Below are 144,179 nucleotides of genomic sequence, written 5' to 3' on the forward strand. Positions count from 1 at the left end.
AATGTAATGTTATTGTTGATAAATTTTATGAGCTTTCTATATTGTAGACCTTTACATTTAGTTTCCTCTCGACTCTGTGATATTACGGTGTCTTATACAATTATTTATAGCGTAGACTGCAGTTCCTTATTCTCCGACTTTACATACCAATTTTCATCAAATTCTGTTTACACATTTTCTCGTAACTCGGCGCTGATATGGACTTTAAAACAATCCAAATTCATTAATGTCTCTGTGATCATAGCCGGAACGGTAGCAATGTATAAGACATACATGATCGGAAATTTAATACTAGATAACTTGGGTTATGTGGTATTTATCAATACGACCACTAATAACATAAATATTTGAGAATTACATTTTAGGCCTTCCCCTAAACTACCATTTCACCCAGCGTGAATAAAATTATTTATAGCGTAGATTATAGCGACTTATTCCCTGACTTTGCATACCGATTTTCATTAAATTCTCTTCAGCCGGTTTCTCGTGACAGACAGACAGAAATTACGGAAATTGGAAAAGTGCATTTCCTTGTTACTGTGGACACGACTGATATAGAAATACCATCCTTTTTAAATTCTGAGCAATGCACAGACAACACTCAATGTTTAAGAGAAAGAGGTCGGGAACGCTCAAACATTTAAGTAAGGTTCTCTTCCTCTGACAGTGGCAAATGAATATTAAAACAAGTTGTAATTTCTTCTTTTTGTGGTCACTTCTCTCCAGGAACTCGCTGCAGTTTTTCCCAGCTCAATTTACGTGTAATTAATGGCCTTTGTTTTACGGGTGTGCAAAGTCGTATATCATCTTCTAAAGTAGAAAAAAATATATGAAAGATTAATATTTCATTTCTTTATATTGAGAACTGCAAGAAAAAGTTAATTAAATCTACTTTTAATTTATTCTGTTCTTTTCCGCTGGAATGCAGGATCTAAATAACCTTAACAAGATAAACAGATTGTTATGATACCTGCATTGTCATTAACTTCGTTAATAAGGTAGTAAGAATGTTGTATTCGATTCGTGTATTCCTTTTCGCTACCTAAGTTGATTTGCTCCTATAATTTTCTCTACAGTTCATTTTGCTGCCAGGTTGAGTGACTGAAATATATTACTGAGTCATGTTTGAACATGTATACGAAATGAGTGATCGGTGTTACTTGAAATAAAGGGGAACACCCTGTGGGAGAGATAAACAATATTGGTAGTATGTAACAAAATATCAAAATTTCCTTCCTAGTACTACTAAGAATAGAGTTCATTAAAAATCAACCTATCAAACCTGCCTTCATTCATCTGTCCCACCCTTTCTAGCATTATGGCCAGTAGCTGTTCAGTAGGTCAAGAACGTCCTCAGAACATTTAAATTCCCCTCCAGGATCCCTCTATGGGGAGTACCCGAATCTGACATTGTCATCCTTTAGTTCGCTGAACTTCTATCATAAATCTGTAAGAGTGCTTTCCCTGTAGGATCATAATATCAAATAATATCTAATAATAATAATAATAATAATAATAATAATAATAATAATAATAATAATAATAATAATAATAATAATAATAATAATAATAAATTATTGTTTAATAGATCTTCCGTTGTGGTGGAATTCACTACCAGCTTCTGTCAGGAATTCTAAGACCATATCAAAATTTAAGACTGCATTCAGAGATTACCTGCTGAATACCGTTGATTGTTTCATGTGATTGTTGACATATGATTGATTGTGGTATGTACGTTAATAACATTGGCATTTCACTTTACAGCTGAAGAACGCTGTTGTTCCCGATAATCAGAGTTTTATATTATTATAGGGAAAGTGAGAAGTGACTGTTCAAGAGGTACTATTTACATCTCAAAAAATAAATCAGTATTTCGTCCACATTACAGTAGTTGAATAATATCGATTGCCATGAGCAATCCAGGCCAAGAAGATTTAATTCCTTAAAATTTATAGGTACGTTCCATGTGCCTTTTATTTTACGTTTCTTGCGCTTTTGCCACAACATTTTTAAGGTGGATATAGGACCATTTGAACAGACACTCCTCAAATGTACATAATATTTAGCTCTTAGCTCATGTACATAGATCACTGTATATTGTCATACAGGACGACCCAAAATTCCGTTAACATTTGACGAGGCAATACTTCACGGAATATTGGAGGCAGAGAGGTAATAATCGACACCCATGATTGACTTGACATGCGGTTTTATCCACACCAAAATAAAGTATTATTTACTTCATAATAGTGCATTTTCTGGTAACGTCAACATGCCACGAATGATGCCCTCTCTCAAGACAGCTCCTTTTAATACCGTACACGGGTTTCGTGCGACATCAATGATGTGTTGCTGTCCAGCGCCGTCTGTTAGCCTGTTTGCACACTCGTTGTTGGTGTCAATAAAACCCCATGTAAGCATGTGTGGCTCTTAGTACCTGACGTGCTGCTGTCCAGCACCATCTGTTGGTCATTTTGTGTACTTAATTTTGGTCTAAGTAAAACCCCATGTCATGTCAATCATGTGTGTCAATTATTACTTCTCTCTCTGCAATATTCCGTGCAATATGCCTCGTCAAATGCTAACGGACTTTTAGGTCACCCTGCATTTGTTTTTTCCGTTACTTTATTATGTATTTGTGCTCTGTTTATGCACTGGCTTACAGTTTTCAGTTTGTGTTTAACTTGTTTTTCGTTATGATTTTTTCTCTTTCTTTTTACTTTATTGCTCCGGATTTATTTTATTTTATTTGTTGATAATTACTCTCTTTCTTAATTAAATGCTCTCTAAATCTGTTATTTAGTTTAGTTAACTTTGATTTTATTATAGAATAGCACATTTCTTATATATGTCTATTATCATTTACATGCTTAAGTGTAAGAGAGGGCCACGAACCTTAACTTCGCCACTGCTAAAGTCAAAATAAATAAATAAATATTGGAACAATCGCGTATCAATTGCTTCATAGTCCGTTCATCTCCTGTTGAAAGGGACCAATTACATATCGTCTGCTATGAAGATTGTGCGCAACTGCAACGTGACCACGATAATGTTGTGAGATGGACAGTAGGCAATGGTATGTTAATAAACGGGGTTAAAAGTCAGGTTGTGAGTTTCACAAATAGGAAAAGTCCTCTCAGTTTTAATTACTGCGTTGATGGAGTGAAAGTTCCTTTTGGGGATCATTGTAAGTATCTAGGTGTTAATATAAGGAAAGATCTTCATTGGGGTAATTACATAAATGGGATTGTAAATAAAGGGTACAGATCTCTGCACATGGTTTAGAGGGTGTTTAGGGGTTGTAAGGATGTAAAGGAGAAGGCATACAAGTCTCTGGTAAGACCCCAACTAGAGTATGGTTCCAGTGTATGGGACCCTCACCAGAATTACCTGATTCAAGAACTGGAAAAAATCCAAAGAAAAGCAGCTCGATTTGCTCGGGGTGATTTCCAACAACAGAGTAGCGTTACAAAAATGTTGCAAAGTTTGGGCTGGGAAGAACTGGGAGAAAGAAGAAGAAGAGCTGCTTGACTAAGTGGTATGTTCCGAGCCGTCAGCGGAGAGATGGCGTGGAATGACATTAGTAGACGGATAAGTTTGAGTGGCGTTTATAAAAGTAGGAAAGATCACAATATGAAGATAAAGTTGGAATTCAAGAGGACAAATTGTGCCAAATATTCATTTATAGGAATGGGAGTTAGGGATTGGAATAACTTACCAAGGGAGATTTTCAATAAATTTCCAATTTCTTTGAAATCATTTAAGAAAAGGCTAGGAAAACAACAGATAGGGAATCTGCCACCTGGGCGACTGCCCTAAATGCAGATCAAGATTGATTGATTGATTGATTGATTGATTGATTGATTGATTGATTGATTGATTGATTGATTGATTGATTGATTGATTGATTGATTGATTGATTGATTGATTGAAGTCTCCGAAAGGTTTTGTCAGAATATACTTCCATCAAACACCGAGCTTGTCCATTTTCCCAGGACGTTATATTCGCACTTTATATTCGGCATTCTGTCGCTAATATTTCCTGTCGCCCTCCTTTGTGAGATACTTGCTATTATCTTACGAAATACACTGACTGACAGAGCAAATGCAACACCAAGAAGGAGTGGTCAGAACTTTATGCTAATTGCAGGGTAGACTGACGTCACTGAGGTATGTTCATGATGTGAAATGTGCCGCTGTGCTGCGCACGTAGCGAACGATAAATGGGACACGGCGTTGGCGAATGGCCCACTTCGTACCGTGATTTCTCAGCCGACAGTCATTGTAGAACGTGTTGTCGTGTGCCACAGGACACGTGTATAGCTAAGAATGCCAGGCCGCCGTCAACGGAGGCATTTCCAGCAGACAGACGACTTTACGAGGGGTATGGTGATCGGGCTGAGAAGCGCAGGTTGGTCGCTTCGTCAAATCGCAGCCGATACCCATAGGGATGTGTCCACGGTGCAGCGCCTGTGGCGAAGATGGTTGGCGCAGGGACATGTGGCACGTGCGAGGGGTCCAGGCGCAGCCCGAGTGACGTCAGCACGCGAGGATCGGCGCATCCGCCGCCAAGCGGTGGCAGCCCCGCACGCCACGTCAACCGCCATTCTTCAGCATGTGCAAGACACCCTGGCTGTTCCAATATCGACCAGAACAATTTCCCGTCGATTGGTTGAAGGAAGCCTGCACTCCCGGCGTCCGCTCAGAAGACTACCATTGACTCCACAGCATAGACGTGCACGCCTGGCATGGTGCCGGGCTAGAGCGACTTGGATGAGGGAATGGCGGAACGTCGTGTTCTCCGATGAGTCACGCTTCTGTTCTGTCAGTGATAGTCACCGCAGACGAGTGTGGCGTCGGCGTGGAGAAAGGTCAAATGCGGCAGTAACTGTGGAGCGCCCTACCGCTAGACAACGCGGCATCATGGTTTGGGGCGCTATTGCGTATGATTCCACGTCACCTCTAGTGCGTATTCAAGGCACGTTAAATGCCCACCGCTACGTGCAGCATGTGCTGCGGCCGGTGGCACTCCCGTACCTTCAGGGGCTGCCCAATGCTCTGTTTCAGCAGGATAATGCCCGCCCACACACTGCTCGCATCTCCCAACAGGCTCTACGAGGTGTACAGATGCTTCCGTGGCCAGCGTACTCTCCGGATCTCTCACCAATCGAACACGTGTGGGATCTCATTGGACGCCGTTTGCAAACTCTGCCCCAGCCTCGTACGGACGACCAACTGTGGCAAATGGTTGACAGAGAATGGAGAAACATCCCTCAGGACACCATCCGCACTCTTATTGACTCTGTACCTCGACGTGTTTCTGCGTGCATCGCCGCTCGCGGTGGTCCTACATCCTACTGAGTCGATGCCGTGCGCATTGTGTAATATGCATATCGGTTTGAAATAAACATCAATTATTCGTCCGTGCCGTCTCTGTTTTTTCCCCAACTTTCATCCCTTTCGAACCACTCCTCCTTGGTGTTGCATTTGCTCTGTCAGTCAGTGTATATTATAATATTGAAATACTGCATGTAGGTAGATATACAGGGCGTATCAGAACTACACCGAAAAAGCTCAGGGATGCTCTTCGTGTTATGTTAAGAACGATGGTGCAATCGGATTAGCGGAGAAACTTTCTCTTCTCGAAAAAATGGTCTTACTTTGTTACTTCCGGGAGTGCGATTCAATTTGACGAACTCGCCATGTTTGCTGCTGTGCTAAAGGGAAAACAAGGGGTGGCATGGGAAGTAAGGGTTTATGATGGAGACATAGATAATGTTCCATGCTTGCATGCACAAGTTCCCTCGTTCGACTCGCTCAGGATTGTCCTTGTCTCTCACAGACAGTATCCACAGTTTATTTATTAAACAGCCGTAACTGCACACACAGTACAGTAATTCACACACACTTGTCAGTCAGGGAATGCACCAGATCGTTTCTCCTCTCGTCTGTTGCTTGCAGTAACGTTCTTTATTACTTAACATGCTCGAAGATACCGTGCTGCCACCCCGCTCACAACACTGTAAAAGGAATGAAATATTGAACGAAGGAAATAATACGCCCAAAGGTTTGATTAGTGTAGATATTCATTATGCTTCCTCGTACTTCGATGCACAGTTCACAACGGTGTAGTAGTGACATTTAGGCTCTGTTCAGGATGTGTGGTGTGTCGCCAACGACCTGGAAAACTGCCTGAATTCTTGGTACAAGTTAATCTTCTCTTACTACGGGGTTCGCATAGTAGTGAATTTGTGCAGAACAAATTGTACTCTGCCTACTGGGGCTGGGAAGTGACTATGCTAAACGAACGAGAAACTTGTGCATTCGCACCGAGCATTACCCCTGTCTCCCACTTCTCTCATTTCCGTCCACTGACACACAATAGGCAGCGGCTGGATCTCTGCCATAGCAAATACAGCAAAGCTCTTCAATTTGAATCGAGCGCCCGGATGTAACGATGTAAGCTCATATTCTCAAACAGAAAAAGAAAGAAGTCTCCAGCAGTCCGACTGCACCATAGATCTAAACATAACACAAAGAGCATCCCTGATTTTTGTCGGTATAATTCTAATACACCCTCTATACCCAAATATATGACACTCATTCTTAATAAACACAATACATCTGACGTAATACAGTACAGTCTTTATTGAAACATAAGATGGTTTATCACATTTTAGCTTTATATTTCACTCCAGTGGCACATAATAGTAAAAGGGAACTCTCCGTTTACAGGTACAGGTATTTTATCTTTACTATAATTTATTTACACAGGAAAAGAAAGGCTAATCAAAAGCGATAAATGTGCTTCTAATAAAAGACTTTTCCATTTCTGCTGGCTGTACAACACTTGCATAAAAGTATATGACATGAAACCAAAGTACAAATATTGTCTTCACATAGAAATTTTGAAACCAGACATCTTACCTTAATCATTCCTAGGCAATAAACACAGACTTCATTACTTTCCTTCACGATGCGTAGGTTTTATCTGGGGGTGCTCAGACATGAAATAAAACTACTCAAAATAACCGGCTGGATCGAATACAGAATTTTATCACTTAGTTTTTATTTTTAATACAAAACGCATCTAGACTCCCTGCGTGGTATTCAACAAACAGTTACCAGGTTGTCAATGGAGTTCCTAAAATGAAAGTGGACCTAAGCATTAGGTTGCACTGTAGTGACACGGAGCCAGTTTTAAAAACAACTCGTAAATTGTTTAACATACAGTTCATTAGTCCCATAGGTACATTTTTTTATCCCAGTACGTAACTAGGAATGGTATTTAAGTTTAATGAACTTGGTTTACAGTCAGAGATTAGTACCAACTCGCTAGTACTGACAGATATACACCCGCAAATAAACTGAGCTCATTCTATGTCTCCAAAGAAAGAAATGACATATGCAGTACGCTGGTAGCAAGTTGTCCCAAACTCAGGACTTTACCGATCAGAAAATTCGCTCGCTTCAACAGCTACGTTGGCACTTTATACAGTCAAAACGCTTAAACCTTGACAAGATAAAAGCAGCTTCGTATCGACATATTTATCGGTACTTAAATAACTACTGTTGGACAGGCTTCTACACATTGACGTCTTCGAGAACCGAAGAAGTAGTTAAGAGGGCCGTAAGAAAACTTTATTATTATTATTATTATTATTATTATTATTATTATTATTATTATTATTATTGGAAACCGCACGGTCTTGGACTGGCACACCTGCCCCTTTCCGGCAGACCGTGCTTTCAGTATCTGAGTGCTCGTTACAGGTCCATTCATCCTACTTAAGAACAACTGAGAAACTATTTAACGACGAGAAAGCGAACCAGGTCTATAAAACCAAGAATAACGGCCGAAAAGATTCGTCGTGCTGACCAGGTGTCACCTCGTAATCTGCAGGCCTTAGGGATGAGCAGTTGTCGATTGGTAGGCCAAGGCCTAACATGGGTGCAGTTAAATTTCGTTTGCTTTTCTTTATGTATTTATTTATTTATTTATTTATTTATTTATTTATTTATTTATTTATTTATTTATTTATTTATTTATTTATTTATTTATTTATTTATTTATTTATTTATAACTTTTAATTTTTATTATTTTTACCACTGTCTCGTTGAGGAATACAGCAGTCACACCAGGATGCTGTCGACGTTGATCGTGGGAGAACTGTAGTACAGTCGCGACGTCCATTGGACTCCCAGCCGGCAACATTTCAGTTGCAGCGGAACACAGTCTTTCATCCCCCACTACCCTTAAAGCAGACCATACACACTGAGATATGTATCAAGAGGCTGTCTCATGAAACGCGTATCTGGTATGAGTTCTACCCCGTGCGCAGCATTGCCACTATTGGTCTCATGTGGTATCAAGACGTATCACGTCTCCCGCTCTGGGCAAGAGACCTTGAGACCGATGCAAACAACACGATACAAGTGTCAAGTGTGTAGGGAGGTATCGCGTATATCACTATGATTTTCCAGAGTATTTCTTTGAAAAATGCTCATGAGCGGGGAAATATCTCAATGTGCATTTTGGGAAGAATTTATATCTACCGAAAGTACGTATGTCCGTGGGATTTAAGAAGTTATAGTTATAATGATGAACGTGAAAGAAACAATGCGTACGAAATTTTGGTTATGTTTTGTCAGTCGCCTGTCACTGAGAAGTATTTGGGGTCAAGAAAATTTACAATTTCCGAGGTCCGCCACATGAAACATCCCAATGTGTATGGCCCGCTTAAAAGCCATTAACGACGCGAGGCTGGGCTTCTAGCATCACGTTGTTGCCACTTGACGGCCCGTTTCCCGCGTATTTCTTTTCAAAATGCTCCACAATAGACTTAGACAAAGCTACGCGGAGTGGAACATTAGGCCGATTTGGCAACAACGCTTGTTTTTCAGAAGCCCAGCTGCATCACTTAGAGGGTGCGATGTTCTTTCAAAGATGTTCCGCTCACTTTGACGCCGGCTGGGGTTCCAATGACCGTAGCGACTGCATATCGAGACTGCAGATTATCCATCCGAGTCAATGGTACTCGCGATGGACGGAATGCAGCCACAGTGATGCGAGTATGAAATCGGTGAGACGGGGGCGGACGAACGGACCATTGTGAAGGATCCCGACAGCCACGTCACACTTCCGAACGAGAGGGTACACACCTAGTAGGCGTAGCCATTACGGGTTCTTCAGCTACATCACAAACACTCTACCTACTATGGGTCCTACAGCTACAACACAAACAATCACTTAAAAATGTAATTTAGGTGAGACCGCAAGCACACTCCGACATAGTCTGCAGCATTGAGGTATCTGATTTCAAGACACCCAAGATCCAGTTAAAATCCTTGGAGATGATTATAATTCTGAGAAGAAGAAGAAAAAGTAAAGAAGATATGGAATTTAATGAAGATTAAGAAAAACAAATGTTGGGTCATCAGGAGAAGAGATGAAACGAAGATGCAATCGAAAGTGACAATGAGAAAATTATCAAGCATGTGGAAGAGTCAAAAGAATTCTAAGAATCTGAAAATATGGCTGGTAAACTGTCGAGTATTTCCCATACTAATGTACGGATGACACCAAACAACTCCTCAAGTTGGCTAAAATAAGGGGTGGATTCTCCAGGGTGATCGCCAAAGTCTGGGGGACCAGATATGGCACTTGAAGAAGACGAAGAATGCATGGTTCAAGTCGTGGATATTCAGAAAGAAGGAGAAGGAAAATCGATTCAACAGAAATGCTTTGCTGAAGAAGGATGTTGAGAATTCCATGGACCGATCAACGCGCGAATAACTCCATCCTAAAGAAGCTTAAACTTGAAAAGAGGATCTCAGGCCAGGTTCAGGTTCGTCAGCTGAAATACTTCGACCTTGAAATGAGGAGAGGACCAGAAAATAAGGAGTTCATCATTCAGGGGAACAACCCGTGGACAGAGCCTACGAGGAAGAGTCCAGACAAGATTACCAGTACATTTAGAAGAACAATGCATTATCTAATAGGACAAGTCAGTGACAGGGAAATATAGAGGAAAATTATCTAGGATATCACAATGACCGTTACAGGATGTCAGGATTGAAGAGGGGGAAAGAATAATATCAGAGAAGCTAAGGAGATGTTCAAGCAAGCATATGACTGGAGAGACCATAAAAAACTTTAGAACTGAAACGAACAGTGAAGGGATATAGCAGATTTTTAAAGAAGAAATTACAAGAACATCAGAAATATGTTTTTAGTACTCAGACAAGATATCCTGCTAAAAGCCTTGGAACGCATGATATCCTTAATTTGAAGAAAGAATTATAAAATATGGAGGTCAAACGGGTTGCAGGAAATACAGCAACGCGATAAACACACAAAGAAGGTAGTGAAGTAAATTTAGAGAGACGGATGAAGACATATTTAATACGGAACCGAAATAAGAAGACAATTCTCGAGAAGGCCGAAGCTTTTAGAGAGAACACAAGATAGAAAATGAGACAGATAAAAAGCTGAAAGGAGATTTAGAAGAACTATAAAAGGAGGAAGTCGCTGGAAAATGATGTTGAAGACAATGAACCTGATTTGTTTTAAGAGATATCATTGCAGCCGTACACACCCGGGATATGCAGACGACAAGGATAGCTAGAAGAAATAGGACCTTGAAAAGAATAAAAAAGAATAAATGCTGAAGGCTATGACGACGTGTGACACTGAGAGTAGGGGTGGCGAAATAAGATTCAAGGTTTTCCTTTTCTCTATATTTCCAATCAATGGCAATATTATAACTATACATTATACGATGTTATTATTATTATTATTATTATTATTATTATTATTATTATTATTATTATTATTATTATTATTATTATTATTATTATTATTATTATTATTATTATTATTATTGAAAGGGAATCGCAATCCAAGGAGAGGAAATCAAAACCCTGAGATTTGCCGAAGCTATTATTATTTTATCTGAGACTGCAGAAGAACTGGAGAAATTGCTGAATAGTATGGACAGAGTCTTGGGGAAGGAGTACAAGATGAAAATAAAATATCCAAACCAAGAGTAATGGAGTGTAGTCGAACAAAGTTAGGTGATGCAGGATATATTAGGAAACGAAGTCTTAAAGGAAGTAGATGAATATTGTTACTTGAGTAATAGAATAACTAACGATGGTAGAAGTAAGGAGGACATAAAATGCACACTAACACAAGCAAGGAAGAGCTTTCTTAAGAACAGAAATTTGCTCACTTCGAACAACGATATAGGAATTAGAAAGATGTTTTTGAAGACTTTCGTCTGGAGTGTGGCATTGTATGGAAGTTAAACATGGACGATAACTGGCTCAGATAGAAGTTTGTACAGTGTGGTGTTACAGAAGGATGCTGAAGGTAAGATGGATAGATCGAATCACGAATGCAGAGATACTGAATCGAATTGGTGAGAGGAGATCGATTTGGCTAAATTTGATGAGAAGATGAGATAGAATGACAGGACACATCTTAACACACCCAGGACTTGTTCAGTTGGTTTTTGAAGGAAGTGTAGGCGGTAAGAATGGTAGGGGTAGCCCAAGGTATGAATATGACAAGCAGATTCGAGCAGATGTAGGATACAGTAGTTACGTAGAAATGAATATGTTAGCAGAGGATAGGGTGGCATGGAGAGCTGCATCAAACCAGTCTGTGGACGAATGTCTTAAACACAACATCTTCATTATTATTATTATTATTATTATTATTATTATTATTATTATTATTATTATTATTATTATTATTATTATTACCTGTGTCTGTAAAGCACAGGCTCCTATTGTAAATTCCTTACGTGTAAAGGACTGCCTTGAGTCTTATACTCGCCACAAATAATAAGCTAATCAATTATCTACTTACCAGTCTATCTATCTATCTTTGCAACTAGCTTCCTGTATAACTACTTATTTATCCATACCTTTATCACCTATCTCGTTAATGAATTGAGAAAAGGAAGATGGTAAAGAACTGGACAGTCTGAATATGGGTGAGTGTGGAAAGGAATTGGATGAAGATGAAGAACAACAACTCCGTCAACTTTGGAAGAGTTTAGGAACGCTAACAAGCGTTAAGAGTAACGATTGAGAACTGAATACGCCTTTTATGATCTAATAATTTAAGAACGGAGAAAGGAGGCACCACTCTCTACGCTATTGTAAAACTCAGTTTTCGAATAATTAATTCACCAAGAGACTATCAACAAAGAGGGAACAGTACTTAAGCTGACTAATGTACGTGGTAGCATCAGAAAGTACTTGAAGATACTTATACCGGATTAGAAAACAAGGAACAGTAACTAGAACTAAATATAAATAACTAATGCATTAAATAGGAAAATGCTGAAGAGTCAAAGAGGAAATACTCTAAGAATGAATGGAAAGGAACCAGGGAGTTGAAATTTACAAATAGGATAATACAGGATAATGAAACATCAGTAGATATGCACAAAGAATATCAATTACATCTTGCAAAACACATATAAACCTATCGTAAGTTACGATCTTCATTTCCTTGTTGACGTTTAACCTATAACGTATAAACCTAGAAATGTCAGGAGCACTACCAAGATTAAAATATATATACAACCGTGCTAAAACCTATAATTTGTACGGTTTGGAGTGCTGGGTGATGACCGCAGAGATGGTGGGTAAGAAAGATTTTAAGGAATATATTCGGAATAGTACGACGTGAAAGTAACCGGAGAATGAGGACAAATACAGAACTGTAGGAACTGTTGGGTGGCCTAATTATATGGCGAAATTTAATCAGTGGAAGATAAGTTGAGATGGGTATGGATTAAGAATGACTGATATTGAACTTTCGAGAGGATCTTTACTGGATAGCTCGACAGGAGAAGGAGAAGAAGTGGCCGAGGAGAATATGGACTCACAGCTTGGAAGAAGACCTGCAAAATTTAAGCCTTAGTAATTTATCTGAAGAAAGAAAGGTGAAGATCGAGATGTCTAGTGACAGAAGACTGAGGTGGGGGTGTTATACATGGACTGTAAAGGGCATCTATCTATCTATCTATCTATCTATCTATCTATCTATCTATCTATCTATCTATCTATCTATCTATCTATCTATCTATCTATCTATCTATCTATCTATCTATCTATCTATCTATCTATCTATCTATCTATCTATCTCTCTATCTATCTGCCTACCTATACACCCACCTATCTACTTATCTATGCATTTACCTATCTACATATATCTATCTACTTATCCTATTTAAGTATCTGCCTACATACCTACCTATCAATCTATCTACCTATCTTCCCGTCTGTCTACATATATCCATCTGTCTACCTACCTGTTTACGTATATATCTACATATCCATCTACCTTCGTACCTACCTACATATCTATCTACCTCGCTACATTTCTATCTTACCAACTATCTACATACCGATATCTATCAAACTATCTACATATCTATCTACTATCTACCTAAGAATGAATCTACCTACGTACCTACCTATATATCTATCTCCCTATCCAACTATCTACATAACTATCTTTCTAGCTATCTACATAACTATCTACCTAAGAATAAATCTACCTACGTACCTATCTACATATCCTTCTATCCATCCATCTATCTACATATCTGTCTACACATCTATCTACACATCTATATATCTATCTATCTATCTATCTATCTATCTATCTATCTATCTATCTATCTATCTATCTATCTATCTATCTATCTAACAATAAGTGAGTGTGATGCAGCTGTAATACCCGTAACAGAATTGCCCATAAGATGTGTATCCTCTCGTTCAGCTGTGCTCTAGCTGTTGGGATTCCTTCACGTCGGCCAGTTCGTCCATCCTCGACTCACGGATTCCACATTCACATCACTGTGGCCGTATTCCATCCAACACGGGTACCATTGTCTCGGATGGTTAATAATCCACAGTCTCGAAACGCCACAGTTTTCCTGCGGTCAAAGGCGATAACCCGCTGGTGTGGCTGCTGTATTCCTCGACGAGAATCTTGTATTCTTTTGAATCCGTGTTAAATAAAATACACCTCCCCCCTGAGTTTACGAAGCGTTTAATTGCACTCAAGCCATCCCGTGAAAGGGGGGAGGGGCGTACAATATCCCCTGTCTGAAGCTCCGAAGATCGCCACTATCGAGTGCTGTACTTCCTCATAAAACAATAATCGCCACCACAATCTGCGAATTATACCAAACTATGCGGCTTTGCTACCAGAAAGAACCATTGGGTTCTGGTTTCTCCTTTAGCAGGAATAATCAGTTAATGTCAGTTCCTATATTACTATGGACACAGAGGCATAGTCAGTGTTGTAAACATGGTTTAGCATAAAGTTAAAAGTGCCAACGTTTCCTATCCTAGGACATTCAACTACACGTAAAGTATTGCGTCTAGCCTCGCTACAACTAGCAGGTTGTAATGCAAAACAACAGGGACGATTACTTCAAACAAAGAAGCATTTAATTACTCAATTTACCACTGTTCCTTCTATTTGTAGTATTATTTCATGTCTGTTTAAACTTCTCTCGTAAACAAAATGCTCGTTAGTCTTTTAGATCAAAAGTCTGCGCTTGTCGTTTAGAACTGATGAAGGTAGCTCATTGGGTCACTTTGGACATTAAAGAAACAGTTGCTCTTCAACAAGTGTTCATATCATCATACCTTTATGCAAAGTTGAGTCATTCTGAAACATTTTCTGAGTACATTTAAAAAATAGCCTTTCCTAACCTTCTTTCATTATTTTTGTAGCAATATCTTCCTTAATTTTGCACATTCAGTACGGAAGAAATCTCCATTGACTTGCCTGAGATACGTTTCTTGTCAGGATCAACACTTCTGCATTCTGAGGATCAAACAAAAGTATATCATGTTAAAATGAAATATTATAGAGAAACCTTTTCAGAGAAAACTAGCATTAACATTGATACAATAATAAGAATATTGATGCACTGAACAAGAAAATAGAAAAATATGGTATAAATATCAGCGCAGAGAAAAGCAGCACCATGGTGATATCAAGAGGAAAAAGACAAGGGGAAGTCATTGTGAAAATTGGTAGCCAAAGCCTTGAAATTGTTGGCAATTTCAAATACCTAGGAAGTGAATTAATGCAGAAAACAACGCTGGACATGGAGATTAACAAAAGAGTGCCTCAATGCATTCTACCAAAGTGTAAGAAACCTTATCTGGAATAAGGAAGTATCAAGGAAATGTAAGGAGATACTGCACAAAATGTATTATGCGCCTATATTCATTCATGCGGCTGAGACCTGGAAAATGACGAGAGAGTAAAGTAGAACTGAAGTCGGTGAAATGAAATACCTAAGAAGTATGATAAGGAAGACAAGGAAAGATAGATTGAGAAACGAAGATGTGAGAGAAGAAGTCGGAATGGAAAGCTTAAATGAGGGAATTGATAGGAGAAAACTAAGATGGGTTGGACATGTAAAGAGAATGGAGGAGGAAAAAGTAACAATAACAGACGATGGAGATGTTCAAGGGAAAGAGAGCGAGAGGGAGACCTAGAACAAGGTGGATCGATTCAATAAAGAGGAGTGCAAGAATATGAAGAAGAAACCTGGACTGGGACGAAATGGAAGAGGAATGGTGGAAGGAGAGAGGAAGGTGGAGAAGTGCAATAAATGCCCCGACCCGGCAAGAGCTAGTAAGGGGAAAGGAAGATAATGAATAAGAATACTGACAGTGACCACGAAATACTTTTACCTCAACGGCAGACTAAATCTATATTGGGTCCATAATCCCCGTAAAGCTGCTGGCGTATGGTGGGCGGAAGTTGTAACTGCTATGAGCAAAATGAAATGTGGAAAAGCAACCGGCCCCGATGAAATTCCTGTGGGGACCTGGAAATGCCTGGGGGAAGACGGAATAGATATGATGTGGAATCTATTCCAACAGATATTTCATGAAAAAAATACCCAAGAAATAGAGAGTACCATAATTCCTATTTATGAGGAGAAGGGGGATATTCAGGATTACGCATATTACAGAGGAATTAAACTCATGTCAGACACTATGTAGTTCTAGAGGGAAATTTTTGCAGGTAGGCTTAGGAAGGAGACGACAACAGGGGAAGAACAGTTCAGATTTATACCAGAGAAAGGCACTACTGATTATATTTTTGCTCTTAGGTAGGTTATGAAAACACACAAAGAAAGGCGAAAAGAACTACACGTAGTGTTCCTAGATTTAGAAAAGGCTTATGATCGGATGCCCCGTCAGAAAGTATGGGGATGCCCGAGATGCAAGAGAGTACCAGAGAAGTATGTGCGCTTTGTTCAGGACATGTACCAAGGAGCAAAGGCGCAAGTTAGAAGCAGTGTAGGATTGACAGATGCCATAACAGTCCAAATTGGTCTTCATAAAGGATCTGCACTGAGTCCCTATAGTGTTTATCTAATGATGGATGTTCTTTCTGAAAATTTAGAAGAACCAGCTCCTTGGTGTGTATTATTTGCAGATGATATTGTACTATACAGCACAAATAGAGAACAGCTTGAACATAAACTAGAATGCTGGAGAGTTGCTCTAGAAGAAAGAGGTTTTGAAATCATCCAGAATAAGACGGGGAGGAACTGGGGATGAAACTCTTCTGATGGATGGAAACGAGCTCCAAGCGAGGAACAGTTTCAAATACTTACGGTGCACTATGACTGCTGATGGTAATCTAGATCTAGAAATTACCCGCCGAATTCAGGCTGCCTGGCTGCCAGGTTGGCCGGTATCCTCTGTGACAGTAGACTAAATATCCGAACAAAATATGCGGGGAGATCTGCAATGCTATATGGCGCGGAGACTTGGCCAACAGTGCAGTCACAATGTAAGCGGCTGGAAAAATGTGAAATGATGTCCAGATGAATGTGTGGAGTTACGAGGAAACACTCCATCAAGAACACCATTATACGAGGCAGCGTCAAAGTGACTGAAATATCTAGAAAGTTCCAAGAAAGACGATTGCTCTGGTATGGCCACATTAAGCACAGTGATGAAGACGTGGAAGGTAAGAGGGAGAGAGGTAGACCCAGAAGATTATGGATGGATTGTGTGCGGGAGGACCTCCGGGAAAATAATTTAAGAAAAAATGCCGTTTCGGACCGAGGGAAATGGAAACGACTTGTCAGAAACGTTGACCTCGCATAAACGGGAAGAGACGATGACGAAGAAGAAGTCCCATAAAATAATTGATTTCTAGATTGGTGATCAATTGCTGTAACAGTAATGGCGTATGACCTCCAGGGAGGCCTATGGGAGGTCTTTCGAGTCGACACCTACGTACAACCTGCGGGTCTGTGAGGATAGAGCCCTGTCTAAGATGAATTCTAATGTTGAAGACGGCACATACAGCCTTTCCTCTAGCCAGAGGAATTAACCAACGAAGGTCGAAATGCCCGACCCGGCCGGGAATTGATCTCCATTCCCATTCGACAAAAAAACCCAGCAAGCTAACCGGATAGCCATGGACCATTAATTACTTTAGTCTAGATAAGTGAAAGTAACCTTGGAATTAAAAATGATATACCAGCATATTCCTAATAATAATGTTATTCGCTTTACGTCCCACTAACAACTTTTATGGTTTTCGGAGACGCCAAGGTGCCGGAATATAGTCCCAGAGGAGTTCTCTTTCGTGCCTGTAAATCTACCGACACGAGGCTGACGTATTGGAGCACCTTCAAATACCACCGGACTGAGCCAGGATCGAACCTGCCAAGTTGGGGTCAGAAAGGCCAGCGCCTTTACCGTCTGAGCCGCTCAGCCCGGCAACATATTCCTATCCCCTCGGGAAGTTCAATATGATGTCATTTCTGGACCCCTGCGCTCCGTTTCAAATTGTACGATATTATAACTGAGCAAATACGTTTAAACTCACGATGTTGTTTTCTTGTGTAAACAGTTTATTTGTCCCCAGTATTTTATACCCTAAATAAGCTGGTTCCCTGGTGTCATTATTACTCTGTAGTGATGTCTGTTCATTGCTAGTGGGTACATATCGAGAAATGATTAACAGAATGTAAACTATTCGTGTCATGAAATACAACATCAATTCAATAATTATTATAAGAATGAAAGGAATATAGAAATACTAGGAGGGTAGATCTTTGATGAACCTTGGTCTAACAAGCGATCCCTGCTTGCAGTTTACGAGGTGACACCTGGTCATCATGACGCAATCTTTTGAATTCAGAGATAAGGCTATTTGTGGATGATGTTATACTGTATACAGTAGTAAATGAGTTGCAGGATTGTGAGCGACTGCAGGAGTACATAAACAATGTTGTGAGATGGACAGCGAACAATGGTTTGAATATAAATGGAATGAAAAATCAAGTTGTAAGTTTCACACACAAGAAAAGTCCTACCAGTTTTAATTATTGTGTTGATGGGGTGATAGTACCTCATGGGGAAAACTGTAAGTATCTGGCTGTTAGTATAAGAAATGATCTTCATTGGCGAATTCATATTAACGAGGTTGTTATGAAAGGTTACGTACCTCTTCACATGCTTATAAGTACGATGGTGAGTCAATAAATAAGTCGCGAAACTGAATTGAGGCAAGAATAATCAAAGTAACTTTCTAACATTTACTTCACTTTTCCACACATTCACCCTGTGCATTCACGCCCTTATCCCATCTCTTTATAAGTCCTTGAAAACCAGCAGCAAAGAAGTCCTTTGGCTGCTGTCGCAGCCAACGTGTAACCTCATAGATTACGGCATCATCTGTATCAAAATGACGGCCACCCAAATAAATTTTTAGGGCCCAAACAGATGAAAATCAATCATCATACGCTGGTCATTACGGATGAGTTGATCCACACGCTGCAATGTGGTTGCAGTTGACACCTGACGCTCCCCATCTCTGATGCTTTTCCTTCCATTGTTTAACTTCTGGATCCGAGTGAACACAGCTTTTCGTGAGAAACAGTTTTCACCATAGACGGGATGCATTTCACGATGCACTTCTTCTGTGGACAGTCATTTGGCCCACAAAAACGCACAACTGCTCGCTGTTCTTCTCGTGTACACTCATGCAACACATGTGCCATCGTGTACTAACAGCCTCTGACTGACTGAGTGCCTGCGAGACGTCGTACGACAAGCATACATATGCTGCCATTCGCTGGCAAAACTTGCGCGCGTAATTTCAAATGGTATAAGGCACACACATGTTTGCGACTTATTTATTGACTCACCCTCGTATTTAGGGGTTGTAGTAAGGATGCAAAGAAGAGGGCGTATAAGTCTCTGGTAAGACCGCAGTTAGAGTATGGTTCCAGTATATGGGACCCTCACCAGGACTACTTGTTACGAGGGCGTATAAGTCTCTGGTAAGACCGCAGTTAGAGTATGGTTCCAGTATATGGGACCCTCACCAGGACTACTTGTTGCGAGACCGAGCTCGATAGCTACAGTCGCTTAAGTGCGGCCAGTATCCAGTATTTGGGAGATAGTGGGTTCGAATCCCACTGTCGGCAGCCCTAAAGATGGTTTTGCGTGGTTTCCCATTTTCACACCAGGCAAATGCTGGGGCTGTACCTTAATTAAGGCCACGGCCAATTCCTTCCCACTCCTAGCCCTTTCCTATTCCATCGTCGCCACAAGACCTATCTGTGTCGGTGCGACGTACAGCAAATAGCAACACTAAAAAACCTTGTTACGAGAACTGGAAAAAATGCGTAGGAAAGCAGCACGATTTGTTCTGAGTGATTTCCGACAAAGGAGTAGTGTAACGAAAATGTTGCAAAGTTTGGGCTGGGAAGACTTGGGAGAAAGGAGACGAGCTGCTCGACTAAGTGGTATGATCCGAGCTGTCAGTGGAGTGATGGCGTGGAATGACATTAGTAGACGAATACGTTTGAGCGGAGCATTTTAAAAAGTAGGGAAAGTTCATTGTATGAATATGAAGTTGGAATTCAAGAGGACAAATTGGGGAAAATATTTATTTATAGGACGACGAGTAAGGGACTGGAATAAAGGTTCGATACATTTCCAAGTTCCTTGAAAATGTTTAAGAAAAGGCTAGGCAAACAACTGATAGAGAATCCGCCACCTGGGCGATAGAGCTTTGATGATTGATTCTTGGCTTTCACGACCGGAACCGCCACCTCACCATCTAATTGCTCCTCAGTTGGTATCACGAACATTGAGTAGACCTCAATTCAGCACCCAGATCCAGGTTAAAAGTCCTTGATGTAATCGGGAATTGAACGCGTAGCCTTCGGGTAAGAAAAGCAGACTCGTTGGCCACAGACCCATAAATGCCTCACAAGTGGCTCCCTTTTTCCCGACTTCTAAACCTTGGACTGATAGAGTAAAAAACAAGAAGGTTCTCAAAAGAGGAAATGAGACACCCACCTTGGTTGAAACCTTGAACAAAAGAAGAAATAGCTTCGTTTGCCACTTTCTTCGTCATTCTGACTGGTGAACCAACTCCCCCTGTGGGTGGTGGCAGTAGAATAACACCCACGGTATCCCCTGCCTGTCGTAAGAGGCGACTAAAAGGGGCCTCAGGGGCTCTGAACTTTGGAGCGTGGGTTGGCGACCACGGGGCCCTCAGCTGAGTCCTGGCATTGCTTCGACTTACTTGTGCCAGGCTCCTCACCTTCATCTATCCTATCCGACCTCCCTTGGTCAACTCTTGTTCTTTTACGACCCCGACGCTATTAGGTTTGCGAGGGCTGGGGAGTCTTTCATTTTCACGCCCTTCGCGGCCCTTGTCTTTCTTTGTCCGATATCTTCATTTTCGAAGTGTCGGTTCCCTTCCATTTTACCCTCTGATTAGTGTTATATTATAGAGGATGGTTGCCCAGTTGTACTTCCTCTTAAAACAATAATCACCACCACCACCCCCACCACTGGTGAACCAACCTGTTTGAAGGAAAACTGGTAGGTAGAAGGACCGAAAGAAGACCTAGAGTGCAATTTATCGGCAACAAGCACACCTATTGCTAAAAAACGTAAACGCTTGGAAGACATGCATGTTAAACACGAACCTTAGGGTTGAGAAGAAGAAGAAGAAGAAGAAGAAGATTACCTTTAGATGATCCTGGTCATGCTCTCTAGTGAAGCGGTCAGCCCTGTTAGCTGCTATCCTCGGAGAGTCGGCTTCAATCCTCCGTGGCTTGTAGACGAAGTACACTGGATGTGTACCTTGAAGGAACTCCACAACCACCTCGAGCGTTACTAAAAAACGAATACGCTTTAGTATCACCATTACTGTAGCCACTCAACTCTTCAGTACCTGTTAACATCCTACAGTCACTTTTTGTCGCCCGCATGGTCGCGAACACTTTGTTTCTTAAGAAGCATACATGTGAAATGTCCAGTAAATGACTACTCCGATAACTGATTCAATGTCATGTATTGCACTGAGCGTGGGGCGAAATTCTCTGCCGGTCACGTTTGCTCATCTTGAACTCCACCAATCCATAGACTCCGATCGTTCTTCTCGTGGGCTATTTCTGTAAGTACATCTCTATATTCAACATATGAATCCTTGTAGTAAAACACCCACAATATCATCTGCGTCTACAAGCGGTGAACTTCCAGGGGTTCATGAGTGTGTTGTTCCAAACTCCTCACATTAAGCCTTTCTATTCGAGCTCTCTTGATCAATTCCTGTTATTTTCTGACATCGTATAAAATACGTTCTTCGAGGTCCCAGTAGATTTTTTTTTTTTCATTTTGACATTTTCATTATACCATGCCTTGCTTTATTCGAAGAATCGAACTTTTGTTTTTCCTTCTGATAAAAATCAAGAGGGGGTAGTTATATTTTAGTTCTGCATCCCAATACTACCACTGCACCCCCACATCTTACCACCTTTTAATAAACATTAGATTGTATGTTTGCCGATAACATTCGCGAGATGTATAAATACAGCCAACATATTTTGATGAAGGGATATTGAGACTCAAGTTACACAGAGGTAGTTGGGAATGAGTTAGTTTTACGCTGGTCGTCACCCCGGTTCATTTAATGTCTTCTGCTTCTACTTAGCATTTTCCCGTTCGTACAGATTCCACTTTTTAAGCTACTTAACATGCTCAACTGTATCGCCCACGTGCCCTTGTACCCTCCACACTAACGTACTCGTAAACGACCAATGTGACACATTACTTCGGAGGCAAGGACGTCGTAAGAACGTTCCTCGGTGCTGTTCATTCGTCCCCAGACAGTCCTTAAACTATCTCCTGCCCTTTGGAGACCGTGTAAGAGTCTCAAGATACTACACACCGCCTGTTGGAAACCTTCTCTTCATATGTCGTACAGTTGAGAATGATGTCTGTTGAATGATAACGTATGTTCTCTAAAACCATAACACAGCACACCATCTCATTATAATGGGTGGAAATCACGAATTATAAGAATCTGCAACGCCGTTCATAACAATGATAAGATGTGCTGACAGTCGGATGATTACAGATTACATTTCCGTCAATGTGTTATTGGCGAAATCACGTTACTCATATCGTACACCCGTTGAGAAGTACAGGAAATGTACTAAGCAGTTTTCACTGAGTTAACGTTCAAATTTCCTAATCATCATTATACTGATCAGAAAATTGGTTACTACACAAAGAGTTTAGGAATACACCGCACCACCTCCTTGTCGTAGTCTCAGAAACTTCAGCAGGATGAGCCGAATAAACGTCAACCATCTGTAACAAAAGGAATACAATAGTGAAATTAGAGCAAAGAACTTCAGGTAGGATCGTAGGTTGTATCTAAATTATACCGACAAAAATTCAGGGATGCTCTTCGTGTTATATAAAGAACGATTTGAAAAAAAGATGGCAGATTTAAAGTCTTTGAAGAAGTGCACTGTATCTCTAGCGGTGGGTCCAGTAAACATGCAGACACTGTCGTAACTGACAGGAAGAGAGACATCGGCGTTGTTATTGATCCAGCAATAGGGTTTGAGAGTAACAGTTCACAAGCCAAAGAAGTTCATTCTGAAAAGAAGAGACACTACGAACCCTATTATAACCCTAGAACTCCTAACGGGAGTCTCTCACACTCACTTCGTCATATTTTGTACTGTTGACTCTTTCCTTTTCTTTACAGGAACTTCTCCTTGTATTTATGCTTATGAATACCATGTTTTTATAATATAATGGCTTCGTTAATTATTTTATTAGTCATTAATTTCACATTGTTACGCTGACACCCAGGCTGAGTCTAATGGACTGTCAAGTATTATCTGGCCCATCTACCTATAGAATATATCGGCAGTATTCTGTTGGCTGTTCTGTTCGATAAGTAATATTAAAGTCTTTGGTTCTATTACAACGATGTGCTAGTTTCTATTGTAACAGTACCCAAGTAATAACCGGCTCTTACAAGTAACCGTTCCTTCAAAATGAGTAAGGGGAAGTTGACAGAATCTGAAATCGGTGTGATTTTAGACAGTAAGAGTGATTCGAATGAAGTTGTTTTCAATGAAGATGAATCAGACGATACACCAGAAAGTGATGAAAATAGCAGTGAGGAGGAGGGTCATGTCAGTGTAGTGAGTGAAATAAATGATGTGAGTGCAATTGTTGATACGGATCTTATTGATACTGCTAGTACACTTCAACGAACTGCTTTATTTGGAATGTACACCCTCCAGAACAAAGCAAGGAAAGGAAGCATAACATCCTCAAATCTCAGAGTAGAATTGTCAAGCTGCTACCTTTGAAAACAATTGTATCTCTTATAGACACTTTAGACTTATACTTCACATCGGACATACTTGAAAATATTATCCTTCACATCAACACAGAAGCTGAGCATGTTTACAGTGGAAAAGGAAATAAAAAGTGCTGGATAAAATGTGACAGTGTTGAACTGAGAGCATTGGTTGGACTTCTCATCACTGCAGGTCATTTGAAAAGCAACCTGTCTAACATCAGAGTATTATGTAGCAAAGCGTATGGAGCACCACGAACCTTGGGAGCACCAGTGTTTCGTGCAACAATGAGTCGTCAGAGATTTGAGGAACTGTTGATATTTTTGCGTTTTGATGACAAGTCTACAAGAAGTGGAAGAAGAAAGGATAAATTTGCTAATTTTAGGGACATATGGGAAGCTATAAATCACAATTTTGGGAAATATTACCTTCCAGGCGAGAATCTTACAGTGGATGAACAGTTAGTTCCTTTCAGAGGACGTTGTGGATTTCGGCAACATATGAGCTCAAAGCCGGATAAATGCGGAATCAATTTTTTGAATTTGTGACTCTAAAAATTTCTCTCCATTGAGAGGATTGTCATACTCAGGAAAAGAAGGGGACAATAGAAGTACAAATGTTGATTTTAGTGTTGTCTCACAACCTAGTTGAGGCCTTTTTGGAAGTTACACGAATTTTACACTGGATAATTCTTTACATCAATGGATTTGGCAGATAATTTACTCCACAATGGTCTAACGATTATGGGTGCCGTTAGGCAGAACAAGGCTTTAATGCCTAAAGAATATTTTGCCAAATAAGATCCGGGAGGAAGAAAGTTCCGTGTTTGAATTCACTAATAATCATTTTTTGGTATTATATATACCTAGGAAAGGAAAATGCGTTGTACTTCTTTCAACAATGCATCACACAGCAGATGCCATTATTGAAGAAGACGAAAAGCGTGTCATGATTCTAAACTGTAATGAGACTGAATGGGGCGTGGACTCGCACTTGCTCGATCTGATGTCACATACGTACGTGCAAGCGAAAAACCCGAAGGTGGCCTCTCGCATTGTTTATTAATATTGTATGAATGTGTGTAGAATTGCAGCATATGTACTTTTCTTGGAGAAAAATCCCACCTGTAATATCAAGAAAAAGAAATGTAGACGTCAGGTATTTCTTGCTGAGCTAGCGTAGAATTTTTAATGGAACCCCATATCAGCAGGCGGCTGAAGTTAGGACTCCGTAAATCTACAATTCATTGCATTCAAGGTATTGCAAATGACACTCAAAGTTCAGTTTCTGTGATGTTAACAAATGCAAAGAAGAAACGATGCCACCTATGTGATCACAAGAAAGAAAGAATGCCGAAAACACTGTGTTGCAAATGTGGACGAGATGTATGTGGTGAACATTCAAAGTCTACCACAAAACTTGTCAAATGCATCCAGTGGTATTATCTTTTGTTCCTGAGATTTTGTCAACTGTAGTGTAAATAGACAAGATTTCCTCATCCTAGGTCTGTACTTGAACACTGATAATGCTAAAATAGGTTTAATTTGAATAAATTCTGTGTTTTGTAGAAGTAACTCTTAGTTATGCTACTGCATGAGCAGTAAAACTGATTTTTTCCGATCTTGAAACAATACGAATCCAAGAGGCTCCTCTTAGGAGGTAACATTCATAAAATGGCTAAGGAATTCTAGGGTTAAGTACTTTGAACTCTGCACTCTGACCGGCCCACCGAGCAGAGGAGAGGTGGCCACGGCTCTACCGTGGCTCTACGCCTCTGCATTCGGGAGACGGGACAGGGGCACAGGGCTGGACATCACGCCTGGCCCCACCCGTAGGCTGTCCTGAGAATGGTTTTCCGTGGTTTTCCATTCTCCTCCACTAAGGCGAATGCCGGGACAGTTCGTAGTGTAGGCCACGGCCGCCCACTCCCTCACCTTCTCCGCACATCTCCTTCACCGTAACACATCTCCCGGCCTGGGAGACGGCGTAACCGTCTAAGAGGACTAAGAGGCCCGCCTCCCCCTTCAGGGGTGGAATGAAAACGTTTAGTAGTAGTAGAAGTACTTTGAAGAAAAGTATCACATACCCGCCAGTTGGTGGGAGTTGATTAGGTTACTCTTCGGTGCGCGAGGATCTGTCACAAAATTTTCAGTTAATTTACTTTTCCCTTCGTTTTGGTATTCCTATTTCATTTCTAAAAGATATTTGTATAGATGTTTTATGCGATTCATTGTCAATGGCAAATCATCATTTATACGGTATATGTAATGAAAAATAAAGATTTTCTGATCGGGGATAGCTGAACAACAGGGCAATTTTAAAAATTCGAGATTTATGCTGGACAAAGCGGAAATGAAACAGGTTTTTCTTCGGGTACTCCGGTTTTCTCTGTCATATTTCATTCCATCAACACTCTCCAATATCATTCCATTTCACATGTCATTCATTAATCATTGCCCCAGAGGAGTGCGAAAGGCTTCGGCAGCCGGCGCAATTCCTATCCTCGCCGCTAGATGGGGCTTCATTTATTCCATTTCTGATTCGAAGGACTGGAAACAGGCTGTGGATTTTCATTTTCATGAGCTCATTTTATCCTAATATAAATAGTGCGAAAATTATTATCAATATGATGCTGTTACCGTACGGTACCCCTTGTTCTAGGCCAACTATCCCTTGTGGATTCCCTCTCTCTCTTTATTTATTTTTTTTAGTTGAGCAGTGGTGAAGTTAGGGCTCGTGTCTTTCTCTTACACTTAACCATGTAAATTACGAGATAATACATATATAAAAGATGTACTATTCTATTATAAACTCAAATATAACTAAACTAAATAACAGATTTCGAGAACATACAATGAAGAAAGGAAGCAAACCTCAAAAAATAAAAATAAATCCAGAGCGTAAAAGTAAAAAAGAAAGAAGAAAGTCAGAACGTTTTTTTTTTTTTTACAATTTGCTTTACGTCGCTCCGATACAGATAGGTCTTATGGCGACGATGTGACAGGAAAGGCCTAGGAGACATTTATGATCATTTGATTTTCACAAAGGGAAAAGTGGTTTGTTTTTATTTTTATTGTAACTAAAGGTTTTTCAATCTCACGTTCCGTTTTAGTCGTTCTTCCGCCGAGATGTTATCCCTCAACCCCGCAACTTTCTTCCTAAATATGGTCCTCTCTGTTGTAAAAATGCATCCATTGTTTTGTCATATATGTACAATTTTGGTCATTTTCAAATTTTGTTATGAAAATATTTACAGTAGGCTACATTTTTTTCGTCAGAATGTCAATTTGATGACGTAAGATATTTGTTCTCAAAGAGAATCTCTGTGAATGAATATTGAATTTTCACGACCGCATTGTAATCGAAACAGACTTTCAACGTATTAGGTCGTGTTACGTACATGCAGTACGTGTTGAAGAGATGTTAAGTACAGAACAAAAATGGCCAGCCGGACACCAGTGGGATCTGAACCCACAACCTCCCGATTTCGCGTCGGTTGCTCTACCAATTGAGCTATGTCTCCAGTTTTGTCGCATTTAGCTGTAGATCTTTTGATTCTTTCGTCTAAAAAACTGCGGTATTTATTTCTTTTCTTCGAATCTTCGAGATTGATATCTACCCTGGCTATATGAAAATCACATGTTTCAGCTTCTTTTTTCAAACAAGATACCAACTTCTTGAAGCGGGGACTAGGTATTGTTATCAGAGTTCCATCCTTTAATAGCATTGTTTGTTTGCTGTCGCTTTCCATGATAATTCCACAGCTCAAGTGGCATTTGTGGATTGTCTAGTGACTGGTCGTCGAAGCAATCTGAAAATAATACTTTCAAATTAATAAAATTACAAATTCATCCTCACCGTAGCGAAATACGGGCATCCAGCTAGGAAACTATTTTTAAAGCCCCTGTCACCTCTACAGCTACTTACAGAATTTTCTCGGATATTTTGAGACTCTCATTACCTTATTTATTTCGGCTACATATTTCTTGTGGATGTTTTGATACTGTTGTCTGCCAATTTCAATTTCGGATATTTTGAGAAGGAGGACGCCATGGCTCGGTAACTTGAGTCAGTGGTTTGGGGTGACAAAGCTTACTCTGTTCAGAACAGCTATGAACAAACAACAGATCATGCTACTGATCGCCAACGTTCTGCGAGGACATGGCACATGAAGAAGAAGAAGATAGTTCGAGACTGCGCCATGTAGTTCATACACTACAATTTGTACTCATTGACAGACGTTTCAGTTCAAAGAATATTGAGAAAGTCATTGATTTATGTAGAAAATTAATAGGAAGTTTCATACATTCCTCAAAAATTTACAAAGATCCTCAGAGATGTGCACAGGGGCGTACGTTAGGGCCTGGAGGGCCTGCAATGAAGGCTGGCCCGGGCCTTTAAGGGGCCCCGGAGATTCCTCGCAAATAAATACAAATAATATATATCTAGCCTAACTGCATAGAAATGATCAGGGCGGTTTTGTAGAATCAGGAAAATTTGTGAGTTGAGGAATTGCCACTTGGTTGCACCTAGCAGCAGTGGCGTGTGGTGAACATATTCATTACCCCAGCTGCAAATTTTTTTTCTTAAATATAAACAATCGTAGCCCCGCTACACTCTCTAAAGTCAACATTACCATTTTGTAAGGCTGCATTTTTCGTGGAAAGGTTTGCCCGAGAAAGATATTTCAAGAATATTTTCAACCACACGCTCGCACATACTTCCAAACTGATAATCACGGTAGTGACGACAGCATCATAACTTAATCTATAGCAGCTCAGCCGTTAAACAACGGAGGCAATAAAATAAAACGCATTAAACGTTATTTCTTAATAATCTTAACGTAACAAATAATCCTTTTGTTTATATAACTTGACAATATATAGCATTACTTCTACCTGCTGAAATTACATTTATATTAGTTATTCATACGTTTTTACATTTTATTTGAAGGGGAGGGGGGGGGGGAATTTTAAATTTGGCAGGCGGGCCCGTATCGTACTCGCTACGCCCCTGGCAAGAGTCTCTATGGCGCTGTCATATCCGCGACGACGGCTTCTTCCAGGCACAGTTCGTACTGGCGAAACATTACAGGTCATCTTAATTTCTTCCTACTATTCAGAAACAGAGAGTCCTGAGTGATCTGAAGTCCACTTATTTACAGATGTGCACAGTAGCGGCGACTGGGAATTAAAAGTGCGGGGGCAAAAAAATATACAGACAACAAACAGTACCCGGGTTTGTGGGATATAGCGGACGAGGGGGTTTATATGAACCTGAACAATACTGATTCTCTCATAAGAGCACGTGTATTTTTGTGTGAAGTTTCTGGTGTTACTTATGCGTTTTCAGTAAGTTGACATAAATAAATAGTAGTGTGTGTCATTCCTTGATATCTCCTCTCAACATGAGGGGAAAGGTATGTGCTGTGTTTGGCTGCAGTAATTACGAAGTAGAGAAAAATGCGCGGTCGTCCTTCAGGTTCCCTCGTGACAAGAACATGTAAGTAATATTGTGTTTGCATATATATTCTTCCAGTGACAGAGATTTTTATAGTACTTCATAATCTTCTGACCTGCTCGACCCATATTTCAACTGGCATAAAATGTAATACGCACATTTTATTCTATAGTGCAGCAGTTAACCTTCAATACCGATGTGTTGTTGTAGGTGTGATCTGTGGGTTTTGAAATGTCACAGAAACGATTTGGATAAGGTGTACAAGAAAGAAGGGACGTTACGCTTATATAAGAATTATAAGATCAGTTCAGATCATTTCCAGGCCAGCGACTTTAGAAATCCAATACAGCCAAGGGTATGTTACATTTTTGCTCTAATTGTACGTAAATTTTCTTTAAAGCATCACTATCAACAACATTTTCACACTTTTCTTTCTTTATTCCTCTTCTTAGATTAAAGCCGGGATTTTATAGATTATCTTTCTGTTAGTAGGCTTCATGTTAGGAGGAAAATTGTCCAGCTATTAAATGTTAATTCGCCGGGCTGAGTGGCTCAGACGGTTAAGGCGCTGGCCTTCTGACCCCAACTTGGCAGGTTCGATCCTGGCTCAGTCCGGTAGTATTTGAAGGTGATCAAATACGTCAGCCTCGTGTCGGTAGATTTATTGGCACGAAAAAGAACTCCTGCGGGACTAAATTCCGGCACCTCGGCGTCTCCGAAAACCGTAAAAGGGTGGTTAGTGGGACGTAAAACAAAAACATTATTATTATTAAATGTTAATTCATTGCATCATATGTATAAGGAATATCTTCCTGTTAGTAGACTTCATGTTAAGAGGAAAATTATCCAGCTATTAAATGTTAATTCATTGCATCATATGTGTAAGGAATGTGCCGATATTTTTATTGACAAGTATCTTAATGTGATGATACGATGTTTTTAAATGAGAAAAAAGACAAATCCAATCGTAAGAGTTCAGGCAGGAATGTTAAAGCTAAAAAAGTAATGCATAAATGAAAGATCAAGCCATTTCACACCAGTCCATTTCACTTCTTGTTTATATGTCTAATTTCAGTCTTTGAATAATAACCTTTTAAATAATTCTTCATTCATTTATCCAGAATTGCTTTAGCAACTTCGAAGTTAATATCTCAATAACACTTTCTTTCTAGACGTAATTTCCTTATCCATTTCCGTATATACATTTCCACTGATATTTGAATTTAGCGTGATTTGTTCAGGTCAAGTCAATAGGAGCGCCGCCGTCGAATTGTCTCCCATTTTAGCAAGGCGAAATCCGTAAGTGTCGCGTATTATCTCTACTGTATTTGGCGAATTTCGACAGAGAGGTAAAGGTTGACAGTTAACGAATTTAAGTGCGGCAATAATAGTTTTTTGAGATTTTGATTCAATGCTGTACAATAAAACTTTCACCAAAGGAACAATATTACACATGAATTACAATGAAATAGAAGTACGGTGTGATTATACAATTAAAATCATTTACTATTTGACTACACACTAAGAGACTAACAGACACTACAGAGTCCTAAACTGACGAATGCGCGCGGCAAACTGGTGAACCATACTTCAGTGTTCATGACCTTGGAAGAAAAAGAATACCCCTGTTACCCTTCCTCACAACATATGCAAAATCTCCACTACTTGCTGTGGCGCTATAGAAATCGGTTAGCCGGGACGAGCGGTATTTTGTGCGTATTTCCGCTAATAATTTTCTTAATAATAAAATAAAGTAAAGGAAATAATTATCTGATAAAACAACAGGACTTATATAAACTGCTTTTTTACATCATTCCTAGTTTCAGGCGGTTAAAATGGGATAAAAATGTAATACTTCCTCCAGAAAGTGGGAGGGTGTGAGTGCCCCTCCTCACAGGCGACCCCCCCCCCTCCTCCCACCGCCTAAACGACGCTACTGGATGTGCCGTTGCTTACGCTATTATACAAGGCTGGGAAATGAGCAATGAGAAGTGGGGTCACAGAATTTAGTTTTCAGTTCTCCCGCTAGGATCGCCTTTCTTGGACATAAATTTTGAACGTCTTCTTATGTTCAGCATGGGTCTTGTGACAAGTTATTGTGAAAATTCGCTAATATACTGCTAATTATGATACTTACAGAGAAACCACGTATTCTGAATGTTGCTTATCACCTATTTTTGTTGTAGTAGTGCAAATAATCATGAATATGTTTGAACCATATCAAGAAATTGTATGGTTTCATTGAAGCTGTTCCTGGTACCGATTTCTTCTGGGCTTACTTTCTCCAAAATTCTTAGGCCAGCAATTGTGTCTATCATGAATATTACTTTAGCTCTTGCAACATTCATATTTTCCAAATTTGTAGCTATACTACTTTCCTAGTTAATTTCCGCACAGGTGTCACTACCAATCGTTTTTTCAGGTGATACAGCTTGTTGGCATGTTCTGCAGTTACCAGGTTACTATTTACTTTAAAATTCCTGCTCACGTGTTGTGAACTTAAATTTCTTTAAATATGGCCAGGGTCAAAACTGAAAAATATAGGACTGCTGGGATCTAATGGGTGCTGAAGTTGATGTACAAAGCCTGCCTCCTTTCCACACAAGGAGTGAAACATGGCCACACCCACTTGACAATTTGTCAATTCGGACGATCTGGAGTACACAATATTTAACAGCACAAGGTCTCGCGTGTTAGTTTGGCTAGTTGATCTTCTGTCAGGCTGTGTAAAAGAATATGACACAGGAATCCCGTAACGTGTGGAAACACCTTTGACCGTAATGCAGCGCAATTTATTAGCAAACTTATCTTCAATAACGACAGCATCTCTCTCTACGTAAGTCATTCCAAGAAGCTTATCCAAATTCCTGTCATAGACCAGCTTTGATTTTATTCCCATCTCATCTGTGATGATAGAACCTACTTTTTCATTATAATGCTGTAAGGATTTCTTTTTTGTAATCAGACGAGCTCGTACCAAGGGAGTAATTCCTGTCTCTCCTCTGGAATGGCCAATATAAGCTTTTAAATATTTTGGTGTAGTAGGTACAAAGTATCTTGAGATCTTAGTAACCGGTAGCCTTTGGATGCGCTACAGACCTTTATAGTATTCTCTGTGAATTTACACGCTTGTTTACAAAAAGCTTGAATCTGCTCCAAATCACCTTGTTCAGTTAGTTCTGTAATTTTATTTACTTGACTGTCAAGTCCATGTTGATATTTTTCATTTTTGAGTTGATGCATCCTTTCTATTCTATGCAATAACAAATAATTTACTTTAACACAATTTATTCATACAATTCAACACCATCCTCAAAACTATGCAAGGAAACTACATAACAACATAGAACAAAAGACTGTCTTTCTTATGCTTGAAATCGATTAGTCGCCAAAGGTATAACTTGTGTTCTCCACATTCTCCCACCTTGCAAAAGCAGTTTTGCAACACATCGACAACTGAAAATGTATACTCTTACACTTCACTCATAGATGTGAACCACTATAAGTCTAGTTTCTTGAGTGGTCGAACAGCTCTACCACAGCGAGTCTTGAATTCACTCCTGTTTTCACTCCTGGAGTCAACATCTTCGTTGTTTACTGTTTCTCCTGTTCGGTATTGTGAAGCATTGGTAAAATCTTTCTTCTCAAGACAGTTTATCTCTAGAGGATAAAGTCTTTGTACTGGACGAAGCAAGACACCAGTTGCTGTCTTAATCCTGCCCAGACGAGTCACATTGTCTCTTCCAGGTAACAGCTCCACCACTCTTCCTAAGGACCAGTTGATTCGCTTCTTGTCGTTGCTCTCTGCCAACACGATGTCTCCAACTTGGAGGGATACCCGTTGCTTTTGGCTCCGTGATTGAAGAAATCCCAAGTATTCTTTTTTAAAGCGCTTTCTAAGGCTCTCTCGAACAGCTTGTAGATAACGCCATCTGTCATTCAAACTGCAAGATTGAACTTGGTCCAAGTCGGTTACATCATTACCTTCTAGATTCTGTAGGAACATGGAAGGGCGTAGTCGCTTCAGTTCATCTTCTTGAGAAACATAAGTTAGAGGTCGGTTGTTCATCAAATTCTCACAATCGCACAAAAGAGTGCACATTTCTTCATAATTTAGACAAGCCTTGCCCAAATTACGGCGTAGCAAATCCTTTAAAATCCGAATAAGTCTCTCCCAGAATCCTCCCCACCAGGCTGCCGTGGGAGGGTTCAGCTTCCAGGTAATTTTCAGAAGACCACATGTCTTTTCTATTTCAGTCCAGTCCAATTGTCCCAGCGCCTTACGCAGTCCTGTGAAATTCGTCCCATTGTCAGAATAAATGGTATTCACTCTTCCTCTTCTTGCCACAAATCTGCGTAGAGCTTGGACATAAGCTACCGTACTAAGTGAAGTGATCAACTCTAGATGCACAGCCCGATAAACCACACAAGTGAAAATAACAATCCATCCCTTTTCTGCACCTCGTAGAAATACAGGGCCTGCTAGGTCTGTACCAGTGATCTGGAAAGTACTCGATGCTTTAATTCGATCCTCTGGTAATGGAGGGAAAGGTACTTCTAAAGCTTTAGCAGAGTTACGACGACAGATCACACATCTCCGAACAACTGCTGCCACCGTTCTTCTTCCTCTAAGAATCCAAAACCTTTGGCGCAACAAAACAAGTAGCGTATGTGTCCCAGCATGATTATGAAAATAATGAAACTGTTCAATCATCCTTTCAACCATTACATGTCTTGTTGGAAGTACAATTGGATAGGTATATTCTGGAGTGTCGTCAGAATCAACAACTCTTGATTTCATGCGAAGAATTCCTTCGTTATCTGTGAATACCTGCAGATTCTTCAATTGCTCCTTTCTTTCTTCTTCATAAAGAGTTTCACTCTGGATAAGGAAGAACAGCTTCTTCTCAGCATAGAGAAATTCTTCACTACCAATTTCTTTAGATACATGATCCCTATGATTACACTGCCTGAATCTCAAAATCCAAGCAATAGTTCTAACGATTTTAGTGTATCCAGAGAATCGTGAGCTTAGTTGCAGTAAGATCGTTCTCACAACAGTGATCTTGGCAGTTACAACTGTTTTTCTTCTTTCCCTGTTGACTTCTTCCCATACTGGTTCAGGACGGTTAGAGACCCATTCTTCCTCTTTACTTTTAAGCCAAGAGGGGCCCTCCCACCATCGGGATCTCCAAAGTTGTGCAGGTGAACATCCACTAGACAGCAGGTCTGCTGGATTGAGACCGCCCGGAACGTGCCTCCATGAATCAGCCTTACTGTATTCGTGAATCTCCTTTACCCGATTCTCTACAAACACAGACCAATGTCCTTTGTTTTCTATCCAGGATAAGACTACTGTTGAATCGGACCAAAACACTGTGTGTATACTATCCCTATGTAGGCATCGCAGGCTCAACTGAGACATCCTAACTCCAAGGAGCGCACCCATCAGTTCGAGACGAGGTAGTGTTAGTTCCTTGAGAGGTGCCACTCTCGATTTAGCCATCAGAAGGCTCAGTTTGATTTCATTTTCATCTTCTGTCCTCAGAAATATACAACAACCAAACGCCCGTTTGCTGGCGTCAACAAATACATGCAATGAGCTGTTGTCATGCAGGAAAATCCTTCGAGGTATCCGGCAGTCATGTAGGTATTGTAACTGCTGGTTCCATTGATGGAATTCTTCACAAATATCTTCTGGTAAAACCTCATCCCATCCTATCTTCTTTTGCCATGTCTTCTGTAGAATGAGTTTGGGAATAAGGGTTACTGGGGCCGAAAATCCAACCGGATCAAATATTTTCTGCACACTGGAGAGTACCACCCTTCGGGTTACCAAACCTGTAGTTGGGTTGAAGTTGCATCCAAGTTCATCTACGTCACAATACCATCGAAGTCCTAAGACATTTTCAGTTGTGCCAACATTACAATCTGAGGAATTCACCCATCCCCTCAAATTGAAACCTGCAGAGGACATTAACTCTTGTGCCTTTAAAATAAATGGCCCAATCTCTTCTTTTGAAACAACTCCAGTAAGACAGTTGTCCACATAAAATGCATGTTTCAATTTATTAGCTACTTCCTTCAAATGAGTTGGGGCACCATCCAGAAGGTGGTTCAGTACTGAAACCAATAAAAAGGGACTGGAACAGACCCCTAAAACCACCCTACAATGTCTAAAAGTGGCGACCTTTCCCTTATTCCACCAAAGAAAACGAAGCATACCTCTATCTTCAGGAGCAATTATAATCTGCAGGAAGGCCTTCTCTATATCAGCAATTAGACCTATAGGGTAGGATCGGAAATTGGTGAGTACGGATGAAACAAGGTCAATGAGGTTTGGTCCAGGTTCGAGGCACTTATTTAAAGAATTACCATTTCTGTCCTTGTTGGAAGCATCAAACACTGGACAAATCTTTGTAGTACCACTGCCTTTCAGCACAGCTCGGTGAGGCAGATAGTGCGTAGCTCCATCCGAAACCTCGTTTGCAACGCCTTCAATGATCCCCTTACTTTGCCATTCTTGAAACACTTCATCATAATACTGAAATTTCTGCATTCCTCGTAACTTTCTTGAAGTGTTCAACAATCGTTTCTCAGTAACTTCACGATTTGATTCCAGAGAAGCACAACCGTCAATCCAAGGCAGTTTAACAATGTAGCGTCCAGATGTTTCTTCTCTCTTCACAGTCTTATCGAAGAACATCTTGACCTGTTGTTCCCTCTCTTCCCTTTTGATCTGTTCGCCAGGATCTTTTATACCCATAGCTTCAATTTCCCACAAATCCGCTAGTCTTGTTGATTGAGTCAATGTAAGTAAAGTGTAAGACGAGGCAGTTGGTGAGGTGGTCTCAGAAGGTCCCATAAGTGTCCACCCCAAACAAGTTCTCACAGCCACCAGATTCTTGTATACGTGCACAAAGTCTGGCGTGATTATCTGAGCCCAGACATCAGCTCCCAACAATACCTGTATTTCACTAGCATTGTTATCATCACACTGTCTAACATCAGTAAGTTCAACTCCCTTATCCTTCAGTAAATTAAACAAGTCAGCGTCAACTAGGGGAGCACTACTACAAATACAATCAGAACCTAACACAGTAGCCTCACATCTCCTTTCCTCGTTCATACCCAACAGGGTTATCTGATAGGACTCGAAGCTAACAGGTGCTGTTTTCCTACCTCCAAATAATTCTTGACTTAGGGTTACCTTTCCGGTTTGTTTCAACTCTAATTTCTTAGCACAAGACTTCTTAATGTAGCTTTTCTGCGATCCACTGTCGCAAAGAACTCTCACTCTGTGAGTGGACCCACCAACAACTACCTTAGCAACTAAAGTCTGCAGATAGGTCACTTGTCTTTCGTTACTACCTGCTATCATGCTAACTGTATTTGAAACTGAATCATCTTTAGGTTCATCTGAGGCTGTCTTCGCACACATCAAAGCGTAATGTTTCCCTCTGCAAAATGGACACTTCACAAACATCTTACACTTAGCACTGACATGTCCCTGTCATAGACACCTAAAACAAGCTCCCTTTTTCTTTAACGTCCCTTGGCGTTCTTCTAGTGAACAATCAATAGCTACAGCACAGTCTTGAGAAGGATGTGTGGTTCTGCTACAAAACACGCATGCTAGTTCTTTGTTGTTCTTACTTCCCTTACTAACGGAAACATCCTCTACTGAAACTAAAGCAGCTGCTGAAGGCATTTCCTTCTTCTTAATCTTGATTTTATCATCTTGCTTAACACGATCTACCCTCTTATTAGCTTCAAAGGAACCTTGCCTTAGCTTAAGTCGTTCATCCCCTTCAACCTCAGTCTTTAAGAAGGCTAACAGTTCTGTCAAGCAACAGTCAGGTTCCTTGGTAGACGTTTCTTTCGATACACGGTACCTGTCCCAGGTTTTAAACATAACCTCTGGTAAGGCACTCTCCACAAGGGGAAATAACATTGCTGCGTATTTCTCCTTTGTCACTCCTAATGAATCAAGCGCCCTCAACTGTCCTTCCAGACTGTCATCCAGTTGTGCTATGGATCTTAAGCTGTCTTTCTTTAACACCAAGGATAAAAGTTCCCTAACATAGTACTCAATAAGTAACTCATCCTTCCCATACCTAGACTTCAACAAATCTATAGCCTTTTTATAGTTTTCCTTGGAAGGAGGAAAGTTTTCTACCAGTTTCTGAGCAGGTGAACCAGGTTCCATATATTGAATCCAATAAACAAATTTGTCTTCATTTTTAAGGCTGCCATCTTCATGTATTTTAGCAAATTGCGCCCAAAACCCAATCCAACCTTTCACATTCCCATCAAACCTTTTGAGCTCTAGTTTCGGCAGTCTTAATAATCTCTGATTGGAAAAATGTGAACAGTTACTATTGACTTCCGAAACATCTTGATCTGCAACTTGTAATGCCTGCACCTTCTCTCTAACCTTAAAAAATTTCAGTTCGTACTCACTGCAATTGTCGATCTCTGTTTCAAGCACGATGTCCTCTAGGTTTTCTCTTTGCAGCAGTTCATTGTAGACTTCATCATCAATACGTTTTAACTTCTCGTATCTTTCCACAAGTGAAGCATACCTGCTACGAATTTCTATGTGGTCACAATCGGCAAGATTCAGTAGTTCTTCAAGCTTATTCACTTCGCGAGTAAACACGCCGCGTAATACTCGCCGTTCAGTCATCGTTCTTCTAATTTATATTGATGTTGAAATTGCCTGTTGTCCTGTCACGGTCGCCAAATATTCTATGCAATAACAAATAATTTACTTTAACACAATTTATTCATACAATTCAACACCATCTTCAAAACTATATGCAAGGAAACTACATAACAACATAGAACAAAAGACTGTCTTTCTTATGCTTGAAATCGATTAGTCGCCAAAGGTATAACTTGTGTTCTCTACACTTTCTTTTAAAGTGGTAATCATCAAGGGTTTGACAGCGGCATAGGTCCTACCCTTCCGAGGGCTCGGCTCAGACTGAACACTTTCGCCCTCCACTCTTGTGAGCGCGCTGTTGTACATCACGTCACTCACCCATAGCCCACGTGACGGATACGGCAGCTCCTATTGGTAAAAACATCTTTCGATTGCTATTGGTCTATTTGAGTTTGACACCTTGGACCACGTGGGACGACCACGTTTTTGACGTTTGTGACATTTTGCTTCACTTTGATTTGGATGCGTATATCTGTTATCTTCGTTTGCGTGTTTGAAGAAAAAGCATCCTTAAGTAAGTTAATAAGTTGATGATTGATAGTTGCTACTGTTCCCAAAAATGTATTTTTATTATTTTTGACTGTCACCTTTTTATTACCTTTTTGTATGGTGGTTGATATGATAGTTACATAAGCCTACTTGAAACAGACACCTTAAAATTCAGTTGATGTAATGTTATATTATGTCTGATAAGCCACTATCGTTTTGATAGTATTGATATTAGCAGTAAAAATATAAGCTGATTACAGTGTCCTTAATTATTTTCTTCTATTTCTTTTCATGTCTCAGACCATGCACGAAAAGTGTCAGATCTGTGGAATGTACACAGATAGCGAAGAAGGCCAGCAACAGGGAAACTTATTTCATCATTTCCCTGTTGCTAGACTTAACATTTGCAGAGAGTGGTTGGACGTTGTGGGGGTCGAACGGTTGCGGCAGCTTCCCCCGAAGCAGCTGAGGAACCGCACTGTGTGTTCGAGGCACTTTCGTCACTCCAGCTATCCAGGACCCCTATCAAAGATGCTGTCCTGGAAAGAAGTAAGTAGTTGTTATTATTGTTGTTCACAGTACCGGTACTGTGACCTATCACATTTTCCTGTGATTCATTTCAATTGCTCTCCAGAGGTAATGATCATAAATTCATCAGTGCCAGATGAGGGGGAACCTCGCTTCTCATAATGAAATTTACTATAATGCCTGTCATATCTGAGCTTGCCTTACCTGTAAGTTGAAATGTGTACATTTCTTTGAGGCAGAGTGTAGCTGAAATACCTAACATTTATTATTAACAAAATAGTGCACACATGTGCAAATGTTATTCCTTGTTATAATCCATCAATGGCTTTACGTTGCCTGTATTGTGAAGACGAGGTATTTAAATGAGCTCACTATCCTAACTGCCTCTTTATCCGAAAACCATTTGTACCGTTTTGTCCAGGTTAATTTTAAGTTTGTTGTCTTCAGAATATTTTTCAAGGCTGACCATAGTTGCTTGAAGATAATCTTTGTTGTTAGAACCTATATCTAGGTCATCAGCGTATAAGTACAATTTGGTTGCGTTATGAATTATTTCTGTAACGTCTGCTGTGGCGATATTGAATAGAAGCGGACTGATCGATCACCCTGTAATACTCCACCCCACTGTTTAATAGTATCTGAAGTTTTTTTGCCATCATGAATTCCTACTTTATTTTGTGACAAGACATTGTTTAGTATTTACCTGCTTGTTACCATCATGTTTCCCGGATCTGTGTACATAATCTGTTGCACTAGAATTCATACAATGGCGCCTTTCACAAAAACTAAGTCAGTGGTACTGTACTGTTTAGGGTTATATATATCTTTTCCATTGAGTTGTTGATTACTTTGTATCCTTCATCATTTATTAATTATAGTATAATCATTGTCTTTTGATATGGTGTATTAACTCTACAACTTAGGTCACCTCCCAGAACTACAGGCTCTTTATTTTTCACTATTTTTATGGCTTTCATTATGTGCTGAACTGCAGTGTCCACTCTTCATTTAGAGGATGGTTTGAGGTCAGGAGTTCTGGTCAGTGATCTACGTTGACTTGGTGTCTGCACAGGTGACCCTGGGGGTGCTTGGAGTGACCGGGTTGGCTAAGCAGAGGTGAACCAGGCCCATGGGGGGAGGGGATGGGGAATTTCTAACATTTGAATGTACCATTTTGAATTTATTTCCAACATCCTCTCAGCATGTAGGGGATCTTTTCTGGACTCAGTGAATATAAAATGTGCAAGTACAATTAGGTTTTCTTCCTTAAGTTCAACTGAACATGAATGGAGCAAAAACAGTTGTATGACATCTCTCAATACAGTTACTGTTAATGTATTCAAGTGCTTAATATTTAGGTGGACAATATCATATGCTCAATGTAATTTTATTGCTGTTTTGCGTACTGTAAGAACCATAGAGGGACCATAAGAACCATAATACATGTTTATGAATGAATGACATTATGAGATTTGAAAATCAATACCCTGCATTCACTGTAGTAGAGGAGGAAAAAATGGTACCATTCTTATTGTTTTTTCTTGTGCATGTAGGTGTGCCTGAACACGAGTCTGGTCCTCGGCCAAGGCATTCGGCTGCTATGACTGCTGCCCCCACCACCTGCACTCCTACTGCCTCTGCTACTACTACTACTACTACTACTACTACTACTACTACTACTACTACTACTACTACTACTACTACTACTACTACTACTATCACCGGTGCTGTTGCTGCCACCACCATCTCCACGCCTGCTGCTACTACGAATAAACTTTTAATGAGTCATCGCTCGTCTGTGCTGACAGTGATATATAACCCTTAGAAAGAAATCTTCCCTTCCTGAGTGGATGTCGTTCATTGTAAAGAGTTGTTATTATGAAGAACTATTGAGGTAATTTCTTATTCTCTTCAGCCTGTGGACTGTAATTGTTGTTTCACTAATTGGTATTTATGTGCTCAGTGTTCTCCCTAGGACCTTTCTAATGGGTGCACCACCCTGCCGGTTTTAGAGACCGCTTGACTAAACCTAGATATATGTTAATTACATAATATTATTAATAGGTACACATTTGAGTCATTGGGTGCTCCAAATTCACCTATAAATACTGTAAATCTGCCAATTTAAATGATAAATCATTACCATAATTGCATCAGTTACATCGGAGATCAAATGTTTAGCTTGACTACTATGTAGTCGCGAGCAGGGGTCTGGATTAGCGTGGAATCGCATGCGAGCCCTCTATTCCGTATGACATCACAAACCTGTATGGCAGTCCACATGTCCACAGCAACCGAGTGGGAGGCCTAAGTCCAGTGTTACATGATTTGGAAGGAGCAATAGAACACTAGACGTTCAACGTACTCTGTTATAACTTGTTCATGATAATAACATTCAAATAGTTCAATTGTGCAGTTAATATTTACCTGTCTGATATTATTGTTAACACCCTGAGGGGAACGAATTGAAATTTATATTCATATTGAAGTTTTACGTAGTATTCCCTGCCCGGCTACTCATTCTTGCCACCCGCCTGACAAACATTTCTGGGGAGAACACTGGTGCTAATGTTATTATTGTTAATTTTACATTCAAATTAAGCAATTTCAGTTTATGAATGCTAATGATTGTTTAGCAATATATTTAATTGTGTATTACAAAACACCCAACAAGTAGGCTGTGCAGTGTGGTCATGTATCTATGAAATTGCGCTTGGGCAGTGGTGGGTTCGAACCCCACTGTCAGCTATCTTGAAGATGGTTTCCCTTCTTTGCAATAAGCAGGCAGATACTAAGGCCATACCGTAATTAAGGCCACAGTTGCATCCTTCTGAGGCCCATTCCATCGTTGCCATGAATCGGTGTATGAGCCTCATAGGCAAAAAAATGATCATTATGAAGCCCAGAGCAACATTATAATTGTTCATAAAGGTGGAAAAATGTTAAGTTCATGTTCAGTGTTGTAATTCAAAATATGCCATACATCTGCATGTTTCAGACCCCCATTTGTCTTAATTGCATTCATAATGACTTTTATAAATTCCTGCCCTACAGTTGTTATATAATCAAACACTTTGTTTAAACTTCACGGAACATGTATTATTATTATTAATATTAGTATTACTATTAATATTATTATAGGGAGATTAAGTACAGCATGAAACATATCTGCTAAATGGGAAGTGAAAAACTGTAATGTGGAGTTATTTTCAAGAGCAATGAACCTTTCAAACATGTGGTTTACTGAACTCATAGTCTGTTCCTTTATATGAGATCATCATTTGTATGATAATATTCAAATACTGAAGTGGAAGTGTCGTGTGATATTGTGTGAATGATTTGTGTAAAGAAGTCATAGTTTTGGTTAAGCATCCATTTCTACCAAAGGAGGTTTCACTGAAAATCTTGTATTTTGGAGAACATTTCTCATCAGAACACAGGAAATATTATGCTCTCTCCTCTCTTATTTGCAGTTTGTATGCACATCCTCCTATACAAAAGTATGTACTGGTATGTATGCAATGTCCAAATAACTAAATTAATATTTGTGAATTTTGTGATGTTGGTAACCCATTCACTTGATGTGATGGTAACAGTACTACAAACTTTCCTTATCATAGTACTGGGCAAGTTGGCCATGCGGTTAGGAGCGCACAGCTGTGAGCTCGCATCCAGGAGATAGTGGGTTCGCACCCCACTGTCGGCAGCCCTGAAAATGGTTTTCTGTGGTTTCCAATTTTCACACCAGGCAAATGCTGGGGCTGTACCTTAATTAAGGCCACAGCTGCTTCCTTCCCATTCCTAGGCCTTTCCTGTCCCATCGTCGCCATAAGACCTATCTGTGTCAGTGCAACGTAAAGAAACTAGCCTTATCATAATTGTCCCCCTGTGGGTAGGGGGTGGGCAACCACGCAGCCCTTAATTGAATTTTGGCATTGTTTCCGCTTACTTGTGCCAGGCTCCCCACTTGGTTGGCCGGGTGGAGTGCATGCTGTCAGACCACAGATCAGCCTACTCTGCAACCACCAACATAGATTTCTGCCTTCGATATACAGTAGGTACAAATGACACTGTCTGAAGTGAGTTTCCACTGTCTTCAACAGGCATTTCGTCTAGATCACAGCAAAGGCCCTTGCACACCATAATGTTGTGGAAGTAGCAGCATATTGTTCATAATACTGTACTAAATTAGCATACAATTCCTTGGACATAGCTCTTAGGCGGAGCTATGTTGTGCCTTGGTATGGTAATGTTTTGTGCTGGATCAGCTGCCATATTATTGTACGTAGATCCTGATGTTACATATTTCTGTCCATTTATTGGAACTCTCTCCTGCGGATGGACTGAAAGGAAGCATTATTTGTGCAACCTTACCAATCAGAAAACCAAACATTCAAAAGAAAAGCACAAACATCAAGAAGAAAACAAGCACAATACTTACCGAAAGGCAGTAGCATAAAATATGAAGCGTGGAAGGCAAAGCGAGAATTAAAAAGGCCAGGATCTTACATAACTTTGACAGGTTGCCAGGTAAATATTGCTAGCTACTAAATGACACACCAGATAAATTTGAAATGAAGAAAATTTACTAAGCAAATGTAATTTGAAAATGGTATAAAATAAGAACAATAAAAAATATATAATTCTTTTTCTGAAATTTAAAAATGCAATCAAGCTAGATGAGGAAAACAGTATTTTAAAATAAAGTAGAAATTAAGGAAAAATGAAGCTCACATTAACATAGGCTTCCGCCGAAATTAAGGTTTGAAAATTCATTAATAACTCATTACCTTACATACAGGAAATAATATTATTTTAAAATTGGTTGCAACCGATATGCGGGCCCGCGATATAAAATCACTTTAAAACTGAAATTTGCTACACTACAAGATACTAAGTTACAAGACGCACACAAGGACACACGAAAAAGAAGAAAATTTAGTGGCTCCAACCGCGAATAAACATTACACAAAAGAAACGAGCTAGATGAAAACACAATAAAATAATAGTGCGCAGCAATCCGAACAAAATGAAGTATATTAAAGGAAATTTACAATTAACGGTGCACTCATAAAAATAATAAAGGACACCGAAAACCAAACAGAAGCTACCCGTTACCGACGCGAAGCCAAGATCCCCTAATAATCATCAAAGCCACCCAAAATATTAACGTATCATCAGATAAGATAAGAAGGGGTGACATGACGTAATAAAGACAAAAGCAAGGAACCCAAACAATGGGAGAAAAGATAATAAGACAACGAAAGAAAAGTCCCATTATTAAACTTAATTTCGACCAGCAAATTTCAATTTTAAGATTTTAAGTTATTAAAATAATAATAATAATAATAATTATCATTTATCCAAGAGGTGATAGTGCCAGTTTACATTAGCCTTACTTAATTAAATCACCAGCGATTTACATACTTTAGAACAGAGGGGGCCGTGGAATGCGCTACGATGCGAATATGAGGTGTCATTAATTGAGGCCCGTAACAATGCGATAATCATTACATACAGATAACCAGCCACGAAGGCAATAGGACAAAATTAGACAGCAATATCAACCAAACAGGACAACACTAAGGTAGAAAACACGCACCGAAATGAATTACCAAAAAAATAAAAGTAATAATAATAATAATAATAATAATCGCCATCATAATGAATATCAAGAAACACAGTTGGCAAAAATGCACCCCGACAAAAACGTACGATAAAATCACTTACACAAAATATCACCTCATAGATGCATAACTAGCGATCCTCGAGCTCCCTACATTACATTAAATTTTCTTTTTCAAATGCATTCACTTCAAATATATATCAGATTTTGCTTACAAGGTTAACCAATACCAAAATAGTCGTTTATAATGTTGCTCATGTCCAAGATGAAATTACTCACATAGGTGCCTGAACGACTGGGATCCCTTCAATAAATTATAATTTTCAGTACTTACTTGGAGTAAAGATATCCAAACTTACAAGACACTTGAAACTTTAAATTCCGATAACGGATAACTCACTGCACCAAGTTTACATGTTACATTAAGAACAAAAAAAGGGTTGGAGCACACTGGATAACTTTGAAGGAATAATAGGGCCTAGCCCTCACATTACTCCTTAACCGCCGGAGTCAAGCTCCATTATAATAGCTTTCCCTTTTCGCCAAGCCGTCTGCTTGGGAGCTTCATACAACACAGCCATCTTGGAGAGTAACGGGGAGCTGACTACAGCAGACTACTGAGCTCACACCGAGCTAGCCGAGAGGCAGTCCCATAATTCAATGCGTGCACCGCGAAAATGCGCAGAAGTTACAAATGATAATTCGGCGCACTACAGAGTTCAGTCAAATGCCTGACAATAATGGATAGATAACTTGAATTAAATTGGTCTGGTAACTTCCACAGTTAGGAAACAGTTCCAACAATGGCCGATAATACAGATAACGGCTGGATACACAAGTCGACATGACAGATGAATAAATAAATACTCTTCGATGCTTTGATGTAATAATTCAGTTATGTCCAGTAAATATTAGTTCCCATTTTCACATTACAGTCCTCCCCTCCCGAAGCCAAAACACAGGGGAGACGCAAGTCCAAAACAATGGATAGCATGCCACAGGTATAATTTCAATGTCCAAACAAATCTTCATACGTTGGATACAGGAAGAGAGACACCAAATTTTTTTTTCCAGGTTCAAATAACAAGGAATGGTCTTACTTGGTTGCAGGAATGTTGACCTTCACACAATACTAGCAGACAAACATGCTGAGTGTGAACAGAATGGGATGCAACGGGGCCAGCGTCTCATCACGCACCACACAAGTTGACAGTACATTATTCAGCACATTGATCACACCAGTACCGAGCGCAGTAGGGAACCGTAGATATCACACACATTAGATCTCCAATCAGCAGATGCATGGGTGGTCGCGCGCGCAAATAACTGGAACACCACACACAGGAGCAGAAAGAGAGGGTCCAAGTGTACATAGCAGACCATAATAAACGGAAATGATTCAACCACTAATGTTAGGGACCACAAAGTTTTTCCAACTACGTTTCCAGGACACCTTAGCAATATTTCATTATGCTTCGAGGAGTTACACAAGTTCCACATGTCCAAATTTACCAGCGATAATAGTTCAAATTTTGCACCCGAGTTAAACATATAAGTAACACCGTTAACGTCATTATACCAGACCACATAGTTTGCATCGGCATTTGAAGTATTACCAAAATAACGAGGTTATTTTACATTCTTTTGTTGACTAGTAAGCAAACATACACAAGTTTTTTGAATTACCAATTTATGAGTTATAGTATTATCCATCCAACCTTTGAATAAGACTTACATATTAAGGAAAGTGAAAAAATAACTGAAATATCCCAAGACTTTAATATACTAGTATCGAGACTGATCACAAGAGATCAGAAATGTAATTTTGAATATTTAAGGTGGCTCATGGAATCCAGTGGCAAGTTACAGTGGTTTTAGTCCCAGCTAGTTAAGTAAAATTCAATAGACTCAACAATTTGATAGGTCGAAGACCATTATAGTTTACACATTCTTTTACATGTAATACTAGCATACTTCCACACATTACATAATTCTACAGGACAGTGCATATACCAGAAAGATCGTTAAGACCAAGAGCAGGAAAGATAAATGACCAGGGTGTACAGGGAGGTAACAGAGCAAAAAGATATTACTAAATGGAGGCAGCAGAGCACATACTGACAAACCATCTATAGAAATCAGGTAGCCCAGAACACAAAATTAGGAAAACAGGTAACGAAGAGGCAGAAAAATTACAGTATACACAACCATCCGCAACCATAACGTAGCAATCACATGGATAATCGACCAAGAATAAGAAGCAAGCCATGGCAATATCTGGAGACTTCGTCGACAATATAATAGGTAGAGGGGTGTACACAATGTGTGTCCGCAAGAGATCACCATGCAACCATTACCGAGGCCAACAACCACATGACAGCCAACAATTACAGTCAGGACGATAGAGAACAACTGAGAAAAACATGGAAAAGATATTACGTCCACCAGAACCAGCTCAACGCAGCATAATAAGGGCCAAAATTCAGGGAAAGTTACCTCTCCATATAAATAATCCTTGAATATACTGAGCACAGGTGTATTATCACAACCATCAAGTGTTCAGAAGAACCTCTGGATAACCCAGGACTAATAATATGGTGGCAAAACAACAGTCCACCCTGTGTGATTAGGCCAATCGCCACAGACACCCTACCAGCCAGTCGGAATACACGGGATATAATAAAATATAAATGATGAAGAAGTGATAGGTTACACGATGACAAAGCGCATAAGTTGATGGAGAAGAACCTTCAGTCAATCAGTTGGGTCCCATACCCCAACGACGGACAAGGAATCTTAGCGACAGTTCCGAATTTACCCCAAATGATCCCATACTCATTGGAATAGAACCCAGAACAGTCAGATGAAAACCAGGCAACAATATAGAGTTCCAAAAACATGCAGGGTAGAGCCAGAAGCAACTGAGTTACCAGGGGTTACCTTACTAAACCAGATGAGGAACTACGGAAGGCACCAACAAAGGAATACCTTATGTAAATAAGATAAAACGGAAGACGTTACACAGTGACAAGCACCAGATGCAAGGAAAATTTCTCGTACACAAATTTTTCACAATAACAGCAGATCACATACAGCATCTGATCCACGGATACAAATCAAAAGAGACATAAGCGCTCATACCACTAGACATCAAATGAAGACATGATCAGGACAGTGTACATTCACAAAATGACAAGATTTACCAATTACACTCCCATAACCCACAGAAAATGAACAGGAAGGAAGATTTACTACAGAAGGTTAATTTCAGAACAGATTCCACCATAATTAGATAAGGAACAGCACCAGTAACAACACAACAATTGCGCAACTCACAACCAAAATCCCAACATGAAGACACAGTAAAAACGAAGGGTCGTTTAAGCGATAAGCCAGCTGTACTCCACACCAGAACTCAGAAATGAACCCACACAACTGCCATGAAGTACCAGTAACAACACATGGGTAAAGCGACAAGAGATAAGGATGACCAAGAATCAACACATGCAGCAACCAACTAGGACTAGCAATGAAAAATCAGGAAGAATGAAAATTCACTCAAGCACATGGCCAAAACTGATATCATTAACCAGCACCAGAAGATCACACACATGCGTGACACTAGTCACACATAATGAGCAGCAGAGAATGAAACCCAAAGCAAGAATTTAGTACACAGACACCTGACAGAAAATATGCAAGGGGAAGAAGCTAATACACAATGACTACAATTAACCAGGTGAAACAACCCACAGATTTACAAGGAAATTAAGACCACACCTCATTACAACAAGACCACATGAGTGAAGTACATGCACACAGCAGAAAAGGTGAATAAAAGGTGATGAGTAGTTCCAAAAGGACTAAGACATGAATAACATCAGGTACTGTAATTAATCACTCCACAACAGAACTGACAGAGCTACCTGACATGGACACATCAAATTAAAAGATAATACCATCTCAGATGAACCATACAGACGTAGCCTATCACCGTTCAATCAGGAAAAGCTTTTCAGAGTATATGACAATAAGAAGACTGCCCAAGGTTACACAAATAGCATTAAACACTACAGTTCCAAGTGCGATTCCCATCAATACACCATAATCACATGACATAATCATACACGAGTTCAATACAGACCTACAACAACACCATATCAAGAACGGGAACATGCACAAGACCACATAAGGTAAAATAGGAAGAAATCCCACAGCACATGACCCAGATACGAACCAATATAGGCCTACATAAGCAAGAATCACCAACACATGAGAACTCACCACATTAAATAAACTCAGAATAATAACACATAACACATCGTAACCTGGACAAGGCAGAAGGGTAAAAATAAAAGTGGAAGGAGAGAGTCACCATGGGTCAAGATTGTAAATCAATTTCACATGTTCAGGCCAAACAGCGAGGTGGGTACACAGTCACTGCAAGAGAAAATGAAATTACAATACAAATTGTAACACTCCATCTGGACCAGGAATGAAGCTGGAATAAAAACATCACTTAGAGATTAAACCAGGGTTACAACAGCAGTTCCAAAACCCAACACAAATTAATCCAAGTAAATCCCACCAAGGACAGGTACTGCAATTCCAGCAAGACCTATAGTATACCAAGAAGCTGCAGATAACAAGGTCAAAGAACATCACATCATTAAGGTAAAATGTGGAAGAAACTTTCAATTATTTAAATCAGAAAGCAGATTAAGTAAATACTTCAAATTAATTAATAATAAAGGTGAGAATGGTCTTCAACTTACCCCTACATGGCAGGTATAGAATAAGCAGACCCCAAAACCAACAGGATTCCATGACCACGGAACATGGTAAATAAACAAGCAGCAAGTGCACAGATACAGAGCCACGCCATACTCCAAGTACAAGAGGGCAGCAACAAGCAAGTCTCGATCAAACATGAAACACATATTAAGCACAATTACTTGGATCCATTTCAGTCTTACAATTTTTAAGTTTAAAAGGTTGGTTTCCTTTGGCAGCCAGCAACACTGACCCGGGCAACTTATCAAGTTGTTAGAATAACAATAACAATAGCAACCACAGCGAATTGCTACCACTCAATACTGCAACCTTACCAATCAGAAAACCAAACATTCAAAAGAAAAGCACAAACATCAAGAAGAAAACAAGCACAATACTTACCGAAAGGCAGTAGCATAAAATATGAAGCGTGGAAGGCAAAGCGAGAATTAAAAAGGCCAGGATCTTACATAACTTTGACAGGTTGCCAGGTAAATATTGCTAGCTACTAAATGACACACCAGATAAATTTGAAATGAAGAAAATTTACTAAGCAAATGTAATTTGAAAATGGTATAAAATAAGAACAATAAAAAATATATAATTCTTTTTCTGAAATTTAAAAATGCAATCAAGCTAGATGAGGAAAACAGTATTTTAAAATAAAGTAGAAATTAAGGAAAAATGAAGCTCACATTAACATAGGCTTCCGCCGAAATTAAGGTTTGAAAATTCATTAATAACTCATTACCTTACATACAGGAAATAATATTATTTTAAAATTGGTTGCAACCGATATGCGGGCCCGCGATATAAAATCACTTTAAAACTGAAATTTGCTACACTACAAGATACTAAGTTACAAGACGCACACAAGGACACACGAAAAAGAAGAAAATTTAGTGGCTCCAACCGCGAATAAACATTACACAAAAGAAACGAGCTAGATGAAAACACAATAAAATAATAGTGCGCAGCAATCCGAACAAAATGAAGTATATTAAAGGAAATTTACAATTAACGGTGCACTCATAAAAATAATAAAGGACACCGAAAACCAAACAGAAGCTACCCGTTACCGACGCGAAGCCAAGATCCCCTAATAATCATCAAAGCCACCCAAAATATTAACGTATCATCAGATAAGATAAGAAGGGGTGACATGACGTAATAAAGACAAAAGCAAGGAACCCAAACAATGGGAGAAAAGATAATAAGACAACGAAAGAAAAGTCCCATTATTAAACTTAATTTCGACCAGCAAATTTCAATTTTAAGATTTTAAGTTATTAAAATAATAATAATAATAATTATCATTTATCCAAGAGGTGATAGTGCCAGTTTACATTAGCCTTACTTAATTAAATCACCAGCGATTTACATACTTTAGAACAGAGGGGGCCGTGGAATGCGCTACGATGCGAATATGAGGTGTCATTAATTGAGGCCCGTAACAATGCGATAATCATTACATACAGATAACCAGCCACGAAGGCAATAGGACAAAATTAGACAGCAATATCAACCAAACAGGACAACACTAAGGTAGAAAACACGCACCGAAATGAATTACCAAAAAAATAAAAGTAATAATAATAATAATAATAATAATCGCCATCATAATGAATATCAAGAAACACAGTTGGCAAAAATGCACCCCGACAAAAACGTACGATAAAATCACTTACACAAAATATCACCTCATAGATGCATAACTAGCGATCCTCGAGCTCCCTACATTACATTAAATTTTCTTTTTCAAATGCATTCACTTCAAATATATATCAGATTTTGCTTACAAGGTTAACCAATACCAAAATAGTCGTTTATAATGTTGCTCATGTCCAAGATGAAATTACTCACATAGGTGCCTGAACGACTGGGATCCCTTCAATAAATTATAATTTTCAGTACTTACTTGGAGTAAAGATATCCAAACTTACAAGACACTTGAAACTTTAAATTCCGATAACGGATAACTCACTGCACCAAGTTTACATGTTACATTAAGAACAAAAAAAGGGTTGGAGCACACTGGATAACTTTGAAGGAATAATAGGGCCTAGCCCTCACATTACTCCTTAACCGCCGGAGTCAAGCTCCATTATAATAGCTTTCCCTTTTCGCCAAGCCGTCTGCTTGGGAGCTTCATACAACACAGCCATCTTGGAGAGTAACGGGGAGCTGACTACAGCAGACTACTGAGCTCACACCGAGCTAGCCGAGAGGCAGTCCCATAATTCAATGCGTGCACCGCGAAAATGCGCAGAAGTTACAAATGATAATTCGGCGCACTACAGAGTTCAGTCAAATGCCTGACAATAATGGATAGATAACTTGAATTAAATTGGTCTGGTAACTTCCACAGTTAGGAAACAGTTCCAACAATGGCCGATAATACAGATAACGGCTGGATACACAAGTCGACATGACAGATGAATAAATAAATACTCTTCGATGCTTTGATGTAATAATTCAGTTATGTCCAGTAAATATTAGTTCCCATTTTTACATTACAATTTGTACCTCCTGCATGTTGTAAGAGGGAACAATCACAGAATCTGTAAGCGCTCTCTTGTCTTTTAAACCCACAAACATATTCATGATTCCATCTTTTTCCATGTAGCAGAAAAATTTAGATATATCCTACTGTCACATAAAATAGAACATTTTTAAGTATTGTAAATAGTGCAGATCAATGAATACACGGGATGCATACAATTTTGTAGCTTGACATTGTTTATCATCTAAATGCAGATGACTGATTGAATGATATGTTGTGTTTTGGTGCAGTATGTAGGAACAGAGTATGTGCTATCATGTCTTGGTTTCTTCAAACACTACTCTGCCAGAGATTTGCCATCCTCTAGTAGATGCAAAAGAAGTACAAATCTCAATATTTCTCAGTGTGTGGCCCTAGGTGCCTCTTTTGACAGACTAAAAGATGTATCATATAGTAAGTTCCTTGGGAAAATACAAATGGTGTTGCTGAAAACTTTTGCAATGTCAGTGCAACGTTAGACTGCAATAAGAGAGAAAAGTATTATGTTGTAACTTGTCAGTTCCAGTCTTTCTTTCTTTCCTAAATGAATGATTTTGTATTTGTGTTGTATTGCATAGTTTTCTGGCTGATGAATATTAATTGATGATTAACACTGCTGAATGTAATGTCATGAGATTATGATATACTATGATCACTAAAACTTTTGTGCAAATTTCTACACAATTTTATACCTGTAACACTGTGGATAGTAGGTAGAATATAGCTCCATAAACCAAAAGATCATGTTTCATTTCAATTTATCTTTGAATCCTACAAACTCCGTCCTTATCATATGAGTTTCCTTTCATCATTGTGGTTCCTGTGTATGGTTTTTTTTCTTACATTGTATTTATATTTTATTTCCTGCATAAGTGGCATATCTTGATACTATTGACTGTTACGGTTGGCTTAAGTAGTGTTAAAGAGGACTGATGTACGAGGGGATGTTAGTGTCTATTTCTGTCATAGGTCTTAATCTGAGATAGGGATTGCCAATCCCACTCACCTTCTGGTCACCTCCTTCCTCCCTTTGTGAGTTAGCTTCCATTTTCCTCAGCAGAAACAAACAAAAGCAGCACAGGCAAGCCAGTCACTCCCATCCTTCATGGCTTTGTGAATTAGTAAAAGTAAAATATAACTCCATAAATGAAATAATTATAATAAGCAGCACAAGCTGGTAAGCTTCTTTTCTCCAGCAAAAAATTATTATTAATAATAATAATAATAATAAAGCACAGGCCAACCTCCAGGTGTATTGTTGTTCAGAATGCAGTATTTCAGAAAAAGGTAACAAAGAAGGAAAGAAAGAAAAGGAAATTAAAGAAAAAATATGAGGGGAAGAAAAGAACAAAAATATATTTAATATAATATTTAAGAGGGGGGGGGGGGGGGCGAGAACCTGGGGACCCTCCGCGCGCTAAACGATTTAAATCGCCCGCCCGGTAATTTTAGCCCTGTGCTCACTAGAGGCGCTATTGTGCAATCCCTGGCGATCTTTGCGCAGCCGTTGCGTACAGAAGTGAAAAATAACGTTGAGAGTCATCTCTTACTCATTCTCTTTGGTAATCATATTTTTCTGCTTCATTACAAGTACTCCTTGTTCCCTACATTTTCTGACTATTCTTTTCAGTTTCAAACCTACTTTAGTGCAGTATAGTTTGCGTTTAATAGAACACTGTGAGCCTGTGGTTTTACTGTATATAGGCCTAATGGTTCAGTGATAATTACAGGTGGAAGGTTATTCTCTTCACTGGCTGCAGATATGGTTGGTTCCAAATGAAGTTCAATTTTCTTAATTTCCGTCTTCTGGGGTCTTCCTCCTATCTGGTCTTTCTGTATGTGATTGTTTGTATCGGGGAATATCTTGAAATACGGATGGAATGACGTTCGGAAGTAGAATTTTTATTGCTGTGCTTACACTATAATCTGAGTCCTTAAAATGCCTACTGCAAACAGTGGAATGCACGCTAGGTTTCCAGAGAGATCTCAGTCTATTTCCTTGACGACAAACTGTCAATCACCATTTAGTTTTAGGTTCTTCGTCTTTCGGAAATTTGTGAAATGAAATACCACATCATTTTGAGGTCTTTGATTTATGGTAGGAACACTACAGTACACCATGTTTTTTAAGTTTATCCGATGTTCGCATTACGTAAATACGTCGTCAATTTCAGTCACTAAATTATAATCACCTGCACTAGCACAAGAAAGCTCATAAAGTACAAAAATTCTTCTCGACATGCTCGTGAATGTTTGAATGAGTACTTCACCCGCGCAATTTTATGACTAAGAAGAGCGCACCTAGCGGCAAAACGATGCGTTTCAGGAGCCCGAGGAGGAACCAGTTTCACGACCAGCGAGGCCTTGCATTTCCCAGCCTTGTATAATAGCGTAAACAACGGGATGTGCATTCTCTGCATAACATCCCCCCTGTTCCGTCATGTCGTAGGGATCACCACGAGTCAAATTCGCGTCTCGTAGTATAGAACTGACTTTTTTGCATTAAGGCATTTGCCCCTTGCGCCGAGAAGGATTAGACCAGTCATTATGTCAAGGGCTTTTATACAGAGCTCAGTTTCATTCTCTATATTTCTTGTTGATCGAATGTAAGTTTTAAGAACATTTTAACTTACCGCTGTCAATAGGCAGCGCTGATCGGTTGTCACTTGTCTCGTGAATCAGCTGATGGTTGTATCGTTAATGGTGGCAGTACTGTTTATGTCTCATGTGTAACCTGAGCAATCGTTATCTTATGACTCAAGTAAATGTTGTTTTCTACAGTGGTGCTAATGATGATCATAATTAAATGTTAACCTTGTTAGGTGATGCAACTGGCTATTTGTGTATATGTTGCTGCTGGACGGTATATCTTTGTTATTTTCGATTAAATTATAATATATCGTTGTTGCTTCGTTAGTCACGTGTTTTATGTTGAGTAAATATTGATCGATTCAAGTGAACCCGGCACCAGTGAGCTATTGAAGCAGCTCCGTGTTGGTCTACGTCTCTACCTGACTATGAGTCATTGATATGTATCTCTGTTTTCTGTTTGAACAACGTGTTTAATGACAACCTGCTGAAGACTGCAGTGATGGAGGGATCTGGAAATGGTATTCCATACAGTAAATCTGGTGACAGAGATCAAGATGAGGTACGTGGTTTCATTCTAATTATGAAATTTGTCACTATAGGAATATTATAAGCATGAAAATATTAGTTGATTTACTTTTATGATACTTGTACGGAAGTTGACAGTTCTAGGAAACCAGCCTTATTGTATCACTACCTTATCACAAAATAAGTAATAAATTACCATATTTCCTTGCTGGAGCAGCAATATATCTTGTGTATGATAGTGGGGCCTCCTCATCTTTCTCATTTACTTGATGCAGCCTACCTAGCCAGACTCTAGGTTTCCAAAATTGATGAGGTTTTTAAACTTAATCCCTTAATCCCTTCACAACAATAATTCTTTCTTGCATCTACCTCAAGACAAATGATACCATTTGTTAAAAATTGGCCTTCAGTAGGCAATTAGCAATATTCTCAACTATCACACTCATTTCATATCAGATAGGATACACGTATATCATGCTATCTTGTCATACAGAACTACCTTTCCAGCCTCATTTTGGTACATATATTCATACAACATTATCATTATAGACTGTTATGCCTTTCAGTGTTCAGTCTGCAAGCCTCTGTGAATTTACTAAACGTCGCCACAATCCTCGATTTGCAACTAGTGTTGTGGCCTCATTTAGTTCTATACCTCTTATCTTTAAATCGTTAGAAACCGAGTCTAACCATCGTCGTCTTGGTCTACCTCTACTTCTTTTACCCTCCCTAGCAGAGTCCATTATTCTCCTAGGTAACCTCTCCTCCTCCATTCGCCTCACATGACCCCACCACTGAAGCCGGTTTATGCGTACAGCTTCATCCATCGAGTTCATTCCTAAATTAGTCTTTATCTCCTCATTCTGAGTACCCTCCTGCCATTGTTCCCACCTGTTTGTTCCAGCAATCATTCTTGCTACTTTCATGTCTGTTACTTCTAACTTATGAATCGCAGCTGCGAGCTCACTGCATTAGCTTTACGACACCTTGGTTCAATAGATTCACAATTAAGTATTTATTATTTTCCACCTAGTTGATACAATGATTGCTTAAGGCAATTTAATGGTTAAAAGTGGTACATGTTTCGTATTTTTTTTTTTTTTTTTTTGCTAGTTGCTTTACGTCGCACCGACACAGATAGGTCTTATGGCGACGATGGGATAGGAAAGGGCTAGGAGTGGGAAGGAAGCGGCCGTGGCCTTAATTAAGGTACAGCCCCAGCATTTGCCTGGTGTGAAAATGGGAAACCACGGAAAACCATTTTCAGGGCTGCCGACAGTGGGGTTCGAACCTACTATCTCCCGAATACTGGATACTGACCGCACTTAAGCGACTGCAGCTATCGAGCTCGGTGTTTCGTATTTTATCAACATCATCAGCCACATAACACTGTTTAGATGAAAAATATATAAAATTGACAAAGTAATGCTTAAGAGGAAGTGGCCTTAAAATTAACACAAGATTGACAACATTAAAAAAAAAAAAAAAAGTGCGATACGGACCATGAAACTGATTTTATGTAAACCTTGATTCAATCTCACTTACTATATTACCATCCTGGGAGAACACACAACCTAAATACTTGAAATTATCGACCTGTTCTAGCTTTGTATCACCGATCTGACATTCAGTTCTGTTGAATTTCTTACCTACTGATATCAATTTAGTCTTCGAGAGGCTAATTTTCATACCATACTCATTGCATCTATTTTCTAGTTCCAAGATATTAGACTGTAGGCTTTTGGCACAATCTGCCATTAAGACCAAATCGTCAGCATAGGCCAGACTGCTTACTACATTTCCACCTAACTGAATCCCTCCCTGCCATTTTATACCTTTCAGCAAATGATCCATGTAAACTACGAACAGCAAAGGTGAAAGATTACAGCCTTGTCTAACCCCTGTAAGTACCCTGAACCAAGAACTCATTCTACCATCAATTCTCACTGAAGCCCAATTGTCAACATAAATGCGTTTGATTGATTTTATTAATCTGCCTTTAATTCCATAGTCCCCCAGTATGGCGAACATCTTTTCCCTCGGTACCCTGTCATATGCTTTCTCTAGATCTACAAAACATAAACACAACTGCCTATTCCTCTCGTAGCATTTTTCAATTACCTGGCGCATACTGAAAATCTGATCCTGACAGCTTCTCTGTGGTCTGAAACCACACTGGTTTTCATCCAGCTTTCTCTCAACGACTGATCGCACCCTCCCTTCCAAGATGCCAGTGAATACTTTGCCTGGTATACTAATCAATGAGATAGCTCGATAGTTGTTGCAATCCTTCCTGTTCTCTTGCTTATAGATAGGTGCAATTACTGCTTTTGCCCAATCTGAAGGTACCTTACCAACACTCCATGCTAATTTTACTACTCTATGAAGCCATTTCATCCCTGCCTTCCCACTATACTTCACCATTTCAGGTCTAATTTCATCTATTCCTGCTGCCTTATGACAATGGAGTTTATTTACCATCCTTTGCACTTCCTCAAGCATAATTTCACCAACATCATTTTCCTCCTCCCCATGAGCTTGGCTGTTCACAACATCACCAGGATGATTTTCTTTTACATTGAGAAGATGTTCAAAATATTCCTTCCACCTCTCCAGTGATTCCCTGGGATCTATTATGAGTTCACCTGAATTAGGTACTTAAAACACTGTTCATTTCCTTTTTCCCTCCCTTCCTAAGATTCTTTATTACTGTCCAGAAAGGTTTCCCTGCTGCTTGACCTAGCCTTTCCAGGTTGTTACCAAAATCTTCCCAGGACTTCTTTTTGGATTCAACAACTATTTGTTTCGCTCTGTTTCTTTCATCTACGTACAACTCCCTGTCTGCCTCGGCCCTTGTTTGGAGCCATTTCTGATAAGCCTTCTTTTTACGTTTACAAGCTGCTCTCACTTTATCATTCCACCAAGATGTTCGCCTTTTCCCATCTTTACACACAGTTGTTCCTAGGCATTCCCTTGCTGTTTCTACTACAGCATCCCTGTATGCCATCCATTCACTTTCTATATCCTGAACCTGCTTACTGTCTACTGTTCGAAACTTCTCACTAATCATATCCATGTACTTCTGTCTAATGTTCTTGTCCTGGAGATTTTCTACCCTTATTCGTTTGCAGACAGATTTCACTTTCTCTACCCTAGGCCTAGAGATACTTAGTTCACTACAGATCAGATAGTGGTCTGTATCATCGAAAAATCGTACATTCCTAACAGATTTCCTGAATTCGAAGTCTGTTAAGATATAGTCTATTATGGATCTGGTACCCCTAGCCTCCCATGTGTAGCGGTGAATAGCCTTATGCTTGAAGAATGTATTCGTAACAGCTAAACCCATACTAGCACAGAAGTCCAGCAAACGCTTCCCATTCCCATTAGCTTCCATATCTTCCTCACATTTACCAATCACCCTTTCGTGTCCTTCAGTTCTATTCACAACTCTCGCATTGAAATCGCCCATTAGCACTATTCTATCCTTGCTGTTGACCCTGACCATGATGTCACTCAATGCTTCATAAAACTTGTCAACTTCATCCTCATCCGCACCCTCACATGGTGAATACACGGACACAATTCTAGTCCTAATTCCTCCAAATGACAAATCTACCCACATTCGCTCATTTACGTGCCTAACAGAAACTATGTTCCGTGCAATGGTATTCCTGATAAAGAGCCCTACCCCAGACTCTGCCCTTCCCTATCTAACACCCGTCAAGTTCACTTTATAATGTCCTATATCTTCCTCGTTATCTCCCCTTACCCGAATATCACTTACTCCTAGCACATACAGATGCATCCTCTTTGCTGACTCAGCCAGTTCTACTTTCTTTCTTCCATAAGCCCCATTAATATTGATAGCTCCCCATCGAATTCCATTTCGTTCGCCAAGTTGTTTCCAAGGAGTCCCTCGCCTGTCAGATGGGAGTGGGATTCCCTTACTCCCATAGGTCCGAGGCTTGCTTAAAATGTTCTGAGCTCAGTAGATTCATGAAGCAGGATGCTACCCTGATGAACACAAAATCAGAATTAATTACTTATGACATTTGCTCATAAAGACGTCGAAGTAGCTCATTCATATTCTGTTATGAAATTTGCATAATTCCATAAATACATTAATTCTTCAGAGGCCTTGCATTGTAAACAATGACTCCAAGAACTGTAAAAGAATTAGTTAGTGAAACGTAAAGCAAATAACATTATTATTATTATTATTATTATTATTATTATTATTATTATTATTATTATTATTATAAAAATTGGCTCCTATGAGTAAATTGTATTTTGTCAACCTATCATTACAGTCAGTAGCCTAATGAGAAAACTTACGCTATAAGTAAATAATAATAATAGATATGTATTTCACACAATGTGCATGGATAAAGTTACAAGTTATTTAGTACAGAGTCCAGTCAGTGTTATCCTCCTTCTTTTGCACTCTTTTGTGTTGTTTCCCTATAGTGTGCATATGCAGCTTTCACCTGGATCATGGAAAGATTTCCTATGGCATAGTTTATAATGGAATCCATGAATTGCGAATCGTGTCTCAGTTCGTACCCTGGCTTTTTCCACTCGGATGTCACCTTTGCATCTGTTAGATAAAAGTCTCCCCAGATGTCAGTCTTCTTAGCTCGTAGTTCTCGGAGTACGCTCTGATATGGGCGTGGTAGATGGTAAGCACATTTTTGTTCTTATCTCCTCGATGCAAAAAGGTTCTCTCGTGAGCTCATGTTAATCTTGACAGTGCAATTTTTGCAATGCATAGGGTTTTCTTGAGATATGTGGTTTTGGTTTTTTTCCTATGGCCATTAAGTCTTTTTTGCTCAGGTGCTCACATATGACGTTTATTGCATATGTAATGATAAGGTGTAATCTTGATATGAAGTAAGTCTATTGCTGTCGTTATGGAAAGTTGTCATAAGACTTTAATCTCGTCCATCGCCACGATCGCCGCAGTTGTCCTGTCATTGATGTGAGATGCAAAGTTTGTACCAGTCATTTGTAATGTTAACCCCAGGTATTTGAATGTGTTTATTCTGTTTAGTGCTTCATTCTTGTACATGATCATGGTTGACGATCGAATTCTTCCGCCTTTTCTGAATATCATGTATATGGTCTTCATTGGGTTCAGTGTCATGTTGTTGGTGTGTGCCCAGCTTACAAGCTTATCAAAAGCTTCTTGCAATTTTTGTTGTGATTGTGATTGTAATGAAAAGCATTTTTATCACCATTATGTGTTTTGGTCCTTATTAGACCATCTTCAGCTTGTTAGTCAGATTGACTGGAGACATTATTAAACACTACCAGAAAACTAACTCCTAAGAGTAAATTGTATTTTGCCCACCTATCATTACAGTAAGTAGCCTATTGAGAAAATTTACTCTAGGCCCATAAATAATGAAAAGCATTTTTATCACCAGTATGTGTTTTGGTCCTTATTAGACCATCTTCAGCTGGCTAGTCAAATTGAGAGGAGACATTATTAAATACTACTAGAAAACTATGAATATGATACATAAAATGATGATGTGAAATTGAAAGTTCATTAAAAATATAGCATGACTGTTTAAAAGGCATCTCATTGCTAGTCTTAATGCTAAATTCACACTGTTCTAGAACAAATATAGAATGATTACGTCAATGAAGTCACCTTGTTGCATTCTTTATAACATGTTAAAAGGAATTGTTTGTTATGTTCTGTTTGTGAAATGGACTGAATATGTTACCTTATATGATTGTGGGAATTCTTCGTATTTTAAACTATGGTGGAACCTTTATATTCATAGGATGGAGCCTATGTGATGAAATGTTAGCACGGAAAAAATCCCTTGTTCAGATTGGCTAGTAGTTCCTATGTTTATAGGAGTCAAGAAAAGAAAAGAGAAACTATGTGAGTTTGTGAGAAAGAAGAAGACAACTTATCATAAAAATGCTGAAGTTGGTTACTCTCTCCCTGTCCTTCGGTCCTCTCAGTTCTAAATATTATATTGAACGGTGGACAAAATACAATTTTCTCTTAGGAGTCAATTTGTATCATTTGTAAGTCAATACGGAATCGTGAGGTTTATTGTCTGTGGTGCCATGAATCTAATTTTTTTCAATAATATTATCATTTGGTTAGAACAGATTTCCAGGATTTTCTCCTATAAAACAAACAATAAATTGCATGAATGTTGTGGATTGAGAGAACAATTTTTAACTGATTTTGGGGTGTTTAACTTAATATAAGCCTCAATGCTGTAAGAATGAATGAAATGAATGTCTTCTAGTTTTGCACTTTACACACTTCTTACAATTTCCATTTCGCAAAATGCTGCAATTTTGGAGATTTAGAAGAAACATTTCTTGCATTTCACTGAAAACATATTTCTGTGCTCCTTTGAGGCAAATTCTCTAACATTAGCAGCGTTAAAGTTCATTCCAACTCCCAGACTTGTATGTATGTTCAGTCTTCAGCCCTAAGGCTGGTTGGATCCTCAACAGCTCTGCCATCAGCTGTCGTAGATGGCCTAGGCATTACTGAAGAGGTGTTAATTACCTGTAATATATCAGTTAATGGAATGTTACTGTACATTTTGGATTTCAGTGGGCTTGGTAGACTGATATGTAATAGCAACTTCTGGCTCAGTGAGGAAAGCAACGGGAAACTACCTCACTCCTCATTTCCCTAGTACAATAATGTATTGTGCTTCTATAGTTTCTACAGATACTGGCAACTTTCTAAATCTGAAGTATTTTCACTACTACTTCCACTGTAAGGTCATAGTGTTTTCACAATATGAGTGATGAAATTAGATGCACACACCAAAATATGATGCCAGGAACTTATTATATAATGGGTTGATGACAAGAGTATGTCTAGATATGGTGTGTATATAGGAAACAGTAAGTACTTCCACAAAACTAATCTCTTCCATTCTTCAAAATAAATTGTGGAGTGTGTCAAGTGAAGAAAGTACCATTATCATCTGGGTATTCTTCCAGCGGACTGGGTAGGACTTTTGTGGACAATATTCCTCCATTGGTTCCTGTCATTGTAGAGTTCCTCTCCTTTCACATCCTGCAGTGTTGTTCCTTCTCGATAAGGTCTGCATTTATTTGGTTCAGCCACCTTCTTCTGGGACGTCCAACTAGTCTCCTTCCAGGTACAGCCATTTCCAAGTATTGTCTGGGGGTTCTAGTCTCTTCCATCCTTTGCACATGCCCAAACCATTTCAACCGTGTAATGCGTAGTCTTTCTTCCATCGTACAGGTCACTGTCTCTTGTTTTTTTTTTTTTTTCATAGCAGATCATAAAAATTTCATTTCATATGCTTGTAGTTTGCTGATGTCTCTTTTCAATAACACAGAGGTCTCCAACCCATATGTCATGATTGGCAGGAGGGAAGATTTGAACATTTTTTGGCTTTTACAGGAACTGCTTTGTCCCACACTAGATTCTGTACCTGATAGAAGAACGTGGAACCTTTTGTCACTCCGTTCTGCATTTCCAATTTAGCACTTCCGTGGTTCGATACAATACTTACAAGATAGTTGAAGCTTTCTACACATTCAATTCTTTCTCTATGAAGTTTGAGGTCACATTCGCTGGGTGTTCTACTCAATTTCATTGCTACTGTTCTTTTCTTACATTTAACTTATATTCCTTAAATATGTTGACCCAGCAATCTAATTTCCTTTGGACTTCTTGCTCTATTTCTCCCCAGATGGCAACATCATCTGAAACACTAATGCATTCAAATCTCCAGGTTCTGCAGCTTTAATTTCTTTAATGATTACATCAATGGGTGCAAGGAAAAGTAGTGGAGACAGTGCACTGCCTTTTTGTACTCCTTTCTTTGTTTGGTACCATTCAGTTCTTCTTATTCTTCTTCGTTTTGCCTCATGACTGAGGCGTCGTGACTCATAATATTCAGCCCTCTAGCCGATGAACCATACTCCGCCATTCTTCCGTATCTAAAGCTTTCAATGTGGTTACTCTGAGAGAACACTGTAAGGGCCGTTCACCATGTCAATCCATCACGTTGGTATTCGTCCTCGTTGTCTGGTTCCCTGGACTTTGCCCTCAACAATCAGCTTTTGAAGATTACCATCTCGGCGCATTATATGTCCAAAGTAGCGTACAATCCGTTGAGAGACCTTACACGATAGACGAACTTTTATCTGAAGTTGGTTCAGGATTGATGTGTTCGTGCGATGAGCTGTCCAAGGAATCCTTAACATTTTCCTCCAGCACCACATTTCAAAGCTTTCTATCCGTTCACGATCACGTTTGAGGATGGCCCACGTCTCTGCGCCATACAAGAAGACTGAGAAGACTAGAGATTCAACGAGCTTCTTTTTTGTCTTAATGGTGATGTTGTTATCTTTCCAGATCTTCCGCAGACGGATCATTCTACCTTTGCTATTTCAATTCTTCGCTGTATTTCATCTTTGGAACCACCAGAATTGGATAGTAAGGAGCCTAGGTATACGTACTGATGTACAACTTCATACCCTCCAATCTGTTTGATATGTGGACTGTTGTTGTTCTTACGATCAACAATCATGACTTTGGTTTTCTGTAGATTTAGGTGTAATTTAATTTCTAGGCTTGCTTCCTCTACTCTCTTGATCAGCTCTGTCAACTCCTCTTCAGATGATGCTATCAAGGTGGTGTCATCAGCAAATCTCAAGTTGTTGATCTTGCATCCCCCAATGGAAAACCCTTTGTCCCAGCCATCTAATGCAGTTCTCATTGCATATTCACCATAGATATTGAAAAAGTAACGGTGACAGGATTCATCCCTGGCGAACTCCAGCCCTTGTACGAAACTGCTGAGACTGTTTTTTGTGAAACTTCACGGTGGCTGTATTTTCCTTATAGGCCCCTACACGGACTTGAGGAGATCAATCAAATGAAGTGGCAAACCCATGTCATCCAAAATTTTCCAAAGATGGTTCCATTTGACAGTATCGAAGGCCTTTTGGTAGTCAATAAAGCACAGATATACCGGAACATTGAATTCTCTAGCCTTTTCTATGATTTGTCGTAGGCTTAAGATCTGTTCTCGAGTACCTTTTCCTTTCATAAATCCAGTCTGGACTTCAGGAATTTGATACTCTAGAAATGCCTGGAGTCTCTTGTGCAGGATATAAGCATAACTTTACTGGCATGTGAAATCAAAGCAATGAAGCGATAATTTTCACATTTTTTCCTCGATCCTTTCTTGTGGATTGGGACAAAGATTGACTGTACCCATTCCTTGGGCCATCTTCTAGAATTCTATATTGCTTGGCAGATTTTCAACAGCATTTCAATTCCAGCACCATTTATAGCTTTCAAGATTTCTGCACTTATTCCATCAGGTCCACACACTTTTCCAGTTCTCAGCATTTTCAAAGCCATTTCTACTTCATCTCGGAGGATGTCAGGTTCAGGATCTGACTGCTTGTCTATCTTCACTTGGTCTTGTGCATTACATTGTTCACTGTACAGATCCTGGCAGTACAATCTCCATGTTTCCAGAACATTCTCTATATCCACAACATCATCCCCCTTTGAGTTCTATATATTCCAGGAATATGGCTTGAATTCTCGAGTGATTATTCTAATTTTGTCAAAAAGATCCTTGCTGTGGTTTTGATTTGCATGGTCTTCAATCTCAAAACAATTGTTACTAAGGAAACTATTCTTATCTCTTCTACAAGAAGACTGAATCCTTCTATCAAGATCAGACATTTGCTCTCTTTTTTCTTTAGTGTTAATGCCAGATTTTTTAAGGCACCTTCTTTCTTCTACAAGCTGGAGGCTCAAGTCAGGGATCCACTGTTGCCTTCTAGTATTTGGTACTCGAGATTCATTCAAAGAGGACTCTATCCAGTTTTTTGTCACATTCCTCAGCCCTTCTGCAGTTGTTACTGGATCCTGTAATATGGAGGCTCTTCGCGCCAATGATTCCTTGAAAGACAACATATTAACTACTTGTGGTATCCTGTGTGATCTTTTAACTGGTGTTTGAAGTTTTATTCTTATTTCTGTTCTAAGAAGCTGATGATCACTGCCACATACTGCACCTGGACAAGTTTTAGTGTCCAATACAGAAGACCTCCATCTGGAACTGATCAAGATGTAGTCAATCTGATTTTTATATTGACCACCAGGCCATGTCCATGTGTACATGTGCCGTATGTGATGCTTGAAGACTGTATTAGTTATAGTGAACCTGTTTTGAATTGCAAACTCAAGAAGCCTGTTCCCCCGTTCATTTCTTTCTCCAATTCCGTATCTTCCTATCGATGTTCTGACATGCTCATCATGTTGTGTTGAACCAATTTTGGCATTGAAGTCTCCCATAACAATAGTTATTTCTCTGCTTGGAAAAGCTGAAACACTAGCATCAAGATCTTGATAGAAGCGGTCAATTATTTCATCAGACGCATCCGCTGTTGGGACATAGAACCTGTTTTGAATTGCAAACTCAAAAAGCCTGTTCCCCCGATCATTTCTTTCTCCAATTCCGTATCTTCCTATCGATGTTCTGACATGCTCATCATGTTGTGTTGAACCAATTTTGGGATTGAAGTCTCCCATAACAATAGTTGTTTCTCTGCTTGGAAAAGCTGAAACAGTAGCATCAAGATCTTGATAGAAGCGGTCAATTATTTCATCAGACGCATCCGCTGTTGGGGCATAAACCTGAATGATGTTGATTGAAAGTGGCTTGCATTTGAGACTTAGTGTTATAATGCAATCATTAACAGGTTTATATCCTTTCACTAGGCCATTCAGTTTGTCACTGATCACAATTGCGACCCCTTTACTGCTTTTTTCTTCATTTCCAGAAAAGTAGACCCAATGATTACCACTCCTAAAATGGCCATTGTTTTTCCAGTGAGTTTCACTTAGCCCAGCCGCTCCTATATTATACCTTTCCAGCTCTTGTATTATCAGGAGAAGTTTTCCTGAAGCTAAAAGTCCTCTCACATTCCAAGTACCCACATTCTGCTTTGATCTTCCAGTCGCAAATTTTGCATATTGGTTGCCTACATGCACGTGCCCAGTAGCACATTTCACACTTTACAGCCTGGAACCGCAAAAGCGCCGATTGTCAGCCGGGTCGCATGACGAATTAGATCCATTTAAAGCAGCTATCATGATAGTGTTCATGGCAATAATAGTGTAGTGAGGTCCCTCTCTCTTCTACACCGTAGTACCACAACCGAAAAACCAGTCATTCTGGTGACGCTTGAGGCTCCCCGCTCTTGACCCATCTCGAGCATGAATTGCTCTGTGCATCAAGTCGATACTGATGACGCTGCTGCCCGACATCAGGTTTTCAGTGGATTCCAGTGGCATTTCCTCCACTGAGGGACCACCGCCCTTCCTCAAGGAGCTCATCCACCCGAAGCCATTGGCTCCCTGAGGGTGTCAGGTTATTTCTCGCCGCCTAACAGTTCTACCATTCACTATTTGTACACTACTTTCACAGTTTTCATATAGCAATTGGATCTTACGAATTAGAGAACTTGGAGCTCCTAGTTTATGCAGAGATTCTCATATTTTGCTGCTTGGAACACTGTCACAGGCTTTTTCTATATCTAGGAACACTACTATCAGATCTTTCCCTTTTTCCCAGTTCTTTTCCATTAGTTGTCTAACGGCAAAAATTAGGTCCAAACTATCAAAAGAATCAGCCATTAAAAGAAATTTATTACATGACTATATAATTAATTACGGTATGTTAGAAATTATGGTGGACATTGGATCACCTGTGACTAATTCAGATTATGAGTAGTAAATCACCTCTGGCTAGTATGTTTCTGTTACAAATTAAGTAGGCATATGACCGGTCATAATGGTGAAGAAATTGTTACAAATTCCCCTAAACCTGGTGATAGGAAGAGATACTAGCAGAGTACAGGTGAGTGAAATGAAATTCTGAAGCAGAATATGAATTACAAGAAGGAACAGTGTGAAATGAAAATGTAAGCGTGTGACGTGCCAATGGGATCAAATTTACACTGTGACGCTGCGGATGTACTGGGGGAGTAATAATACATACCAATGTGCTAAGTGGTGCACGTTTTTACTTGGAGAATTATAAATACACCAAATAATGACAGTAATCTGCAGCACATAAGAGACACAATTAAGTACAGACACAGTAACGTTGTAACGAGTGGCACCGAATAAGTATAATTAAGTATAATGGCCCGACGACCAGCTGGGTGACAATCACAACTCAAGCAGAAATAAGGGCCTCAGTGCACAGGAATTATTCAAGCCCCAATCTTACAGAGTCACTCCACAGACACACAGACATACTGTCATACAAGGGCGAGTTATAATAAAAACAACATAATCCTGTGAGGTGCCGAGTTGCAAGTTAACTACACACCGTACACTTACACCCACAACACAATTTCCACAGTGGTGTCGTCAAGCACAAGGTAATTTAAACGGCAGTATCAAATAAACATGCAAAGATAACTTACCTCAATGGGTAAATGAGTGGAGAGCGAGCTAGGAGTGGATCTTGCAACGTGACCTTTATATCAGTACCAACTTACCAAATTCAGAGTATAATTACCAACGTTGTCCCAAAGGATAACGCAGTATTAGAAGCATAAAATTTAATAAAGAAATAAGAAGGTTACAAGGTTAAATGATCTGTATTGTCTTTTTTTGAAAAATATTTGATAAGGAAAGGAACAAGTAATAGGTAAAATTAACAGGGAAATAAGGAGAGAAATTTAACCAGAACCTTAGTACGGAATAAATACCTTAAAGTATCACAGGAACTGAAATCCATACCAGGAAGGGAGGGCAGAATTCTCGAAACTAATTGAAGAGATCCGATGACTAAACAAGGACTGATCATATAGTCATTGACACCAAAGCACAAGGTCATGCGATGGAGTGAAACTCCCGATTACTAAACTACGTATTATTTCAAAATCAGCAGAATCAAAGGCTTGACACAGAAGGTCAACCAGAGAGGTGTTATCTAATAACAACGGTATCACCTTAAAATCACCAGGCCGAAGTTCACAGGGAGTAGAGCACACTCCCTAATTCAGTACTTCCATACGTAGAAGGTAAAGTTTACAACAGAGATTGTCGCAGATAATCTGAAACAAAACTGGGATGAAAATAGTAACAGGTAATTAAATATCAAACCAGAATATGTGGGGTAGATCTCGCGTGAAATCGAGTCCTACGTCTCACACCACCAAAACCAATCAGTCCCAACTTCTTCTTTTTTTAAACAAAACATCAAACAATAGTCACCAAGGGGACCCCAGAAAAACATAAAACATGCGGACAAAACATGTGACAAATCACCGCAATAAAGGTGGGTTCATTTTTCTCTTTACATACCGGTATTTCTTTACATTAAGTGATAGTCATTTTCACGGTTAGCTTCCCCAACTGATGGGTAAAATACATGAAACCCCTTTCAATATTTAAAGTGAAGGTGAAATAATTCAATCTAAGAAATTGGGCAAGATTTCCCATAAAACATGATATATTACAAGTGGTATCTGACATAAGCAGAATTAAAACCTGCTTAATAAAGGATGTAGAGTTACAGTGGTAAGGTACAAGTTTGAAAGCATCCTAAATGGAAAGGTGTACAGAAAATTACTGACCTTGGTAAAGTATTAAATCCACCAACCAGAAGGAAAAGGAGTTTTAGAAAAGGGCCTGTAATGAAAAGTAAGTAAAGAACACATCTTAGAACATGATATATACTAACCGGAATACCGGAATAGGATGGGAGGTTGGAGGAGGATGCAGATCAAACCATAAAAGGATTAAATTTACATACCAGATAGATTAATAACTGTAAAATAAATACATCATAACCAAATTCCCCGAAAGAGGGTGGAAACCAGGATCAATTTGATTATTATCCATTTTACAGACTAAAATCCAGACGGTTCAACTTCAGTAACAGCTTACGTATATCAACCCGTGTCTGAACATAACAGCTAAGCCAACAGTTTACAGGTAGACCTATTAGTTGAACTACACCAAGAGACAATAAAAACTTTGAAACAAAAAGGCTTCCAGCTCAAGACTGTTTTAACGATCACCATCTCACAGTTTTTAATTTTCATCATGCATTTTAACTGACATTTCATTTTGGGTGTGTCTGATGTTTTTAATTCATTATATATGTCTTACTGAGGATAACTCTATTTCGGGTCAAAACGTGTCTATGTAAAGTTTCGTCTTAATTGGACGTAAAGTATTGACTATGAGGATGTCAACATAATTTTGTAAGAAGTGTTTGTTTCTGTACAATTTACTTTATGTTGCACCGACCGAGCTCGATAGTTGCAGTCGCTTAAGTGTGGCCAGTATCCAGTAGTCGGGAGATAGTGGGTTCGAGTCCCACTGTCGGCAGCCTTGAAGATGGTTTTCCGTGGTTTCCCATTTTCACACCAGGCAAATGCCAGGGCTGTACCATAATTAAGGCCACGGTCGCTTCCTTCCAACTCCTAGGCCTTTCCTATCCCATCGTCGCCATAAGAACTATCTGTGTCAGTGTCAGTGCGACGTAAAGCAAATAGCCAAAAAAAAAAAAAAAAGTCGCACCAACACAGTCTTATGGTGACAATGGGGTAGGAAAAGCCTAGGAGAAAGGAAGCGGATGTGGCCTTAAGGTACAGCCCCAGCATTTACCTGGTGTGAAAATGGGGAACCATCTTTAGGGCTGCCAATACTGGGGTTTGAATCCACTATATCCCAGATGTAAGCTCACAGCTGCACGCCCCTAGCCAACTTGCCTGGTCATTCTTTGGTGTCAAGCTTGCATGTGTTTAGGGCTCCTTCACATCAAAGTGAACAGTTGAATGAACCATGTAAGTTAAGCAATATTAAAGTTGTCGGCAACGTTTGAACTTATTTAAAATGAAAATTCTGTAACTCAAATCCACTACAATATTAGTTTTAACACTAAGCATTTCAGAAAGAATATTTGAATATTAGGAAAATTATTGTCTTCAGATTCTGTCCTCCATGTGTCTACGAGGTATTTTGAAAAGATATACCACGCGGATGATCATTTTGAACATAATTTAAAATGATGGTATTAATAAATATAATAATAATCATCATTTAGAGAACTGAGCTCGATAGCTGCAGTTGCCTAAGTGTGGCCAGTATCCAGTATTCGGGAGATAGTGAGTTCGAGCCCCACTATCAGCAGCCAGGCAAGTGTTGGGGCTGTACCTTAATTAAGGCCACGACCGCTTCCTTCCCACTCCTAGCCCTTTCCTTCTTATCGCCATAAGATCTATCTGTGTCGGTGCGACGTAAAACAACTTGTTAAAAAAAATCATCTAGAAACTCTGCTATTGTGTGCAGGCATTCTTTTAATAACATTTGGGCTGCCTGCATATAATTTTTGAAGTTACATTTTACTCTACCAGATGACAGAGAAATCTCAGTTGTATTGTGTGATCTTTAACTGAGTTTTAAGCTAATTAATTTAATCATAAACACTTAGGAGTCACCAGAGATCCTTTTTTACTTGCCAACATCATATTACATGAATGCTGAATGGACCGGGTTTTTTTCTGCCTCTCGAAACGTGATCTTTAACTGAGTTTTAAGCTAATTATGTAATTAATCATAAACACTTAGGAGTCACCAGAGATCCTTTTTTACTTGCCAACATCATATGGCATGGATGCTGATTGGACTGGGTTTTTTTTCTGCCTCTCGAAACGAAGAAATCTGGACTTGAACTGCTATATTCAGATTTGGAGATTTGAAAATAGAGGCATGCTTGAATATTTTTTATTGCTTGCCTGTATGTTGTAGAATTTCTGCATGTATTTAGCCTACTTGCAGTAATATTTCATTAATTGGCAGGTTTTCTATCAGTTGTTTAGCTGGTCTTCTCATTAATGGTTTCAAAGAAGTTGAAAATTGATTTAACATCTACCTTAGCACATTATTCCAATCTGTAATTCCTCTTATGATAAACATATATTTATAATACCAATATAATGGTCCGTTATTGGACATTATAAATTTTCCAGCTAACTCATTCTTGGTTGCCTGCATTTCGCCCTCGTGTGCTAAGTTAGGCTCGTCAGTTGGGAATCAACATCTACATCATTTGATGGCCAGGCAGGCATCTATTTTTTGGAAATGAGACATAGCTCTCATAGTGCATTGGCACTGCTGGTGGCTTCAAATAGCCTATGCAGTGGCCTCCACAGTATGCACTAGCCTTGCATCTTGGGTGGTGTGCTAAGTGCCAACTGACGAGCCTAACTTAGCACACGAGGGCGAAATGCAGGCAACCAAAAATGAGTTAGCTGGAAAATTTATAATGTCCAATAACGGACCATTATATTGGTATTATAAATTTACTCATTCAGGACAAATATTTTAGGTTCCCTATGGGAATCAACATCTACATCACACAAATATTTACCCCAATTTGTCCTCTTGAATTGTAACATTATGTTCATATTGTGATCCTTCCTACTTTTAAAAACTCCACTCAGGATTAATTTTCCTCTACTGTAATGTCATTCTACACCATCTCTCCACTGACAGCCTGCAACATATTGCTTAGTTGAGTAGCCCGTCTCCGTATTCCCTACTCTTTCCGGCCCAAATATTTTAACATTTTCATAATAGGCCTACTACTCATTTCATATGTAATAAATTTCATTTTGATCCTAATTGATGATTTATCACTATCAGGGATGAGAAGGTCCACTTTGACATCTGTCTATGGCCACAGAACAAGATGACTATGATTTTTCATTACTAAACTCCCACATACACTGACTGACAGAGCAAATGCAACACCAAGAAGGAGTGGTCAGAACTTTATGCCAACTGCAGGGTAGACTGACGTAACTGAGGTATGCACATGATGTGAAATGCGCCGCTGTGCTGCGCACGTAGCGAACGATAAATGGGACACGGCGTTGGCGAATGGCCCACTTCGTACCGTGATTTCTCAGCCGACAGTCATTGTAGAACGTGTTGTCGTGTGCCACAGGACACGTGTATAGCTAAGAATGCCAGGCCGCCGTCAACGGAGGCATTTCCAGCAGACAGACGACTTTACGAAGGGTATGGTGATCGGGCTGAGAAGGGCAGGTTGGTCGCTTCGTCAAATCGCAGCCGATACCCATAGGGATGTGTCCACGGTGCAGCGCCTGTGGCGAAGATGGTTGGCGCAGGGACATGTGGCACGTGCGGGGGGTCCAGGCACAGCCCGAGTGACGTCAGCACGCGAGGATCGGCGCATCCGCCGCCAAGCGGTGGCAGCCCCGCACGCCACGTCAACCGCCATTCTTCAGCATGTGCAAGACACCCTGGCTGTTCCAATATCGACCAGAACAATTTCCCGTCGATTGGTTGAAGGAGGCCTGCACTCCCGGCGTCCGCTCAGAAGACTACCATTGACTCCACAGCTTAGACATGCACGCCTGGCATGGTGCCGGGCTAGAGCGACTTGGATGAGGGAATGGCGGAACGTCGTGTTCTCTGATGAGTCACGCTTCTGTTCTGTCAGTGATAGTCACCGCAGACGAGTGTGGCGTCGGCGTGGAGAAAGGTCAAATCCGGCAGTAACTGTGGAGCGCCCTACCGCTAGACAGCGCGGCATCATGGTTTGGGGCGCTATTGCGTATGATTCCACGTCACCTCTAGTGCGTATTCAAGGCACGTTAAATGCCCACCGCTACGTGCAGCATGTGCTGCGGCCGGTGGCACTCCCGTACCTTCAGGGGCTGCCCAATGCCCTGTTTCAGCAGGATAATGCCCGCCCACACACTGCTCACATCTCCCAACAGGCTCTACGAGGTGTACAGATGCTTCCGTGGCCAGCGTACTCTCCGGATCTCTCACCAATTGAACACGTGTGGGATCTCATTGGACGCCGTTTGCGAACTCTGCCCCAGCCTCGTACGGACGACCAACTGTGGCAAATGGTTGACAGAGAATGGAGAACCATCCCTCAGGACACCATCCGCACTCTTATTGACTCTGTACCTCGACGTGTTTCTGCGTGCATCGCCGCTCGCAGTGGTCCTACATCCTACTGAGTCGATGCCGTGCGCATTGTGTAACCTGCATATCGGTTTGAAATATACATCAATTATTCGTCCGTGCCGTCTCTGTTTTTTCCCCAACTTTCATCCCTTTCCAACCACTCCTTCTTGGTGTTGCATTTGCTCTGTCAGTCAGTGTACATTGACAAGTTACAGATAAGCTAACTCCGCCAAATGGTGGAAATTTTTATGTAAATAGTACTATAAGTTAGGACCTATCACACAAAATTCAATATTTTGTTATATACTGTAGCATTCCTTAATTAAATTAAAACACATGGATTATGCGCCACTATAATTTCTCTCATCATAATTTTTTTATAAGAAAATTCTCTCAGAGGGATTTGTAAGTTTGTTGTTGAGGTGTTAAACTGTTTTGTTGATAATGATGTAATATTTAACTGAATGCAATGTAAATGGAATTTGAATTATGCTGGTAAATATGTTATTTTGTTTACTTACAGAAGCTTCTCCAACCCTTCAAGTACATTTTGCAAGTTCCTGGCAAGCAGATTCGAGCCAAGTTAGCACATGCATTCAACTACTGGTTGAAAATTCCCTGTGATAAATTGAACGTGGTTGGTGATATTGTACAAATGCTTCATAATGCTAGTCTACTGTAAGTTGCGAGTGTATGTCTTACTGTTTTATGATTTTAATGGATGAGTGGCAAGATTTGTAGATGTATTCGGTTCAGTAATATGTCTGGGTTTAGGGTTTCTTGCTATGAAATTAGTTGTCAGCAGTTGAGAAAAAAAAATAACATAGAAGGTCTGAAGATATACAGTCCAGAATTTTTTGCATAACATTCTATTCTATTGTACTTTACAATAATCAAAATTGCAGTGGATATTGGAATATTTAAATAGCTAAATAACAGATTGCATAGGTTATTAAAGATCACAGTTTGTTCTAATAATAATGATATTGGATTTTATATCTCACCACCCACTTTTATGGTTTCGAAGATTTTATTTAATGGTGCCAGAAACATAGCATAAATGCCAAAGATAGTACTAAAATAAAATACATCCAAAAATTGGTACTACAATCATATCATTTCTGGAGACAAGGTAATATCACATCACATGGGCCTATACTACACAAATAAAATTTAAATGTAGTGTGATCAGTATCTAGCCAATTCACACGCTGCCTTGGTGGCATCAATCAGGTTCTGAGGAGAAGACTTGGTTGGAGATAAGGAGATAGTTCATGGTCTGATCTTCACTGCATTTGCATAGTGTGGAGTCGCAGATGAATCCCCATTTTCTCATGTTGGTCTTCGATATGCCAACTCCAGTGTGCAGTCTCTTAAATGCCTTCCATGTTGACCAACATTTCTATCTTATCTTGTAATTTCCACACTTTTATTTTACTGCCTCTTATCTCCTTTAATTTTTTTCATTTTCCCCACTCTCATTTTTTGCTATCACAACTGTATCTTCATCAAATGCTTCTCCTGCTAAAGCTATTGCATCTGTCAACTGTGTGTGATTTTGTCCTTTCCTCCAGAAAGTAATCAATTACTGATTTTATTCTTCGGTCACCCTAGCTATATCTTGTAATTTTCCTGCTGTTTTTTCTACTGAAACCATATACTGCCCACAATCATTCCATCATTCCGTTCCTCTCACAAAACTCAACTAGTTTATCCCCTCCTTTATTCCTTTTCCCATATCCGTATGGTCCGATTACTTCTTCCTTTCCTTGTCTCGTTGGGTAGTTCACTACCCAAGTCTTTAACTTTTGATTCCCTAAGGGGGAACAAGCGTAGCGTATTAGTCTAGGTTCCAGCTTCCCTAGGTTCCTGGTTGCTACCAGAACCAATGGGCACGATTTTAAGCTGTTCAAATCGATTCTATTCAGTCGACACATTGAAGGTGTATACGGTGAACTTGAGGACCTTAAGAAAATGCGCAATGGTGGTTTGCTTCTAAGGACGAGCTCTGTGCTTCAAGGAGATCGGTTGCTTAAGTGCGACCACTTTGGTGAAATCCCCGTCAAAGTGGAAAAGCACAATACCTTGAATCTGGTTCTTGGAGTTATTTTCCACTGTGATCTCGTTCTGAACACTGACGATGAACTGATGGTAGACATGAAGCACCGAGGTGTGACCCACGTCCGGCGTATCACATGCAAAGTCAGCGGTGAAGACGTTGCCACGGGTGCGTTCATAGTCTCCTTCAAATTGTCATTGTTGCCAGACAAAGTCAAGGTAACAACCTATCGTTGCGGTGTAAGGCCGTACATCTCGCTTCCTATGCAATGCTATCAATGCCAGAGATTCGGACACATGGTATCTCGTTTGAATCAGTCTGTGTGTGGTACATGTGGAAAAGTAACTCACGGTGCGGAGGAGTGCACAACTCTGTACAAGTGCACTAACTGCTCTGGTATTCATTCTCCTCGAGATCGGAACTGTCCGACATGTGAGTGAGAAGAAGATCCAGGAGATCAAGACCCTTGATGGTCTTTCCTACCAGGAAGCGCACCGTAAGTTTAATTCTCTGAATGCCCCGGCCAAGGCATTAGACTTCAGCATGATAGCACAGTCTCTCCCAGGTTCATAATTTTCCCTTGAAACACCTTCCATGACGCCACAAAGAGAACGAGCTCGAAGGTGGGTCCATCCCGGCCTTTGACCACCATAAAGCCTGTGCCGGGTAAGAAACCTATGCTGGCACAGCAAGGAAGAAGACTTCTGCTTCCCTCACAAGGTCGGCGAAAGCCTCGCCTAAGCTGGCGGAGGCGGCATCATCGACTAGGGCTGGGAGGTCACCTCCCAGCCCGTCTAAACAAGAATCGATGGCGGGGAAGAAGAGCGCCCTTACCAGATGTTCTACATCTCCTACAAATGGGGCCTCACGCCCTCCACCTGGAGGGTCTGATTCTGCGCCAGTGGGTTTTCCTCCTCGAAAACCTGCGCGCTCCCCTTGTAGGAAGAAATCCTGTCCCCAGACAACGTCGAAGAAATTCAAGACATGCACGTGGAGCATTTATCTCGATCTTCGGATGGGGATGTGAGTGTAGGTTAGGTAGCATTACGCTGCTTCTAACCTAAACCTCAGAAGTCGCCCTTATGGCACTGTTACAGTGGAATTGTAACAGTTATGATCAGCATCTTGCTGAGCTGCGCTAGCTAATTAGCAAGTATTCGGCGAGTATAGTCTGTATTCAGGAAACAAATTTCCGACCAGATCTTCATACGGTCTTGAGAAATTTTCGACTATATTCGACAGAACAACATTATGCTCACCGGGCTTCTGGTGGCATTGGCATTTTTGTCCATTCTGATACCTACAGCGAAGAGATTCCACTAAGAACTCCGCTGGAGGCTGTAGCACTTCGCGTTCCGTTGCATGTCATAGCAGCAGTGTGTAATGTTTATTTTCCACCAGGCCAGCCTCTTAGCATAAATGATGTCACTGATCTTGTAGGTCAACTTCCCCCTCCCTTCCTCTTATTGGGCAATTTTAACGCCTGTCACCCTATATGGGGCTCTGAGACGCCTTGCCCCCAGCGAAGAGAACCGGAAACATTAGTAACAGAGCTGGATTTATGTATTTTGAACACAGGGGAACCAACTCACTTTAGTGTACGTTACGGCACATATTCTCGCATAGACGTAAGTGTGTGCAGCCGAACGTTGGTTCCGCTGTTTCGGTGGAATACATACGATGATCTCTGTGACAGTTATCATTTTCCCATCGTCCTTACTTTGTTCAAACAAAAATCTGTTGAGGCTCCTCCTCTGCTGCTGAGGAATTCATTCCATCCTTCTCAGGGACTCCTCACCGAAAACTCGTTCCTTGGTGGAACGAAGTAATTGCAGCAGCTATCAAAAAACCCCGTTGCACTCATAAACGTTATTGTAGGCAGCGTACTGTGGTCAAATTCGTAACATTTAAAAAACTGCGCTAAGGCGCGAGTTTTTATTCGCCAAAGTAAGAAAGCTTCGTGGGAGAGATATGTGTCTTCAATGACGTCACATACTCCATCATCTCAAGTGTGGACTAAACTTCGGCGTATTTCGGGTATCAAAGGGTCATCTTCTGTACCAGGAATTTCCATTGCAGGGAGTGTCGTCACTGAACCACTCTCGATTGCTAACCATCTAGCTAGTCATTTCGCGGGTGTATCTGGTTCCAGGAATTACCAAAGTGATTTCCTCGCTCATAAACGTTATCGTAGGCAGCCTACTGTGGTCAATTTGCAGGAGGCAGAACGTCATCACCTTAGTTTTGCCACTTAAGCTTCAGAGGACTATAATGTGCCCTTTATGGAGTGAGAACTCCGCAGCGCCTTAGCGCTTTGCAAGGACACTTCCTGGACCAAACAATATCCATAACTATATGTTGAGACACCTTAGTGACGAGAGTCTATTATATCTCCTTCGTGTGTTCAACCGAATCTGGATAGAGGGTGATTTTCCGTCTCAGTGGTGAGAGGGCATAGTTATTCCTGTCCTCAAGCCTTACAAAGATCCAAAGTATGCGGGAAGTTACAGACCGATTTGTCTCAGAAACTGCCTTTGTAAGCTATTTGAGAGGATTGTAAATCGGCGACTTGTGTGGTGTCTGGAGAAACAAGGACTCTTGTCCGAGTACCAGTGTGGTTTTCAAGCCGCTCGCTCAACCACTGACCACTTGGTATGCCTGGAGAGCTTTATCTAGGATGCGTTTCTTCGTAAACAGCATTTGGTAGCTGTTTTCTTTGACTTAGAAAAGGCCTATGACACCACCTGGCGATATGGTATCCTTTCAGTCCTGCATCAGTGGAGATTCCGAGGTCACTTGCCGGTATTTATTGCGAATTTTTTGTCCCTCCATTTATTCCGTGTCCGAGTAGGGAGGACATATTCGCAGTACCACGTTCAGGAAAATGGAGTCCCACAGGGATTGGTTCTTAGTGTCGCTCTGTTTGCGATTGCTATAAACGATATTGTTGCTGCTGCTGCTGGTTCAGCAGTCATACCGTCGCTATATGTGGATGACTTTGCTCTGCACTATAGCTCGCGTAATATGGCAGTCGCAGAGTGACGATTACAGCAAGCTATTAGGAGAGTGGAGCTGTGGACCTTCGAACATGGCTTTCGGTTTTCCACCACAAAGACCTGTGTTGTCCATTTTTGTTGCCAACGTTTTCTTCACCCTCCTCCTGAACTTTATTTAGGAAATGTATCTATTCCTGTAGTTGACACTTACCGATTTCCTGAGCTCCTTTTCGATAGCAAATTATAGTGGGAGTCACATGTGTGGCAGTTAAAAATGCAGTGCACTAAGCTGAATATCATGAAGTTTCTTAGCAGCAATAATTGGGGGGCTGACCGCACAGTGCTCCTACGATTTTATAGGACACATATTTTATCTCGGCCAGACTACGGCAGTGCAGCATATGGCTCAGCAAGACCAAGCGTACTTTATCCACATACAGTACTCTTCCAGCTGTTTTGGAATTGTCAGACCCACTCCATTTTTTTCCTCTCTGCCACCACTCCAGTATAGTGTGTATATCGTTTCCCTATTCTCTTTTAACTTTGCTCAACCCCATCATTTCTATATCCTCTTTCTCCATAAAATCCACCACTTCTTCTGCCTTTCTTGTTAGTCATGAGGTTGATTATGACCACTTTTGTGTTGTTTGTTTCAAATATTAACCCGATACTTGGCTTTCTTTTATACAGCAGGAAGAGATCAAAACAATATCAGCAATAATGCAAAAAAAAGAAAAAGAAATTATATGAAACTACAAAGGGCCACAGAAGGCAAGAAATCAACTGTGTCATGAGAAGCCACTGACAGAGAGAGTCATGCCTACTGATGTGCCTCAGAATCTGGGCAACAATGTAAGGGGTGGACACAACTCATGCACATGCTAAGTGATTGTCCCATCAATGATGGGTACTACTGTATGTCTTAAATATGATTAACAGTTATTCAGCTGGTGAATAGCATTTATTAAATAACTAGCTGTAGTTGCTGGTCCCCATGGGTTTAAGTCAGAATTAGAAATGTACACTGTTAGTAACAACGGTGAACAGGTACAGAATTTCTGGTGTCCAGTTATAATGGTCTGCATCTTTCGTTGGTTGATGATTAAGGAATAATTTTAGGTTTATGTAACAAGTTGTTGTTAGTACCGTATTCTTATATTAGACTGCTTTGCAAGTACCATCTGTACAAGTATGGTAATATTCTTGTGAGTCATCATCATATAGATAGTATGTACAGTGAAGAAGTGGAGAGGAGAGGCTGTTGATATGCAGCATGAATAATAAAGGTTCCAGCACAGATCTTTGAGGGGCACCAGATAATCTGTTAGCCCATTGGGAAGTAACATTGTTTGCTGAAACACATTGATGATGATTTGTGGGATAAGATATAAAGAAATTGAATGCTATCTTGTCAAAACCAGTGGAGCGCAATTTCAAAAGAAGCCATTTCATGTTGACTATTTCACATACACTACTAAAATCAAGGTGCACGAGTACCTTTATCTGCCGTTTATCCATAACATGCTTAATATCATCTGTTACGTCAAGAAGTGCCGTGTTGTGGCCTTTCTTAAAGCCAGATTGGAAAGAATCTAAAATTTAATGAATTGTGAGATATTCAATAGTTGATAATGTACTAGCCATTCAAATGCTTTTACAAGCAGGGTTAGTATAGTTATAGGGCAGTAATCTGATGAAAAATTTCATGAGATATTTTTTAACACTGCATTAGTCACGTTTTATCTGAGAGATACTTAGTAGTGATTATTTGCTGTAATTAAGCTTGCTTGAGGTTAGAAGCCCATCTCCCCCCTAGCTTCCTGTCTCAGAATTGGTGACATCCAATAATGTTGTGACCTTCATGCAATACAAATGTCATGAGCTGCTGCCTCGTAGATAAATCATGATGCAAGTAAATTTGTAAAGTATTCATGTTTATCTCTAATGCGTTTGATTTGCTGTGATTTAGCTGATTATTGTTTATGCTAGTTCTTGCTGCTCAAGGTCTTTTGAAATTGAAAATTAAGGTGGAGATGACTTGTAAAACTGTATTGTGTTCAGTGAGTTGTTTGACTAATCAGTAACATCACGATTTCAGGATCCTGAAGACTGTGAAAAGAACAATCAGATAATTAGTTTAATTGTTTCAAATATGCCAGTGTCCTTTCTCAGTATTTTAGGACATATGTTGTAAATAAACCTTAAAGTGCATTTTATGTTGGTTTCTATCATCCACAAATTATATAGGGGTTGCTGTAGACAGACTGAATATATGTATTTCTCAGATACGACGCAAACACTGATGCTACTTTCAGGATGCGCTCAATGCAGTGTTGATGCTGGAGTTACCGGAGCATCCTTCCAAATGACCAGGAAAGTTATTGTGTTTAGACAGCAATTGGCAAGACCGTGTCAATAACATATTTTATGAAGCATATTGGAATATGATACGATCCTTTCATTTCAGATTTAATGGAATTTAAGGCTTTTTTACTTCATTTATACTGAGAGTACAATGTTAAAAAAATGGTTCCGTATGTAGGTAATTGTCTTCTTGATGTGGTAGAAATCTGGATGGAAATTGAGTTTCTTTTATTTGTTTACCAGTGAAGTGGTAAGTGTGTCAAGCAATAGTGTTGGGATATGAGGTTCTGTGTTTTTTCCTATGCCTGTTGTATGTAACTGACTCCACGCATTAGCAGTATTAAGACTTTTAGTTTGATTTAAGATATATTTAAGTTTACTGTTTCTAATAAGTTGTTTTGTTGTGTTCCATAAGAGACTGCTTGCTTTTTTTGTTACCCTGTACCAACAGCACAAAACATTGCATTGGGCCATTGCTACTTTCATCTCACCATTTAACCACGAGAATCCTTGCCTGTCAAATAGGAACATGCTTGTCTTAGTGTTCTAGTAGTGAGCTAAATCAAGACACATCCGTGTCATATTATAGTTGACATAAGTTTGCATTAGTCATGTCGCTGTCATGTATATGCTTGGGCACCCGCAGTGAGTAACAGAGATAAATGAGATTTTGTGTTAGGGATACCAGAAACATATACTATATTTGTCTATGCTTGACAGCTTTCTGGGGATCATTTGTCACAGTCAACTATTAAGAGTATGGGTTGAGTTTTGTTGCATATGTGTACGTGATTAGTTGCATATAATAAGATAGTCATGTCCATTGATATGAACAACAGTCTGTGGATTCAGTCTGAGTTAGAAGGTTTATGTTGAAATCACTGAAGATTATAATGTGTACATAACATGGTGTAAGTTTCAGCAGGTCCATTTCAATATCTTCTGTATTTCTTAGGTAAACTACTACTATTAGCACTTTCTGGTGGTTTACATTCACCTCAAGAAATGTATATATTTGGTATATGGGGTGACATCAGGAAAGATATGAATTACTGTAAATGTCAGTTAATTACTACACAAGATTATTTTTCCTTTTTGTTGGTTGCTTTTTATCCTGCCACTACACAGGATTTCCCTTCTGTCTCCATTACAACCTATCTTGCTCACAGATACCTTCTCTCTCTATTGACGGAGTGTAAACAATATATTATTAGATTTAAACCAAAATTTAAAAAAGAAAAAACAGAAGGGGGTTCTAAGAAGTTTTATATAACCACAAGGTACCATTTTTTTCTCTGAGTAGCTTTCTTAGTTATTGTTCACTAAATTACTTTTGGAGTATCCTTCAGTATATTGAAAACTATATTAATTGCCTGTTTACATATAATTGTTTTATTATCATACAGTTTATTGAAAGCTTTCTGTTTCCTGTTTTATTTTTATTGGTACTTATTTTTACAATAATTTATAAAGCATTCTTAAGTAGTTGGTCATATGGTTCACAGTTTGAAATTTGTTTCCTTTTCAGCACATTTTGAGTGATCTTAATGGGCAATCTGTTGTTATTGTGTGCTCCTTATCCACATCCTTCCTCTGTTGACTGATTGCATCTCCTACCTTTACCTTAATTCTTGGTATGTAATTTAGTGTATTCACTGGCTTTCTAAAAAATATTTCTAAAATCTGAAATTATCAAGAGAAGTCTTGTTTAAACTATTGATCTTTATTCTGTTAGATCATTAGAGTGTACGATGATATGAAATTTTATTGTAGTGGAATATTTCCATTTCCTGTCATGTATGTTGTTGTAAGTTATTGTGTGATGATCTTGAATTGGTACATATAATATTGGAAGCTGCGGCAAGAAATTAGTCAGCTTCTGTAGTATATAAATGAATCAGTTTCAGTTAACTTACTTTAGAACTATCATATATAGAGAGACAGGAACACAAAAAGGAACACATAAGAGGATAAACACAATGGCAGATCACTGTGGGTAGAGGGGGCAATGGAAAGGGGAGACAAAGATAAACATGAAAACACGAGCATATAAGGACCATCTCCACATCTTTATACACTACTGTTTTCAATAGATGGGTTCTCTTTTTATCAATCCCAATTCTTGTACATTCATTTCTTTTCAGCCTCTGGGAAGTTTGTTTCTGTTACCCAGCTTCATTGGGAGGGCAGGCATCTACACTCATTGAGGGGCCATTTTTATTATCAAAGTTTCCTTTTTTTTTTAAACTGCCAGATCGACAAAGCATAAACTAAAGCATATCTACAAACATACAATTCAAGTAACTAATGTAAAATTACTCTGTAGATTTACAAAGGTTCAAATCCACAAATAAACTCAAATCATATGAAAAAAGGTAAAGAAATGTCAAACAAAGCAGGTGCATGGAAACAGCTACGAAGCATGTAAGTGATTATGTAATATACGTACTGACCACTTGAGTGGTCTTCATTCTGTATATGGGAAGTGTAAGATAAGAAGAATGCTAGCTCAAGTCACGGAAAGAGTAGAGGCAGAAAGATAAAGAGCTGAGCTAGTTGACTGTACGGTTAGCGATGCGCAGCTGTGAGCTTGCATTCAGGAGGTTAGTGGGTTCGAATCTCACTGTCAGCAGCCCCTAAGATGGTTGGTTTTCTGTGGTTTCCCTTTTTTACACCAGGCAAATGCTGGGGCTGTACCTTATTTAAGGCCACGGCCACTTCATTCCCACTCCTATCCCACATCGCCATAAGACCTATCTGTGTCAGTGCGATATAAAGCTATCTGTTAACAAATAAAAATAAATAAATAATGATGAATAATTAAAGATGAGGAACACAGGACAATCACAGAAGGCAAAACGGAACCTAACTAGGCGTAGTCGATATAAGAAAGGAACTAACAAGTGACAAATCAAGTCGTATATAGAATGATAGGAATGTACAAACTAAAAAAGGCTTAATACGATAAACACAATGACAGGTCAGTAAAAAATATGAAACCTTGGGAAAATTGGTAAACATTAGGCTAACGAACTACTGTATTTTATTTTGAAGGGTAAGTTTCTGAAAACTCACTGGTTTTTTTATTTGCTTTCAGTATTGATGATATTCAGGATAACTCAGTCCTTAGAAGAGGAATACCTGTGGCACATTCCATATATGGCGTAGCAAGCGTCATAAATGCAGCAAACTATGTTCTCTTCCTTGCTCTTGAGCGAGTCTTGAGCCTTAATCACCCTGATGGAACAACTGTTTATACTGAACAGTTGCTGGAACTTCATCGCGGGCAAGGCATGGAAATATACTGGAGAGACAACTACACGTGCCCTTCGGAAGAAGAGTATCGTCAGATGACGATACGAAGTAAGACACCTTTCTGCTCCATTTTTGTTTAGTCAAACTTCTTGCTGTTTGATTTGCATATTTTAATCAGGGGCGTATACAAGGGGGGGGGGGGGCAGGGGGCCTGCTGAAATAATGAATATAAAGAAAAAAATAAGTACCGTTATCAGAATTATTTTAATGAATCATGTGCAAAAGGGCTAGGAGAATTTACCTGGTTAGCTTATTCAGAGGAAAAATCTGGACCTTTTTGTAAGTACTGCATGTTATTTTCCCATACCGAAAATGTAAGGAAAGGAGATCACCAAGTAGCAGGGGCATTGGTCACTCATGCTTTTACCAATCTTAAAAAAGCCAGGGAAATGTCTAGCAAACATGAAAACTTTTCCTATCATAAGAAATGTGTTTTGATCACTGAAAATACAAAAGTTATAGTTAAGAAAAAGGCTGAAAGTGTTATCAATCAAGTAAATGTCCAAAGAAGACTGGATATTGAGAATAATAGAAAATGGCTAATTCCTATAATACAAACAATATGACTTAGCGGGTGGCAGCAAACAGCTCTAAGGGGTCATTGTGACTGGACGAAGAACCGGACCAAAATGATGGGAATTTTCGATCGTTGTTGAGATACCGAGCCAACAGTGGAGATAATATTAACGACCAGTGGTGGGAAGACAATGTACACAAGTTCTTTCATTCAAAACGAACTTAACACATTTGGTCACTTAATGCAATCAAAAATTGTAGAAAATCTCAGAAAGTCTGTTTTGTATTCCGTTTTAGCAGATGAAACCACTGACATCAGCCAAATTGAACATTTTTCTCTCCGTGTACGTTACATAGAAGACCAAACTTTCAAAATCAGAGAAGATTTTCTGACATTCGTCCCCATTTATGACGTCACTGGAGCAGGTTTGGCCAACACAATATTAGAGACCTTGTCAACATTAGGGCTTGACCTAAACAAAATAAGAGGCCAAGGGTATGATGGCGCTGCCACGATGAGCGGGCAATTCAGAGGATTACAAGCTTCCATCAGAGAAAAGCTACCGTTGGCCCTGTATACACACTCTAAATTTATATTTGTCAGATGTGAGCAAAATACCTTCTGTAAGAAACTGTATAGGTGTCATAAAAGAAGTCTGTGGATTCTTTCATATGTCAGCCAAAAGAACCAAAATATTGAAATCAATGATTTCTGAATGTTGTCCAGAACAAAAGAAAAAGAAACTTATTTCACTGTGCGAAACCTGATAGGTAGAAAGGCTCGACTCAGTAATTTTATTTAAAGATATTTTGCAGCCTATCTTTCTCTCCCTTTGCAAATTAGAAGAGAAATTAAGTGATTCAGCATCTAAGGCTCACATTCTAAGTAGTGCTATTAGTCAATTTGCATTTCTTGTTAATCTTTTTGTTTGGAGCCGGATACTATCAACCACGCATAACTTATCTGAGCAGTTTCAAAACAAAAATATAGATCTTCCACAGGCCTTGACTAACGTCACAAGTGTTTTACACCTTCTGTCGAAGGAGAGGGAAAATGCTGATGACTCATTTAAAGCCTTGTATAATCAAGTAAAGTTATTCGCTGCCAAACTTGACATTAAAGAAGAGATTCCAAGAATTTGCCGCCTTCAAACAGCACGTAGCAACGTCCCTTGCACCACAGAAGAAGAATACTATCGAGTAGCTGTTTATGTGCCATACCTGGACAATTTTTATAACTCACTAAAAGAACGCTTTGAATCTCACAAGGAGACAGTTGCATCCTTACAAAACATCCTTCCAGAGTTGTGTATCATAACAGATTTCGGTTCACTGGAGGCTGCTTTTAGTTTCTACGAAGAAGATCTGTCACATAAAGAGATTGTGCAAAGTGAGTTTATGTTGTGGAAAGAAAAGTGGAGTCAGGAAAACCCTTCAAATCTTCCAAAAATGGCTGTAAGTTCTCTAGAAAAATGTGCAAGACTTTCTTCCCCAACATTTATACCCTTCTCAAATTACTTGCAGTTCTTCCTGTTTCTGTAGGAATCGTAGAAAGAACTTTCTCTAGCCTAAGAAGACTTACTTAAGGAACAGCACATCTGAAAGTAGGGCTTGCTTTACTCTCTATCCACAGAGACATTATAGTTAGTGATGAAGTTCTTGGTAAGTTTGCAAGTGTACCAAGAAACCTGGACTTTGTTTTGTAATCATTGGTGTACTGTATGTATGTATGAATCAGCCCAAATCAAAGTTTCTTTTTTCCTTTCTAAAGTGTTTGAAATCATCTGACCTCTTAAAATTACTTAACCTAACCTTACATTAATCTTGGCTCCCCTCCAAAAAAATATGTTCTGTATTCGCCACTGACTTTAATTTTTTTTTTTGTATTGTCATTCTGACTTTTAGTTTGAAGGCTAGTATATTAATTTCACTGTTTAAATATATGTTCCTATAATTGATAGTAACATTCTTGAAAGTTTATTGTAAAATCTTCCTTCTGAATTTGTAAGCCATCCTGGAGCCAGCGAGTACTATATTACACAGATTACTACAGAAAATAAGAAACAACAAAAGGAAAAGTGTGCTACATTCTACTTACTTTCACAGTATCTTAGGTCATCATTAGGGTTTGGATGTTCAGAAAATGTCCATGTTTTTCCTGTATTCCATGTTTAGCTATTTGTTGGAATTAAGTATGAATTGGACGTTTCTGAGCATATTTAGCCTTATTTTATAGGGCACGTAAATGCATATTTTACCTTTTTTAAAAATTATTTTTGTTATATTTTGGTTATATTTTGCAACGGAAAAATATACTTTACCGGTACTTTGAATGTGATATCCAATGACTCCTTGTGTAAATGTGTGTGTGGCATTGTGACGAAACTTGAAGCTAGGGCCTTAAGGCTGATACTTATTGTATCTCGTCTGCATTTATATTACTAGTTTTAGAATAATTTCCTTTAGGGTAAGACTTGCAGTTTGAGTATTTTTGCCCACTGGAATGTCATCCTTGTTTAGAAAAAGGAAATACCATTAGGAATGCTGTGATCAATTATTGTAAATGTGTCAAGTGTCATCCATGAATCTCAACCAAAATATTATCCCTTTAATGTTATTGGTGGTGTTGGGATAACTACATTTCTTTGCATAGCCACTCATGTTATATTACATTTGTGCAATTCCACGCATGTAACGATATTTTAACCCGTGCAGTTCTGGACTCTGTGATTCACATCGTATTCATGTTTATGTTATTTTATGACTCAAGATTGACAAGATGCCAATTTGCCGTGTCACAAGATTCATAGACCTTTTGTCCACTGATTTTATTGTGTCCTTACCATATTTTCGATGATTTTGTGTGTGATTGAAGATGTCCCGAAAAAGGACGAAACTTGTATCACCAATATAATTTAATGTAGTCTTATTAATAAAGACGACTATGGCATTTTATAGGTGGAACATTTGTTGTTAAGATATTCACAGGTTAATACTTTTTGACAATACGGGCTCAAATATGACGTTTATCACATGCAATGTTGATTCCTTTAACAGTGAAGTATTGCATCATTTTTGAATGTTCTGGAAACAGTGAAACTCCTTTCTGATTTGAGACAGAGGTTAGTCTCCCATAGCATTGAAGTAATGGTGTATGAAAGTGGCATAGAAGAACTTTAAGATTGAGTGGTGTTGTATGAAAACTTACAGTTGAAGTTCCCCTGCCCCTGTCTCTCTCTCTCTCTCTCTCTCTCTCTCTCTCGTGGTTTTTTCCTTTTTCCCCTTTGCTTCTGATATCACGCAAAGCATTTCCAGGGAGATAGTGGGTCTTCTTCATTGGACTTGGTCTCAGGCTGCCTGTAATGATTCTGCAGATCTCATGCAGGGCCACATCAGTCTGCTAAGCATGGGGCCAACTTGTGCCATACTGAGTAGGCATATTCTCCAGCGGAGTAACGTAGGGCTAGACGTGTTGTTCTAAACTTTTGGGGATGAATACCCCAGAGTTGTACCTGCCAATTTCCAAAATAGGCTATTTCTAGAAGAGAACTTTTTGTCTTACTATCAAATAGTGCTCCCTCAAGTTTAGTGCATGTTCCAGCATAGCACCAGTATATCTTTGGGGGAAGCAGTGGTCAAGCTGAACTCTTTGCTAATAATTGCATGCTTCCTCTTAGTCCATATTTGTCTTATGTGGAATGCACACACCTGGATCTTACTTGGATAAGGCTTCAGTTGGTTTATTTCGTAATATATGCCAAGTTGCTCTAATGGATTAATCAGGTCTTTTTCTGCAACTTCAGAATGATAGGCCTGGATGCCTAGGCCTAAATCTTTGACAGAAATGAAACTCTTTGGTCCTTTAGGCTGTGGTTGGTCATTGTTATGGACCTAGAAAACCATCGGTGCTAACACATTTCCTTGACTCGGGCTATTCTGTTTGGTTCTCCAACAGCTACATTGTTACAATTTTATATATTTTTTCATCTAAACAGTGTTATGTGGCTGAAGATGTTGATAATATACGAAACATGTACCACTTTTGACCATTAAAAATTGCCTTAAGCAATCATTGTATCGACTAGGTGGAAAATAAATAAATACTTAATTGTGAATCTATTGAAGCTGATTTTATGTAATAGTGGTACTACTCGCAAGTAAAGGCGACCCCTGCATGATGGTACTAATTACAAGTAATCTCATGGTTCTAATTCGATCATCCCTTGGTCACCCCTTTTAGTCACCTCTTACGACCGGCAAGGGATACCTCAGGTGTATTCTTTGTCTGCGTTCCCCACCCACAGGGGGGATATGATGAGTGTGTAGCTTCCTACAAGATGCCTAAAATTTGGCAGATGGCATAAGTGGTTGCAGTACTCAAACCAGGTAAAGAACCTTCAGATCACAAAAGCTACAGACCAATTTCTATTCTTTGCCATCTGTACAAAATATTAGAACAGATAATTCTGAATTGCCTAACAGATGTCATTGAACCACTTCTTATACCTCGGCAAGCAGGTTTCAGACCAGGGAGGAACCACACATCCCAAAGTCTGCACTTAACCCAGCACATAGAAGATGGCTTTGAAATAAAGAAATATCACTGATGATGCCCATTAATGATGTTGGAATAATAAACGTGATCGCTTCTGTCCCGCAGAATCACCAGTTTCTTGTAGACTTTCAAGGACAATGTAGCTGTTGGAGAACCAAACAGAATAGCCCGAGTCAAGGAAATGTGTTAGCACCGATGGTTTTCTAGGTCCATAACAATGACCAACCACAGCCTAAAGGACCAAAGAGTTTCATTTCTGTCAAAGATTTAGGCCTAGGCATCCAGGCCTATCATTCTGAAGTTGCAGAAAAAGACCTGATTAATCCATTAGAGCAACTTGGCATATATTACGAAATAAACCAACTGAAGCCTTATCCAAGTAAGATCCAGGTGTGTGCATTCCACATAAGACAAATATGGACTAAGAGGAAGCATGCAATTATTAGCAAAGAGTTCAGCTTGACCACTGCTTCCCCCAAAGATATACTGGTGCTATGCTGGAACATGCACTAAACTTGAGGGAGCACTATTTGATAGTAAGACAAAAAGTTCTCTTCTAGAAATAGCCTATTTTGGAAATTGGCAGGTACAACTCTGGGGTATTCATCCCCAAAAGTTTAGAACAACACGTCTAGCCCTACGTTACTCCGCTGGAGAATATGCCTACTCAGTATGGCACAAGTTGGCCCCATGCTTAGCAGACTGATGTGGCCCTGCATGAGATCTGCAGAATCATTACAGGCAGCCTGAGACCAAGTCCAATGAAGAAGACCCACTATCTCCCTGGAAATGCTTTGCGTGATATCAGAAGCAAAGGGGAAAAAGGAAAAAACCACGAGAGAGAGAGAGAGAGAGAGAGAGAGAGAGAGAGACAGGGGCAGGGGAACTTCAACTGTAAGTTTTCATACAACACCACTCAATCTTAAAGTTCTTCTATGCCACTTTCATACACCATTACTTCAATGCTATGGGAGACTAACCTCTGTCTCAAATCAGAAAGGAGTTTCACTGTTTCCAGAACATTCAAAAATGATGCAATACTTCACTGTTAAAGGAATCAACATTGCATGTGATAAACGTCATATTTGAGCCCGTATTGTCAAAAAGTATTAACCTGTGAATATCTTAACAACAAATGTTCCACCTATAAAATGCCATAGTCGTCTTTATTAATAAGACTACATTAAATTATATTGGTGATACAAGTTTCGTCCTTTTTCGGGACATCTTCAATCACACACAAAATCATCGAAAATATGGTAAGGACACAATAAAATCAGTGGACAAAAGGTCTATGAATCTTGTGACACGGCAAATTGGCATCTTGTCAATCTTGAGTCATAAAATAACATAAACATGAATACGATGTGAATCACAGAGTCCAGAACTGCACGGGTTAAAATATCGTTACATGCGTGGAATTGCACAAATGTAATATAACATGAGTGGCTATGCAAAGAAATGTAGTTATCCCAACACCACCAATAACATTAAAGGGATAATATTTTGGTTGAGATTCATGGATGACACTTAAAATTAACATAAGATTGACAAGATTAAAACAATTTTAAGGACACTTCCTCTAAAGCATTACTTTGTCAATTTTATATATTTTTTCATCTAAACAGTGTTATGTGGCTGAAGATGTTGATAATATACGAAACATGTACCACTTTTGACCATTAAAAATTGCCTTAAGCAATCATTGTATCGACTAGGTGGAAAATAAATAAATACTTAATTGTGAATCTAGTACCACTATGTTCGGTACACAATAGGTTTGTGATTAGTAGCAACAGGGTGAATCAGAATGAGGTTTACAGTACCCGTAATTAGTACCACTACATGCGGAACACCACGGGCTTACATTGCCTGTAATTAGTACCATTATGTAAGAAACACCACGGGTCTTGGCATTGCCTGTGGTTAGTACCACTATATGAGCGACAGCGTGGGTTGGCGTTGCCTATGATTAGTACCCACTATGTGAGGAACACCATGAGATAGTACGATTCCCTGTGATTAGTACAGCTATGTGAGGAACACCATAGGTTTGCGTTGCCTGTAAGTGGCGCCGTAATGTGAGAAACACTATAGGTCTGCGTTGTGTGCATAATACATTACCTGTGAGTAGTACCATAGTGTGGAATACCGCAAGTCTACGCTACTTTGATTAGTACCGCAACATAACAAGTACTATGGTTGGGCTTTGCTAGCGATACGTACTGTTATGAGGGGCTGATGACCTGGATTTTGGACCCCTTTGGACAACAATCATCATCGATTCAGGATTGTGCTTTAAAGGCAGTCCCTTGATCAGTAATACTATTGTTTTGCGATAGTTTCTGGGAATGTGGGGCATTGCAGATCAGATTCACTGATTGTTTTAAATTCATATTCATTCATTCTTTGTCATCACGTTTTGAATTCTGGTCAGCGCATGATTTTTTACTTTTAAATTTTTATTACATTTTGTCTCATTTAGTACCATTAGGGGCTGATGACATAGATGTTAGGCCCCTTTAAACAACAAGCATCGTCACTCATCATCATCATCACACTAGTTATACAAAGTGAAGAGGCACATCTTTACAAGAAATACGTACATTTCATATTTGGTCTTTGATGTTAATTAGAAGAGTAGTAGTCCACCTTTTCATTACAATCAATATTCAGAAAAGGATACATTAAAATCATTTACATTTACAGTACATATTTCATTACTATGTGAGGGTCATCCTCAGCTGTTGAAGACAAGTTAACAAGAAATCCAGTGTTTAAAGACACACAGTAAAATTGGCCAAACATAAAATAAGCATGCACTTAATGGGGAAAAACTGAAGAACTCTGTAAGTTTATTGCCTGGATCCAATTGTGTGGAAGACATCAATCACTGAAACAGACCAGTGTAGAATGAAATTGAAGAAGCCCATTAAGAATAGCCCAAATGTCCTTTGAATAAATAAATCTAGATTAGATGACATGTAAGTAAAAAAAATTCCTTAATCAGCGAGGTAATGCATAATTTTTTTAAAGTTACTGGAAAACAGGGAAGCTCCTCTCTAATTCGAGACAGATGTGTCTTACAAGTTGTCCATTTCATGACCGTATCGATGTTTAATCAAGAAGTAAGTATAAATATCCACCTAATCGATACTTTATTAATGCCTCAGGCAAAATTGAATAAAATTAAAACTTACAGGACATGTTTCGACCACTTAGTGGTCCTCTTCAGCTGTATAAATAAAGAACTGAAAAGAAAATCATTGACAATAAGCACAAATAAACGTTCTTTGGAGACTCCTTTGATAAAAATGGAGGTCATCAGAATAGGTCATCTTGCCTTTCGTTCTTGTTTGGAAAAGATGTTTATTCTGCGCTCTCTAGAGGGTCTGTCTTTGAGCGCGACCTGGTGAAGTGACGATGTGATACAGTTTGACAATTCATGGAAAGCTCTGGAGAGAAGGGAAGTAGAGTTTTATCGCCATCTAAAATAACATGTGAGGGAGGAGGGAGATTGGGCTGTGCTTCTGCGATGTCGTGTTTGATTATATCTCTTGTTCGTCTAGTCTGTTTCATGTCTACCCATTCTAAGTATTTACTAATATTCTCATATAAGATGTTTTTATGCTCGTTGTTTTCGTTGAGATTCTCTTCACCCTTTTCCAATTTATCAAGAACGATGTGGATGTTTTCCAGGTTGTTCATAAGATTACCTTTATTAATCATACAGATAATTTGAAGGTCCTGTTTTATATTGGTGAATTTGTGTTTGGACTCTTTCATATGGGATCCCATGGCAGAGAATCTTTTGTATCTTTCAGCATTGACGTGTTCTTGATATCTAATTGAGAAGTTCCTTCCAGATTGTCCCACGTAAGTTTTTTTACATTGAGCACAAGTCAGCTTATAAATACCCGATTCCTGGAATTCGTCATCTTTAAGTTTATTAGCTTTATTATGACTAAAGAATCTATGTTTCGTGTTGTTGCTCGTAGAGAAGGCTACCTTGGTATTGTGTTTCTTGAATAAGTTGGTGATTTCGTAAATCTGCGGGTTATTAAAGGTGAATTTTACATATCCTTTTTCTTTTTCTGAATGCTGTTTAAGTTTAATTTGTTGTTGGTATTTGCATTTAGTGATGATTTTATTGATGAATTTCAAACTGAAACCATTATGTAGAGCCTGTTGACGAATGATCTGCATTTAGGGCAGTCGCCCAGGTGGCAGATTCCCCATCTGTTGTTTTCCTAGCCTTTTTTTTAATGATTTCAAAGAAATCCCTAACTCCCCTTCCTATAAATGAATATTTGCCCCAATTTGATCTCTTGAATTCCAACTTTATCTTCATATTCAGAAAAAGAAAAAGGATATGTAAAATTCACCTTTAATAACCCGCAGATTTACGAAATCACCAACTTATTCAAGAAACACAATACCAAGGTAGCCTTCTCTACGAACAACAACAAGAAACATAGATTCTTTAGTCATAATAAAGCTAATAAACTTAAAGATGACGAATTCCAGGAATCGGGTATTTATAAGCTGACTTGTGCTCAATGTAAAAAAACTTACGTGGGACAATCTGGAAGGAACTTCTCAATTAGATATCAAGAACACATCAATGCTGAAAGATACAAAAGATTCTCTGCCATGGGATCCCATATGAAAGAGTCCAACCACAAATTCACCAATATAAAACAGGACCTTCAAATTATCTGTATGATTAATAAAGGTAATCTTATGAACAACCTGGAAAACATCCACATCGTTCTTGATAAATTGGAAAACGGTGAAGAGAATCTCAACGAACACAACGAGCATAAAAACATCTTATATGAGAATATTAGCAAATACTTAGAATGGGTAGACATGAAACAGACTAGACGAACAAGAGATATAATCAAACACGACATCGCAGAAGCACAGCCCAATCTCCCTCCTCCCTCACATGTTATTTTAGATGGCGATAAAACTCTACTTCCCTTCTCTCCAGAGCTTTCCATGAATTGTCAAACTGTATCACATCGTTACTTCACCAGGTCGCGCTCAAAGACAGACCCTCTAGAGAGCGCAGAATAAACATCTTTTCCAAACAAGAACGAGAGGCAAGATGACCTATTCTGATGACCTCCATTTTTATCAAAGGAGTCTCCAAAGAACGTTTATTTGTGCTTATTGTCAATGTTTTTCTTTTCAGTTCTTTATTTATACAGCTGAAGAGGACCACTAAGTGGTCGAAACATGTCCTGTAAGTTTTAATTTTATTCAATTTTGCCTGAGGCATTAATAAAGTATCGATTAGGTGGATATTTATACTTACTTCTTGACAGATGTGTCTCGCAAAGCATTGAAGTAATGATGCACGAAAATGGCACAGAAAAACTTGAAAATTTACAGTAGGAGTTCCCCTGCTGGTGTGTGTGTGTGTGTGCAATATGCATACTTGGCCAAGCGAAGGTTACCGACTGCAATTTCACAACCATAAATAAATCGATCAATACTGATCTGCACTTAGGGCAGTCGCCCAGGTGGCAGATTCCCCATCTGTTGTTTTCCTAGCCTTTTCTTAAATGATTTCAAAGAAATCCCTAACTCCCCTTCCTATAAATGAATATTTGCCCCAATTTGATCTCTTGAATTCCAACTTTATCTTCATATTGTGATCTTTCCTACGCCACTCAAACTTATTCGTATAGGCCTACTAATGTCATTCCACGCCATCTCTCTGCTGACACCTCGGAACATACCACTTAGGCTAGTCGAGCAGCTCGTCTTCTTTCTCCCGATTCTTCCCAGCCCAAACTTTGCAACATTTTTGTAACGCTAGGTACTCTTTTGTCGGAAATCACCCAGAACAAATCAAGCTGCTTTTCTTTGTGTTTTTTCCAGTTCTTGAATCAGGTAAGCCTGGTGAGGGTCTCATACACTGGAACCATACTCTAGTTGGGGTCTTACCAGAGACTTACATGCCCTCTCCTTTACATCCTTACTACAACCCCTAAACACCCTCATAACCATGTGCAGATATTTGTACCCTTTATTTACAATCCCATTTATGTGATTACCCCAATGAAGATCTTTCCTTATATTAATGCCTAGATACTTACAATGATCCCCAAAAGGAACTTTCACCCCATCAACTCGGCAATTAAAACTGAGAGGACTTTTCCTATATGTGAAACTCACAACCCGACTTTTAACCCCGTATATCAACATACCATTGCCTGCTGTCCATCTCACAACATTATCGAGGTCACGTTGCAGTTGCTGACAATCTTGTAACTTATTTGTTACTCTATACAGAATAACATCATCTGCAAAATCCTCACCTCTGATTCCACTTCTTTACTCATATCATTTATATATATAAGAAAACATAAAGGTCCAGTAATACTGCCTTGAGGAATTCCCCTCTTAATTATTACAGGGTCAGATAAAGCTATGCTACTGTAATTGCCTGAGGTCTATTTTCTATAAATATAGCAACCCATTCAGTCACTCTTTTGTCTAGTCCAGTTGCACTCATTTTTGCCAGTAGTCTCCCATGATCCACCCTATCAAATGCTTTAGACAGGTCAATCACGATACAGTCCATTTGACCTCCTGAATCCAAGATATATGCTATATCTTGCTGGAATCCGACAAGTTGAGCTTCAGTGGAATAACCTTTCCTAAAACCGAACTGCCTTCTATCGAACCAGTTATTAATTTCACAAAAATGTCTAATATAATCAGAAAGAATGCTTTCCCAAAGCTTACATGCAACGCATGTCAAACTTACTTGCCTGTAATTTTCAGCTTTATGTCTATCACCCTTTCCTTTATACACAGGGGTTACTATAGCTACTCTCCATTCATTTGGTATAGTTCCTTCAAGCAGACAATAATCAAATAAGTATAGTACGTAAACTTTTTCTTGAGCCCTGAGCTCCATAGTGCTGAATGGGAACTAGGGCTCAAGGAAAGGTGCGCATACTATACTTCAGATATGGTACTATATCCCAACCCATTGTCTTTAGTATATCCCCAGAAATCTTATTAATTCCAGCCGCTTTTCTAGTTTTCAACTTTTGTATCTTATTGTAAATGTCATTGTTATCGTATGTAAATTTTAATACTTCTTTAGCATTAGTCTCCTCCTCTGTCTGGATATTATCCTTGTAACCAACAATCTTTACATAGTGCTGACTGAATACTTTTGCCTTTTGAATATCCTAACATACACACTCCCCTTGTTCATTAATTATTCCTGGAATGTCCTTCTCGGAACCTGTTTCTGCCTTAAAATACCTGTATATACCCTTCAATTTTTTACTAAAATTTGTATGACTGCCAATTATGCTTGGCATCATGTTATCGTTAGCTGCCTTCTTTGCTAGATTCAATTTCCTAGTAAGTTCCTTCAATTTCTCCTTACTTCCACAGCCATTTCTAACTCTATTCCTTTTCAATCTGCCCCTCCTTCTTAGTCTCTTTATTTCTCTATTATATTAAGGTGGGTCTTTACCATTCCTTACCACCTTTAAAGGTACAAACTTTTTTTCACATTCCTCAAAAATTGCCTTCAACCCATCCCAGAGTCCGTTTACATTTTTATTTACCATTTTCCACTGATCATAGTTACTTTTTAAAGACTGCCTCATGCCTGCTTTATCAGCCTTATGGTACTGCCTGATAGTCCTGCTTTTAAGACTTTCCTTTCTATCACATTTATTTTTAACTATGACAAAAACAGCTTCATGATCTCTAATACCATCTATTACTTCAGTTTCTCTATAGTGCTCATCTGGTTTTACCAGGACCACGTCCAGGATATTTTTCCCTCGAGTTGGTTCCATCACCTTCTGAATCAGCTGTCCTTCCCATATTAGCTTATGTGCCATTTGTTGGTCATGCTTCCTGTCATTCGCATTTACTTCCCAATTGACATCTGGTAAATTCAGATCTCCCACTACAATCGCATTCCTTTCCATGTCGTTTCCCACATAGCTGATTATCTTATCAAATAATTCTGAATCCGTGTCAGCGCTACCCCTTCCCGGTCTGTACACTCAAAAGATATCGAGTTGCCTATTATCTTTAGAAATGAGCCTTACACCTAGAATTTCATGTGTCTCATCTTTAAGTTTTTCGTAGCTTACAATTTCTTCTTTCACCGGAATGAATACTCCTCCTCCCACCATTCCTATGTCTACGATCCACACTCCAATTCCATGAGAAAATTTCTACATCCATTATATCATTTCTCAGCCGTTATTCAACTCCTGTTATAATATGTGGTAAATATATATCTATTAAATTACTTAGTTCTATTCCTTTCTTTACAGTTCAACACTATTTTTATGTTATTGCTACTTGATTTCCAGTTCTCTGTTCCCTTATCACTGCTCCCTAGGCCACACTATTTCCCTGAATGTACCTCCCTATTACCCTTTCAAACAAATTTCCTAACTTATACGTACCACTGCAGTTTAAGTGAAGGCCATCTGAGCGCTGATCCCTATCTCCTACCCATTAGGATCTAGAAATTTCACTCCCAGTTTCCCACATACCCACTCCATAGTCTCATTTAAATCCCCAATCATCCTCCAGTCAGTATCCCTCCTACACAGTATTCCACTGATAACAATCTCTACTTCGTTAAAGTCATCCATGCTGCATGTGCCAGATCCCACACATTCCAACTATGTTGGTACTTTTACCTGCTTGCCTTACGTTGTTGGTACCAATGTGAAATACTACCACCTTCTCCTTCCTCTCCTCCTTCTCTTCTACTTTCCTCAACATCTGCCTAAACCTATTTCCTGGATAACACTCTACCCTGGTTCCCTTTCCTCCTCACACTTTCCCCACATGTCTAACGATGGAATCCCCCAAGACCAGAGCCTCAATCCTACCCACCTCATTTGATCCCCTCCCCTCCTGGTCAGCCTTGTCTTTCCTGAGAGCTGCAGAAGCTACTTCCTCCTCCCTTTTCTCCTTCCCATGACCCTGTTCCACCTGTCTTTTCCTATCCTCTACTCTACATTTCCCTTTCCTACCTTTTCCTTTCCACCTACTTCCACAAATTTCAGCAACCGTTCCGTTCCTCATCTTCCCTGTGTTGTTCTACCTGGATTGACTCGTACCGATTTCTCACAGACACCTGTCCTGAATTCTGATCCTGAATAGAGCCCTTAGTCTGCAATCTCCTTCCCCTTAGTATATTAGAGTACCTGTCTTCTACAATTTCCCCGTTTCCTTCCCCTCCCTCTTTTACACCTACTGTAACCTGTACATTTTTGGGAAGTCTGTGTTCTGTGAGAATCCTAATTATCTCCCTCAAACTCTCCAACTCCTCCCTCATACTCCTCAATGCCTCGCCACACCCACAGTTCCTACACTTGCACCCCTTAGCCATTCTTTACGGATAAAAATGAGAAGAAAAGGAAAAAATAAAATAACTTACGAGCAAAAAAAGAAATGAATGGAGGGAAATATTGTCTGGGATAGTACTCAAAGATCACATAACAATAAGGTAATTAATATAAGACTACACTACAATACTACTGGTACTTAGTCGTACTCTATTTTTTTTTATCCTACCGAGCTCGATAGCTGCAGTCGCTTAAGTGCGGCTGGTATCCAGTATTCGGGACATAGTAGGTTCGAATCCCACTGTCGGCAGCCTTGAAAATGGTTTTCCGTGGTTTCCCATTTTCACACCAGGCAAATGCTGGGGCTGTACCTTAATTAAGGCCACGGCCGCTTCCTTCCCACTCCTAGCCCTTTCCTGTCCCATCGTCGCCGTAAGACCTATCTGTATCGGTGCGACGTAAAGCCCCTAGCAAAAAAAAAAAAAATTATCCTATAACACCCTAACAGGATAAAAGCTGCTGTTCATTACTGAATACCGAAAGGAATACACAAGAATTATGCAATTCTAAACTGCAAGTAAGCCTATCCTAATTACAACAACAGAATTTTTAGTAAGAGATTTTCTACGGATACCTCTCCTATACTACACAAATATTTTACAATAATAAAATAAGCACGCTAAATTCTAATAAGATATTACTTGTATACTACAGTACTGTACAGTACACTGCAATAATTTTAAACTACATTCAGACGTATCCTAATTACAATACCGGTTTCGTATGTCACTACTAAGCACAAACAGAAATGAAAATTGCAAGTTTGAAATTTGCAAGAACTACTCAAAGATTACCAACAAAGCTAATTGCTTAGACAAATTATTATTTTTTTTTTTTTTGCTAGGGGCTTTACATCGCACCGACACAGATAGGTCTTATGGCGACAGTGGGATAGGAAAGGCCTAGGAGTTGGAAGGAAGCGGCCGTGGCCTTATTTAAGGTACAGCCCCAGCATTTGCCTGGTGTGAAAATGGGAAACCACGGAAAACCATCTTCAGGGCTGCCGATAGTGGGATTCGAACCTACTATCTCCCGGATGCAAGCTCACAGCCGCGCGTCTCTACGCGCACGGCCAACTCGCCCGGTAAAAAATTATTATTAGTACTATGCTCAAATAGATGCACACGAAAGATACACACGAATCTAGCAGGTAAGATATGGTATATACCGTATCTACACTACAATTCTCAGCTTATATGTGATTATATGAATTTTTACCGCTGGTGGATTACTATTATTTTCCCTGCTACACGGGACAGAGAATAAAAGTGTCCTTAAATGCTGAAAAATAAGTTGTCTACAATAATTTCTGTCAAAACTATGCCGGGGACTTGAACTGAAATATTATTGGGATATAGAAATTTGATTATTACCTCTTAACTGGGGAATAGTTTCATAGCGTCAACCAGCCAGTGGGTAATTATTCAGCGCAACGTGCACTTTTGGAATGGGTACAGTAGCGTGCGGCAGATGTAAATACTCAACAGAAAAGTATATTTTACTTGATTTATTTAAATTATTGGTGATATAGTCGTCGAAATTCAATAGCATTACGTTATTACCGTTTTTCTTGTAAACCCATAAACATATACATTAATACACAGTGTGTTCATACAAAAGTGAATATAAAAAGTGTTCCTTTCATTATTATGATGACATTTTTCAAGTTTTTAGATATGCATCAATAGTTTCTACATACTTTCTGGTTCATAGGTCACTCAGAAATTGCGCACAGTGTGGTAAATACAGAAGCACGGGCAAGTACAAAGTGCCACGTCACATTCCTCACAGCAGTAGACAGTTTCCCGTCGCCTCTGGTTTTACAGGCACACAACACAATATTTTCTTGAGTGATTCCTACTTCCGGTCGGCGGATTCTCAGATAATTCAATGTCTTTCCTAACCAAGCCATGTTCACGTCTCATGGAACAGTTTACCACCATATACAGAGCAGTTTACAAAAAGTTATCAGAATATGGACAATGGAGTTCACAAAACAACTGTATCATAACAACAACAACTCACAAATTTAGTAATTTAAATGTACGTATACACAAATAAATTATTTACGAAGAATTTGGCGCGGACCGCACGAAGCAACACGAGACAGCTGTTGGACTGCCGCCTAGGAGCGAACTACCCGACTGGCGTGAGACTGGATAAAAATGAATAGGACAGCAATAATCACCTCTAATATGAATGGAATTAGTTTTAAATTACGGTAGTAGATGGGAGAAGTGATTGAGAAAGCCAGACGCCTATAGGTAGCTAACCCTATGTAAGAACACATTTAGAAGTACAAGAACACCTAAAGGTGTCAAACCCATTACTCCTGCGACAGCTGCTACCCAGTTAAGGGGTGAACTTTTCCTCGATAAATAAACGAAGGTGGAAAGTACGAAGTATGCAGGGAACTTAGACTACAAATTATCGGAATAAAATAATCAGCTGATTTTGTATTTGTTTTACAAAACTACCCTGTGCATATAACAACAATCGCCAACAATCCAAAAACTGTTAAGTACCGTAATTCTCCAGTGAAATTACCGTGTATAACTCTTTAACTTTAAAAAAAAAAATTGAAGTTTAAAGGTGTATCGTGTTATTTAATTTAATAAATTATTACCTTCATGATAGTTGAACGGATATCTATACGAAATACCAGAAAAGTTGCGGCGGAAGTTACAATGAGTTACAACTCCTTATGATAATCTGCCTTTGTAAGTATTATACCAGCGAACCTACAGATATTTAAAAATATTTTTTCGGAAGTTAATATTATTACCTAAAGTATTTCTTAAACCAAAATTCGAAACAAGTTAGGTACACCTAGCTAGCCTACTTAACCCAGAAAACATAATCTACTGAACACCAACTGAATTACTTGTTATAAAATTCAAATAAATATCACTATTCCCAGTTTCTACCAACAAGCACTAAACACCAATATATAAATAGCACTAAATGGATCACACACACACAAAATTAAACAATTTCAATAGGTTTTAACTACTTTATCACTACAATAATGCAAGAGCTCTCTCAACAGCCGACCGTTCACAAGCGCATCCAAAGTGAAAATGATCATGATAATAGCTTTATAGATCATAATTTTGGTATGTATTATTAAGCCTCGATTCATGAAGACCCAGTATAATAGTCATCCATATACCAAGTTCCAGGATGTGAAAAAATGGTGTAACTGTTTCAGTGTTCTATTCAAAATAGCAAGGGACTGTGGGAAACTTAATACTGGGCAGATTGTATTGTTACCTTCATTTCCTGAATGTTGTTGATCAGAGCAAAGTAATGATATACATTCTTGAAACAATTAACTGACTAGCAGTTTCATGGATGAAATATACAGCTGTGAGTGTCATACTGCATTTTGTTATTGTGGGAACATTGTTCAGTCTTTGGAATGAAATCTATAAGGGAGCAGTTGACTCTGGATGAAAATTGCAGGCTAGAGAGTTGGTTCCAGTCATCATTTTAATTCTGCTGATCCCCTTTATCACTGCCAATGATTATTGGACAGCATTTTTCCTGTACTCTTGGATTAAATATTGTAAGCTTTGTTTAAGTAACAATTTTGAATCAAAAACAAAAAATTATTTTTTCAAAAGTGGTTTGCCCATGGTTCTAATAACTTGCTAGTTATTTTTGCTTAATAATGTTATCATGTACCTTTCTCTTCAGAAACTGGGGGCCTCTTCATGCTTGCTATCAGACTGATGCAGTTGTTCAGTGACAATAAGGCTGACTTTACAAAGCTCACAGGAATCCTGGGACTGTACTTCCAGATAAGAGATGATTACTGCAACTTGTGTCTTCAAGAAGTAAGTTGTAAAACATGTTCTTTCATAACTGATAGGCTTTTGAAGAAAACATTTTATCTTGTTATTTTTGTTCTTTTCTTTCAGTACTCCGAAAATAAAAGCTTCTGTGAAGATCTGACTGAGGGCAAATTCAGTTTCCCAATCATTCATGCTATCAAAAGTCAACCTGATGACAATCAGGTCATGCGTATCCTTTCTTACAGTTAAATTTATACTTTATGCTTCTTTGCACTTCTCTAGATCAGGGCCGCTCAGGGTGCATGCACCAGTGTATTGCGCTGTGCACGGTGCAAAAGACGACTTCACTTGGTTGACCAGAGTGCAGACCCCCACTCCTCGATTTGGAGCAATAGCGCTGTCTCTCCCTTTCCCCACGCCTGTCTCGCTCACTCTGCCTGTCTTCCTCTTCCTCACCTGCCCCATAGCACTCCAAATCTGAGTCGAATTGAGCCGAGCTTAGCCAAGTAGCCCAGAGACAAAGCATTGGTCCGAGCTGAGCCCAGTGGGACCGATGCACTGTGCACAGGAGCTCTGAGCCTCAGTTTGCACCCATGAGATTCTGGGCGTTTGAGAGGCCCTGCTCTAGATGGTAAGAATAGGAAATTCTCTTGAACTGTTTACTTGGGTATAGTGTGAAATTTGGATACAAATTACTGTATTTTTAAGGGAATAAACATTTAGATACAATTGGAAATGCAGTCATTATCTGTTGATAGGAACAACTTTTATATCTGAACTAGGCTTGTTTAGTCTAATGTGATGGGTTCGTTTGTGATATACCGTATTTACGCGAATAATCCCCGCATATTTTTTTAAAAATTTGAGGCATGAGATTGGGGTATGGGTTTTATTTGCATCAAGGTTGGCAACACACTCCTGGCTCACCTAGGTTTTGATGCTGAGTTTACAGTTATGCTTTGTGCAACCGTAGATGGAAGAAAACTGTCCCCATATGTCATATTGAAATGGAAAACAATTCAGACTTTTAATTGTAAACTGACTTTACTTTTTTTTTTAAATAGTACCATATTTTACAGAGTAATATAAATTCAAAATTTTCCGCGTCACGATAGAACACGTCTTCCGGAACGTGCAGGGGTAGCTTTCCGCACTTTCACTCACTTTGACGTGTCTATATTGTGTTTCATAGTTGAAAATAGAGTGAAATTGTAATTCTTTTGTATTCAGCATTTCAAGGAACGCCACAATATCACGTAGTGAGCAGTACGCGGAAAAGCAGAATCCGCGAAAACTAGCGAGGATTGGCACATCTGAATTACAAGATGGCTGTTAATTCGAAATCACCAGTCCAATTTCTGTATTACAAAGACTTTGAATTAACGAGGTTTTACTGTATCGCAAAACTAACATCAGATTTTGCCGGTGTGTTTATTTCAACCGTCTTACTAATAAAAAGTCCTTATACAGTTGTTTAACACTTGTATAGTTATATAGTGAATAAACCCTTGTATAAGCGTTGTATATTTTTCTTACTAATACGCATTGTATTACTATACAGCACGAATATACTCATTCCAAGCCATAGGAATCTCTTCCTGCAGTTCATTGACGTATTTTGCAGGTTCACCGCCTTTATGATCGCTTCTGCCGGTTATCTACGAGCAAAACTTTCCGGAAAGTCGTGCAGTAGCACGGCATATCGAAAAGGCAGTGGCAACACAAAGTGAGACAGCTGGAAATTGGCTTATATTGATATAAACATTTCTTCAGCTTGCATGTGTTATGAACGTTATGAAAGAAATGGAAAAGCTTAAGAAAAGATCAAGAGCTCCTAACTGGGATAGTGCAGAAAACATAAGCAATTATAATTGAATTGGTGTGTTGAAAAGGGTACACATTCCAAAATCCTTACTTTTCAGGAGAAAGGAAAAACTATTTTGTAGCTAAAAGAAGGGTTTGATCAAAAAAGTTTCTATTAGGCATTTATGCGTCATACATCTGCGTATTCAACTACAAAGTATGGAAATCATTTTACGTACGGTTTTCAAGGTATAACATTTTTTATGTCTAGGAATATGTCCCTTTTTATACTTAATATTGAGAAAGATCTTTGTAGAGGCAGATAATGTGTAATCAACCCATAATTTCAAAAGTCTGTTAAGCAGTAACACATTATTACACAAAAATACGCCCAACCATAATTTCTTTTATAGTTATTCATTGTCATTCCATCTCTTTAAAGTGTTTTACTTTACGAAGATGTCTAGCCTCCATAACCTCTAAATGATGTATGTCTTCTATGTTTAAATTATCGTGAAAATCATCAATGTTATCGTTCATCCCTTCAATGTGTGTTCAATGTTGAATGGAAAGTCGAATATTTCACCACGATTATATTACTGCAGACAGTAAATACCACGAAAATAAATTGCTCACTCGTTTCGTTTTCCGCTACTCGCTGCTATACAACGCTTATACAAGGGTCCTGGTCTGTATAAGCAATTCAGTGAATAACTATAACAGATTTATACACAGTTTATTAGCAACGAATTTATCATAAACAGTGTATAAACCTTGTATAAAAGTTATACACCGTTTATTAGTAAGACGGCAAGTGTTTACATTGCACGAAAAGAATTATCCACCACCGGTCATGTTACTGTCCAGTAAAAAGAGACCACATGTGAAAAGTGTTTTAGACGTGGAGTGTGACGAACTTGTAAGTAATTTAGGAGAGGATTCTAGTGATGCAAGAGATAACAAATCTTCCGATCTACAGGAAATCGAGCCTATTGCATGTTCAGATTAATGAAATACCTGTCACGTAAGTAGGCCTACTTGCTCATTTTCATGGAAAATATATTCCATAGCAGTGATAATGTATTTTTATCATCTCAGGCAAAGCAGCTATAGAGCGTTCCAACCTTAAATTGCAGTACAGCGTAGATGGAGGGCACTGTTACGAAATCGACTCGTGAAGATCACGCTCGAGTGTGACTCAAACAGTTCCAAATTTTTCGTTTGTAATTTTAAGTTCATTCATTCATAAATTGATATTTGTAGCATGGTAAAATAAATACAACATACGTTAATCACTGCCGTTGCCCTGAGATAATGGACGTACACCTTCTATCATTTCTGCAAGGCCTGATGTTTCTGCTTTGGATGAACTTGAGGATGATCCGGACGATGAGGAAAGTCTTCTTAAAAACTGTTCATCGTCGACATCGTCCTGTAATTCATCTGCTTTCCATAAATCTCTTTCATTTTTCTTTACTTCGTTCACATAATTTGCCCAATTGTCCACTGTAATGTTCTTATACGCAGCGGTTATTAAATTTTCCATATAATTTTTCTTGAATGATACGTTAGGATACCAGATGTAGTTTTTCACCTGAGACCACACCATCTCAATAGGGTTTAACTCGCAGTGATAAGGCAGGAGACATAGAACCTGCCGACCTGCCCCTTTTGCCATGTCATCTATTCTCTGCATATCATACAGAGCCCTATGCTGAGAAGTGATGTGCAACAATTTTCGCTTGAGCATCCCGTCCTCAAAAAGATATTTGCTTTTTACGTAACTACTGTACGATCTCATCTTTTCGTCAAGAAGCCACTGGCAAAGGTTCCAACTTACGGGAATGATAAGGGGCATTATCCAGCCCGATCACAGCACCTTCGGGAGTGTTCGGCAACAGTTGTTCCGAAAACCACTTCTTGTAAATTTCACCAGTCATTTCCTCGTGGCCGTCTGCCGTGTTTTTATGGCATAAAAATGTTAGTTCAGCATTTGGAACAAAACCATGTTCATTACCCGCATGGACTAAGGCGAATCGCGGTCCTCGGCTTTTCGGTGGCCTAAGTCCCAAACTCACCCCTTCATTGGCGGCCTGCCGTGCTCTTTTTACTGTCGTATCCTTCCATTCTTTTGTCACTGTCTGCTCAATATTTACCCACGATTCATCTGTGTAAATTATAGCTTTATTTTGTACCCTCAAATGATTTATCTCCTTGAGATATCTTTGCCTCCTGTTAATAATTTCATCGGTTTCAATGAAAGCTGCTTTATTATCCCGTCTTAAATAGCAGAAGCCTATATCATGTAAGAAGCGATACAACATAGTTTTGGAAAATCGTGGCAAAGAATCTTCTCCATTTACCCGACTCAGAATCACGTTCAATGTCGGTGGTATGTTAGCAAATAAGAGAGTGAACCACCTGACGCACTCCACTTTGCACAATTTCATCATATTTAATTTTCCTTGCATTTTTCTGCCGTCTTTCTCTTTTTAGCCTTTTTTTTTTTTTTTTTTTTTTTTTTTTTTTTTTTTTTTTTTTTTTTTTTTTTTTTGCGGGAGTTCGCAAAGGACCATGTGTTTGTTTCTTCCTTATAGCATAGATTGTTCTTACGGAACAACCTGTAGCTTTAGCTGTTTCACTGACTGCGCTAGTCACATTCATAGTCTTTAAAAAATAATCCAGGACACTCATTGTAATATTGCGTTCCTTTCCCCTGAGTTTACCTACGGAACGTTTCTTTTTAATTTGACGATCCATTGTACATCCTCCTGCACTTTTTCTTCGAACTAAGAACCCCCCGCACGAGCGCAAGAATGAACTCACAACTCAACAGACTACACAAACACAACAAACACAATCCACTTGTCCTCAAGAACTATACATTTATCACTGATCTTTATTTAATCAATCTTATAATACTGATTAAATGAACACCACTGCACGCAGCTGTCAGTATATTTAAAAGCTCAATGTTTGGGAGATCATTACTGGCCAGCCAGTTGAGTCACTCGTGAAACGTAAACAAACAAGACGTTCTCCCTGTCATAAATTAAGAGATAACGAGGTAAGGACTTGTGGTATGATTTAAAAATAACTTCCATATCCGAAGACCGTTTGATTCGCTTTAAACACGCCATGATCCTTCTGCACTTTTTCTTCGAACTAAGATCCCCACGCATGAGCACGAACTCCCGAACCACACAAACGAAATACACTTGCCCTCAAGAATTGTACATATGTCACTGATATGTATTTAATCACTATTATACACACTACTGACAAATTGAGCACTGCACTGCATGCGGCTGTCTGGAAATGTTAAAAGCGCATGTTTGGGAGATCACTACCGGTACTTCAGCCAGACAGACAGCAGAGTTAGGTGCGAAACCAAAATTCAAGAAGACATTCTTCCTGTCACAAATTAAGAACTAAGCAAGATAAGAACTTTGGGATTGTTTTAAAAATAACTTCCATATCTGAAGTCCATTTGCCTGGCTTTGACCCTCCATGCAAATTCAATAGGAAAGACGCTGGCCAGCAACTGACTTTTTCATGTCTGCACATAAAAATCCCTGAACATGACTGAAAATAAATGCATATACTGTGTTTTGTTATCATTTAAATTTAAAAATAAACCTATCTGCATCGAGCTGAAATGTTTCTTTACAAGCAGTGAAAAAATTAGGAAAATCATGAATATAAAATAGGAGTTATGACATGATAAATTCTATGCAATGAAGATTTTGCATTTGGCGTAACTTTCCATTATATTACCATTTTCACACTAAAATATTTTATTACATTTTTTTTGTTAATGGCATCAAATGCGCCTTAAAATTCTGTATGTAACACGATATTCACCCATTTTAACCGATAACATTCTAATTTACGGATATTTGGCAAACGCGCTGCATTAGAGTAGTACAGCGCTACCCGCAAAACATGGGAGAAGAAAAGAAACGGAATTATCCCATTACTGCTGTACTGCAATTTAAGGTTGGAACGCTCTATATATCCGTAAATTTACATGTGCATATTTGCGTAAAGACCACGTGGATCTCACGGAGTGATACGAAGGGTTTGTTTATGCCTACGTTACTCTTTCGGTGGAAGGAATTTTAGTTCATTTCATTTTTTTCAAAATGAGCCTTCCTAAAATCAGGGTGCGGGGATTATTTGCATAAATACGGTACTTCATTAAATTGACATCTGTTTGACAAGATAGAATTATTCAAAGATATGAGCTTCATTGTTGCTTCCGTATTGAACTGAGATCACAGAGATGAGTTATTTATAAGGTTCAGCCTATTCAATACTAATTATGTGTAGTGTAGATGTTATTTACAACATTTATCTAACATGGGACTGGTTTTGACATTTAAATGTCATCATCAGCCATAAACAAATCACAAACAAATGAACAAGGACATAATAATTAACACTGGTGTAGTGACACATTGAAATATGTACATTCCAAGATTAAGAAAAGTTTCTGAAATGTTATCAAATCACAAAAGTCTTTGATTCGTAAGAAAACATTGTACATATCTCAATGTGTCACTACTCCAATATTAACATAAGGTGTGAATAGGCATATAAAGACTTTTGTGGTTTGATAACATTTCAGAAACCTTCTCTTAATCTTGGAATATACATATTTCAGTGTGTCACTACACCAGTTTTAATTATTATGTCCTTGCTCATTTATTTGTGATTTTATTTGTTTATGGCTGATGATATTTAAATGTTGAAACCGGTCCCATGTTAGATAAATGTTGTAAATAACATCTATACAACACGTAATTAGTATTGAATATGTTGAACCTTATAAATAACTCATCTCTAAGATAGAATTAAGAGTTCAATTATTTTGATACTGAAGCTGAGATACCTCCATGCTCAGAGAAGGAAGGGAGTGATTAATCCATGCCTCTTTTCACTCTTTGCCTCTTCTCTAAGCTCTCCTTGGCCAAATTCAGCATTCTTTTATACTCTTTTGCAGCACCATGGATTTTGAATCAGTGAAAGAATACTGTTATTGCTTTCAAATTTCTTAAATGCCTTCTTAGCAATTCTTACACTTGTGATCTCAATTTCATGGGTATTTCCATGTTTCTTCATACAGTATGGAAGATGATTTTTATCTATCACAACCTTACCCCCAGGTTACAGGCAGCTAACAAAGGCATCTGTTCTCAGGTTAGGGTTGTCCTAATACAACTTGGCAGGAGATTTAAAATGCACTTAATACTGTGTGCATTGAAGGTGAAAAGTGATAGATTTTTATTTATATACCATATTTACTCGTGTGTTAGACCCCCCCCCCCCCCGGCTTTTCGAGACGAAGAAAATGAAAAAATAAATCTTGCATACAAGACCCCGCAGCGTAATTCGTCAGAGATCAACGATTCCGCTTCGAAGCAGGTACAATTCTTATTGCAGTTCTGATGACAACGCACAAATTTGTGAATAGTTTAGTCCGTACGATGTACGCAATGAAAACGCATCGAATCCATGCGGTACATCTGTGTTTCGTAGTTAAGAAATATCTGCCTCCATAGCATAGGTCTGCTGCAGCTCTGATGATGTTGCACAAATAGGTGAATAGGCCTAGCTTTGTGTCTGACCCGCGCATTGCAAGCATGCATCAGTCATGCTATATGTCTGTGTTTTGTAGTTAATAATGTCCACCAGCGTAATCGTTAGCCCAATCAGTTGCTGTTCTCAGGAGTCTGACTTCGATTCCTGGTACCGTACTGCCAGAGATTTACGAATGGCAGGAAGGTTGATATGCGGTAAAAGCAGTACATGTAACTCCCCTCCACTGGAGGTGTATCTAAAAAGAGCTGTACCACGTCGGGATGAGGAAACAAGTTTACTTTAGTTGAGAAATATTCGTGGTTGTTGCTATTTATACAGCAGCTGAGATCATTAACAAAGTGGTCGTTTAATATTTCTAACTCGGGCCAATATAGGTGGTATACATTTGGAGAGAAGTAAGTTTAAAACGTGATAAAAGCTATCCAATTAAAACGATTGTTTTACTTGCCAACGTACCTAACAAATAATAATAACAATCATTTTATGTCCCCATGTACTTTAAACGATTTTCGGAGACGCCAAACAAAACATACTAGGGTATGCATTAATAAAAAAAAAGAAACAACAAACGTACAAAATTAAACATTATAATGATAAAATGCATTACTGCCACACCTGTAGATATCAAATAATGCAGTATATTTTCCTGTTCCTCTGCGAACCATGTGACCTTGCCGCGGTGGGGAGGCTTGCGTGTCCCAATGATGCAGATAGCCGAGCCGCAGGTGCAACTATATCGGATGGGTATCTGTCGAGAGACCAGACTAACGAATGGTTCATCGAAAGGGGGGTAGCAGCCTTTCGGTAGTTGCAAGGGCGGCAGTCTAGATGATTGACTGATACGGCCTTGTAATAATACTCAACATGGCTTAGCTGTGTCGATACTGCTACACGGCTGAAAGCAACGGGAAACTACAGCCGTAACCACCTCCCGAGGACATGCAGCTCTCTCTGTATGAATGATGTACTGATGATGGCTTCCTCCCGGGTAAAATATTCCGGAGGTAAACTAGTCCCCCGTTCGGATCTCCGGGTGGGGACTACACGAGAGGGGGCGATCATCAAGAAGATGGATACTGACATTCTGCGAGTCGGAGCGTGGAATGTTAGAAGTTTGAACCGTTGTGGTAGGTTAGGGAATCTGAAAAGGGAGATGGATAGGCTAAAGTTAGATGCAGTTGGTATAAGTGAAGTACGTTGGCAGGAAGAACAGGATTTTTGGTCAGGCGACTACCGAATTATCAACATGAAATCAAACAGGGGTAATGCAGGAGTTGGTTTAATAATGAATAAGAAAATAGGGCAGCGGATAAGCTACTACGACCAGCATAGTGAAAGAATTATTGTCGCCAAGATAGACACCAAACCAATGCCCACCACAATAGTGCAGGTCTATATGCCTACTAGTTCAGCGGATGATGAAGAAATTGAAAGAATATATGAGGAGATAGAAGATTTAATACAATATGTCAAAGGTGACGAGAATCTAATTGTGATGGGAGACTGGAACGCAGTGGTAGGCCAAGGAAGAGAAGGTAGCACAGTAGGAGAATTTGGATTGGGACAAAGGAACGAAAGAGGAAGTCGGCTGGTTGAATTCTGCACTGACCATAATTTAGTCATCGCCAATACTTGGTTCAAACACCACAAACGACGGCTGTATACGTGGACGAGACCTGGAGACACTGGAAGGTATCAAGTAGACTTCATTATGATTAGGCAGAGATTCAGAAACCAGGTGTTGGATTGCAAAACTTTCCCAGGAGCAGACGTGGACTCTGACCACAACTTGTTGGTCATGAAATGCCATCTGAAGTTGAAGAAATTGAAGAAAGGAAAGAATGCAAAAAGATGGGATCTAGACAAGTTGAAAGAAAAGAGTGTGATGGATTGTTTCAAGGAACATGTTGCACAAGGACTAAATGAAAAGGCCGAAGGAAACACAGTAGAGGAAGAGTGGAGAGTCATGAAAAATGAAGTCAGTAGGGCTGCTGAAAAAATGTTAGGAAGGAAGGAAGAAAAGATCAACTAAGAATCAGTGGATAACTCAGGAGATACTAGACCTGATTGATGAACGACGAAAATACAAGAATGCTAGAAATGAAGAGGGCAGAAAAGAATACAGGCGATTAAAGAATGAAGTGGATAGAAAGTGCAAGGTAGCTAAGGAAGAATGGCTGAAAGAGAAGTGCAAGGATGTCGAAGGCTGTATGGTCCTGGGAAAGGTAGATGCTGCATACAGGAAAATCAAGGAAATCTTTGGAGAAAGGAAATCTAGGTGCATGAATATTAAGAGCTCAGATGGAAAGCCACTTCTAGGGAAAGAAGACAAAGCAGAAAGATGGCAGGAGCATATCCAACAGTTGTATCAAGGTAACGATGTAGATAATTTCGTTCTGGAACGTGAAGAGGCTGTTGATGCTGATGAAATGGGAGACCCAATTTTGAGGTCAGAGTTTGACAGAGCTGTGAGTGACCTAAATAGGAACAAGGCACCTGGAATTGATGATATTCCCTCTGAATTACTGACTGCCTTAGGAGAAACCAGCATGGTAAGGTTATTTCATTTAGTGTGCAAGATGTATGAGACAGGAGAAGTCCCATCCGATTTTCGGCAGAATGTTGTTATACCTATTCCCAAGAAAGCCGGTGCTGACAGGTGTGAAAACTACCGCACTATTAGTTTAGTATCTCATGCCTGCAAAATTTTAACACGTATTATTTACAGAAGAATGGAAAAACAAGTTGAAGCTGAGTTGGGGGAAGATCAATTTGGCTTCAGAAGAAATGTAGGAACACGTGAAGCAATCCTGACTTTACGTCTGATCTTAGAGGATCGAATCAAGAAGGACAAGCCCACGTACATGGCATTCGTAGATCTAGAAAAGGCATTCGATAATGTTGATTGGACCAGGCTATTTATGATTCTGAAGATGATAGGGATCAGATACCGAGAACGAAGAATTATCTACAACCTGTATAAAAATCAGTCTGCAGTGATAAGAATCGAGGGCTTTGAAAAAGAAGCAGCAATCCAGAAAGGAGTGAGGCAAGGCTGCAGTTTGTCCCCTCTCCTTTTCAGTGTTTACATAGAACAGGCAGTAAAGGAAATCAAAGAGAAATTTGGAAAGGGAATCACAGTCCAAGGAGAAGAAATCAAAACCTTGAGATTTGCCGATGATATTGTTATTTTATCTGAGACTGCAGAAGATCTCGAGAAGTTGCTGAATGGTATGGATGAAGTCTTAGGTAAGGAGTACAAGATGAAAATAAATAAGTCCAAAACAAAAGTAATGGAGTGCAGTCGAACGAGGGCAGGTGATGTAGGAAATATTAGATTAGGAAACGAAGTCTTAAAGGAAGTAGATGAATATTGTTACTTGGGTAGTAAAATAACCAACAATGGCAGAAGTAAGGAGGACATAAAATGCAGACTAGCACAAGCAAGGAAGAGCTTTCTTAAGGAAAGAAATTTGCTCACTTCAAACATTGATATCGGAATTAGAAAGATGTTTTTGAAGACTTTTGTGTGGAGCGTGGCATTGTATGGAAGTGAAACATGGACGATAACTAGCTCAGAAAGAAAGAGAATAGAAGCTTTTGAAATGTGGTGTTACAGAAGAATGCTGAAGGTGAGATGGATAGATCGAATCACGAATGAAGAGATACTGAATCGAATTGGTGAGAGGAGATCGATTTGGCTACATTTGACGAGAAGAAGAGATAGAATGATAGGACACATCTTAAGACACCCAGGACTTGTTCAGTTGGTTTTTGAAGGAAGTGTAGGTGGCAAGAACGGTAGGGGTAGACCAAGGTATGAATATGACAGACAGATTAGAGCAGATGTAAGATGCAATAGTTACGTAGAAATGAAAAGGTTAGCACAGGATAGGGTGGCATGGAGAGCTGCATCAAACCAGTCTATGGACTGATGACTCAACAACACAACAACATCTATTTTTATTCTTTCCGTCGAGGAGCTTTTGGCACTATCAGTGCAATAATATACCTAACCTAAACAATGTGGTCTGTCTTATATCATGGACAGCTGTTTACGTAAACCCTGATGTGATAAATGTAGAGAACAAGATGAAATGTACTTTAAAATAAGGGTCTGTGTTTCAACATCCGCAGTTATCAAAAGAATGTTTCCAGTCACTATGTATTACATTCAGAAGTACAACTCGTGACATAAACTAGTTATCAGCTGATGGTTTGGCATGCCTTCTACAGCAAGGCTTTATTCGGAAGGAGTGGCTTCTGCTACATATACACCAACTGGGAATATCAGAAACCATCTCCAGAAACCATTTGGGAATAGATGCACACTGTTTAGACTCTATAGTCGGGAATTAAATGATTTTTAAAAGGTTCAAAAAGACGGGACCTCGTATGCTCTCAGTTGCAGTGCATGGCTCAAAGAGAATGAAGCATGGCTGACGCAACTGACTAGATGGCAGTGAAGATGACGTCACTTGGAATGCCGACACGCCGGTAAAAGGGCAGGGAAGTTGGCAGCGCAAGGCGATAATTCAAATGAAAGCAGTGATCAGGTTTACTGTGTGGTAGGCCTACTGCTAAACTGGCAGAGACAAATGACTGGCCATTAAGTTCCTTTGTATCAATATTGATAACACGATACCCTTATCCCTTTTTTCTACGGGGTCAGGTATGAAGTGAGATGAATCTTCGTAGTGAGTTTTTATGGCTGTATGCCCTACCTGACATCAACCTCACCAGAGGATTTAATGAGATAAAACGAATGACGTGACATGAGTAACTAAAACAGACTTTTATATGTACCGTAGGCCTAAAAGTCGTGTTCACCATTTATTGACTTTTTAGGTTTAGAAATAGTGCCTTCCGACAAAAATAGCCAGTATAACTTAAATACATTCTAAGTTTGTTAAATAATAGTATAGAATGTTTACGCGTACAATTTATAGCTCTTTATAGCCTAGAAGTCATGTGTTCACTGCACAAAATTTTGAGGTTATCACATATTGGACCACCCTTTACTATTTTTGGCTGTAAAAGTGGGGGAAAAGGGGTCTAATACGCGAGTAAATATGGTATTTACATTTAGAATTATTCATTAAGTAACGGGGCATATCACTGGTAACTCTAAAGAACGAGCTTAATAACGGTGTCATTTCGCCCCACCAGCATAACCCTGTCCAGAAACTGTTCTTTATTTTTCTGAAGTCAGACATTGAAAGTTTTGCACAGGTTCTATGGCCATTTAGTGAGTAGTGGTTACAGTAGGCAAGTAATTGGTTCCTCCTACTGCTATTTCTGTAAATTGTGCACTGTTGAGGAGCCAGGTTCAATTCGATGTCCCTACTTAGGGCAAATGCCAAGCACAACAGTGGCTGATCAGATACAGGCAGTCTGACAACATCGCTCCCATTCCTTCGCCATTGCTGACCTATGGCTGCCAGCACCACACTTTCAGCACTGCATCATGACAAACAATTTAAGAGTACATTTTCACTCGCCAATAGTTTTTCCAATAGAATTGTGTTTTCCTGGTCTCCAGGAGGGTTATCTGAAGGCATTGTAGCACTTTTAGAGTAATGCACTGCACTCTTTACTACCAGCAATATAATGATACTGCGCAAAACACTTAGCGTCACTTCTGTACACACTGCCATGTTTTCTTTCACGAATTGGTGACACTTTTGAAATCAATCATAAAACATACCTGTCATTCATAAACATGTCATTCATGTTTTCCTGGGCCAAAGTCCTAGATGTTAAACCCTCTTAAACAACAAGCAAACATCATGTTCTCATATCCTTTACAATTAATTGGTATTTACTAAATATATTTCAGCATTAAATAGCAGAGCTGCCTGTGCAAACTCTGCGTATTTGAACTTAATGGCCAACTGCGTTGGCAGGCAGTTCAAGGGGACACAAACTTGTTAGTTTAAGTATCCAGAAAAAGAATTTTAAAAAACAGAAATAAAGTTACATGTGAAAAAAATTGTTGGTTTGTCATTTATATCACATTCTGAATAAATTCCTCATTTTACCTCATTTTCTAAATACGTTAAAAAGTGTTTGCTGGTCATGAAAAGTGGAATTATGAAAGAACAAGCTTTTGTAAGCATTTCACGTAAAATCACTAGTGCAACAAATTGCCACCTTTTGTGGTGATTTTTCCATACAGGACTTTTCCCAGTTTTCGTGTCAGGAAGTGTACATTGTTTTATTTATTGTTTCTTTCCATCAGACAATTTATGCTGTGTATAAACTTAACTGATACTACAGATATCCTTCGCCAGAGAACACGTGATGTGGAAGTAAAACGTTACTGCATTACACTATTAGATAAGTTTGGTTCCTTTGAATACACCCGTCAGACTTTGGAGCAGTTAGACAAGGATGCCAGAGCTGAAGTTGAACAGCTTGGAGGGAATCCATTTATGGAAGCTGTGATGGATGAATTGCTCAATTGGAAAACAGATGGCAAGGATACAAAGGACGAATTGTAACAAGTGTATTAGATAGTTTTAATTTAGTGGGTTTCTGCGTGGTGTAATATTCCTGAGGATTGTATAGAACTACCTGGTGTAGTTTCCAGTATTGTACTGTTAGATTGTTTTCAGTCATTAGAGGCTCATCTAACTGGAAAGTAGACTTGCTTTGGATGAATAGGATATAGAAATGCTTTATCCTGTGAATATTTACTGGGTTGTATAATAAACCAGGTGAGCAAGTTGAAATTCAGACTTTAAGAACTAGCAACTTGGTAATTTTATGTGTGAGACGTATAATTCCTTGTTTTTTTAATTAACCTTATTGTTATCTAATCTACTAGATATTTTGAGGTCACAGGTATAATTTGGAAAAGGAAAGAGAAACTTTTTCCAAATGTACTGAAGAAATTAAGTATGAGAAAAACAAAGGACATTGTTCTTTAACATTCTGAGTTCAGGATAGAGTTCTTTGAAAGCATTCCATTCTTACAATTCTGATTTTACCTATTGCTCATTTATGAAATAGTTTGTTACCATTTTGATAGATCTTTTCCTTTTCTATATGACTGTTAAAATTGAACAAGAACTACAATAAGTCACTCTTTTATGGCATGCTATATAGTATAGTAATATTCTGTTCTTGAGCCTTGCTGAATGGTTTGGATGGTAGAGTTCTGGTTTTGTGAGCCCAAGGTGGCAGGTTCAAAATCCATTTAGTTTGGTGGTATTTGAAGGTGCTCAAATAAGTCAGCCATATGTTGATAGATTTTCTGACACTTGAAAGAACCCATGCAAGACAAAATTCTGGCACCGTGATGTCTCTGAAAAAGTTGTTGTTATTATTATTATTATTATTATCATTATTATTATTATTATTATTATTATTATTACTTCTTCCATGGGTTCAAATCATCCCTGCAAACAGTAACATGGTTCGGCATTATAAATTCCAAGTGTTCACATTTTACTGTAAATGCATATGACTGAACAAATGGTTATCTTAGTGCTTGTGCCACTATATATACAGGAATTTGCACATGAGTTCAGATTTTAAAACAGTTCTCTGAAGGAAATTCCATTCCATAACAAGTATGCTTCATTGTGCATTTTAGTTTCCATAGATTACACCAGGGAACAAAATTTTCTTGCATTTAGACAATTGTTATTACTTAATTTCCGTGTGCTGATTTCATATCTGAAGTTCGATTTTCTCTGTAAGCTACAGTTTCTTTGCAATGTAACATTATTTTGTTTTTCATTTTAATGTAAATTTTTCAACATTTTCATCATTCAGTTCAACGTACTGAATTTTGATGTCATCTTGGACACCATCCTGGTGAGAATATTATTGACTTATACACAAAAACATCCAATTGTATCATATGTCGACAGTTGAATCAGTTCGGCTTGATAGCTGCAGATTTTGAAGTCGGTCATATTTTGACATATGTAAAATACAAGTAAATAAAACCAAATACTTTTCTTAAAAATAACCTTTATATGTACATATAGGTGGAAGGAAATGATGAAATTTTATGTTCATGGTATGCAAAACTCAGTTAGGTCCTAATCAAGGAAGAATTTGTGCTTGTAGCTGTTGCATTTGTGTACTGATCAGGACAATCTCAATTGATGCTCCAGCTGATGGGTTAATGACTGCTTAACCCTGTAATATACCTTTTATTTTTATTTTTGGAAAAAATCTTGCCCTTGCATACCATTTATTTTTTCTGTTATATCAAGGAAATGCAGGCAAATATATACATGATGTTACACACATATAAACAGCTTTCTTTTCTTTTCATTCCATCCTACATTTATGGTTTGGAGAAGTCATTTTATGTATAAAACACTAAAATAGTAGGTGTCCACATACAAAGCAACCTCTCATTTGAGGTACTCTTAATGAGGTATCCTTGCAGAGTTCCCACGTTGCACCGCTCTGCATTGCCTGATGGCTAGAATTTCCTCTGAGTTGGAAACATTTTTGATGGGTAGTAGCGAGTATATTGACCTTGAGGTGCCAAGGGTATATTGCCAGTGTAAGGAAACTTTGGTAAATATGCAAGATATTTACAGACATATGCATTGGTTTATTTTGTTACATGATCCCAGAATTATGGGGTTAGAAATTCATTGACCACTTACAGTTCTGTTGGCTTATCTCCTAATCTTCTCTTTACCACAGAGTAAATTTCATAAACTGGCTTACCTGTAATGTCAATAGGTTTATTAGCTTCAAGTTCCCAATTCCAGTAATTTCCGGTCATTACTGACGTTCCTACCTATTAATGTTGTTGCACCTTGTGTAAATCTCGAATTATCAGTTGGCGCTGGTTCTCCAGAAATAGAATCAGATTCACCTCCACCAGTATCATTTGAAGAAGATTTATTTTCACTTCGCACACTTTCATTGGGAATCTCAACATCAATATTCTCAAGCCAGTCATGAATAACATCATCCATGCCACTCCAGGCCGCTGCTATATTTGTTTACAAATACCACACGGTGAGGTGCGTTTTATTTTTCTTATTCCAGGAGCGAGTTAGCCGTTTATGATATAAAAATGAAGTTCAGGTAGTTCCTGACATCTGTTGGTTACATTTTAAAGCTTATAGAACAAACCTTGCTGGCTCGGTAACCATAAATATGTGTTTGTAGGTAGTCCATGCGCGTGGACGGAAGTATCCCTCAAAGTGTGTTTGCATCTTTCACTCATTGGATGGAGCATTTCATCAAAGTATGGTATAAGGTTAACATAAGAAAAAGATCCTTCAGATTCTAGTCGTTTCCTTATGTATCTGAAAAGACCCTTGATCACAATGTCCACTGCCTTTGTCCTCAGCAGAGACAAAGTAATTGAAAACTGGATCCAGGAGTGTCTCTGAGTGTGGGATGGCTCGTGTTGCTGAGGAAATACCAGGATATGAGCTCGTATGCTGGTTTTCTCTAAGAATACCCTTCACATTGGTCAGGCAGAAATAAGTCACTGTTGTGGTCCTTGGGTTCACAAAAACCATAGGGATATCAAAAGGAATACCTTTTCATTGTCCTTTTCCTCACAAAGATGACGTCTTACAAATGATCAAATATTGCACCTTTGATTTTGAAGTATGTAGCAGTTACATATATAAAACAAAAGGCACTTATGCCCACTTAAAGAGACCATGATCCTGTCTAAAAACAGTAAACAAGGTGTTTTTTAATCAGGTAAATTTTCAGATTTAAAAATAATTTAATCATCATCATCATCATTTCCCATTATCCAGCTGTAGCCAGGTAGGGGCAAATATGGTTCCTCTCCACTTTCTTCGGTCTCTCCACCACTCCTCCTTCAACACTGTGTCCCAGTCCAGGTTTCTTTCTCTAATACTGCATTGGATTATGTCCTTCCATCTCAGTCGTTGTCGTCCGCTGCCTCTCCTTCCTAATCAGCGATAAAGAATTACATAAAAACCGTTGGAAAATCCAATGCATAAAAAAATGAAAATAATGTTTCCTGTGTTATATAGTTTCTTTAGATGTCTGTTCTCAAAACTTAAAGTGCTTTAAATGACAATCTGACTCTCTTGAACATGTGGAAATTATGGCTTAATTGGAAGTAGAAGGTGTGGTGAATGGACTGATATTGCAGTGGCAAACTGCATGTATATACATATGAATAGAGGGACATCTCGTGAAGTGCCACGTAGTGTTGAGCTCACGGACCTGAATTAGGTTAATCTGCTGTGGCCAGTTGAATGTAGTGCATGTGGAGACTCGTGTCATAGTGCAATGAAGCCTTGCATAAACAAACATCAAGGTTTCTTACAAATTGGGACAAACTACGACTTGAGTTGCATGCGATGTTGGTGCAAGTGTATGAAACAGAAGCTGTAAGCAGAATATGTTTTTACTATGGGTTCATACACTTTCGGGATGGACAGGAAACTCTTGATGGTGCGCCACACCCATTCTGTGTATGGCTTCTGCTCCATACCCTTGCACCAACATCGCATGCGTCTCCGTTGTATTCATCCCAACTTGATGTTCATATGCTGCTCAATTCACTATGACACAAGTTTTCACTATGATCAACTAGTCGCAGCAGACTAACCTGCTTTAACTCCGTGTGTTCAACGATGTGGCGCCTCTCGAGATGTCTCTCTATTCACTTGTGCAGGCATACAGTGTTCCCGCACGTTGCCATTGCGATGTTGATCTATTCACCATACGTTTTAGACATACCTTGTAGTAATGCAGTACAATCCAATGTTTTTGTCAACTTCATCCATCTATACTTTCTACTTCTGAGGATGCTTTTAACATTTTGTGTGCATCTTACTATATTCCTTTATTCATTCTTAACTATGCAGGAAACAATTGATTTCTTAGAAAATATTGGCAAGAGTGCTGTGTAGCATGTATTTATGGAGAAGCAGACATGTAATATTATATGTTTTTGTTCTAGTTTGCTTGTTACTTCAGTGTATTATATGAGGCTACACATATTATGTACAGTCATGAGTGGAAATGTGAGAAATTCTGTAGAATCCAAAAATTTAAGTAAGAAATCCACTTATTCAGATTCATAAGTGTTAGGTCACTGGTATATCGCTCATGGTCTGCAATAGTGTCACAGCTCAAAAAATCTAGTTCTTAGGTAAATGCGCACAAAGTTTCCCTTAGTAGTGCAGTGCAGAAATCATGCGATTAATGTATGGAATAAAGAGCAAGCTCGATAGGAGTTCAGTTAATAAAAATTTTAATTGAAAATTGCCCTGCCTTCCCTTTGCCGAAGCCATGACTTAGATGTTTTGAGATGTGTTACTATTGGTTCAGTGCTTTTTATATACAGTTAAACCTTGTTAATTCAGAGTCGTTGGGGCGCAAAAATCGGACTTCGAATTACGTGATTTCAAATTAACCGCCAACACGTACTTCGGAAATGCCGACTCTTGCGCGTCACAATATATTCTAAGACCCGTTACTGCATGCAATTAACGAGTCACAGTTTAAAGCTCTCAAATGTCATGAAAAAAAAATTTCCAAAATGTATCTAACCAGGTGCATTTACATTATTCAAATAATGCACTTGCATAAAACAATGGCAAACATAACCTCACTCAACGAAAGGAAGAAAAACGTGATTCAAAGACGAGGAAAAATTAAGCTGGCTCCCCAGTGCAAATGCTTTATCTTTTGGATTACTGTACTGTTTGCATTTTTAGATGACTTGGGACTGGCATGGAAAGTGCCCGGCGCCCTTAAAACATCGTGGCTTATCAAACTTTCCTATGATGGGGGAAGGAAGTCTCTCGCTTCCATGTGCATTGTGCACTTGCACCGCATAGCAACACAGTACCAAAGAGAATGAGTGCAGTACATTTCCTGGCTGGTAATTCTCTCCTTTAAAACAATAAGTCTGTTTGGCCTCAGGATTTAAAAAAAATAGAACAAACAAACAATGCAGTTTCATCAGCATTGACAATATTGTTTGGTGCATACGAATTGATTATAGGCTATAAGCCACGCTTTTTCGCCAACTGTCGGTATCGCCAGTGTTTGCGGATTCTACCTCTCCACACACTGACTGCTACGTGATGTTGTGACGTTCCTTAAAACGCCGAATACAAAATAATTACGATTCCGCTCGAACATAGCAGATATGAAGCACACTGTAGACACGCCGAAGTAGGTGAGTGTGCAAAGTTACCCCTGCATGTTCCGGAAGACGCGTTCTTTCATGACACGGAGATATTTTGAATTTAAATTGCACTGTAAAATACTATTTTTTTCAAAATATAAAGGCAGTTTCGAATTAAAAGTCTGAATTTCGGTAACAGGACCGACATTGTTCTTCGAATGACGAATTATCCGTATTTCGAATTAAACGATTTAAATAACATGCAAAACCGTACCTCATGTTTCCGGGAACGAGAGCTGCTTCGAATTATCGAGGTTCTACTGTAGATCATTTTGGACTGTCTAGGGAGTTTCTGGTTTATAATAATGAAACAAATTTTCGGACAATGCTAGAGTCTGCAATAACTCCGATTTTGTATTTTTTAAGTTGCGCTTCTGTTACAGCCCACAAGCGATGTAAACTTTTGGGAATGTCTGTATTATTTATGAGTTTTAAAAGACAAATGTAAGGTTGACCAGTCAAGTTCTGCATCAGATAGGTCAGTATAATATTTCTGAGATAGTCAACAGTGGGTAAAAAGCTGAATCCAATGACATCACCAGCTATCAGGCCATCAGTGACTGGTACGTTCTCCTGGTTATGCCAGTGTCTCTTACCCGACATAAGCTCACCCCCACTGCTTCTCAGTTATCATCTGTCATCAATGTAGCCTGTCTCCCCCTCCCCAGACTTCTATATAGCTATTATTATTATTATTATCATCATCATCATCATACCATATGCTTAAGCATTTTAATTTGATGTTATATAGGCTGCTTGCTCATCAATTTCATGAGATGGGAGAGTGATACGGATATCTCTTGGGTGACGTATGGCTCAGTTGTAATTAATTTTCTTGAGTGAATATCAAATGTGTCACCAGGAATCTTATTCATGCCAACGTCAGACTTTTTTCTGCTCTTCTAAGTTCTGACTACCTCTGCCAGGTTTTAATCCACAATATTGGGATCCAGATGCCGACACACTACCAATGATCTACAGAGGGAGCTGGACATATTAAAACATGTATCATCTCAAATGTGAAATAATCTATATTATCAACAGAGATAGAGCAAAAGAGTAGTGACTATAAATGATGTATTGATAGTCTCAGTACAAACTGAAATTCATCCATTAAACGGGGAATTTTTGTTTTACCAAAATTTCAGAGAAAAAATTAGGGTGTGTCCATTATAAAAATAGATGTGGTAGCTGTGTAGTCTGCCAGTATTATCTTTACATACTGCAGTCTATCCAATTTTAAGATTTTAAATACAGTATTACAAAGTCAGTTTTTGTTGAAATGAAATTCATTCTTCTTCTTCTTCCTCTTCTTTTATGACCACATAGGATCACTTTAGTCAGTCTGTTGTTCAGGTCTCTTTGAAGGGATTGTTCGGGCTTTGCGGTCCTCCCAGTAATTCTTCAGACGCTCCTATCTTCGTGCCCTTTCCTCATTTGAAAATATGCGTGTTGTTGGTTTGTTTTGTGTAAGGGAAAAGCGGTGGTTTGTATTCTTGAGTTTTGTATTCAATTTTATCTTATTTGTGGTGTCTTCTGTTGTAAGGCCTATTTCCTTCAGATCCTCTCTTACTTCTCTGATCCATTTACATCCTGTTGTGGTAGAAATTCATTCATTAAATAGGGTTTTTTTTTTTTCCCAAAAATTTAAATTGAAAATTGAGGTCCCGTCGATTATGCTCTGGCAACCATTTTGCGAATAAATATAGTACCTCTGTGGTCTTCTAGTATTATCCTTACAAAGCCATTCCCAATTTGGTATGATGTAAGTGACATTTCCTTCATTGTAATTTTAACTTTAACCCTTTTGCTCTTGGCCACTGTTTTGAAAGACTGTGAGGTCTGACTTCATCTGGACTTGGGTCTAGGTAAGCACCTGGTGTTAACATCAGATACCTACTGCCATTTGACTTTCTCTTCAGTCTCTTCATTTTTACTGCAGAGCTCAGGTACATGACCATCTACTGAACAGCCACACTTCTCTATTCATAAGGGTTATGCTATTGTTTTACCATTCTAGAGCTGACCTTTTGTTTATCTTATGAGTAACATTACCAGAAGACTTGATGTGCTCTGAATGTTTTGACTGGTGTTGGCCACTGTGGTTTATGAAATAATGTGTAACTTTGTAGTTTTATTTTATTGATATTATCATCATTACCTTTGTCTCTTCCAAAAAGTTGGCTAGAATTTCATTGTTGTTGGAGTCATCATTCCATAGACTTGTTTGATGCAGCTCTCCATGCCATGCTATCCTGTGTTAATATTTTAATTTCCACATAACTACTACATCCTGCATCTGTTCTAATGTGCTTGTCATTTGGTTGACCCCTACCGTTCTTACCACCTACACTTCCCTCAAAAACCAACCGAACAAGTCCTGGGTGTCTTAAGATGTGTCCTATCATTCTGCGTCGTCTTCTTGTCAGATTTAACCAAATCGATCTCCTCTCACCAATTTGATCCACTATCTCTTTATTCGTGATTCAATCTACCCATCTCACCTTCAGCATTCTTCTGTAACACCACATTTCAAAAGCTTCTATTCTCTTTCTTTCTGAGCCAGTTATTGTCCATGTTTCACTTCCATACATTGCCACGCTTCAGATTAATGTCTTCAAAACATCTAATTCCTATATCGATGTTCGAAGCAAGCAAATATATTTTCTTAAGAAAGGCCTTCCTTGCTTTTGCTAGTCTGCATTTTGTCATCCTTACTTCTGCCATCATTAATTATTTTACTACCCAAGAAACAATATTCATCTACCTCCTTTAAGACTTTGTTTCCTAATCCAATATTTCCTGCGTCACCTGATTTTGTTTGATTGCACTCTTATTACTTTGGTTTTGGACTTATTTATTATAATCTTGTACTCCTTCCCCAAGACTCTGTCCATACCATTCAGCAATTTCTCCACATCTTCTGCAGACTCTGATAAAACAACAGTATTATCGGCATATCTCAGGGTTTTTATTTCCTCTCTCTGAATTGTGATTCTGTTTCCAAATTTCTTTTCGATTTCCTTTACTGCCTGTTCTGTATAAACATAGAAAAAATTGGGGTTATAAATTGCAGCCTTGCATCACTCCTTTTTGGAGTGCTACTTTTAGAATTTCATTACAGTTCAAAAAGCAATTTTTTTGTCTAGCCATTGTGTTTTCCTTTGTAGCATTATCAGTGCTTCTACACATTTGTTGCTATTTTGCATGGTTTGCAGCATCTGTTTTCATATTTTTTCAGATATGATGCGATGCCAAGTATCTTTCTTATGTCAGTGTTAGTGATATGGTCTAGTCTTATTAAGTCAATGGACCAATGCAGCATATGCATCTCCATATTGTGCAGAATTTGGTCACATCTCTTGGTTACTGGCCAACATTCAGCTCCATTTAAAGCCACAGGTCTGATCACAGTGTAGTAGATTTTGCAATTCAGCTATACAGTAATTTTCTGATTGCATAAATCCCAGTCACAGCTGCCATTTTCCCCAGACTATGTGTGTTCATATTTTTGAAAAAAGCAGTTGTAATTGTGTATTTAATTCCGGGGAAATTCTGAAATTTGAATTTTAGGTTTGCCATCAAGAACATAATCATTTTAACTGAGCGAGTTGGTCATGCAGTTAGGGTCGCGCAATTGTGAGCTTGCATTTGGAGAGAGTGGGTTCGAACCCCACTTTTGGCAGCCCTGAAGATGGTTTTTGCAGCTTCCCATTATCGCACAAGGCAAATGCCGGGTCCGTACCTTAATTAAGGCCATGGCTGCTTCCTTCCTACACCCAGCCCTTTTCTGTCATCACTGCCGTCGGTGCAAAGTAAATAAAATTGTAAAAAAAAAAAAATTTTAATATATTTTTTGTTTTGGCATTTTGTTATTTCATGCACAAATTATAGGTGTACAATAGTTTGCCTCTTCTGATAATTCCACTGACGTTCCCCTCACTCTACCCCACCCCCACCTCCGTCTCTCTCTCTCATCATGACCTCACACAGGTTGTGTCAATTTGTTCAGAACCTAACCTGCTGCTTCTATTGTTCTTGATTTTCTGCCTCTTGTATGATCTTCCTTGAAGGGATTTGGGTGACCTTCATCACCTGTTCAACCCATCTGCGTGGCGATCTTCCTCTTGTCTTTTACCATTGATTATTCCCTGTATTATAGCCTTCTGTAAGTTGTCCCCTTGTAGTCTTGTAATGTGGCTGAAAAACTGTAATGTTAAACCTCATGGTTACAAATTAAGCTCCCTTTGTTTTATTACTCTAATTTATTTCAGGATGACACATTTATATACACACACAATTCTCATCAGCTATGAATGGCTGGCCACACATACTAATTGCTGTCTATTTACAAGTCTAATAATAATAATGTTATTTGCTTTACGTCCCACTAACTACTTTTACGGTCTTCGGAGACGCCGAGGTGCCGGAATTTAGTCCCGCAGGAGGTCTTTTACGTGCCAGTAAATCTACCGACACGGGGCTGTCGTATTTGAGCACCTTCAAATTACCACCGGACTGAGCCAGGATCGAACCTGCCAAGTTGGGGTTAGAAGGCCAGCGCCTTAACCGTCTGAGCCACTCAGCCCGGCATTTACAAGTCTCCCTGGCTCATTGCTATACCTGAAGATGGCTAATCCTTACTTTCACTTCCCCAAGTCCTGCCACCTCATACAGCAGCTGTGTGTAGACCACTGGATTTGAACACGGGGCTAGGGGCTACACAACACACTATGACTATTCCTCGTTTCAACTCCAGAAACAGTCCAGTAATTCACACAGTCACATGCAGTGAAAAAATATACAGCAACAGCTCAACAGTATTCAACAGCAGGGTGATAATCATAACAGAAAATATTAACACCGATCCATTTACCCTCACACTCACGATAGATAACGGCTTCCCTCCATCCACTGAAATACACAAACTCAGTATTCCCAGGTAGTATTCAGTCTTCCATTCTGCACGCCATCTCCAGTCCAGCCACTCTGTGGATACCACAACCACAGCTCCTCGTTCAGACCTCGGTAGGACACTAGCGACAGCCAACACCTGTGTCGCCCTCCCTCAGCCCCAACACACTGATTCAGAGGCCAGTACCAACACTGACTCCATCACGGAGCCCAGCACTCATTGACTGTCCATGGCTAGCCTCCCTTTTTATGGCTCGGGTGATGGGCACCAGAATATTTGCTAGGTGGCTTGAGGCAGAACATTCTCGTTGAATCTCCAAGAAACTCACAGGTAAGCCAGCCGACGAGAACAATACACGGAAATGCCAGCCATGCCCTTCAGGCTGGCTGGGAGTTCCCTGGTCGGCTGATTCACTAGTCCCTTCCATGAAGTATCGAAAGGGACTAACACAGGGCTGGCACATAACAGTGTATACTGTAAATCTTTGGCTTTTATGCCAATATTGGTATTGCCATATTTTGAAAGCACTTTATGAATGTTACTTGAAATTCATTTAAAAGTACAATTTCTGGTCATAGAATTTTTTTCTGAACTTATGATTCATAATTTCTTTAGAAGTGATGGTAATGACCATTTCCCCAATATGCTCTTAGCTATAGAAATGGGAACAGTGTTACCTCACTACTGTACAAGAATATGTGAGACTATTGTAAATTATTTGTTTCATTTCGCTATAAAGCTATGGTACAAAGTAGTATGGACAAATGTTGTGTGAAATTTCTCCTCCAGAATATAACAGCCCATATATGTATAGATACGTTGGTTTCAAAGGTTTGGAGACTTGAAGTGTAGTTCCTTACCATGAATACTTGTAAACACCAGTGCTCAACCATGTTCGAAGTAATCAACTTAAATGATTGTACACTTTTTCCAGCATTGGTAAAGCTTCTAAAAGCACTGCCAGAAGTCATCTCTTGCAACCTCTCTTAATGGCTTCTGCGATGCTGCTTTTACCTCATTTGGAGGTGCTAAATGATATCCCTTCAGATGTTGTTGCAGTCATGTTGGACTAATTGCATGTGAGGCATTAATAGAGTGGAAACTTCACATTACTCGTTTGTCTTTTTTAAGTTCCGAGTGCTACGCTGTGGAATCAGGACAATAAATGTAATTTTGTAATATTATAATTAGTGAATTTCAAATAAGATTTTGTAATGGTTGTGAACATGTGTGTGATTAATTTTTGTTAAATGTCGTAATGATGTGCTAATTAGCTGTGTTTCTACTAAAGAATAAATACAATATATCTTTTCAATTTTTTATATTTTACTATTACTTTATAATAAGTGTCATAATCTGCCACTAAAAACTATATTAGATCATATCTTTCATCATGAAGAGCTTCAGTTAATAGCTGCAAGTATTTTTTGGATGCAAATTTCAATTGTTATGGTATGCTTGAGAAAATGTTTGAGGAATTACACTAGAATCACTATTATCATTATACAGATAATTACCTTGCTTTTTTGAATGGCTATGCTTAATTCTTTTTAATTATTTATACATAGTGGAAGTTAACATTGAGGAAAATGTTTAAAACTACAGTGGATATGTAATTATGGGAAGAATTATTGACACAGAATTTCTACTCGTCCCTGGCATTCATGTATGACACTCTAGGGGGAACCATACCTTAAGTCAGAAAAATGTTTTTGTTTTTTTATATTATGATTGTACATAATTTTATGTTTTCTTGAAAATCAGATCTCTGTCTTGGAAATTGAGCATTTGCCATAAGTTTAACTGTGTTAGACGAAATTTGCTGAATTTGTTTGTGTGCATAACCTGAATCGAGGGGCTTTTTAGATACCCTGCAATACACTCAGGCAGTTGTTGTGGATGCAACTGTTTTCAGGTTAACAGATGGAAATGAAATTGTAAGATAGACATTTCTTACCACTTTACAGTTTTTCATCGTCATGTAAAATCTTGATATGGATGTTATTCCCCTAGGGAATTTGAAATGTTTGTCCTGAATGAGTAAATCTTGCCACTCAACTTAAAGTATGGTTTGCCCAAGCGTGCTCTGTATACATTACATGTAAAGAGTTTCTAGAAGGAATACTCCCATACTTTTGCATGGTGGCATTGAAATCTAAAGGCTGGTTCTTACTTCATTTGTACAATATTTGTCCCATGGAGAACTTGGTAATAAGTAATAATATAATAGCTACTACAAATGTAACTTAAACAAAATTTTGCACGCTTAACATATACATTCATGAAGTAATAACCAGATTTTTAAAATCCTAGTAACTGCCTCAAAATTGTATTGTATACATTTCACTTAAGGGTGGAGATTTGCCAGGATGGCCCCCTCGTAATGAACCTCAGACGCAGAAATGAGAATATAGAATTGGGAAGGATGTGGATAGACCCATCTTTTTGAAGACAGTATTTTATGAAAATGTGGATATTGTCCTTGTGGTCTTGTGTTTTCATGTTTGTTCTAGTCTCCTCTTCTATTGTTCTCTCTTCTTCTGCTGTTGTTTTATTGTGTTTGTCCTGTTACATGTTCCTATTCGTGTTCCTGTCTTTGATTTCATTTGACAACCTATGGTTTTGAAAACATTGTACCCTTTTTAGTTAAGGTAACTTATAATTTGTCCCTTTCCTTCGCATTCTCTATCCTGATGAATTTCATGATCAGTTAGAGGGTGCACAGCTGTGAGCTTGCATTCGGGAGATAGTGGGTTTGAACCGCACCCAGTGCTGGTTTTGCACCTTAATTAAGGCCACTTCCTTCCTACTCCTAGACCTTTCCTATCCCATCGTCGCTGTAAGACGTATCTGTGTTGGTGTAACATAAAGCAACTAGTAAAAAAAAAAAAAAAAGAAAAAGAAAAAAATATTCATGATAGTTGAGTAACATTGTCCCTGGTTTCTCACAAAGGTAGCTGCTGTTTGGCTGTACCTATATTTGCGAGTGCGACGTGAAGCAAATTTGCATCTTGGTCAGTTCACACGAGATTAAACAAAAGCATGTCCCTGTAGTTCCAATTATTTGTAAAACCTGAGGACCCATGGATGTGATCAAGATTTCAGCAATCACATTAGTTAAGAAATGCCCTCTTCCTTTTTTAAATATTGGATTTATGTTCCTATCCTAAGATTCTGTCAATTGTGAATGTCTTATTTTATTTAGTTTTTAATTTAAAATTTTGTTGTTATATTTTCTTTTGATGTTATGTTTACAGTTAATAGTTTTCTTTTGTTATAGAAGAATAATATTTTCTTCTGAATTATCATAAGACCTGGCAAGTTAATAATGTTTGATTGTTATTAATCATAGTGAATCATTATAGTGTATATCGCTCGTCGGTAAGAACAGTGACACAACTCAAAATTTATGATTTTTGGGAAAACTCAATTGTATATTTACAACATAGAATCAAGTATGAAATTAAATATTTTCATTCAAATTTTTGTTTTATGTTACAATATGTAGGTTGACTGCACCACTGAGATTCGTTTGCAAGAAACTGCTTTACGACACAAACATAGAAATAACTGGATTTTATAAAACTATATTAAAATGGTTCCACTGTTTTTGGTGGAAATGTTAGGAGAATTAGTACACTGACTGACAAAGAAAGTGGATCACAGTATAAACATTAACGTATAGGAATGGCTTCCATTTATGGAGGTTTTGCGAGCTAAGAAACTTGTATAGAAATAAGAGATCATTTCACTTCGTGAGACGCTTTTCAGCCTTAATTGCTAGGTGCTAATTTTATTGCATTTGTGAGCAATAAAAACTTTTTTTAAGTTTTGAAAGTTTGTGTGATATCGTAGCAGAAGCTGTTGAGAGATTATAAATGTATGGTATAAATTCTGTCATAAGTAAGAAAATTTCTTCTGTTTTTTCCCCCTCTTATTTGTTGAGTTAAAGATGCCTCTTAACTGGGGGAGATGCTGCGAAGGTTGTTGCATAAATCGAGGGTGGATGCAGCATTCATTTTGCTGCTACTGTTATTGATAAATCATTTGGAAGTGTCCAGCATGCTCTGAGATGATTGCATGAACTTGGTACCTGTCAGAGATGATGTGGATCAGGCTGTCGGAGGTATACAGCTGCCAGGTATGACAGTTTCCTGGTCTTTCAGGTCTTGCGAGATTGCCCCACTACCACAGACCCAGGCCAGAAATCGTCTTGAGGTGGTAAGAAATGTTGCTATAAGGGAGAGGGTGAGAGGAATGACTTCTGGGAGCAAATCTGAGGTAAAAAAAAACTCCTCCGCTAGTGTGCAGTGTACTCTCCAACATCGAGCAACATGATAGGAACAGTCATGTTAGTACCAGAACTGGACTGTGGACCAGTAGACAATGGTGCTCTTCACAGATTAATTGCAATTTTCTCTCTGTCACTTGATAGTAGAGAGAGTACGGAGAAGGACTGGGGTTCAATATTCATCCTACAATATCTCCGAGAGGAGGCTGTTTGTAGACGGCTCTATTGTATTTTCAGGTGGTATCACTTTCAGGCATGAGGGATCGTTGTCCATCATTGATGGAGGTTCTTTGAATCTGCATTGATACATTGAGGAGGTGTTAAGAGCATGTAATCCCTTTTACTCCATTTGTCGGCATGAACTTCAGACTGATGCATTTCAGTGCCCGCCCTATGTCACTCATGTGTCAGGATTTCTTTGCAATGTCAGGATGCAAACACAGAACTAACCTGCAATTAGCCCAGACCTCAGTCTCAATAAGCACCTTTGTGATGTGCTGCGGGTAATGTCCAGTGCTGAATATTTTGACACCCTAAATGAAATTAGACCACCGAGCTCGATAGTTGCAGTCACTGAAATGCAGCCAGTATCCGGTAATCAGGAGATAGTGGGTTTGAACCCCATTGTCAGCAGCCCTGAAAATGGTTTTTCGTGGTTTCCCATTTTCACACTCAGGCAAATGCTGGGGCTGTACCTTAAGGCCATGGCTGCTTCCTTCCCGCTCCAGCCCTCTCCTGCCCCATTGTCGCCATAAGACCTACCAGTAGTGGTGTGAAGTAAAGCAACCTGTAAAAAATTAAATTAGACCAGTACTATCAGAGGAGTGGGTATACATCCCCCAGAAAATGATTCAGGTCCTTGTGGATAACTTGTTGCATCACATGGAGTCTGTCATCGTCACTGGGAGGAGTTGAAACACACATTACTATTGTGAGGAAAGTGGTCAGTTGACAGCAAGAGTACGTTAATTTGTTGCAAGATCGTGTATTCTGATATGTCAGTGTACCTTTAATTCTACTTATAGAAAATACAAAATTTTGCAAGTTTTTTAAAAATGCCATAAATATGGTAAAAAGAACTTAAACACTGACCTTTGATGTTGAGAATAATGTGTACTGGTCAGCCAGTTTTAATATGCTATGTAATCAATTAGAAACAAGTTCAGATTAAATACATCTTTTGAGTTATATAAGCCGGAAGAATCTGGTGTTTTACTTGGTTGGAGATTAAATATATGTATCTACAACTTACGTGACAAAGGCGAAGCATGTATGAATATTTATGTGTGTGTATTTCGAGATACTATTCCCTCTATTGCTCAGTTGTCGGATATTGATGATCAAATTATTGGTTCTAACTTGCTAACTGCTTTGCTGGTTAATGTAATATTACATTCACATAAGTTTTTGTAGTTACTTTGTTTATTATCATTAACTTAAATGGCCACATTGGACCACTTGAATCTTCCATGTCGGTGGAATTCTTCTTCAAAAGACTTTTCTTGGTCGACTGTCCAAGGTGTCGCCTTGAGATGAGAATAAATCCTCGAGTTATAATTCTAAATGTTATTCAGAAAGAAGATGGGAGATGAAGGATGATTTTATGAAATTGTGAAGAAGGCTTTCTGCCTTATTTCATCCTAGTTGTTCAGGACTGGGAGTAGGCATTTCCTCCATACCCCGCAAACGTTATGGTTTTTTCCGCCAATACTCGGGTAGCTGATTGCTGTGGTTTCTCGCTGGGTGATGGGGTCACCACATATCTACATCTAAGTTATTTTGTTTATTATTTAAAACACTTCACTTTTTTTAGAACTTATAATAATACAGGATTTCTATTTTAGTTCAGAAGAAATCCCACAATTGTAATTAATTGTTCACTTACCTATTTAGTTTAAACACTGGTATTTTAAACGAGTACTTGAGTTTCTTTTCTTCAATTCCGTTTAATTTACCTATATTAATTTTACATCATATATTGTTGTGAACATTAAACTTACTGTTTTGTTAAAACGAGGCATGTTATGTGTAACTTAGTCACAAGTTGCTCAGATTTGTGGTTGGCATGAAATGTATATTTTCTTGGAATGCATTAATGACATTAGGTCCCTCATTTTATTCCTAGGAATGGTGGAGGTTCATTGTAGGCATGTTCCAATTTATTGCCATCAACAGACATCCTTGTTTCTATTTGCTTCTATTTCTTGGTACTTTACAGCTCCATAAATTTTTTACAGTAACCAGTGTTTGGTTGTTTTCTTCACCACTTTCAAAATGTTATTTTCATTTCAAAACACCAGTTCAGTTTCCATATTTCTAGAAAAATGCTTTTCTAATGTTGAAGAAAGTTTCTTTAAGTGACACATATCTTCAGGTAGGAAAAATGTGACAACTAAGATTATTCTTCCCATCATTTTCATATTCTTTGGTAATGGAACAATTAACTATATGGAACAGTTAACTATATGGAATTATGCAAGAAGTGCTAAGACAAGAATTATGTGAGTTTAGTTGATGTATAGAGACTATTTTTCTGCATCCCATACGGATACTACCTCAAAAATAGCTGTCACTATTCTTGCTGATGAGTGATATGTGGATATGTTCAAATCCCTATGAATGAAGTGAGTATATTGGCTACCAGCCTTTCTCTATTTTTAGACCATTTCTATTATTTGTTTCCCTGTTGCTGATACTTTTGTTCAGTGCCTGCCTGTCTTAATGTAAATAGTAGAATGAGGCAATGAGTTGGTAAGGTAAAATAACTCTAGAAGTACAAACCGTAGATTTAATTTTACAGTATAGTATTTGTAACAGAAATAACTATAGCTCAAATTTTAATTATCCACATTTGAACAAACTCAAAATGTGTGCTATCTGAAAAGTGTGTAATAATTGTTATACAGAGAACTAGCCAGTGAAAACATTGCTAATGGAATTATTTAGCTTGCTTTGGTGCTCGTAGAGTCTCGAAATCATGCTCAGATGCAGTCTTGAATCCGGACTTGCATAAGCTTGTTGCAGTACTCATTTTGTCTGAAGGTGGAAGAAGAAAAGAAAAGCTCTCTCCATTTTTATTTTATTAGCTTTCTGAAAATTATTAAGGCTGCCACAGGGACAAAGCATAACAAAGACACAAAACATGGTTATACAATTGCTGATAAAAAATTGGAAAATAGTAGAAGAGATTGAGGACAATAACACATAATTATGTAGCATATACGTGATTTCATAAAATTGTAACAGATCCCTTATCTGCCAAGATTGCAAAATATATTATGGTATTATTAGGGATGCCTAGCATTTTCCATTTCTTCAAGAAAAAGGTTCAGTATCATTCCAGGAGCACCCACCATCAATCCAGTCATCTCAATACATTCAAGGTCGTACTTATTTTTATAGTAGGGCACTTTAGGTTCATAGATAGACTTCTTCCCGTGGCTGGTCTGAATTCAGTTTGAACTTCACGGTTGGATCTAGTATGTTGACAGTTTTTGAGTCGGCTTTAAAGGCTTGTGCTCCCTTGTATAGTGATTCCAGAGACTTCCTCATGAGTGGTATGTCCTCTCCCTTGTAGAGTCGGCAAGCATGTGACAAATGGTGTGGTGACGGGCATTGCAAAGTGTTTCACCGTGTGGGCAAAAGCCAAGGATGTGTGGAAGGGTTTTGATCTCGTAGTGCATACCGCCCAGACTCCTCCCTGGCACAGCTCAGTCTGCAGCAACATTACACGTCATTTTGAGGGCATCCTTCCATTTGGAGTAGGAGAGTCCATTGTGATGCCAGATCTGATTATTAGCAGGAGTGTAGTCTTTATAAAGAATAAACCCTTTACCCTTATAAGGTAGTTTACACCACACTTGATATTCCATATCACGGAACTCAGTCCCAACTTTACAAGCATCTGTATGATTATCCCTGGTATTGTGAAATTTTTCCAGATCTTGCTAATTTCAATTGACATGGACAGATGTCACTTTCCTCATCCAAATTGCATGAGTTGGTGATGTATGGATTTGCAGATGTTTTAGAGTCCTCAATACATTGAGTTGTTGGAGAACAGCTTCCCATTTAGTTCTGAACAAACCAAGACCTTTGTATTTGCGATGGGTGGACATCATTGAGTCTGCATTGATAAGGAATGCGTGAGGTATTTTTTCCATCTGGGTTATTTGGAATACATGCGTTAAAGAGGGACAAATTGATGAGTTAATTATACTAAATTTTTGGTCCAGATGTAACATAGGTGAAGATGTCAACAACTCTAATGTAGTCTTGAGTGCAGTAAGAGTGGACTTTGGATCAAAAATGCAGGCATCAGCAAAGTGTACACCGAGTTTAGTACTAGTAAACAACTAGAGGTACTCGAATGCCTTCTGACTGAGCACGCTCAGCGGTTGAAAATAAATTAGGCCTACACATTGCCTATCCTTCCAGAGAAAATCCAGATGATGTTCACCATTTGTTTCGGGACAGACATCACAATCTCTCTAAACATATTTTAACATATAACTGTGTTTCTTGAATGTGGGGTATTTCTTCCCTTAATGTTATTCTGCAATTCCTTGTAAACTTCATCTTTTCCAATCATTAATATATATTTTCCATGTACTCCTTTTCAGCTCAGCAGTTAGGAAATACTGCTCTAGTGGTTTGGGTTCTAATTCAGTATGTCTCTCTTGGCTTCTAATTTAAGATCAAGTTACATGAAGCTTCAAGTTTGGTTTACCTTCTTCATTACATTATGTATTTAGCTTATAATGTTTCAGGAAGAGTTGAGAATAATCGGAAGTTATTAAGATTCTTTGTAAGAGGTACATCAAACAACAATGTAGTGTATTGAAGAGTGATCAGGGTTTGTTTTGTAATCTTGATTCCATCAAGATTCTTTTCCTGATGTTGGAAATTATAAGTGCAGAGTATCAAATAATAATAAAACTTGTGACTGGTAACAGATTTTATTATTTCATAAAATAATGAATTATAATGTATGAAATAAACATCCTAGGGGGTAGGTTCTTAGAGTAGTAGCATAGAATAATTCTTTTTCACTTCTGCACCCTGTGAAAATTAATGAAAGTTTGTGTGTAACAAAAATATGTAAGACATTCCATGTCATTATTTAGCACTTCATTGTTAATGCTACAGTCAAAGGTCTTCGTCTGAAATTGAAACAGCCGATTTCCCTTCCTTATCTGACAATACTTTCATAACAGTCAATTTTTATATACCAGTTTCTTCACATTTTGATTGACATTTTCTTTCTGTAGATGATATCCAAAGACTTGTTTGTGAGAATGTTTTGGTAAAGAGTTGATGCATCTTATATACATTATTTCTGCTTTTATTTGGAATAATTACGTGAATTGTAAATGTATGATGTTACAGTCACAGTAGTTGATGACAAGTCTTACAGAAATGACTAGAAATCCTTCCTTAAAATATTATAACACTAAAAAGACACTTTTAAATCATCAGAATGTGGTATTGCTGCATTTTTGGTTCTTCTAAAAATTATACAATTCTTTGTACTTATCAATGACCTAGTAAGACGCAGTTGGTGGTCATGGCCTATTTTTCTGACTATGACTTTCAACAAGATCCCATTTAACCATTAGTTGATTCATTTGTATAAATAAATATCATTTTTTTACAGCCATTGCTGGATTTACTCAATTTTAAAATTGTCATAAACAGATCAAATTATCAATATTGTAAGAATACTTTCTATCTTATAACTATATTTAAATTGAAATATCTTGCAGTTTGATGAAGCAAAATATATTCCTCATGATGTTAATTAAATTCTAAGTATTTGGCTGATGTAGGAAACAGATTCTAATATTTAACTTGCTGCCAAATCTTAGGAAATAAAAGTCTTGCAAAGAGTTGAAACTCATAGGTGTTAGTCATTAAATTATTCATTTTATGAACTACTATGAATATTAGAACCTGTGATACAAAGATGTTTTGAGAGTACTGGTGTGTGTGTATATATATATATATATATATATGTACTCCAAGTGCTTACTACCCATCAATAAAAATATAAAAACAATCCTTTTTAATAGTGAATGTTTTAGTGTGAAAGTAAGTTCTTGTAACAAAATAATTTAGTGCATTCCAGAAAAGTTTTGGAACAATGGTTGAAAGTACTAAATACTGTAAAGTCTAGTCGATGTAATCATATCAAATTAGCTCTTCATGTATGTGCATGGCAGTAACACAACTTTGTTTTAAATTTTTTTTTCTTTTTGATTCATGTTTGTGCCAAAATTGTTTACAAATATTCCAGTCCCAGATTGTATTGTTTGTATAAATTGTTTTATTAAATATTTGATTGAAGTGCAATTTTATTTCATGTGTTCAAGAAATTTGTAGATGGCTGCTTTTCAGTTCTCATTTACACACTGCTTGACAAAGTTGTATATGAAGTTTTTTATAATAAATATTATAAATGCTGTGCAAAGAATATTATTTTGTATTCATTGTGTTTTTATTAGTTAAGGATGATGAGAGGTTTGTCTGAAATATGAATTCAAATGTTCATATTATTTTGATAAAGGATGTACACTCAACCCCAAAAAATTGGCCAACAATGAAATATTTAATTTCATACGTTCCCGATACACAAGGATATTTCATAAACTGTGGGTAGATGGTGGCCAAAGATATGATAATTGCCATCCTACCACCTGCACAATATGTTCATCCTATTTGAAACAAGAGGATTTTGAAAGAAAGTCATTTCCGATGGTCGATTTTTGTGCAGTTCTGATATAGTGGATAATAGCTATGAACACTGTTGAGTAAGAAGCTAAATCTTTGTAGCGATCATAGTATTGTTAGTTAAAGTTAGACTGTTGCATTGTAAGTAGTATAAACCAACAAGTTTTGATCTTCTTCTGTTGAAATAATAAATATCTTGATATTTCGACTTCCATGCAATAGCTCTTCTCAAGTGTGTATGGGCGACCACTCATCCAGTACCGTTTCTTGGAAAATTGGAATCAACGTGGGAAAAATCAAAATTTTAATGAAAAAATGAAGGGGGAAAAAAGCATAAAAACAGAAGCAAACATATTGAAGTTGTACAGATTCTCACGAGCATGTAAAATTAGGTTTTTGTCATAACATTGTACAGGGCATTTGAACTTACTGTAATACTTAATCTGTAATTGGCTAATTTTAACTTGATTATGCATTGATTGCCACAAAGAATTAGCTTCTTACCTGACAGTGCTCACAAGCTGTTTTTAACTAAAATCAGAAGATGCTCATTCTTTATCAAGTTTGTAGCATTTGTCATTTGTAGGAGGATACTGACTGGAGGGTAATAAGGGAATTGAATGAGACTGTAGAGTGAGTATGTGAGAAATTGGGAGTATGATTCATAGATCTAGGTTGACCAGATGCAAATAGATAAAAAGAAAAAAGGACAAAACTATTTAAAAAGGAGGACAATGCCAAACAAAACAGGACGCAAAATTCTCCATTGACAGTCTGAATTTAAACACACATTCTAATTTTCACATACATATTGAACAAAATTGATCCATTTCCACATTATACTGTAAATTCTTACAAAATTTAAACTAAACTAATCTATATGCCTTGCTGGTACTTTTCTGAGGATACAGTTGCCTTTAGGAGTTTCGACTTGTCTAATATATAAAAAGATACAAACGTAAATTCCTTCAGATTGTATGGAACCATTAAGGGGCTTTTCACAGATTCTACTTCCAAACAGTTCCTTTATCAGTCCATTGCGCTGAGATCAATAAAACTACTTTTTCTACATTTGCATTGTACCCTGGTATACCAGGGTATTTGCAAGTTTTTAATAACTCTGAACTTGAATTGAAATACTTTGCCTATTTGTAACTACAAGGTAACTTAATAAATTCAGGGCCATTACTACTCTCAAAATTGTTTGAAATTCCAGAACTGATCAAACGATTTTACATCAGTTTGAAAGGATTTACTTTTAGCCTGCAAATACACAATACATTTTTCAACATGACAATAATCAATATCACTTTTAAGCACCGTCCATTTAAAACAGACAAATTCGTCAAACATGAAGATTCATCGTTTCAAGTATTCTTCGCATATTCATACAGCAGCATAGCTTCCATATAAACACTAACTTATCAAACCCTTCCTTTCTAGCATTTTCTAACTTCCCTTTAACTTTGAGGTAAATGAACTTCCCTTACAATCTATTTTGAAAGACATTACAAATGGTATACAGGATCGAAACCGACTTTCAACCTATTAGGTCGTGTTACGTACATTTAGTACGTGTTGAAGAGATGTTAAGCACAGAACAAAAATGGCCAAACGGACACATTTCTCATTTAATTTTCACATACATATTGAACAAAATTGATCCATTTCCACATTATACTGTAAATTCTTACAAAATTTAAACTAATCTAATCTGTACTTAACATCCCTTCAACACGTACTAAATATTCGTAACACGACTTAATAGGTTGAAAGTCGGTTTCGATTACAATGCGATTGTGAAAATTCAATATTCATTGGTATCCAGGTTGTCCATTATTTCAAGAATCAAATTTTCTTCCCTTCTTATTTGCATGATATATGCATGAAACATGGACATCAGTGAATCTAAATGTCATAAGTAGGCTTCACCTAATCTATTTTCAAAAATGATCTCTTTCGTGGGGTTGGAATGCGGAAGTAACAGCCTCATCCTTCAATAGGGCGGTGCAAGGTGGAATCCTGTAAATTGTCGCATGTGGAGGCTTACACGCAGATACAAGAAATAAGCTTTTAATAGGGCGGTGCAAGGTGGAATCCTGTAAATTGTCGCATGTGGAGGCTTACACGCAGATACAAGAAATAAGCTTTTAATCCAGTATACGTTTCCAACCAAAAGAGATGGCTATCTAGTTTTGCTGTGGGACAGTAACTGCTTGTAATTATTGTCAACAAACTCACAGAAAGAGTGAACAAAGTATAAATAAAAATATTATTATAAATTTCAGCATTAATATTCAATATGAATGGATAAACAGTCTGCTATATGCTGTATTGCATTATGTAATGTATGGGCCGGACAGCCTACACCTATTAAATTGTCGTCATTCAAAGATTTCTTTGATCGGCTGTACACATTACTACCTTCCTTACAATTCATACCGCCAAAATTTGTATTTGCATTATTGCCTGTACACGCTACGCACTTATTCACAATGCCCAAATTTTTAGGTGTTTCTGTAACATACCTTGCAATCAACTCGGATGTTTCATTTGGGGTTGATTCAAGTTCTACCACTTTTGTTTTAATTCCATCCAGTTTGTAATCAAAACACTGAATAACAATAGGAAATAGTTTTACACATCCGTGGTTACTTGCATCAGTAAAAACTCCAAAGCAAGATTACAAGTTTTTTAATACTTTTATTACTGATTAAGAAAACCCATATGATGTGACACAATAGAAAACATAAACTGTTTTGTGTTACATCCCTTGTATTCTTGTATTTTGAACGAAAAATAAATATTCATTGTTCATATTTTAAACGCACAGCTATCAATACTCAGAGATGGATGGAAGGAGTGTAACTGACTAGTGACTGCTACTATTGCCAAACTATTCTAGAGATGGCAGCACGAGCATTGGACATTTATTGGTTGTTGATCTTGACTGCTACTGGTACTAAATGCCAAACTACTCCAGAGATGGCAGCACAAGCATTGGGCACTTGTTGGTTGTTGATCTCTTTCGTGGGGTTGGAATGCGGAAGGAACAGCCTCATCCGTCAAGAGGGCGGTGCAAGGTGGAATCCTATAAATTGTTGCATGTGGCCGGGATTTATTTACTATTTTTTGAAATACTGGAGTTCTTGCTTGTGAGTAGTTCTTTTCTTGTGCTTTAAATGACATATGACAAATGTGTGTTGTAGTAATATAAATGATTCAGTTTCGTGTTCTTGTAGTGTAAATATCAAACAAAGAAAATTCAGTTTTGAAATGACATCACACCCATCAGAGAGTAGTTCAGTAGGCATGGATGTAAGAGTGCCAGGGTCATGCGTTTCTGCCACACAATCCAAATTGAATTCTAAACATTGTGTATTCGAACAATTATTAAGAGAACCATTTAGTAGACTTTGCTTTACGGAGAAAAGCAGAATTATAAATGAAGGACAACTGTGCCCAACTCTGAATGTAACTACACAAATTAAGTTGTGTGTTCGCCATTTCAATAGAAATATTTATGAAACAGACCATTGGATTAGTGGATGTGACATCTTAAATAAACTTTTCTGTTGGCGTTGTTTGTTGTTTTCTTGTGAAAAATGTGTTTGGAATGATGGTGGTAACAGTGACTTGAACATTATTTAAAGATCTTGTAAATGGCATAAGGACTCTGCTAATCACATTAAATGTGAAAAGGAACTATTCTCGCGACCACCTTTTGAGCAGAGTAAAGCAGAAGTGAGTGTATACACCAGAGGATGGCACGGGTGACAGGGGCAGCGCCTACGGTGTTGCTACAATGTAGATGAAGGGGTAAGGGGGTCGTGCTACTTGGTGCAAGTTTTGGCAATGGTGCTGTCAATGCGGAGCTGCCATACTTACTCAGTGGATGTCTTGGAAACGTGGGTGCAGTTCCAATCATGGCCTGTTTAAAACAGCGGTGAGAGAATTTTATTAGTTTGCTTCGCTTTTACAAAGAGAATGTATGTGCGTATTGTATGCTAATTCATCATTCTTGCAGTCTCTTCTACGTTTGCAGGCTTCTTCTTACTCGTTATTGGATATTATTGTGCAATGGATCCGAACAAAAATTCACCACACTGTTATCAGTTGAAGAAGAAACGCTAGAATTTTGCGTCCGGCGCGATTAGTCTACCTCGCGTGCTGACCCCGACTCTGATTCCGACTTGGGTGTGCAGCCACTTGATTGCGATACAGATTACTTACTGCGGCACAAGGTAATCTGATGCTGAAACCTCCTGCATGATGATGATGATGATGATAATAATAATAATAATAATAATAATAATAATAATAATAATAATAATAATAATAATAATAATAATATGTAACAGTATATATTATAAAATATATTTTTAATAATTAATTTATTGAAATTGTGCTGGACAAAGCGGAAGTGGGACAGGTTTTCGCCTGGATCCTCAACTTCCCCTGTGAGTTTCAAGTTAGTTTCAGTACGAGTACATAGTCATCACTTCTCTCACTTGTTCATCAATCGCCCGTGAGCAGCATGACAGACCTCTCCAGCAGCTCATCTCAATCAGGAATCAGGCCATATAGTTAGATAATAATAGTGAATAATAAGTAGTAAAATGTTATATATATTGATGATAATAATAGTAATAACAATTTAATTAATGTAATGCTTACTGTGTATGTCAAAAGAATTCGTTCATATTGCTTTAAGCGTGAAATTGTAGTTAGTACATTAAAAATGTGAAAGCCTCCTTGGCTGAGGCGGCAATGCGTCGGCCTCTCACCGCTGGGTTCCGTGGTTGAAATCTCGGTCACTCCACATGAGATTTGTGCTGGCAAAAGCGGAGGCGGGACAGGTTTTTCTCCGGGTACTCTGGTTTTCCCTGTCATCTTTCATTCCAGCAACACTCTCCACTATCATTTTATTTCATCTGTCAGTCATTAATCTTTGCTTCAGAGGAGTGCGACAGGCTTCAGCATCCGGCTCAATTCCTGTCCTCGCCGCAAGATGGGGCTAAATTCATTCCATCCCTGACCCGGTCAATGACTGGAAAACAGATTGTGGGTTTTCACATTTTAAATGTAATTCAGTAAATTAATTGTTTAAAGTTGTAAGCCGTTAAAAGACTGTATGAAATTCTAACACGCATACATTAAATGCACTCGAGGTACAATCCGTGAGCTGTGCTGTATTATAGTACTGGAGTACAACTTTCGCGCGCCGGTTCATTTGGCAACCACGGCGAGTGTGACGAGACAATGATGTCACTTCCACTTTAGTCTGTTCAAAAGGTGGTCCGGAGTATACATATGTTTGGTAGAGGGGCAAGGATAGAATTTTGTCTCAGTGAACAGTATAGACTGTCCGTAGAGCAGCATGATCAAAATTTTAGACAGAATTGGGAAATACTTGTTATCTTATTTCTGCAGCATGCTTCCTTGGTAAACACGGCCTAGAATTCAGAGGGCGTGATGAAAGTGCCGTATTTACGCGAATAATCCCCTCATATTTTAAAAAAAATTTTGAGTCACGAAATTGGAGGTGCGGGTTTTATTTACGTCAAGGTTGCCAACGTGCTCCTGGCTCACCTGTTTTCGATGCTGAGTGTACAGTTATGCTGTGTGCAACAGTAGAACGAAGAAAACTGCCCCCATATGTTATATTTAAATGGAAAACAATTCATACTTTTAATTCTAAACTGACTTAATATTTTTTTAAAAATAGTACCGTATTTTACAGAGGAATTTACATTCGAAATTTCTCCATGTCACGATAGAACGTGTCTTCCAGAACGTGCAGGGGTAGCTTTCCGCACTTTCACTCACTTTTATTAGTTTGCTTTGCTTTTACAAAGAGAATGTATGTGCATATTGTATGCTAATTCATCATTCTTGCAGTCTTGTGCTGGGAAAAGCGGAGGCGGTACAGGTTTTTCTCTGGGTACTCTGGTTTTCCCTGTCATCTTTCATTCCAGCAACACTCTCCACTATCATTTTATTTCATCTGTCAGTCAATAATCTTTGCTTCAGAGGAGTGCGACAGGCTTCAGCAGCCGGCTCAATTCCTATCCTCGCCGCAAGATGGGGCTAAATTCATTCCATCCCTGACCCAGTCAATGAGTGGAAAACAGATTGTGGGTTTTCACATTTTAAATGTAATTCAGTAAATTAATTATTACAAATATATTTTATAATATATACTGTTACATATTATTATTATTATTATGATTCTTATTATTATTATTATTATTATCATCATCATGCAGGAGGTTTCAGCGTCGAAAATAGAGTGAAATCATAATTCTTTTGTATTCATTGTTTTAAGGAACGCCACAATATCATGTAGCAGGCAGTACACGGAAAAGCAGATCCGCAAAAACTGGCGAGGGTTGGCATTTCTAAATTACAAGATGGCTGTTAATTCGAAAACATGTAATTGGAAGTCCGATTTCTATATTACAAAGCCTTCGAATTAACGAGGTTTTACTGTATCGCAAAACTAACATCAGATTTTTCCGGTGTGTCTGTTTCAAGTATTTACATTGCACGAAAAAAATTATCCACCATCGGTCGTGTTACTGTCCAGTAAAAAGAGACCCCGTGTGAGAAGTGTTTTAGACGTGGAGTGTGATGAAC

The 144,179-nt window shown here is 38.8% G+C and overlaps 1 protein-coding gene across 1 annotated transcript; it reads left to right on the forward strand.

Annotated features, from left to right (window-relative positions):
• The first annotated feature begins 54,588 nt into the window (after positions 1-54,588).
• LOC137501865 (terpene synthase-like) lies at positions 54,589-117,672 on the forward strand. Its single transcript, XM_068228979.1, has 6 exons — positions 54,589-55,011; positions 73,526-73,680; positions 83,519-83,784; positions 101,926-102,065; positions 102,150-102,252; positions 115,710-117,672. The coding sequence occupies exons 1-6, from the start codon at positions 54,952-54,954 to the stop codon at positions 115,931-115,933; spliced, it is 948 nt and encodes a 315-aa protein (XP_068085080.1). The 5' UTR covers positions 54,589-54,951; the 3' UTR covers positions 115,934-117,672.
• Positions 117,673-144,179: the final 26,507 nt, after the last annotated feature.

The sequence above is a fragment of the Anabrus simplex genome, chromosome 8 (genome assembly GCF_040414725.1).
Source record: "Anabrus simplex isolate iqAnaSimp1 chromosome 8, ASM4041472v1, whole genome shotgun sequence".
Taxonomy (NCBI): domain Eukaryota; kingdom Metazoa; phylum Arthropoda; class Insecta; order Orthoptera; family Tettigoniidae; genus Anabrus; species Anabrus simplex.

Bases quoted from the DNA above. Each gene is read 5' to 3' on its own strand.
- LOC137501865 (XM_068228979.1), top strand. From the start codon at position 54,952: ATGGAGGGATCTGGAAATGGTATTCCATACAGTAAATCTGGTGACAGA. The intron at 83,785-101,925 runs GTAAGACACCTT...CTTTCTCTTCAG, and splicing joins TCGTCAGATGACGATACGAA to AAACTGGGGGCCTCTTCATG. The intron at 102,066-102,149 runs GTAAGTTGTAAA...CTTTTCTTTCAG, and splicing joins GCAACTTGTGTCTTCAAGAA to TACTCCGAAAATAAAAGCTT.